The 144,179-nt window shown below is 34.5% G+C and overlaps 9 protein-coding genes across 22 annotated transcripts; 5 read left to right on the forward strand and 4 right to left on the reverse strand.

Moving 5' to 3' along the window:
- Positions 1-7,156: 7,156 nt before the first annotated feature.
- On the reverse strand, positions 7,157-20,570 carry LOC132271031 (uncharacterized). 6 transcript variants are annotated; one of them, XM_059772264.1, is made up of 14 exons: positions 20,356-20,570; positions 18,695-18,783; positions 13,221-13,361; positions 11,218-11,832; positions 10,948-11,127; positions 10,325-10,806; positions 10,151-10,235; positions 9,993-10,073; positions 9,801-9,920; positions 9,562-9,702; positions 9,341-9,423; positions 9,180-9,264; positions 7,590-7,712; positions 7,158-7,507 (listed from the first exon to the last, which is right to left on the reverse strand). In XM_059772264.1, exons 4-13 carry the CDS (start codon positions 11,830-11,832, stop codon positions 7,596-7,598), a joined length of 1,989 nt encoding a protein of 662 aa, XP_059628247.1. In that variant the 5' UTR covers positions 13,221-13,361; positions 18,695-18,783; positions 20,356-20,570; the 3' UTR covers positions 7,158-7,507; positions 7,590-7,595. The 6 variants fall into 6 exon arrangements, with proteins under 6 accessions (XP_059628250.1, XP_059628249.1, XP_059628247.1 ...); XM_059772265.1 differs by lacking the exon at positions 18,695-18,783; XM_059772267.1 differs by lacking the exons at positions 18,695-18,783; positions 20,356-20,570 and having other exon boundaries at positions 7,157-7,482; positions 13,221-14,332.
- Positions 20,571-21,904: 1,334 nt separating this feature from the next.
- LOC132271032 (nuclear transcription factor Y subunit B-10-like) lies at positions 21,905-28,889 on the forward strand. Of its 2 annotated transcripts, none has more exons than XM_059772269.1 (6): positions 21,905-22,180; positions 22,300-22,534; positions 22,629-23,136; positions 23,260-23,343; positions 23,498-23,548; positions 28,448-28,889. In XM_059772269.1, the coding sequence occupies exons 2-3, from the start codon at positions 22,317-22,319 to the stop codon at positions 22,801-22,803; spliced, it is 393 nt and encodes a 130-aa protein (XP_059628252.1). In that variant the 5' UTR covers positions 21,905-22,180; positions 22,300-22,316; the 3' UTR covers positions 22,804-23,136; positions 23,260-23,343; positions 23,498-23,548; positions 28,448-28,889. The 2 variants fall into 2 exon arrangements, with proteins under 2 accessions (XP_059628252.1, XP_059628253.1); XM_059772270.1 differs by having other exon boundaries at positions 22,304-22,534.
- A 6,943-nt stretch (positions 28,890-35,832) lies between these two features.
- Positions 35,833-38,589, forward strand: LOC132268554 (probable RNA-binding protein ARP1). The gene is made up of 6 exons (XM_059769385.1): positions 35,833-36,189; positions 36,426-36,588; positions 36,699-36,837; positions 36,943-36,985; positions 37,204-37,435; positions 38,232-38,589. Exons 1-6 carry the CDS (start codon positions 36,007-36,009, stop codon positions 38,249-38,251), a joined length of 780 nt encoding a protein of 259 aa, XP_059625368.1. The 5' UTR covers positions 35,833-36,006; the 3' UTR covers positions 38,252-38,589.
- Positions 38,590-44,998: 6,409 nt separating this feature from the next.
- On the forward strand, positions 44,999-71,948 carry LOC132271033 (uncharacterized). 6 transcript variants are annotated; one of them, XR_009469641.1, is made up of 4 exons: positions 44,999-45,233; positions 45,442-50,663; positions 63,195-63,284; positions 71,751-71,948. XR_009469641.1 is itself a non-coding variant. In XM_059772271.1 (3 exons), exon 2 carries the CDS (start codon positions 45,452-45,454, stop codon positions 50,621-50,623), a length of 5,172 nt encoding a protein of 1,723 aa, XP_059628254.1. In that variant the 5' UTR covers positions 44,999-45,233; positions 45,442-45,451; the 3' UTR covers positions 50,624-50,663; positions 63,195-63,806. The 6 variants fall into 6 exon arrangements, 1 of the variants encoding a protein (XP_059628254.1); XR_009469638.1 differs by lacking the exon at positions 71,751-71,948 and adding an exon at positions 69,689-70,108 and having other exon boundaries at positions 63,195-63,743; XR_009469637.1 differs by lacking the exon at positions 71,751-71,948 and adding an exon at positions 69,744-70,108 and having other exon boundaries at positions 63,195-63,743.
- A 603-nt stretch (positions 71,949-72,551) lies between these two features.
- Positions 72,552-76,898, reverse strand: LOC132271034 (uncharacterized). 2 transcript variants are annotated; one of them, XM_059772273.1, is made up of 4 exons: positions 76,799-76,898; positions 76,433-76,697; positions 75,798-75,917; positions 72,552-73,095 (listed from the first exon to the last, which is right to left on the reverse strand). In XM_059772273.1, exons 2-3 carry the CDS (start codon positions 76,658-76,660, stop codon positions 75,804-75,806), a joined length of 342 nt encoding a protein of 113 aa, XP_059628256.1. In that variant the 5' UTR covers positions 76,661-76,697; positions 76,799-76,898; the 3' UTR covers positions 72,552-73,095; positions 75,798-75,803. The 2 variants fall into 2 exon arrangements, with proteins under 2 accessions (XP_059628256.1, XP_059628255.1); XM_059772272.1 differs by having other exon boundaries at positions 72,552-73,098.
- Positions 76,899-79,777: 2,879 nt separating this feature from the next.
- On the forward strand, positions 79,778-90,025 carry LOC132271035 (protein GET4). Its single transcript, XM_059772274.1, has 12 exons — positions 79,778-79,989; positions 80,248-80,327; positions 81,057-81,135; positions 81,935-82,016; positions 84,020-84,176; positions 85,326-85,416; positions 86,232-86,315; positions 86,814-86,860; positions 88,266-88,394; positions 89,218-89,302; positions 89,501-89,581; positions 89,669-90,025. Exons 1-12 carry the CDS (start codon positions 79,942-79,944, stop codon positions 89,690-89,692), a joined length of 987 nt encoding a protein of 328 aa, XP_059628257.1. The 5' UTR covers positions 79,778-79,941; the 3' UTR covers positions 89,693-90,025.
- Positions 90,026-96,584: 6,559 nt separating this feature from the next.
- On the forward strand, positions 96,585-98,649 carry LOC132271036 (LOB domain-containing protein 1-like). The gene is made up of 2 exons (XM_059772275.1): positions 96,585-96,935; positions 97,822-98,649. Exons 1-2 carry the CDS (start codon positions 96,651-96,653, stop codon positions 98,125-98,127), a joined length of 591 nt encoding a protein of 196 aa, XP_059628258.1. The 5' UTR covers positions 96,585-96,650; the 3' UTR covers positions 98,128-98,649.
- A 5,800-nt stretch (positions 98,650-104,449) lies between these two features.
- On the reverse strand, positions 104,450-117,020 carry LOC132271037 (uncharacterized). The gene is made up of 8 exons (XM_059772276.1): positions 116,878-117,020; positions 115,186-116,455; positions 110,176-110,593; positions 109,074-109,218; positions 107,982-108,097; positions 107,821-107,899; positions 106,239-106,472; positions 104,450-105,072 (listed from the first exon to the last, which is right to left on the reverse strand). The coding sequence occupies exons 2-8, from the start codon at positions 116,351-116,353 to the stop codon at positions 104,740-104,742; spliced, it is 2,493 nt and encodes an 830-aa protein (XP_059628259.1). The 5' UTR covers positions 116,354-116,455; positions 116,878-117,020; the 3' UTR covers positions 104,450-104,739.
- A 21,536-nt stretch (positions 117,021-138,556) lies between these two features.
- Positions 138,557-142,428, reverse strand: LOC132271038 (mitochondrial import inner membrane translocase subunit TIM14-1). 2 transcript variants are annotated; one of them, XM_059772277.1, is made up of 3 exons: positions 142,255-142,415; positions 140,121-140,299; positions 138,557-139,040 (listed from the first exon to the last, which is right to left on the reverse strand). In XM_059772277.1, exons 1-3 carry the CDS (start codon positions 142,255-142,257, stop codon positions 138,884-138,886), a joined length of 339 nt encoding a protein of 112 aa, XP_059628260.1. In that variant the 5' UTR covers positions 142,258-142,415; the 3' UTR covers positions 138,557-138,883. The 2 variants fall into 2 exon arrangements, 1 of the variants encoding a protein (XP_059628260.1); XR_009469642.1 differs by having other exon boundaries at positions 138,903-139,210; positions 140,121-140,310; positions 142,255-142,428.
- Between the last annotated feature and the right edge of the window lie 1,751 nt (positions 142,429-144,179).

Consider the following 144,179-nt stretch of genomic DNA (forward strand, 5'->3'; position numbering starts at 1 on the left):
CTCCCTTTTCCCCTTATAACTTCCTCCCACTAATTCGAATTAGGTCTAGCCGTCCTCCTTCATTCTCCATTTTTGTGTATGCTTAGTAGTGGGCTTAGAAGAGCAAGATTGGGTTGAATGACCAAAAGATTCACAATCTAACATCTGTGACTTCTCATATAGCTTCCTCTCTATATATACCAGTCTCGAACCTTGACCAGTGGGTTTATAATTCAAACCATAAGCCAACAGGCTATAAGGTGAACCGGTAAGCATTTTCATTTCTCCAGTTGTTAGGTTTCTAAGTGAGGAAAATAGATAATAATGTAATATTATCATATGTCCTATTGTCTTGGATTACAAAGAATTTTTACTCGAAAGGAACCAAAATAGTTGTAGAAGACAGTAACGATAGTTTCAGGTTTTGTTTTTGTGTTCCATATAAAGAAAATATTACATTTCAAAATATACTCTCTTTATTTATTTAATTTTTTTTTTAATATCTTTGCCTGCCTTCTTTTGTCATCGCAATAGGCTTCACACTAATCTTGCTCCTGGGTTTTAAACTCTATGGCTGATTTTTTCCTGTCATTTTGCCTTTTTATATATATATATATAGGTTTTATTGGAAATTCACACTAATCTTGTTCTTTTGGGATGGCAGCTGGATAGGTTTATTCCCAACCGATCTGCAATGGATTTTGATTTTGCACATTACATGCTCAACGGTGGGATGGTAAGAAAAGAAAGCCCAACACCATGCTCTCCAGCCAAAGAAGCTTACAGGAAGAGGATCCTTGCATTTTGTGTGGAAAAAGAAATTGGGCTTCTGTCAGTTTCTCTAACTGCATTTTGTGTGGAAAAAGAAAAACTTAAAGAAAAACATGGGTTTAAATGCAACACAACATGCATTTTTATATCCCATTTAAGTTCTGATAAAGTTGGTAGTTTCTTTTACGTTTTTTTTAGTTTGGAAGAGAACAAAGTCCAGTTTAGTGGTGAAGTGCAAGGTTGAATGAGGCATGTATCATTGAAGATTTTATTATACTGATATAATGCATAAAGTGAACTACTATGAAGGATTATGGCTTGTATAGTTGGCCTATATTTTAGAAAACAAATATTAGAACTAAGAGTATTATATTCTTTATTTGGAGTGAAATGAAATGTATTTATTGCAAATTGTCACATTTCTCATGATCTAGGCATTAGATTTGATTTTTCTGGTGCCACCTCTCCATCCTGTACTCTATTTTTCATGGTTTTTCTGAACAGCTAAGGACTTTGCAAGACGGGCATAGTTCAAGGGTTGGTTCTCTTGATATCCAATGACAATCACACACTGTATTAGAAAACTGTATTAGAAAATTAAAAGAAACCAAAAACTGTCTTGGTATGGATGATGGCTTTAGGATACTGCTGAAGAAAATACTAAAAAAAAATAAAATAAAATAACTGTGTTGGTGTAGGAGTGATCCCAAAGTAGGGTTATTAAAGAAATTAAAGACTCAAAAGGTGATGTTTAACTGGTTAATCTTGAAATATAGTTGCAGTTTCTTTGTCCAGTTCTTTTATGATCCTGTTTTCTTACCCCTTGCTGAAAATATCCTATACTGGATCTTGGTTCCCTTTACTATTTAGTCTATTACTACTTACATATCTTGTTCACTGATAATCAAGTTAAATTATACTTGTACTTGAGAATCCAATATAATTAATTGGTCTTTCTGGGTGTATACCAAAATTTACATGAAAATACAAAACCTTTGGAATTAAATTAGGCGGGTCACAGGGATTTAGACCTCCATTACCCAAATTAATTGTATGGGAAAGCAGTATTGTTTATCAGGAGTAGGCGGAATTAAGTTGCCTACTGCCCAAATTAGCACTAGGCTCTCTTATCTTGGTTTTGTTTATTTATGTATGTTATTTTGTTCGTACGTTTTGGTTGTAGTTTCTTCGCTACTTTTTGTTTGTCAATGATGATGATATCTATTTGATTCATAAATGACATTATAATAGTTTTGTTAAAATAAAGACATTAGATTAGTAAATTGTAATTACAAATAGGGATGTCAATAGTCTGCCTCATGACAACAATGGCACTATTTATAACTTTTTCAAACACTAAGGCTTTTTCTTGATGATATGACCATACCTCTTTATCTGCCATGGTGTAAGGCTGTTTTACATTATTTGGCTTTTTGTTCAATCACATGGCTAGACACAGAATGGGACTCTTACTGAATAAATCAGCTCTTGTAGATAAACAAAAGCAACCCACTTTCATATCTTATCATCACATGGCTAAAGTTAAAAATAGTGGTGGTAGGTGCATGAACTATTATGCAAAACACCCCACTTCCTGCCAAAGAGAGAGAGAGAGGTGTAAGTCCCTTTTGTCAAATCATCACATGGGTAAAACTCATTCACATGTCTGTGAATTGGGCATTGTAAATAGACATATGGCATATGCACAATGCCATAACATTAGCACTAGTAAATCTCAAGGACTGAGTTTTTTTGAGCAATAACGGGGAGGTGGAATTCATACAAAATACTGCATAAAATAAATAAAAAATACATACATTTCATATACATACTGCATAAAATTTAACTCAACTACTAAGTTTTTTTTAGCAATAACGGGGAGGTGGAATTACAAAGTCATCATCCCCTGTATCTGAATAATCTGACAACTCTGAAGCAACTTATAAGTCTGGATCATTAGTAATGGCTTGAATAACTTCAATTGGATCCTTATGCATCTTCTTTGCAATGGAAATGCTCTCATTCCTGCAACATCTGACATATAGATTTTTTAATAGCTTTGATCAAATATGAGAAAAAATAAAGATACTACATAATCAAAGTGCACTTAGAAATCTATTTAAAAAATAAATTAACATTATAATAGTTTTGTTAAAATAAAAACTTTAGATTAGTAAATTGTAATTACAAATACGGATGTCAATACTCTGCCTCATGACAACAATGCCACTATTTATAACTTTTTCAGACACTAAGGCTTTTTCTTGATGATGTGACCATTCATCTTTATCTGCCATGGTGTAAGGCCACTTCAAATTATTTGGCTTTTTTTTCAATCACATGGCTAGTCACAGAATATGACTCTCACTGAAAAAATCAGCTCTTGTAGATACACAAAACCAATCCACTTTCTCATCTTATCATCACATGGGTAAAGTTTAAAATAGTGGTGTTAGGTGTATAACACGACAACTATTATGAAGACACCCCTATCATGCCAAAGAGAGAGATGTGTAAGTCCCTTTTGCCAAATCATGATATGGGTAAAATTCATTCACATGTCTGTGAATTGGGCTCTATAAATAGACATATGGCATATGCACAAAACCATAACATTAGCACTAGTAAATCTCAGTTGTTGATCTATGGATCGAAAGTATATAGAACGAAAGTACTCGTTAAGAGATGCATGGATTGAAAGTAGTTGTTTTACATTCTCAATCGTTCTCAAAACTATTCCATTTATAATTCCTCACATCGATGGTTCATTTTTTTTTGTAAAACTAACCTGGCATGTAATCATCGTCGCCTCCATCGAGATTTGGTGTGTATTTATTTTTCAATGTGTTCAAGTGTGTATTTATTTTTCCCTCAATAAACGTTTCAAAAGTGTTTTTACAAATGTACCCTGTATTTATTTTGCTATTATTTGGCTTCTATTCATTATAGCATTATAAGCTATTCCATTTTTAACTCCTCATATTTGAAACTATTCCATTTTTAACTCCTCACGACATTTCGTGAGGCCATGAGACCCCTCCGACGTATAGGATTTTGCTGCTTGCCATTGTCTTCAACCATCAAATGTTCTTCCTTCATATATAAGAAAATACTAGGAAATCTCCTCAGTATATATAATAAGATAGTAGGAAATTTTCGAACTCTAGTGAATTGTCTTCCATAAATTCATGCTAACCCTTGTAAAAATATTTTGTGTTATTAACCTCTCTCACTTCAACCCGCTACGATTTGCTTGCATAACTCCTAATTATAGACTTGGAAGGTAAAACTCTATCAAATTGCTTAAGGAACGCTGGTGGAAGTTGTAGTCGTTGAGAGCTCCGTTCCGGGAGAAAAACTTTGAAGAACTATGGACACAAATCAGGTAAGGAGAACTTTTTGCAAAGTACTATTTCATAATGGAACTGGCTTAAAAGCAGCTTCTTTACCTATTAGGGAGAGAATAATTGTTTTTAGGATATCTTATAGAAAAAAAAAAAAATTAGCTTATGTGTAATGTTTTAAGTGATGTTGGACTATATTTTGTATTACTCATTCCCTCAAGTTAGATAGATTGGAATAAAGTTTGTACTCTTTATGGCACTAATGGATTTATTTATGGATGTAATGTGCAACCTAATTAGCGGTGTGGGTTATAATACCATTTTCAATTGCAAAAATAAATCCCTTTTGCGAAGGTAACACTTTTTTTCCAAAGGTACCACATTTTTGAGCTGAAGGTACCACTTTTTGGCGTCAAGGTACCACGTTTTCTCTAAACACTTATTCATGGCGCTAATGGAGCTATTTGTGGATGTAATGTGCAAGAAAATTAGCGGTGTGGGGTGCAATACCATTTTCAATTGCAAAAATAAATCTCTTTTGCAAAGGTACCACTTTTTTTCCAAAGGTACCATGTTATTGAACTAAAGGTACCACTTTTTGGCGTCAAGGTACCACGTTTTCTCTAAACACTTATTCATGGCGCTAATGGAGCTATTTGTGGATGTAATGTGCAAGAAAATTAGCTGTGTGGGGTGCAATACCATTTTCAATTGCAAAAATAAATCTCTTTTGCAAAGGTACCACTTTTTTTCCAAAGGTACCATGTTATTGAACTAAAGGTACCACTTTTTGGCGTCAAGGAACCACGTTTTCTCTAAACACTTATTCATGGCGCTAATGGAGCTATTTGTGGATGTAATGTGCAACTTAATTAGAAATGCGGGGTGTAATACCATTTTCAATTGCAAAAATAAATCTCTTTTGTAAAGGTACCACTTTTTTTCCAAAGGTACCATGTTATTGAACTAAAGGTACCACTTTTTGGCATCAAGGTACCACGTTTTCTCTAAACACTTATTCATGGCGCTAATGGAGCTATTTATGGATGTAATGTGCAACTTAATTAGAAATGCGGGGTGTAATACCATTTTCAATTGCAAAAATAAATCTCTTTTGTAAAGGTACCACTTTTTTTCCAAAGGTACCATGTTATTGAACTGAAGGTACCACTTTTTGGCATCAAGGTACCACGTTTTCTCTAAACACTTATTCATGGCGCTAATGGAGCTATTTATGGATGTAATGTGCAACTTAATTAGCGGTGCGGGGTGTAATACCATTTTCAATTGCAAAAATAAATCTCTTTTGCAAAGGTACCACTTTTTTTTCAAAGGTACCATGTTATTGAACTAAAGGTACCACTTTTTGGCGTCAAGGTACCACGTTTTCTCTAAACACTTATTCATGGCGCTAATGGAGCTATTTGTGGATGTAATGTGCAAGAAAATTAGCGGTGTGGGGTGCAATACCATTTTCAATTGCAAAAATAAATCTCTTTTGCAAAGGTACCACTTTTTTTCCAACGGTACCATGTTATTGAACTAAAGGTACCACTTTTTGGCGTCAAGGTACCACGTTTTCTCTAAACACTTATTCATGGCGCTAATGGAGCTATTTGTGGATGTAATGTGCAAGAAAATTAGCTGTGTGGGGTGCAATACCATTTTCAATTGCAAAAATAAATCTCTTTTGCAAAGGTACCACTTTTTTTCCAAAGGTACCATGTTATTGAACTAAAGGTACCACTTTTTGGCGTCAAGGTACCACGTTTTCTCTAAACACTTATTCATGGCGCTAATGGAGCTATTTGTGGATGTAATGTGCAACTTAATTAGAAATGCGGGGTGTAATACCATTTTCAATTGCAAAAATAAATCTCTTTTACAAAGGTACCACTTTTTTTCCAAAGGTACCATGTTATTGAACTAAAGGTACCACTTTTTGGCATCAAGGTACCACGTTTTCTCTAAACACTTATTCATGGCGCTAATGGAGCTATTTGTGGATGTAATGTGCAAGAAAATTAGCGGTGCGGGGTGTAATACCATGTTCAATTGCAAAAATAAATCTCTTTTGCAAAGGTACCACTTTTTTTTCAAAGGTACCATGTTATTGAACTAAAGGTACCACTTTTTGGCGTCAAGGTACCACGTTTTCTCTAAACACTTATTCATGGCGCTAATGGAGCTATTTGTGGATGTAATGTGCAAGAAAATTAGCTGTGTGGGGTGCAATACCATTTTCAATTGCAAAAATAAATCTCTTTTGCAAAGGTACCACTTTTTTTCCAAAGGTACCATGTTATTGAACTAAAGGTACCACTTTTTGGCGTCAAGGTACCACGTTTTCTCTAAACACTTATTCATGGCGCTAATGGAGCTATTTGTGGATGTAATGTGCAAGAAAATTAGCGGTGTGGGGTGCAATACCATTTTCAATTGCAAAAATAAATCTCTTTTGCAAAGGTACCACTTTTTTTCCAAAGGTACCATGTTATTGAACTAAAGGTACCACTTATTTATGGATGTAATGTGCAACCTAATTAGCGGTGTGGGGTATAAAACCACGTTTTCAACTGCAAAAATAAATTCCTTTTGCGAAGGTACCACTTTTTTTCCAAAGGTACCACGTTTTTGAACTGAAGGTACTCATTTTTGGCGTCAAGGTACCACGTTTTCTCTAAACACTTATTCATGGCGCTAATGGAACTGTTTGTGGATGTAATGTGCAACTTAATTAGCGATGTGAGGTGTAATACCATATTCAATTGCAAAAATTGGTACCTTTTGTAAAGGTACTACTTTTTTCCCAAAGGGACCACGTTTTTTGAACTGAAGGTACTTCTTTTTGGCGTCAAGGTACCACGTTTTCTCTAAGGAAGATCCAAACCAATTTTTCATTCATTAAACTATCCATTTATCGACACCATGGAACCAAGGAAGATCCAAACCAATTTTTCATTCATTATAAACTGCTTCAGTTTTAAACTCCATCAAATTTGAAATTAGTACATTAATATAGTAGTGAAAGAAATTTCATTGAGACCCTAATATAATAAGCCATACAATACTAATTCCTGAGAACCCAAAAGAGCAACTTCATTTGATTTCATGTAAGGTAGATGCCAAAATTCAAAGCCATACAATAGTTGCAAAAATATACCAACCTAATCCACAATCAAAAGTTGCAAAGCTACTATTCTTTAAAACTTTAAAAATAGCTAACACCAACAGAGTGCAAAATACATGAAAAAAAAATGACACTATTCAACAATACAAATGTCCCATATCCCACATCATTTCAGGTACCACTTTTTAGAAAATTCAACGATCGTCCTATCCCACTTCCTCTAGCTTCCAACTGGGCAAATACTGGTATGTGAGGTTCCTTGAGGTAAATGGTACCTTGTTAGCTGATGGAGGTGATGTTAGAATCATAAAAATAAAAAATAAAAAATAAAATTACTAACCACAAATAAGCTGATGGCACCTTACTTGAAATCAACATGCTTGACCAAATGGATAAAGTGCTTTGTTCTTTACAAAATCCTTCATTGTGTTATTGTCATCTGAAAGCAAATTTGAAGCAATAATTGCACGTAATCTATCAACATCCACCTGCAAATTAAACCAGGTAAAGACAAATCATGAATATAGGATTGGGAAATGGACTTCATGCGTGAATACATATAAGTGTAAATAGATAGGAATCTAGTGTTGCAGAAACTATATATTTGATAAAGAAAACTTTTTCAACAATGTTGAATTTGGCATATGCACAAAATCTCGGTGATACTAAACTTTTATATGTGAAATATTGCATAAACAGGTAGCTTCATCCTTGGGAAATATGTTAGCAATTTGGTCAGATCAGCACAGACACAGAACATAAACAAAACCAAAACAAATCTAATAATACGAAAGATCTCCCTGTCCCAAAATAGTTATCCCTTTTTACTGATTCCAAACACTCAATGGCACACACCTTTTTTCTGACATTCCAAAAGTAATCTTAAAGTGACTATTTATTTTGAAATTTTTTAATCATTCATTTCAATATGTCGTAGTTTCAGTATCTTTTGTGTTCGGTTCTTTTTTAATGAGCACCACTAAGTACAGTGAAGTGACCATATTAACTGCAATATGTTCATTTAAAATGACAGGAGTCCAGTATTTGCGTATCTAATTGGTTAGGTGATGTAGGAAAAACAAGGTTGACTAATGATTTAAGCTACTGATCTCATACTGAATTCTTTGACAATGAAAAACTGTCTGAAAATATTTAAGAATATGCTATTCATTTAAACCTCATCTAGCAAAGCTGGTTTCTACTCGATAGGACCCATTATACAGTGGATGTCAAACATTTTCTATATCATTCATTACAAGGGAGTACTGTTGCTTACTTCATGTTAGATTAAAACTCACTAGAGCTGGATGCTTTCTCTTTCAAAAAAATGGCACACATTAAGGGTATACTGCATTAGGGGGTTCTAAGGTTGAAAATTTTGTTGCCTAAAGGGGTTGCTTACCGCTCTCTTTGTTTCAACACGTGCCATAGTCCCCTGGTCTTCCCGCTATTGACACTACGACATTGCAGCCTAGCGGGGAGAGATCGGAAAGCGAAGTACTTGCACACAAACATGGGTTTAAAAGATGCAAAAAGAAAAAAGAAAGGTATAAGCTGGAAAACGTGTAAAAACAGAATGGGGAGTGCAGTGAAGAGGAAGGAAAACGTTATAGTGGATGCATTTTGTGGTTGCATTAATTTTTTAAATTATGTTTGCATGTATTGGAATTGAAGACCCTCCAGTTTCAACCCTTGAACAAAAGTATGTAGGAATGTGGATCAGTTTTACAAATATATTTTTTGAAACCTTTAAAGGCAAGACCCATTTCTTCCTTTGAAGACTAATGACCAGTGGGTGCTTAGATTAACAATGCACCAATGGTTTAGAAGAAAACAGAGAATTAAATGATTAACGAAGAGTATCGAGGAGATTGTGTGATTTAGTAATTCGGTAATTTCTTCATTCGGGGAAAAAAATAAATAAGACCCATGTAAAAAATAGAATTGGGCTTCACCTTCTCTTTTGGGTGACTGAGTGAACCATCCCATTTCTCCATGAAGTCCAACATGAAAGCACCACAACTATCACTGAATAAAAGACTGTTTAGGTATCTGTTAATTATAATTGTGAACATAATCAGTACACCAAACTAGGAACATTAAGTGATAAAATTACCTATCGGGCTGTTGAGGTACGTTGGGCACATTGTATATGAAGTTTTGTAGATCTCTTCCGGTGAATACCTCAACCAACATTACCTACAAATGCACAATATATAAATGATTAGAGTAAAAAATTCAGTACCACGTTCTTCAACTTGTATACTTTACCGTCTTAATTTAACAGTAAATGAATACATAATCAAAAAAATGAGCTCATATGTAATAAGCGTTTACCAAATCTTTTGACATCTTGTCTGGAGTACGCTTATCATGCGAAGAATGTTTGTTTGAATCCAACACATCCATACGACTATCGCAAATGTTAAAGACATACAAGCACCAATGTTTCTCATTTACAAGTATTGGAAAGAAAAGCTGCATATTTAACAATGTAAAAATTTAATTACTTTTAGAATCATATTTTTTTGATAAAAGTATAATAATTATTTATGTTTGCAAGCGATAAATATTACCATATTGAATTGGCAAACTTTGTTATCATCGACATTCCTTATCCTTTTATAGTTGTTCCAAACTGCTTGTATTTTACCTTTCCTATCAACCACTTTTGAAGGTATCTTGGAAAGTTCAATCTGAAAATGCACACAATTGATAACCTAATATGTGTCAAACAAACATTCACTATAGATAGAAGAATTTGTTACCCCAATCGAAGGCGGAAAGAAAATTTTGGTTCCTCTACGCTTTTGTTTCAGCTGGAGCATTTGGCAATAGACTTCAACCACCTACAATGATCACATTTAAACCATTAATGCATGCGTGTGATTGGTTTGAAAAATCAATGAACTTTAAGTGAACATACCATATTTGATATCCAATGATTGTAAGAGATTGTTCTCATCTCTTTTCTTGTGAGGAAAATATCATTTATGTTCACCAGCATTTCACTATAATTAAACAATAACATATTAAGTGTTTGAGCATAGAAAGTAAGTAAATATAGAGCAAATAAGAAATTATTTATATAATTTCTCACTCATCATTTCTGCTCTCATCCATGGCATATGAGATGACTGCCTTTGCTTCTGGACGAAGGACACGCAATCGGTTGACCTTCATTTCAACCCAAGGTGATCCCTTATGGCGCCCAGGCTTTATAACACGTAATAAAGGGATCACTGCTTCCTGCACATCACGCTCCTCTTCCATTGCTGTGGAGGTTCCCACTTCCTCCTCCATTGGTGCGGGGATTTCTCCTTCCTCCTCCATGGGATCGTGTTTTGTAAAAGATTGCCAGGGTGAGTTTGCTTGTCTTGTGGAGGTTTCGAATTCCTCCTCCACTGGTATGTGGGATTCATCTTCCTCCTCAATCGGATTGTGTTGTGCAAACAATTGCGAAGATGGGTTAGGTTGTCGTGTGGATGAACTGGGTTCTGAGGATCTCGACCCCCTGCCTTGGCCTACATTGTGCCGTTGCTTCCATTTCTTAACAACTTTAATAATTTCATATGCCAACTCCTAACAATTTTAAACAAGTTTAATAAATATATATATCAGTTAATATATAAATGTAACCGTAGAGTTCCAAGTAATTATGAATATGCAAATATAACCGTATATTTAGTACCAATTATAAAAAGCCATAATTGACGTGATTACCTTATCGGCATCTTCAGATGTATCAGTTGTAAACTTTACCTCACCGAAGCCGAAACCATTATATTTATGCTTCTCCAAATTCAACCTCTCGCCTATTAATTTGTTGGTCCATCCACGTACGCATGACATCTCAGGCTTCGGTTTTGGTCCATTGACATCCACACGGTGTAGGTAGAAAAGCTACAACATATAAGCCATTATGATAATGACATTATAGCTATTTAAAATAAAATGATAGACACATTACAAATATTATATCTTAGAACATACCATGAGAAAGAACAAGCATCCATGTATGTATGTACAACCTTCTCTTCCTTCCTTTCCTTTATAGGACGCAATTCCTTTTTTCAACCAATCTAAAACAAACTTCCCCCAATTATACGATTTAATAGCATCCACATTGTCAACCGCTGCCAATAACCTTTTGCTTGTCTCATTTTTCGATATGGGTGCTAGAAGTGATCCGCAAGCGAAAAGGACAAAAGCCCTCTTGAAGTCATCCCCAACAGGAAGAACGTCTAATTGATGCACTAAGTTTGGCACTTCTATTACACCGTCCTTTAAAAAAATGCCATTTTCTAACCAATGCACACTTTGTACAATATAATTTGGCACATCTTCTCCTCTTCCCGAGGGTAGGCCAAGTACCTCTTCAACGTCACTTGGCGTAACATGGATCCGAGCGCCAGATTCAAGGGTGAGATGAGATGTTCTAGGGTCAAAGTGTTCTACCAACCATAAGCACAGGTTGCGCTTCAAAATGGTACACTCGATGTCTAAAAGGGACCCAAACCCAATCTCTTGTACGGCAACCTTTTTGTCTTCACTTAAATTGCAAACCGTTTCCTTGAATTTATTTGGAGAACACCGGGTATTCAACATCTACAAATAAATTACCAACACAGGCACATTAGATACAAAAAGGAAGGATAGAGCACATATATGGACATAACAGTCCAACTTAAATTTACCAATTTGCACTTCTACACATTACATGTTGAAAAGATTCAATCTCAAATCTGCTAGCTTACAAAGGCACTTGGGACTACTCATATATTCCTAATTCATTAATTCAATACACATTCTTCGGAATTAATCCAACTAAGCACGTTAATGATAGGTAAAACACACAAAAATAAGCATATATAAAGCATCACTTAACCCAATCGAATAGATAAAAGGAAAAAAAAAAAAACACTTACAGTTTTTATTTTTATTTCTTTTATTGAAATTGTTGAAAAGTTCTTTTCCTTGGATGTTAATGGTCGTATGGTTTACCTAATAAGGGAAGGAGGAAGGATCCAATGTCCTCATACCATTTGTTATAGGAATGAAGGTTCTACCTCGTATTTTTAATTAGAGAATAACTCTAGGGGGTTTTGATTACCATTGGAAATGCTCAGCTCAGAGGATAAGTAATGGACCTTTTTGTTGATGATCTTATGTTAATCACAGCTGGGATGTTGAATCTGTTAAAATACTGACAGAATCAATAGCTCAATTTAGTTTTAACTTCTATTTCTAGCTTGATTCCAAATAATGCAAAGAGGTGTCATATTCTGATCTGGTATAGAGACTGCTACTCAAAACCTAATTCTCAGAAAGCTTAATTTCTCTATTAGGACCCTCCCAATTAGATATTTGGGAGTTTTATTATTGTCTAATAGACTGAATAAACAGCACTGTGATCCTTTAATTGAGGAGTTTTGGACTACCAACTACTCATTTTGTGCTGGAAGGTTACAACTTATAAAGTCTATGCCATTCTCAGTGCAAGTTTATGTGGCTTCCCCCTTTGAATCTAGGACATTCAAAATTCAAACACACAATCAATTACCAATTAAGCACCCAAATTGGCCCACAAATATTAATAACATCAGTTTCTCGAGTCAAATAAATAAGTTAAGAATTATCCTTTTTCAAATAAAGTTTTATGACAACACCATGATAATGATGATTTTTATTTTTGGGAAGCACTGGAAGTGTTTTTGTTGCTTCTACAACTGAATAACTACACAAATCTTTCAACCTTCAAACACAAAAACACACACACAAAAGAAAATAAAAAAATAAAAAAATGAAAATTTTGTTGTTTATATATTAATAAATTTTGTTACTTTATATTGTACTTTGTTTCATATACAATTGGGTGCCTGTCTTAATTGACAGATTTATGCTTCATGCGGTTAACATCCAATTTATTATTAGCATGAAAAAAACTGGAATAAAAAATATATATATATATTTAAATAATTAAAGATATGACTTACCAGTATGAAGTGATGAAAGCACTCTAAAATATGGTAAGACCGTAGGGTGCTGCAATTGTAAAAATTATAATCCACAATAAGGGCCTTCAGCTTGTTCAAGACTAAAGTTCAACCCAAATTTACCAATTAGTCTTTCAAATCCTGCAAAGGGAGATCCTGTTTCAGTCATTATCTTCACAAATATTTATAACTAAAATTCATAAAAAAAAAAAAAAAAGTATATAAAAAATATCATAAAATTTTTCACCAAATAGGATTTAGTTTGCAAATCAAGAATTACAGTTACAAATCTCAGAACAAGATAACCATAAACACGAGAAGCTAGAATGAACACGAACAGTCATCTTAAGACATATACACCAACTTATTAACTATTAATAGAAAATCGAACATGACACAGATATTCAAATTTATAAGTCCAGTCTTCATTTAAGCTGAGTCTTATGCAGTAGTTATGCTACAAAATAGGAACCACATGCTTTAGCTTTTATGTTACTATAATTATAAATTAAGGAAGGCTATTCTAAGTGTAAAGAAATAAGAAAGTGTGCATCAGAAACAAAGAAATAAAGAAAGAATTAATGAAAGAAAATAGAGTTAGCATGCATAGGAATGCAAGGCTCTCTTCAAACTGGCAACTGTATGCTAAACTAAAAACTACTTCAACCCTTGTTTTCTTTAGATATACTCTTGTTGAAACTCAGAATTTGTAATTTGGTGGTTTGACAAATCTCACACATACATGTTACTTTCAGAAAAATATGTGTACATGAGTCCAGTTAACTGATGGGAGATATTCTGATGACGTTTTCTTGAGTCTCCGTTCAAGTTTCAAGCTTAAATAATGTATCCTATCATGAATTTATAAATAAGGTCACATCAAATCCAACTTCTAAATATTAATTTTTTTGTCTTTCTTAAAGGGCAATAAGAAAATTGAAGACCCAATCAGGGTCATCTCTCCTTTCTGCATTTCGATCAGCAAAAGGAGAAAAGGTTTTGGAAGTGGAAGGGACAATCACCAGCCAGCCGGTTCTTCAAGACGTGGGAATTTCTACATGGCCTAGTATATTTTTGTGATAGTTCAACTCTTTAGTATTCAAAATGCTACTTTATATATATATATATATATATATATATATATATATATATATTTGATAAAAAAAAAAGGGGTCAGGTGACATGGTGAAAGCTTAAACTGGCCACTATAAGGAGACATATTTAAGTATGAGATCAGCCATTTCGTAGGCTGTAAACAAGCTGAGTCAAGCCAACTTTATAGAGCTTATGCTCAGCTTGGCTGGTTAGAAGCAGTGTCTGAGCTTAGTTTGAGCTTGGTTAATTTTTTAACAGTTGTGATCAAACTTGACTCACTCAAATAAACCAATTACTCAGCTCGGTTCGCATAAATGAATTGAGTTCTTAAGAAGTTCTGGAGGATGGGAAATTTGGAGCCTTGTTATCATAATTGTTAGTCAAAATAAAATACGCGCGTCATGCTTTGCAACTTCTCACTGTTGGAGCAAAAGATTGAGAAAATGTGTCTGTGTGACTGTAGATTCTTAGTTTTAATTGTTGATTAAATTTGGACCATTGACTTCTTTTTCTGTAAACAAATGAATATCAAATCTAAAAGATAGGTGAAACGCATGAAAAACTTAAATTAACAGGATAATCTGCCAAGGAATGCTCTACGATGTCTCTAAATGCTAGTTCAAAGTTTCAAATTATGTATCCACATAAGGTATAAAGGAAAAAACAATCATGAGACTTGCTACATCAACAATATTCAAACATATATACAATAATAACAACGAAATAGTAAAAAAAGGTTCAATAATTGCTGTACTACTTTCACAAGTGATTGAAATTTGCAATAAACTGTACATTATGCATAAAAAGGCTTCCTGATAACTATTGGAAAATCTGAAAATTTGGATACAAGTCCATTCAACCAATCTTTTCCTAAGTCCTTATACTTTATCCTATGTTTGGTTGCCAAGAAATTGGGAAAACAAGAAGAAATTAGGAAACATGGAATCTTGTAACAATTCTACTCCTTTATAGAAACTTGTTAATCTTAAAGTTTTTCTTCTTTCCTTATTTTCTCTGCTACCAAATAATAGACAGTTCAAAATTGTTGTGTTCTAGCCTAATTTAACCTACATCTTAACTTAAAAAGTCCAAGCAAAGACTTAAACTTTTATAAAAGATTGGGATGATCAATACCAAAGTCCATGCCTTCTAGCAAACAAATTTAATGACATAGCTAGCCCTTTGTCCTACATTGTTAATTCTCAACATACACAAAGAAACATCATCCACATATGGTACAAAATGAAATTTTGCATATACACCATTATTAGTAAGACAAATCCAACAAAATGAGATTAATTAATCAACAATAATCTACTTATCCTAAATTATTTTTCAGTCAACTTGTTCATTCTATAGAGAAAAGAGTATCACCCAGTGGCCTAATTGATAGAGTGGCCAGCTTCCTGTGTTCGAGTCCTTTCTCCTTCTAGTTTGCCAAGGAAAAAAAAAATAGAGAGAAAATACCATTTTCATGGCTGGGAATAACATGCACTTCTACTGTTACGTTATTAGAAATAATTGTACTTTAGCTTGATGGAATGTCTGGAACAAAATTTTAGCAACTTGAGGTATAAAATCTACAAAAGAAGTACATTATTCGCTTGGAATTCAACATTTTAATAGAAAGAAATCGTTAGTATGCATATGTTTCTGGTAAGGGGAGAAAATTGTGACATTTCAGTAATCAAATAGGCATAATATGGAATCTAATCCCTAATAATTGAGAAGTAAAGTCATAAGATTAAAGATGCAAAACTAAGACAAAGATGAAATAATTAACACATTTATTGTATAAGATAACTGCAATTGTTGGTAGAATATATCAACTACTTATTCCTATATAAGAGATTATACCTAGTTGATACTTCCATAATCATTATCTTCACCTTCTCACCAAAATTAAAGCACGTATGTAAAAAGCATGCTATTAACCACCATTAAACTTAACTAGAAAACTTAAAAATAATATTTTTGGAGTAATTATCTAAAAAACAAAAGTGACTAAACAAGTTCTTGAAATTGTACCAAATAATTGAAGAAATATAATGTTAGTACCATTATTGGAGGTAGTGCATACTATGTCCCAGGAGGTAGTTAGTAGCCAATACATATATCTTGTAGCAAATATTTTGTAGCCGTAGTTCCTTATTTTGTAGCAGATTAAGGTACTACTTCTTTCCGATATTCCCTATGGCAACCACTTAGTTATCGCGTATGTGTCTAACTTCTGGCTATAAAATAGCATTTTTAACTACACAGCCAGACATAGCATAGGTACGTAGTCTCTTCTATACATACCAATATTGAAGAGCTTCTTCCTTACATAACTACTACTATATTAGGAACTACTTGACTGCCTTACCCATTATACATGGATTTGTGCTCTATGGTAGATTGAGTTTATAAATTTGTATATAACCTCTCATCACATGGTACTAGTCACAGTTGTGAAGTCCTTGAAGAGAGTTCAGGCTTATGGGTTTTTGGTGAAGTAGCTCTGATTGTCTTTTTGGGTTAATATAATTTATAGTGATTTCGATTATATTCTTAAGAGGATTATAGAACCTAACCTTCTAAAGTTCACAAGAACAGGAATGACATCAGTTTAAAAAATCTTAATAACAACTTCCACTTTATCTTCACTAGCTGAGAACTTATCCTGTCATTATCTACAAAAAATTGAAGTCAGTGAAGGTTTCCTGTCTCGAAACAACAGAAATTTGAGATTTACCACAACTTTATGAAATTCTGCATGATTAGTTACAAGTGTTTCCCAATGAGAACTCATTAACACCACAGTTATTTTTCCCTTAACTTTTGGATTTGACTTATTTACTTCCTTGCATAATATATAACCAATAATTGTATTGCCATCACACCTACCATGAACAGAGGAGTTATCAATAGTAATCATAGTCATATTTACAATGAGACTACAAAGAAATTACCAGTATTACTGGTATGCAGTTATTTTGAAAAATCCTCTAATATTTTTTTATCTTTTTTTTTTAAAGTAAAAAAAATCCTCTAATCTTATCTTTGGAGAAACAAGAAAGTTTAGTTCCACTTTTTATTGCAAATTAGTATGCACCCAATTGGAGCAGTAGCACAACCAAAACCAAAAAGGATAAAACTGAATCATTCTTCTATTAAAAAAATAAATAAATAAAAGAAAATAAAAAAAACCAGCAACTTCATAAGACAGAAAAACACAGCTTACAACATATGAATCCTCAAATCTAGTGAATATGTAAACAACACATGAATTGAAATCATGTCAGCAGAAAGTAACAACAACTTAATTGATTAAAATTTTCAACACATAGTATCATTTACAGAGAGACTCTACAACTTTCTAGGGGAAGGCAGAGATGAAAGAAGAAATTGGAAAATAGTACCCGGGTTAGAGAGGGTTAGGGCTTATCCCTATGCTTGAAGAAATAACTTCTGCGATTGAAGAAAAAATTAGAAAATTGATGAGAGTTCAGAGAAGGAAGAAAGCAGAATAATAAAGATCAATGAAAGTTTAGAAAAGGAAGAAAGGAGAACAAGGCCAGTACCTGGGCGATTTTCCTCTGAAGGTGAAACTTGCAAAAGACAAAGCTTCAAACAATCAGCCTTTGTGATTGAGGCAAAGTTATGTCAGTGCTTAGAAAGGGTTAGGCTTTCATTGATGGATTCAATAGAGTGAGGGCTAGGTCTCATTTGAGAATGGGAGAGAGAAGGGTCTGCACAAATAGAAATATGAAAGAGCATTAGGGCTCTAATTAGGTCAAAGTACCTATTTCAAGAGTTATAACGTGACCGGAGGCTGAGATGACGGTAAAAAACCCCAATTGTTTGCAACCGTCCAGTTATTGCCGCTACACCAGAAATTAGAAAGAGAAAGGTTAGGGTTTCAGCAAAGAGGGAAAGAGGAACCGTTGAGCCTGAGTATTTGATTTCCCTTTAGCAGATCGAAGATTGTTCGTGCCATGGCATATTGTATCTGTATCGCAGGAAACAAGTGAGGGAGAAAGAGTCGTGAGAGAGGGTTACACCGAATGGAATATGAAAGGCCTTAGGGCTTGAAATTAGGCAAGTGTAGAAAAGGGCATTTTAGGCAACACATAAAATAGGAAGAAGGGTATTTTAGGCAACAGAAATATCAAACAGTATTTTTTCATGTGCCACCTCAGCTTTTGGGTCAAACCCATTTTAAAGAAACTATGGGACTTTAACTCAATCTCTTAGTAAATATGATACCCTAAGTCCATTTATGTGTAATAATCCCTATAATTTATAACGATTTCGATTATATATCCTAAAGAGTATGATAGTGTGCAGGGGTATTTTTCAGAGGATTATACATTCTTAAGAGGATTATAGAAACTAACCTTCTGAAGTTCACAATAACAGGAATGACATCAATTTAAAAAATCTTAATAACAACTTCCACTTTATCTTCACTAGATGAGAACTTATCCTGTCATTATTTACAAAAAATTGAAGTCAGTGAAGGTTTCCTGTCTCGAAACAACAGAAATTTGAGATATATCATTTTTCATATATTGGTCAAGTCAAATGCTCAAAGAATATTCTTTCAAAAGAACAAAGAGGCTCAAGAAAGATGCTGATTGCGAGTGTTAATCATCGAACACAGACAATTATGTTATGTGAAAACCATTGTAGCAGAAAGTACATAACCAATCCAATTATTTTAGTGCATAATAGGATATAGCTTATTTTAGCAAATCAACCATTTAGTGGGTACATTCAATTTAAAGCCACTGTCTAGAAAGCACTAAGTTTAAAAAGTATGGAACACATATTGGTTAGTATTTAAAGAGTATGATACGAGCACGATAAGAGTAATTCCTTGCTTCTTAAGTGACTACTCCTCAAATTTTAACTCTTGTTTTTCAATTGCAATGTAAAACATTTTATAAGTGCCAGCGATCCAACCCGTAAAATCACGCTCTCTACATTTTTCCTATTAAATTGAGTGAAAAAAAAAAGGAGTTGCAGCCGGCTCCTTTTGTGTAGTCCCCTTATATCTAATAGTTTCTATCTTTCTTTTTAGAAAACCCAATAGCCTACAATAGCAAGATATTGACAAGATATTTAAATATTCTATACTCAAAAAACAGATAACACATTAACAAGATATATAAAGACTACCAAAAAAGAATATGGAGCTAGAGTCCCAAAAACTTTTAGGCCAATGATTAAATTGCAACGACCGTTCAAGACTCTATTTTTTAAAGCCAAACTGAATATATATATAATATTACAAGCAATAGATAATAATCAAGTTTCTATTTTGTTTTCACTTATTAGATGCATGAAATGGATCAAAAAGTTAAGACAAACACTAACTTATGAAATTAGTGTTACATTTCTGCATTTCCAAATAAACCTTTTAAATTAATAGTAAAGCTATCCAAAGATCTCCAGTTGACAAGAGCCATGAATTCTCTTTATGGATAGGACTGATATAAGATTCTCAGACTGTGTTTTTACATTCACAAATTACGATATTTTTCTCAATCCAATAGCCAGTGAAGAGAGCTTATGACTCTTTTCAAGAGAGGGTGACTTCTCCTTTAAATTGATGTCTATTTCCAGCTGAAAGTAACTTTCATTGATAAATTATCCACCACCAACAAAAGTTACTGATCATAATGTGTGAACAAAAAATGAATTCTGAAGTTTGAATGTCCATAGTGTAACATTAATGCCAGACACCCAATATGTTAATTATTATAAATATCATACTTTATCATCATATAAATAAGCCTAAATACTACAAGAAATTTCTTGAGACACCATGTATGTTCTCACCAGGACTAAATGTTCTCATTTCATGACATCAACTGCTTTGTACTCATATTTGAGATCTATGTTGAAAGAGGCGATAACTAATGGTCAATAATTAACAAAAAAAAAATTTTTTTAACTAAAATCAAATAAAAAATCAGGGTTTTAGAAAGTGAAACCGGCAGAAGAAATTGACTGATCAAAATTTAGAGAGCGAAAGTAGTAGAGTGAGAGAGACCTTTGAAGTTGAGAGCGATACGAACACGGCAAGAGCAAGAGCTCCCCCAGGAAGAATATAGCTTCAGCTTCATTGGCTCCTCACCATTACTCCCCTATTCACAAACAACCAATAGCTTGTTAGACAGTTAAATCAATCAGTTGAGTCTGTAGTGATTGATGTGATGGTGCTCTGTGCAATTGATTGATGATGAAGTAAGAAAATTTTAGTGACAATTTCTTTTAAAAAAAAAATTAAAATTAAAATAAATTGGAAACAGAGCAACTGATTCACAACGAATTTGAGAGACACTAACCATAGTGCACGATAAGAGTAATTCCTTGCTTCTTAAGTGACAACTCCTCAAATTTGAACTCTTGTTTTTCAAGTGCTATGTAAAACATTTTATAAGTGCCAGCGATCCATGATGTAAAATCACGCTCTCTACATTTTTCCTATTAAATTGAGTGAAAAAAAAAAAGGAGTTGCAGCTGGCTCCTGTTGTGTAGTTTCTATATTTATTTTTAGAAAACCCAATAGCCTACAATAGGAAGAAAACCCTAATTTTACAAAACCCAATAGCCTACAATAGGAAGAAAACCCTAATTTTAGAAAACCCAATAGCCTACAATAAGAAGAAAACACAAAAACAAGAACCATTACAACAAAAAAGCTTAAGAAACACCAAATCATCATAACTCAATCCAAATTTACAGCTGAAAAAAGAAAACAAGAAAAATTCAACCGAAACAATGAAAATGCACTGACAAATGTATGGTTTGAAGCTCACCGAGAACCCTTGATCCCTCTTCTGAGCCCATTGTAGCTGGACTGAAAATTGAGCTGGGTTTCTCAATTCCTACAGCGATAAAGCTAGAGAGAGAGGGTGGAGGGACCGGCTTAGAAAGAGTCGTGGAGAAAGAGAGAGAGAGAGAGCAGCGATGAGAGAGAGCAGCGAATGAGAGAATTTTATTTTTAGGGCCAAAGAAGATCGTATTTACCGAACGAATTAGGGCAATATATTAAATTATGGAGAAAGGGCATTTTAGGCAACACTAAAAAAAGTGAGAAGGACATTTTTGGCAAAACATTTCTTAAACAGTAATAATTCATGTGCCACGTCAGCAATTCATTTTAGGGAAATATGAAACTTTGACTCCGCCTCTGAGTAAATACGGAGCCCTAACCCCATTTATATGTAATTATCCCTTTAAAAAATATGTACTAGTTTGACAAAAGGGTATAGTAGGAAGATAAAGGGCAAATTAGGGTTTTTAAATTTATTTTATGTCAGAGGGTCTAATTCTGTACCTTTTTTGAATTCTAGGGGCTTGCATGCACCTGTTTTGAATTCTATGAACTTGCATATACATTTTTAAAAAATATGTACTAGTTTGACACAAAGACGAGGGATTTTTTTTTTTCACTTAACCCAAATTTTAATGCTCCACCAACTAATTGAGTCTAAATTAGATGGTTCCGGATCCTTGAGCATACTTGTTGAGGTTTTCCACAAGGAGTCAATCCAATAAAACAGGACACAACTAACACGTGTGTAAACCAGAAGCATGTACTCTATAAAATTGCTCAAAAATGGTGGATAGTCTTTGCTTAAACAATGAACGGTGCAGATAACACATACAAAGCCGAGAAAATCCTCTGAAAAACACTCATCAAAATCACGCTCTCTCTCTCTCTCTCTCTCGCACCCCTCTTCTAAAGCGTCCGATCTCTCTCTCCGAAAAAAAAATAATAAAAATAAATAAATAAATTCCATCAATCAATCATCTCTCGACGCGCGCCAAATATAAATCTATATATATCCTTCGACTTTCTCTCTCTTCCGGTTAGCGTCTCTCTATACATCTGAAAATTTTTCCTTTTCTTTTTCATTTTCTCTCTCTAGGGTTTGGGGTTTGAATTTTAATTCCAGGAATGATTTTCTACGGTCATGTCTGTATGAAGCTAGGGTTCCGGCGACGATGGCCGATTCTCCGGCGAGTCCCGCCGGCGGGAGCCACGAGAGCGGTGGTGACCAGAGCCCTCGCTCCAACGTTCGCGAGCAGGACAGGTACCTTCCGATCGCCAACATCAGTCGGATCATGAAGAAGGCGTTGCCCGCGAACGGAAAGATAGCCAAGGATGCCAAGGACACGATCCAAGAATGCGTTTCGGAGTTCATCAGTTTTATCACCAGCGAGTGCGTGATCATATAATATATGTATATATACACACACAATATTTATTGAAGTAGGTGTGTGTTTTATGAAAATGATTTGCTGATTGTTGTGTAGGGCGAGTGATAAATGTCAAAAAGAGAAGAGGAAGACGATTAATGGCGATGATTTGCTGTGGGCAATGGCAACATTAGGTTTTGAAGATTATATTGATCCGCTCAAGGTGTACCTAGCTAGGTACAGAGAGGTAATTTCTACTTGTTTGATTTTTTGTATTGGTTATTTGATTTGACATCATACAAGCAAACATATATTTTTAAAATTTTACTCTTATTTTGGTTTTGACAAAAGTGAGTTAAAGACCGTGAAGGAAAGGAAAAATTAAGTTGTTGATTTTTATTTAATATTGAAGCTTGTTAGTTGTATTACCCACTGTTGGTGGGTGGAGGTTTAGAATTTGTTTTTGCCTTCTGACATTTTATTTGCAACCAAATCAAGTACTAACTTATATTTTATGTTTAATTTGTCTTTGATTTACACGATTCTTGTGAGTTTAATCTAACACATCGATTTTCCTTTTTGGTCCTGATAATTTTGTGAAACGACGAATATGTCACAGTTAGAGGTATGTAAACCATCTCCTTCACTAAAATATCATTTTCTTCTTCTATTCATCTATACAACTGTGGTTTGTGTAGTCAATGTAAAATTATTGCTGACACTGCTTCTAAATTGTTACCTTTGACAGGGTGAAACTCGGGGGTCTGCTAGGGGCGGGGATGGATCCGCCAAGAGGGATGCAGCTGGAGCTCTGCTTGCCCCAAATGCACAGGTGTTGTAGTGAAGTCTTCTTGGGTTTTTTTTTTTTTTTTTTTGGGAGATATAATATGTTCAGTTGCTAACATCATTTTTATATGGTTGCACGTTATCTCACAAGCTCATTGTATTATCTTCTTTTTGTCTTTTATGGTGAACAAATATGGCAGCTTGCTCATCAAGGTTCATTTCCTCAAGGCATGAACTATGTGAATTCCCAGGTAAATCTCTCCTTCTCTCTCTCTCTCTTGATGTTTTACTTTTTCATAGGCAAAATGAAAATACAATTAGTAGTAATTTGTCGTTGAAATTTTGGACTAAGTTTTGCGTAATATATGCTTGGGATATTGGATTACGGTTTCTTGTCCCCATTGGCTTTATTTGGAAAAGGAACAAACTTTGGTGAATGTTGAATACTCATAAATAGTCATTTATAATTTCTTTCTTTCATTTTTTTTTTTTTTGATGAGTAATCTTCTCCCTTTCATGTATTTTCATGCATCGCTTAGAGGGAGAGAAAGCATTAAAAGAACAGAAGAAATTGCAGTTGCATGTACTTGTGAAACCTCCATATGGACACTAAAGCCTATATTCTAGAACCCCCCATAAAATTAGAACCTCAAATTCATACATGTTCTAAAGAGATAATATGGGAACTGGAAATCTTATAATAATTACAAAATTGATATAATAAAATGTTGTAAAGGGCTTGAATTGGGATTATTCCGCCCCTTAAAATATCTCAATATATTGCCTTCTTGTTTACTTGATTTTATGTTCTTCTTGTTCTTAAACTTCATAGTTTTAAAACTTGGGCGACTCGGCTAGAGTCGTGTCCGAGTTAGGCCGAGATCTCAAATGTCTCACTCGAGACAATCTAATCTTGGCTTGACTCAGTTTATCCAGTTGAATTTTGACTTGACTTGCCCGAGACGGCTGTGATTCAGCCAGAATAAAAATCAACGTTGTCTCAAAGTCTAGATGGTCATGATTTTTGTAATGACTAGGCCTAGATAGCCATGATTTTCGGTCTAGTTCTAAAATTCCTATTTTTAGCTTTCCTCTCTCATAGTTTTTATTTTTATTTTTATTTTTTATTTTTTTTTTCAAATATTAAGACCAAACCAGGGAATACCAAACCCCCCTCCCTAGCAAACAATAGATCTACAAATCAAGACACGAAAAAACTTTAGATTTTTCGGTAGATTTAATTTTCAAGTGTTCCGAAGTCTAGATTAATTGGTAAGTTTAGAAATTTTTTGTAAACTATTAATATATGTGTATAATATAAATTTATAAAAACATGCTTCATATTCTGCACTATTAATATATGTTTGTTTTGCAAAGAATTAATAAGAAACTATGAATTTAAGAAAAATAATTTGGGAAAGGCTTTTCAAAAACTGGTCTCCTAAGTTTCTTCCTCATTATTTTCATTTCCTGAATCATTAGAATCTGTATCACTCAAGGATTCAAAGTTTGAGGAATTCTTTACTGCAATGGAAAAATCAAAAGAACTACTAGGCTCCAAGTTAGCAACAATGAGAAATGCAACATGAGGAGAATTATCATTATTAGATTTTGAAGAATTAGATTCAATATAGAAAAAGTCAAGATAAGATAACATGGCTCGTTACGCTCATAAAGCCTCTTTGGTTTCTTCTTATCTTTACCTTCTTAATTTTTTTTAAGCACTCATTAAGCATTTTACCTTGTTCATGACAATTCAGTCTCCTTGATTAGTCTTTTTCTATTCCTAGATGAATTGATACCCCTAATTTTAGAAGTATACCCTTTCTTAACATTGTTCATGTTCTGCTCAAGGAATCTCCTACGCTTCATGGTAAGCTGGGCAAAATCATATATTCCGGTTTCACTTTCAGATTCGTTCTTCAACCCTAGAAGAGGCGATGTTCTTATTCTTCCTTCGTTTTGGAAAGTTCAGCTCATAAGTCAATGGTGCTCGATCATAAAAGAATGAATTGTCTAATTTATCAAAAAAAAAAAAAAAAAAATCATCATAAAAGAATGAATTGTCTAATTCTGCTGTTTGCTCTTCATGAACGTTGCTGAATCTCGGAGAACACTCAAACAAATAACCACCCACACAATTGAATCTTTCAACAACTCAACTCTGCTGGTGAAGAATAATACTTGGAAGCTGTAGAAATCACCCAAATCTCAAGAACATGCACCCTCCAATTAAGTGTATCCATAAAGGTGTATGAGAGTTTTGAGTTATAAATGACCTTATTATAGGTACCTTGGAAGTCAAGAGAGTGTTTTAGATGTAAAAGTGATGTTCTTCATGCATGTGTGTCTAAAATCCACAAAAAGAAATTTATATTGTATAGAAACCCTAGTCCTGTTCTGAAAAGAGTTAGAAAAATGTTTGGCAGGGTTTGAGAGTTAGAACATTTGATGACTTCTCCAATATTAGAAATATTATCTTGTCACCGGTGCTCAACTCAATGGTTTGCACAAAATTAATTCTCAAAGTAAAATTGCTTTCCAAACCATTTTTTCCTTGTAAAATTAGAACTTAAACAACCATTACCTGTGCCTAAGTAAGTGATTATGAATTGTCTTCGGATCATTCTGCTTTCTGTGCCACATATTTATCACATTTGCAGTCTGTGATACACGACTTGATATCATCATAAATGATAATTTTAATGTTTATGATCAAGTGAATCTGAAAATTGTCAATATAAGATTTACTTCTTACCTTTTAGCCTTAATTCGTTGTTGCCTCAATGTATGCTAGGTACGACCCTTAACAATGATGTATTAATATGTAGTATTTTAACAACGATTTACTTCTTACCTTTTAGCCTTAAACCATTTTTTTCAAATCGATCCAATCTGAACCATGTGTATCCCTTAGTTTCTAATAGTTTTGATAAATTGTAAAAATTCTTGGTCTGATCTTCTAAATTATTATACTTCTTTTTCACACTAATGTAAAGGAGAACCCTGTGATTAAGGTTTGTTGGTCAGACGATCACTCGTTGCTTTGTGCCATGAAGTGTTGACCAAATATCCTTATTTTCCATATTTATAAATAATATTTTAAAAGTTTTAATTAAAGTTGTATGCAGCTCTTTATGACTGCAATAAAAATGTTGATTTATTTCCGTATATGGCACGTGCCACATTCCCTTAGGCACTTCTTATGATGGATATTTTCAAGTACAATATTGCCTCTATTTATGGTATGGATCAAAAAATGTTGAGATGAAAGTGGCTAGACAAGGAAATGTTATAGGTAGAAGTGAGTACATTTGTGAGTCTTTTCTCAATCGAAGGCTGTTTCAATGTATATTCTGCAATGTCAGGATATTTGACCTCCTAGGCCCATAAACTCTCTTTCTTTCTTTCACTGTATAGTTGTCTCTGTACACAATTTATATGGTTTGCTTGGGGCCTTGGGCTTTGAACTACCATGTTCCATCTTTATCAATGTTGCCTTAATTGATGGTTATCTAATATCTGGAAATTACCTTGCCGTCCCAGTATAGTACCTTCCCTTGAAGCCAACTTGACCAGATATTAGGAAGCTACCTTGTTTTATTGTAGATGTTTATGTTGCCTTAAGTGATGGTTGCTTTTAACAAAAAAGCCACGATGCTTCTTTTATTATTATTATAATTTTATTTGATGTGGTGGATCTTAAGCTCATAAATTACATGAAAAATGAATGTTGCTTTCAAATACGGTTTGGCAGGAGTTAAGACTGCCAAGTTGCTATGTGTGTACTTGCCCAATCACAGCATTGCATAAATTGATGATCGGTCAATTTGTAGAACTTCCACTTGTGACTTGAACATAATGCTTACTTGATACATAGTTTCCTCACTGCATGGTTTTGGTTGTAGGACTTTTGTTGACTCAATACAGTGCTTCAAGCTTTAGAAATATTGTTGCTTTGATATAGAGTTAATATCAATTCTACGTCTTTAATCTATGGTTTCTTCAACATGTAGGCCTACAGTGTGGAAAATTGTTGTGCCGTCTTGATATGTTGTTGACTCGGTATAAGGTTTTACCTTGATATATAGTTTTGAGAACTACCATGCTATCTGGATATACAGTTGCCTTCATGCATTGCAATGTTAGTGACAGTTGCTTTAATGCATGAAAACTACCATATTTAAATAATTTAATGGTTTGGTTGGTCTTCAAAGTTGCCTTGGTCAGTAAGCTTATTATTCAGTTGGTATCTAAAGTCTAAACAACCTCATTGCCTATTGTCTCTTGAAACTTTAAATTTTCAATTTGTCTTTCATGTAGTGGCCTCAGTTTTTATATTCCATAAATTGTTATTACCTTATCTGGAAATCTCCATGCGGTAGTCCCTTAATTTATGGCCTTGCCGATGTTAATATTATAAATAATTTCCTTGACTAATGGAAACTATGATTCCGTATTGATAATGGTTGCCTCTCTCTATATGTATATGTGTCTTTTAACTGAATTCGCCTCTATATATTTCTACCACAACAGACTTGTCTACCTAAATTAATTGGAAGCATGATGCATCTAAAATCATTAAACTTGCAAAATTTGACATTCTTTGTGTTTAGATATTTTATTTTTTATTTCTTTTTGTCCTTTTATTTCATTGGTTTGTTTAACCGTGGTGTTCATGCATTGGTGCTGTTTTTTTTATAGTTCATGTTTGAGCTCCTTCTTTTGGGCTTTATACAATAATCCAGTCAAGTGCTTAACACTATTTTTTATTATTTATTATTTTTTATTATTATTATTTTTTGTGTAGTCATTTAGTGCACTTGGTGAATGGTAGTTCAAAATTTGAATATTTATCCTTAGATTTTAGGTTTGCAACTTAAAACCTTTTAGAACTAGTAAACTTAATTTTTTTGTTTTATCAAACCACACACCTTCGGCTTAATTTATTCACCTACTCCCTTCTTTTGGTTTCCTATTGGCTTATTTCTAAGAGTGATGGATTTTGTGGCTTATAGATGCTGTCTAGAATGAAAATGGTATTTCTTTCTCCTCCGATCTCTTCTTTACGAAGGGAGTGGTGCTGTTGTAATGTTTGATATGGTTGTCATGTTGGGTTTTTGACGTTGTTGTCACTTTGAATCTTGCAGTGACATGGACAACATCTAGTTGTCTCTCACACATCCAACGCAGCAAGTTGGGATTTCCGACATCGTATTTGCTGATTCCGTTATTCGAAATTATATTTATGGTAGCTGCTGCTCAACACCAGTGACGTCTTATTCAATCCAAAGCACTTTAATTTAATCTTTAATGATCAGGGGATTCCAATTCTGGGTTCTTTGTAGTTGTGATAGATACGGGGACAGATATTTAAATTATCCCATCAGTCGAACATCTGAAATGGTGTTGATAAGAAACAGCTATTTTTTTACATTTTGTCTTGGCAGAGCAAGATCTGCTGTCACATTTCATTTGTGATTTGTGCAACAGATGAGAAGCTGCAATTATGTCTTTTCATGCTGGTGTTGTTATCACGAGTCATACCCGTGCCAATGCCAGTTTTGAAGATTTACATGATTTTCCCCTATAGATATGGATGATTCATTTGCAGTGGTTGGGTGGGAATGAGAAGGAACAACCAGCAGGGTTATTTATTTATTTTTTTCACAGCGGAGGTACCCCACACCTTACAGGTGAGACTAATCAATCTCGGGCACACGTCATCCCACAAGCCACGTGCCCCGGGGTGGAGGATATGGACTCCATTTGTTTCTTTTATTTTTTCAAAAGGTTTAACGTTCTAACAGGTGCAAAAATCCGAAACAATCGATTTTTAGATATTAACGGGTGATTTTCTATTTTAATATCTCTAGTCACACTTGAGGGAGATGAATTGTACTGCTGAGTTTGGTTATAAAGAAAAAGTAGAATAATGCACAAAGTAATCTTTATTTTCTTGTTGGTGCAGTCTAATTATAGACAGGAAGATGAAGATTATAACGGTTAACCAACTTGATAAGTTGGGTTTGGGTACTCAAGTGGGTTTTGACAAAAGTCATCTTGGACCATGAATCCACGGGTATAATGTGAAGTAGTGTGATTGTGTTTGCTTGAAAGCTAGAAACATCCCATCCAAATCTTACCATGTGCTGGGCCTTGTTGAGGTGGCCCACGGTCTGGTAAATCTTAAGCAGTACGCGGTACTTTGTTGCATTCATTAGTAGCATTTGGTTTTTTTTTATTAAAGGGTAAATTACATTGAACTCCTTAGTATTTGGATAATTTATATAAAAAGTAGACCGATGCAGTATTATTTTGACATCTTCGATGAAAATACTAAGGAGTTCAAAAAGTGACTTTGAGTATAAAAAGTCAATAATGCCTACTACCTCCGGTGTACAATTTACCTGATAGAAATGTCTATCATGTTAATTTTTTCAGGTCTTAGGGAGAGTCTAATTTACTCATTTTAAAACTGTGTGTGTGTTTGAAGCGCATAAGTAGAGCACGTGACATGTTCATCACTCCATATATGCATATTTCGTTCTCTCTTTGAACAATAAATAGGACAATTGGCCATTCATATTTATCAGTAAGATGACACGTTCGATGCACGTGACTCATGAGGACCATTCCAAGAGGGTCAAATCATTTGTTGGCACGCACAACCCGCGTATCACTCCACACATCCACAATTTAGAAGAAAGACAAAGCTAGCTTGTATTGGAATTGTTTGCTTCTTTTTCTTTGTTAGATGACATTCATTTGTTTGAATGTGATAATATGTTAACAAGACCAATATTGTCAACATCATTAATTGAAATAGACTCCTTAATCACTGGAGATTGAATTAATTGTTAAAATTATGAAACGAGTAGAAAATCACACATTCTGACTCCTGAAAGAAAAAGGAGTCATGTTATATTCTCCTGGAATTTGCACTTATCACATGACATTATTTTAGCACTATCGTATGTTTTTTTTTTTTTTTTTAATATATATGTGTATATATAATTTAGGGACAAAGCATTGATATGTGATATTTTTTTTTATTTTTTTTCATATATATGAAAAAATTTATACCAGGCCTCCTAAATATTTTAATTGTTAAAATTCTCTCTCAATTTTTTCTTTAATTCTCTTTTATTCTTCAAAATCTTTTAATTTCTTTAAAAGAAAAAGTCAAATTACTATGACTTTTTTCTTTTAAAGTTGTTTCATTTTTTCTTTTCTTTTTCTACTTTTAAAATTCTTCTTTTTAACGTCTATGTTTGAATTTTTTTTATTTTTTTATTTTTTATATATTTGTCATATCATATATATATATATATACAATTTTCCTTTGGAAGAATCCAATTCATAAAACTAAAAAGTGCATGAAGATGACATTTTACATTTCTTAAATATTCCCGAATCCCCCACCCACGCCTTCACCATCATTTCTTGTCTGCACGAGCCTAGCCAGCTCACCTCCCCCACCCGTCCAAAACTTCTCTGTTTTAGGCTTCTATCTTGCCTTGATTTGAGCCCTAATCCAAACTCTCTCTCTCTCACTCTACTTTCTCTCTCTATATATAATGATAATCATATTATATATATACACACACAGTATGTGTGTGTTATGTGTGTGTTCTATTGGAAATCATGTTGATTTAGGAAGCGGAGGTAAGTGTCCACTTTAGCCAACTCACACCCACAGAGGTTCCAGCTAAGACCACTATGACCCCCTCCTTCACAGTCATATCAGACCACACAATCCACATTCGATCCCTCAATCGTGATGCTTTTTTTTTTCTGGGTCAAACTGAACCCATGTTGATTTACCAAAATGCCCCTCCTCTGGGTAATACAGCTGGCCATGTTACCTTCCTCGAGATGGACAGAGAAAGAACATAGATACAAGTAGAGAGATGGAGATTCTGTATACCTGGCCATTCTCACGTGGCCTATGTTCATTAAACCCAATGACCACCCACAGATATAGATGTACTCATATGCATATAGTATTGTATGTACACGTAGAGGGATGTGGTGAGAGAATGTGTATAAATGACCATAGAGACTTTTTATATTTTTTTATTTTTTGTTATTGTCTTGGTGGTGTTGAATATCTCAGAGCATCTCGTAATTCATGAATAAATGTTAAAAGAAATGGTGTAACTTGGATTAGACAACCCGAGCTCCCGGCCGATTTTTTGTGAATTTGGACAACCATTTTTATAATTAAAGTTGGGCTTGAGTTGAAAATTTTCAATCATAATTTAATTAGAATTGGACTTGGGTTGAGGTACTAGCAACTCGATCAGATCAAAACCTGAAAATAATATTATTTTCATATTTATTTATTATTTTAAATACATTATTTATAATATTTGATCACCTTTTTTCTTTTCAACTTATTTTGTTTAAATCTTGACTTGTTATATGTCACACTTCGGAGAATTAATTTCTAAGAAATTGTTTGGAAGTTGTAAAAAAATTGTAATAAAATTTTAAAAGAATCTGTGTTTAGGAGTAATTTATATGAAACTAACTAAAAATCAAATTAAATTTTTAGATTGGGGATTGAACATATGGATAATCCAAATTAACTTAGTTTTCTAATATGAAATATCAACCCGAATTGCAAATACGAGTTTAAAAATATAAAGATATATCGGGCTCGGGTTGAACAGTTAGGATTGAAGGTCATGTTAGAATTGAACATGTCATATGTCGGGTTATGATCAAGTTATACCTCCAACCCGCCTGAATTGAAGCCCTAATTCGAACTCCCAACCTCCAAACTGTGATGCGAAGAGTCTTTACCGTTAGACTATCCCTTGAACTTTACCATTGAGAGTTTGAGACCATTGTACTAATTAATAGTTCATTTTTTTCTTTTTTACTATCTCAAAATACTTATTTATTTATTTATTTGAAATGCCAAAATAAAACAAATGTATCTTCTCATAAATACTTTTTAAATTTTTTAAAACTTTTAACTTGATAATACATGTGTTTAAATTTCAAAGAGTAAAATCAAAATTTCAAAATTTGATTAAAATTATGTCTCTTTTAAAATTAGAATACCAAAGATGGATTATTAATATAGGACAATTATGAAAGAAAAAAAAAAATTAATATAGGACGAAGGGACTATAAGAAAAATGATCGTAAATCCTTGTAAACCAAACACCTTAGAAAGAAAAAACAATGGAGAGATATAATAGCAAGGTTAGAGGAACATGTACAAAATATCAGAAAAGTTAAAACAAAAAGAGTACTTTTGAATTAAAAAAAAAAAAATGACATCACCAATGACTATTTTTTATCAGATTGATTCAATAGGCTAGGAGGCAATTTGTTCAAAAGATGAATAATGCAGGGAGTTATATGCAATTTGTTTCTAATAGGGATGTTTTTTGCACATTTTTTATATAACAAGGAAGTTTTTGGCACTTAATTCTATATTATACGAACATAATGTTGATTAATGCTTTCATATATTTGAAATTTTAAAATGGGTGCAAATGCCTCGTAGCCGAGTTAGATAAGAGCCTTTTGTGAAATTTGGAGTGTCCAAGCTCGAGTCTAGTTATTTGCTAACATCTAATATTTTTTGCCTTGCATAAAAAAAATAATAATAATAAAAAAAAATAAAAAAAAAAAACCAAAGCCAAGATTTCAAGTCAAGGGCACAATGTAAAAAAAATAAATATATACAAATATAAAATATTGAATATTTAAATATGCACCTTAAAAATAAGAATTTTAAGAAGTAGAAAAAAGGAAAAAAAATTTCTTTTTAAATATGCACGTTAAAAATATATATATATATATATAAAAGGAAAGAAAAATGAGAGAAATTTGAAAGGAAAAAGGTTCTAGTTCAATTAAGGAAGGAAAATTGACTTTTTCTTTTAAGGATATTAAGAGGAAATAAAGAAAAAGTAAAGAACTAATTTTAGAAACTAAAAAAATTAGGGGGACACAATATATATATAGAATAATAATAATAATAATTCACCACATATATCATAGAGGGCCGGGCAAGCCCTACGTTGGCTCCGTCCCTAGGAGTAACTAAGAAATAAAGGGTTGGTGAAATTAGGAGTGACATATATGATTAATAAAATAATAAAAAATAATTTTATTTTATTTATTTATTTATTGATAATTTTGACAAAAAACTCACACACTTACTTTAATTTATGAAAACTTGATCTTAAATCACTAATAAAAGAAAAAAAGAAAAGATAAAAGATAATTTTATTTGCATTAATGATACTCTGCTTGCTTGTTCTTTCTTGAAAATAATAATAATAATAATAATAATAATAAAACAAGTAAGAAAAAAAAAATTGTATTAAAAAGGCAATAGAATGTGAAAGCATGTCTTATTAAGGACTAAGACATAGTTCCAATTTAAGCATGATGATTAATCTTACACCCTTTCGGTGTGTGATTGGCTAATCGTGTGACCCACAATCTCCTCAAATATGACTTCCTCAAACCACAAAATCAAAATAAAATAAACAGAGTCAATCTTAACCGCACATCATCCCTCTCCACTACCGTTTATTCAAGTGGGACCCAACCACTGAATCATACCATAATAACTGGGTCCTACGTATCGGACAGTCAGTCTCGCTAAGTTTAGACTTTGACCATTTCTTTGCTTGCAAAACTAGCTTATACTATATTCTAGTATTAAACACTATATTAAAATAGAGAGGCCACGTCTCTAAAAATTAATAATTATTTTTCTTAAATAACATAAATATTATTTTCAATTACGATAAGATATTTTTGTCTCACCCCTCTTTTTCTTTTTTGATATTTTGTATTTTTTTTTTATTAACTTTTTTTTTTTTTTTTCTCTCTCTTGTCTCTTGCCTTTCAAAACTCTTTCTCTATTTTATATTAACTTTCTCTTCTCACTCGTTTAGGGTTTGATAATAAAATATTTCAAAAATAAATAAAAAAACATAATTAGAACAATGCAATTGATCTTGTTAGTATAAAAAAAACATTGAATAACTATTAAAACTTCATGAACTATTAAACTCCTTTGATGATAAAAATGATAGGAATGGTAATTTATTTTTTTTATTTTTCTTTTCTGTTTTATGCTTTGAGTTTACATTAAGATTTTTTTTTTTTCTAATGTGATTTTTAAGAATTAATTTATAATTTATTTGAATATTTAAGTTTACGTTATACTTGTTCGATAAAGAAAGTCCTAACTCTTCTGACAATAAAATTAAAAGATAAGGAATTTTGTGAGAAAAAAAAAAAGAAAAAGAAAAGGAAAAGTAACTAAAATAAATAAGGTAAAAAGAAAAAGTTTATAATGAAAAAGGGTAGATGTGGTATTATAAAATGAGGGCGATATATTAATGAGATTAAGGACATTCTTGTTATTTTCTTTAACTTTTGATCAATATTTACTATATTTAGCGTCCGTATATAAATTTATCATTTTTGTTAGATGTATCAAATACTATATATTCAAAAAATTACCTTATAAAGGGTATAACGTACTCGTGTTGCATTTGGAAAAAAAATGTAATTTAAAATTTTAACTAAATTTTCGCTAATTCTAAATTCATGCTGACAATTTGTTTATTTATTTATTTTAAGAACCAACTCTCATAACATATAAACCAATATTGGTCAACTGTAGTTTATTGTCAAGAAATATCACTATAAAATTTTAAACGTATGGCTACATCCAAAATTATATTGTTGGTTATTATCTTTCTTTTATCTCATTTCAACAAATTATTGTAATATTCACACATAACACTTTTTCACTTGCTTTTTCATTATTTATATAAACAAAATTATTAAAATTTACATTTGTAAGTTTTTACATATACAAATAACGTCTATTAATTTTACGTAGACTAAACACTCGTGTTAATATTTATTTCAAAAGGGAGGTAATATTGACGGTCCACCAAACTCTTCTGACATTTCAACTTTTTTTCTAACTAATGAAATGATCAGCATGCTCTTTTCTTTGTTTTTTAAAGGTTTTTTTTTATTATTATTTATTCAGTTTTTTAATCCGATTAAATTTCTTATACACATAAATATCTTAAACTAAAATTTTGACGCACACAAATACGAGATTCACAAAGAGATGAAGCAATCTTTCGAATCCATAAACTGCATTTTAGGTAAGGAATGGAGAATAAATACAATACAAAGACCCATTGCATTCTAGCACCAAGAATAGTACTGTTTATTGCAATCGAATTCAGGTCCCAAGGGAGACAACCACTTAAGTATTTGAGCTGTGAAGATGAAAAGGAGATCATTTTGGTTGCCATTTGCCACACTACACCCCAAGGCCTATCTGTCTGCCCTTACTGTCCCTTTGTTTTTCTTCATGGTCATATTACATTATATAATGTGTGTGTATATATATTATATATATATATATATATATATTCATATACCATATACATACATATATATCTATATATATATTCCGCATACACCTGTACTAGACCTGCCCCTCTCCCCTTTATATACAAACACTCTCCTCTCCCTTCCACGTCCCTTGCAAACACACACCCTCTCTCTCACCCCATTGTTCAGACTCCAACTCTCATGCATGGTGTAACATATATATTTCCAGATTATATACAAAGCACATACATACACTCATATATAGTGTAACGAGTTTGTGCTTGAGCACATATCGAGAAAATTAATGACAATGAGCAACAGCATCGGACAGTTCGGCGACACGACACTGACCAAAGTCTTCGTGGGAGGCTTAGCTTGGGAGACTCCGAGAGAGCTCCTCAGAGACCATTTCCACAAGTACGGCGACATCTTGGAGGCCGTCATCATCTTCGACAAGGCCACCGGAAGATCCAAGGGCTACGGCTTCGTAAGTACTTCCATTCACCTCGATCTATATGACTCTCAGACCTAACAGTCTAACCGATATTACAAATTAAAAAATATATATTAGACCAATTTAAAATTCGTTCTAAATATCATTGTCGTTATTTTGTGGTACTATTATTAATAATAATAAAATATTTTGATTTGAATTTTCATTCTAAATGGCATTTTTTTTTTTTTTTTTTTTGCGTGGCTAATGGTTTGTGTTTTGATTTGTAGGTGACTTTTAAGGACGCCGAGGCGGCAAAGAAGGCGTGCGAGGACGCAGCGCCGGTGATCAACGGCCGCCGAGCCAACTGCAACCTCGCTTCGCTCGGTGCACGGCGGCTGAGATCGGCGTCAACCACGCCTCCTCCTCCTCCTCCTCCTCCTCCTCTACAAGGTACTATTATTACATTTTTGTCCCTTCGGGTGATTCATAATTACGAAATTACCGGTTTGTGGCATTTCTTGTAAATTCGGACTTCATGGGGGTGTAATGTTTTGAAGCAGTGAATCATAAAGGATCTAATGCTGGACTGAGATCTGCGTCGCCGGCACCTGCGAGTCACGTGCAATGGTACTATCCGGCTGCGGGGACGCCAACGTCGCCGTTTCATCATCAGCACCATCAGGCCGTTCCTTTCTATGGGTACGGGTCCCTCTTTGTGTTCGTCATTAATTTGATCTGTGTCCTATGTTATTAAGATAGGACGCGTCCTTATTCTATCATCTTCTTCTTTTTTTGTTCTCTCAGGTACTCTCCAACCTATGTTACTACAGATATCAATTACAATCATGTAAGTAGATCTAGAACTTCTCTTATGCATAGCACGTGGTCTCCATTTCTACTTATATATATATATACACACACACACACAAACACACACATATGCATGTTAGGTTTGTGTTAATGCGATAAGTGAAATTGGTTTTTATTATTATCATTATTATTTATTTATTTAATATAATTGGATGGGTAAAAGAGTAATTTGGTTGTTGTTGGTTGGGTGTACAGAAGCTAAGTTACACCGGTGGGTCCTACATGAACGGTCATTTCCCTCAAGTATACCCGGGACAGCCCATGGTGGGTGGCGGCAACACATTGATGCCTATGTACCCTCTCTATCACTTTCATCAATCTCAGGCGATGGGCCTGCCAGCCCACATCTACTCCCCAGCAAATGTGGGCCCAATGCCCAGTGTTCCAACTCTCATATCAAAGCCCACATCAATTGCTCCAAACACAGGTACATACATCCCTATATATTTAAGGTTTATGTTTGTGTGTGTCACACCAGTCAATGTCGCAAAAAATAAACATGAAATCATTTTTTCACGTGAGCCTTGATTGTTTTTGGCCTCCTAACCCAATGGTAAAAAGACTAAAATGCCCTTAGGAATGTCATCTTTAACCTTTTTGAATGATGTGTAAAGCTTAATTAAAGCCTAAGTGGACTGGTTCGTGGTTAAAGCATATGTCCTGCCTACATGGATTGCAGAATCCGTTTGTGTCCCATCGGTCCACTGCAATATGGTATTGAACACTGAAAAAAAATCACGCGAATAATATTTATGAACCGTCTGATATAGTACAATAAAATATTCGAACTCCATCCCATCGATATATGCTCTTGGATGTGGTGGGCTCAATGTGAATTTCATATGATGCACGGTAAATATGATTTATATGATCCTCATAATGAGCTACCACGTAATAAAATGTGTTAACTTTCTAGAAAAAATTTGCGGTCACCTGTGAATGTACAAGTAGTGTTTGAGTCGTTGTTATGTTGTGTCAAACACATGACATTAGGGAGGGGTGGACTACAACCAAAATGTGTTACTAAATTTGCACCTACCAAACATATTGGCTGATTCAAGTTTCTACTAGTATATTATTGTTGTGCAAAAATATCTTCCCAATTTGTGTTTGTTTTGGTACATTATTGATTGATTCAAAACAAGTGGAGTGCTCATTGAATGTGTTATATATATGAAAGTACAGTGAATATAAATTGTAAACTGATATTATTATACATACAGTTTGCTTGGCTGTGGAATAGGTACAGTTGGTGAAAGCTTTGAAAGGGGGTGGCTAAGATCAATTAGTGACAAATAACCAAAGGGTTGGAGGGTGGTGGCTGCTCAGTAAAAACATTATTATCTGATCTGTGGTGGCTCTTCTTTCCATTTATTTTTATTTTTCTTTAATTCTTATTCTTAGGTGTCTCATTAGATTCATTCATTTCTCTCTCTAACTTCCAATCTCAGATTGAGATGTGAACCACTAAATGAACCTCTATTGTAATAGTTGTCATGTAAGTTCTTATACTTTATGAGAAGCTTCTCATGGCTCCTAAAATACATGTCTTGAAGCAATAACATTTGGGCTCTCTCCCTATACAGATGTATATATATATATATCTATAGAAATATATAGAAAGTCGTATTCAACTTAAGAAAAAGTTGTACACGAATTTAATAAGAGCTTAGGAAAGATTCTTAACCTTCTGTATGGAGGTTGGGAGTTTGAATCATCTTAGAATTCGTGAATTTTTTTTTTTTTTGAATTGTAAAGAAAGCACACCACCCTTATGGTGATCAAATTAACAATTAAATGGTGCTACTTCAAAATGTGAAACTAATTCATTATCTTTGCAATGTGGAATGTTAAAACAAAAGAAATAAATTAACTTGTTTATGTTGCATGTAGAAGTATTGATAAGTGCTTTTGATGTGAGTGGAGAAAATATAGTTTAGAATTTTAACTTTTGGCGGACATGGAATTAGGGCTTTAGAATTGGAATTAATGAAATTGGAGTTTTAGAATTGAAGTAAAACAACTCAGAAGCAAAACATTTTCCAATTTCATGCCGCTAAACATAGCCTAAGTTTATTTCAATTCCAAATCCAAACTACCGATTTTGTACTCTCAAAGACTCAAACAAAGCATTAGGACATTTGGAAAGCTATCAAGAAGGGAAATGAAATACAAAAGATTTAGAATTCGATTCTTGTAAAGGGCAACTTGTTGATGTGTGTTTGTTTAACTTCTGGTAAAATATATATATATAGAAAGAAAAAAAATGAAACATGAAGGCTACTAATTGTTTTTAAAGAGTTGTATAGCTGGTTTATGGACTGAACACAGTGTTGGATAATCCATGGATTTTCATCTGTTTACAACGTGCCTGTGAATCTGCCAACTTAATTTACATTTAATATTAGGGCAAAGTACCAGAAAATTCCCCTCGACTTGTAGTTTTTTTCAATAAACCATCATTGTCTATTTTTTTACCAAGAACCCCTCTCGACTTATAGTCTTTTTTCAATAAATCCTCATTGTCTAATTTTTGACCAAAGAACCCTTCTCAATTATCTGAAAGGGGTAAAAGAGTTGATATTTGGACCAAAATGCCCTTTTATTTAAATCTTAATTCTCCCGAATTTCAAAAATTCATATCTCACAAACCGTACATTTTAAAATTGTAAATAATATATGCACTGAAAGATTATGAAATAAGAATTCTAGAAATATAAGATGTATACAACAAACCTTCATAATCAGAGAGAAATAGACAATTTAAAAATCTACTCCAACAATCTTCTTTTATTTTTAAAAAATAAAATATTCGAGATATTTGCAAGAATATTTTCAGAATTATTAATTTACATATGGAGCTGAATATATAAAAAATTTAGCCCCAACAGAGATTGATTTCATGAGATATCAAAGTATTTTCATTCTTTTATAGACTCACCATTTTAAAATAAATAAAAATTAATATTCAGTCTCTATTGGGGCTAATTTTTTTATATGTTATACTCCATATGAAAATGAATAATTTTGAAAATTTTCTTGCAAACAGCCCGAGTATTTTATAAAAAATAAAATAAAATAAGATTGTTGTAGTAGATTTTTAGATTATCTATTTTTCTCTAATTATGAAGTTTTGTTAAACAAATCTTATATTTCTGGAATCCTTGTTTTATAAGCTTTCTTTGCATATATTATTTGCAATATTTGGATGTACGGTTTGTGATATATGAATTTTTGAAGTTTGGAAAAATTAAGATTTAAATAAAAGGGCATTTTGGTCTAAATATCAACTCTTTTATTTCCCTAGATAGTTGAGGGGGGTTCTTTGGTAAAAAACTTGACAAGGAGAATTTATTGAAAATGGTTACAAGTTGAGGGGGATTCTTTAGTAAAAAATTATAGGAAGAAATTTAGTGAAAAAAACTACAAGTCAGAGGAATTTTTTTTTTATACTTTGCCCTTTAATATTACAAACTATGAGTCTATGACAGAGGGACTTACCAAATACACTGTCTGTATTATTTTAGTTCCAATAAAAAATGAAAAAATAAATAATAAATAATACAGTGGAGCATTTGTTTGCATAGGAATCCAACTCAATGTTCATGATCAAACAAACTGCAAACAATACAAGATGAACTAATGGTATCAAACTTTTGAATCAAAAGGCAAACGGTGTTTTTGAGTAAATAATGTACACTCAAGTTTGTATAACTTTCAATATTTTTATTTTATTTTATCTCACAATAATTAGAGGGTTAAGAATTAAGGGTTAGGAAGTACGGATACTTTTAAGAGAGTATTTGTATCAAATACGTATTAGGTATTGATACTCTATAAATACTCGCGGACTGGGACGGAGTCAGCATATGCCTAGGGCCACCTGGTCTGCCCCGCCCTATATAATATATATGAATTTTTAAAATTATTTTTACATATATATAGAAATTTGTATATTATGCCTCCCCTAAAAATATTAAGTTTTCAAAACTCTCTTAACTTTTCATTTTTTTGCTCATTTACTCTTTAAATTTCTTTAATTTCCTTGAAAAAAAAAGGTCAAATTTTCCTTATTCAATCATATTTTAATTCATTTCTTTCAAAATTCTTTCATTTTTCTTTTTCTATTACTTATTTTTTTTTATGTTTTTCTACTTCTAAACTTCTTCGTGTTTTTTTATTTTTTTTTTATTTTTATATTTTTTATAATATTGTGCCCCCTGAATTTAAATCATGGCTCCGCCCCTGCTAGCGGGATATGTGTCCAATACTTCTTAAACGTATTCATAATTTTAAAATATATTTTTAAATTTCTAACATGTATTCAATATTTATTAAGTATTTCAAGTGTGTATAACACTTTTTGAATACTTCATAACACATTATTAATAAGTTTGAACATTAAAATGTAACTTCTTTAATAATAATAACATAGTATAATTGTTAAAAAAAATGTTTAAATTTTAGTGAGTGAAGACTAGGGATGCTTGTTTTGTGTAGGGATGGCAATAGGGCGGTTTGGGGCTGGTTTCCCATTCCCCATCCCCGCCCCCGTTTAATTTTGGTGCCCCCAAAACTGCCTCATAACCGGTTAATTTTTTGCCTCTAATCCCCATAACCGCCCCCGCCCCCCGCCCCACTTGCCCCGCCCCCGCCCCCGCCCCATCACCCGCCCCATAACCGATTTTATTTAAACACAATCATAGCACATATACACACACACACACACACACACACATATATATATATATATATATATATATATATATATGGAAGTGTTAAGTGTAGGGTTTCCAATATATATAGATAGAGAAAAAGAGTCAATGTTAATTTGGTAAATATATTAACATGATAGGATAAATTAATAATTTAAAATATTAAACGAGGCGGGTATGGGGCAGGGATCTTAGTCCCCCGCCCCTGCCCTGCAACCGGCCGGTTTTTTTTTTAAAACCCCATCCCCACCCCATTTAAGTAAACGGTTCTCCAAACCTGCTTTAAATGGGATAGGGGCGGAGCGGTTCCCCACCGGATTGGAAATTTTTGCCACCCATAATTTTGTGTGTTGTGAAGCGACTTTTTTTTATTATATTAATGATTGCATTTAGATCTATAATATTTTTGAAAAATTGACCAAAAATTAATTTATATATATATATATATAATTTATTAAATTTTTATTTCCTGTATGATGTTGTACTTGTATTTTATTTTATTTTAGAATTATTGTATACAGTATTTACATCGTTGTATCCATATTTGTACTTTCTAAATTTTAAAAAAAAGAAGAGAGAAATCAAATATAAAAACATTTTAAAGAAAGAGAATTCAAGTACTATTGACTGTTAGCTTCGAGGCTCCAACTGTATGCGAAGATGTCACAATAAATTAATAATGAGTGGACAGTGCTTCAAAGTTACCTTCTAGACATTGACCACTCATCTTTACTACTTTAGAATTACTCTGTGGCTTGGAAAAGAACCACGGGATTGAAAGCCCATGTGCCGAAGCAGGTTTGTTTTTACTTTCTATGGGTGAAAACCCCATGTGCTAAAGCTGGTTTGTTTTTTCACTTTCTGTGGGCCCTACTTTATAGTCATTTCTTCGTTTTGCTCAAGCAAGACAGCAGAGTTGGGAGTTACTGGTTACAACCATCTGTCGACTCATGTAGTGGGTGGATTTATTTATTTATTTATTTTTTATTTATTTGCACCATAGAGACTTGAACTGCCAATATTTTATTTTAAAAGGTATGAAAATTTCCTGCTGTCCCAAAAAAAAAAAAAAAAAAAAAAATTGTAATTTTTTTTTTTTGATTTGTCCCAAAATAATTATTTACTTTTTTTTTTTTCCAAACAATATATTTTACATATTTTCATATATGTCCTTGGAGTTTAAAATTTTAAACTTGAATATAAGGATAAATTAATAACATTTTTAAGGAGATAAGACATGTCTCATATGTTCTTTTAAAAATTATTACTTTATAAAAATGACATCTAAATTGAAACAGAAGAAATATAATACTTGATTGTTGTCGATGCATGGAGATCTCCCGTTTTATAAAAAATTTGAATGTTGAACCTTCAAAATGTGAAGGGACTATTCCATAGGTGGACAAAAGTTTTCACGATAGAAAATAGGCCTTCCCGCGATATATCATAAAAAAACACTAAGTTCTATTCTGTGTTCTTGTCTTGAATTTAGGTTTTAGTTAAGCATTTTCTTTTGTTGCGGTTGCGAAGATCTTGCAATAATGACCTTTTTCCATGAATTTAAATTTGGGAAAACATATAAGATTAGTGTTAAAAAAAGTATGTGGTCCATGGTACAAACATAAGATTAATGTCGTGGATAATTTCTGCAATGTTATTCAATAAAAATTTGGGTAAATTTTTTCCTTCTATAAAGTTTGTCAATATCTCATATAGACCTCCTTAGTTTATAATTTTACTTACCTCCCTTAACATTGTGATTTATGTAATAGGTTCTTTTTGCGGTTAGGGGACAGAATCCACATATGTCAATAAAAAAACAAAGAAGATAGAATGTCCGTTTTGCCCTTATAATACCTTAAATGACAACATATTTCATGAGATAAAATAATAAAATAACACACTGCGGTTATCAAAGTGAGTGTCCATCATTAACAGGGGAAATAAGTGGGATTATAAAACTAAGTGAGAATCCATGTGGGATATTGAACTAAATGAGAATCTATGCGGGATATTGACAAACTTAAAAAAAAGTAAGTAGAATTAATCCCAAATTTTTTTTTGGCTTTTACGTAAGATGAATGTCATGAATTGATTAAGCAAATGTATATTTAAATTTTTTTTAACCTTTATAGACAAGACAGAAGAATATCTTCTCTCAATTAATACTTAACAGGATGTGTTACGTCAAATAGAATGTTGGTTCACAATAATATAAGATTTAGTTTTTTTAAAAAAAATCCTTTACTTTTTAATACATCATACTCGCTCAGCTGTCATGACATTATATAGTTTTCTAAAAGATCAATTTTGTGGATTGTTATGGGCTGTAGCATATTAATGGTCTCGATATGTTGGGCTTAAATCAGCACATGAACAACGAGGAATTACTGGAATTCTAGATTTGGGCCATCTGCAAGCTCATTGAACTGGATTGAGCCCACAACATGTTAAGTTTAAGCCTATGCTCTGCTTTTGGGCTTGAACTGTTATCAACCTGGTCAAAGTGAACACTTCATAAACCATTATAATGGAGACAATAATATAAGAAAAAGGAAAAACTTCAGTTTTCCTTCCCATTTAAACATTGGGGGATGCTGATACAAATAAAATTATTTTATTTCTTTTTTATTTTATTTTTCCATTTATTCTCTTTCCATGTCATTAAATGGATGAATCCAACTTACCCTCGTTATCATTAAGGTCGAACAAAATGGATGACATAATTTTGACGAGAGTTGTAGAATTCAAGAATGCAGCTTAGATGAACCTGCGAGTAGGTTCGCAGAATTAATAAGTAATGTGGACGTTTGGTAGACCTAGCAATGAGATTTTTATGTAATAATTTCTTAACATTTGGTCTCTAATTTAGTTAGGCATTGCAGTGAAGTTCAAAATTATCTCCATTTTTTAACAAATTAAATAAAAGATTTCACTTAAATCCATAACTAATAATAATATTAAAAATAAAACTAAGAGAGTATAAGAGTTTTAAAATTAAATTTTCACAATTAATTCAATAAATTTTGGGCATTGTGACATAAAAATTATAGATTTTAAATAGAAAATAATTTATCACATAAATTTGATCATTTTCAGATCCCATGAAAGTTTTTACTAATTCTTTTTAAATTTTATTAAAAGTGCATTTAATAATTTACGGGAAAAAGTGCATTTGCTAAAAAAAATTGGCCAGTAGAAAGAGATTTGCAATTTAAAAGAAGTCAAGTCAGAAATCAGAATTATTCAAAAGAAAACAGAAAGGAAAGGGGGAAAAAAAAAAAAAACCAGAAAACCTGAAAATTATTTCCAAAAAATTGAAAAAAAGAAAATGCAATTAAGAGCTGACGAATCACTGAAAAAGACAGGAACGCAGTATTTTCGGCTTTTAGGCCTTTTTTAGCTTTCTCAGTTAGTAGTTTCGATCTTTCTCAAACTCTCTCTCTCTCACTCACTAAACCCCCAAAACACACCAGATTTCGCTTCTCAGAATCTCTCTCTCTCTAAAAGGTACGCTGAATCTGAACTTTGTCTCTCTAAAAGTACAATTCAGGGTTTCTGTTTCATACATGCATCACACGATTTATAGTTTCCTAGATTGTACTGTATAGTTTAGATTTATACAGTTCGGTTGTTAGGGTTTATTATATACGTGTATGTATATGTTTGATTCTGTATGCAAACGAAGTTATTGCTGATGAAGTTGAAATTTACTCAGATTCTTGACTATGGACGAGACTGATGATGTGGTCTCAGTGACTACTGTCTCAGAATCTGGTGTGACTGTAGGCGAGCCTACGGTGGATGAAACCCTAACCGAACCTTTGGGTCATGAGGGAAATATTGAGGGGGCTTTGCAGGGGCAAGAAGTAGATGAAGATGAAGGGGAGATAATGGTGGAGGTGGTGGGTTCTGATGTGTTTGTTGATGGTGTCCGTGATCATGGGGACGAGGGCGCGGTGAAAGAGGGTTTGGAAAAAGAATTGGGATCTATTGATGATAAGGGCGGTGGAATTGTTGATTTGGGGTCTGGGGAAGTGGGAGCTCCGGGTATTCAATTGCAGGATGGTAGGAATGAAAGTGGATCTGAAGGTTCTCAGAATGTTGCAGGGTCGTCAGGTGAACAGACCCGTGTTGATGTTGTGAAGGAAGCTGCAGTGGTGGCGAATGAGGAGGCATCGGACAAAGGTAAGGAGTTGATTGATGGAAAGGGTGATGGTGGTGGTGTTATAATTTATTCCAAAGCTGGTGTTTTGGATGGTCAGGCTCAGGCTTCTGAAAATGAGTCTAGGGGAGGAGATTCTTCAGTGAATGCAGCATCATTGCATGATCAAACCCAAATTGTTACTGCGACGGGCATGCACGGAGATATGGAGTCTGTTGACGGTGTGGCTGGTGCACTTGATGATTTGACGCCAGTACAAAATTCTGGAATCGAGTCTGTGGTTGTATGTTCTTCACCAATAGCAGAATCCTCAAGTGGGCAAACCCATGTTGCTGTGGAAGTTGGTACTGAGGAGGGTCTGAACCATAAAGATGAAGTTCCTGCTGACGTCGTGGAGGTAAATTTACATTATTCAGAAGTAGATCAAAGTTCAGAAGTTAGGGCGATTAGCAAGGGGAGGAACAAAGATGATTCCGTTCATACAAATGCTGAATCTTCGAATCAACAAGCCAAAGTAGCTGTTGTAGGGGAAGTAGGGGTGATGAACAAAGAAGAGATTTTGCATTCAAAAGTTGAAGTTACCGGAATTTGTTCAGTAGAGGATCGGCAGATGATGGTTGAGACTGCTGGTAAGAATACAGAAAGTCACTGTGATTTGAGTGCAGACCCAATATCCTCCCCCGAGCATACTAAACCTGTTTCTCACAGTGAAGTTGCAACAGTTGATGGCAAGTGCTCTTTGGATTCCAATGTTGAAGCTCCCAAAGTTGTTGGTTCCAGTGGGACTGGTGGGAATATCGGAGAAATTAATATTCTCTATGCAGACTCAGGATCCTCCATCAAACAAGCCCAAGTTGCAGCTAGTTCTTCTGCATCCCTTGACAGTAAGGTTTCAATTTACAATGTTGAAACACATGTTACTGGCGGAGGAGAAGTTTTGACTACAGAAAACAAGGTGACTGGTGCTTCTGTTGAGAACTTAAGTTATGCAGAAGATCAAGAGTTGAGGGTCAAGACTGTGTGTGGGGACTCCAGAAGTAATATTGCTGTATGTGTTGAATCAGAAATTTCTAGTGAAGGAATCCAAGTTGTCAACGGCAATGAAGTTGCAGCAATGCATGGCAAGGTCTCAGATCCTAAGGTGGATATTCTAAAAACTAATGATATGGATGGGACAGACCGTACAGAAGATGATCAGAAGATGAAGTATGAGTCAACATGTGAAAGTGCTGGAAAAGACGGTGTTGCACTTGCAGATCCGGAATCTTCTCATGAACAAAATTATGCTGCTGAAAGAAGGGAATCTGCAGCAATGGACCTGGAATCCTCTGGTGAACTGAACCAAATTGCTGTTAGAGGTGACATTGAAACGATAGAAGACAAAGAGGTTCTGAAGCTTGATGATGAGGCACTTTGCAGTGTGTCTAAGATTGATTCTAGTATTGGGAATTCATGTTTCTCAGAAGCTGATCAAGATCCGGCAACATCTGTAGAACACATTCCATTTGTTAAAGGAGAGAATGCTTCAGTGATGGAAGGTGAGAAAGTTTCAAACTCCAAAGTTGAAGTTTTGAATGATGATACAGGTTATTTTCAGAAAGATGAAAAGTTGAACAAATTGACAGTTGGTGGAAGCACAGAAAGGGACAGTGTTGCACAGGCAATTTCAGAGTCATCTGACAGGGCTGAAATTGACATGCAATTGGATTCTTCAGTGATTGATTGTCAGGTAACTGTTCAAGTTTCATCATGCCATGCATCGGATGGAAGTACTCCCATTTTAGGCAAAGTGGAAGAGTTGAAGGTTGAGAGAATGCATGGAAGCAGAGAAGAAGATATTGTTGCAGGTAAAGATACTTCTGTAGGTGTTGACTCTCCTCCAGTTGGCAATCGTAGTGCTTCTATTCCGGGAACAAATTCAGATAGTTTTGAGGTGAATACATCCATGCAAGATGAGAAACAAGAGACAGTTGCCCAACTAACTGCAACTGCAACTCATACTCAGAAGGTAGATGGGGATCAAAGCATTAATCCATTGAATGCTGGTGAGATTTCAGACCAAGGGGCTACTGATGTGGCACTTTCAGACACAGTTGTTGAAAATACTGCTGGATCTCAAGCTGCACTCAGCAGTGCTTCTTTCCATAATGGGGATTACCATGTTTCTTCTTGTGATAGTGACTTTATCACTCCTATACAAGATGGAAATCATAATTTAGCAGTTCATTTTGCAAGCAATGACATATCTTTATCACATGGTGATCAAATCATGGAAACTTGTGTTCCTCATGTGGTAACTTCTAATGATGCGGTGAATCAGGCCATTGAAGTGAAAGATGGATCCTGTGAGGCAGATAAATACCAGATATTGTGTGCTCATGCTCCTGAAGCAGAGGAGTCAAAATTGAATGATGAGGCTATTGCGGGTAGCCTGGTTGTAGATTTGGATACCTGTCTCAACAAAGACATAGTGTGGAAGTCACAAGATGGCACTGCCGAGGAAAATAATTATTTGCCAGATGAGTCCTACTGCATGGGGGATGATGCTCCAGGAATTGAAGGAAATGTAGAATTGCATGTTTCAAAGTCCGTAGATGGGAGTGTGACAGGTGATATTTACCCCATTGGTTCAAATGTAGAGCAAGGAGTAGAAGTTGAAGAACTATATACTGATGCTGAGCAGGTTGATTTACTCATAGGGCAAGAAATAGAAATCGGAGAACAGGCTACTAATACTGAACTGCCAATAGTCTCTGATGAGAAAATTAAACAGGCAGCTCCGGAGCCTGGAAAATTTGTAAAATTGCATCAAGCTGGTTATTTGCTGCCATCAGAAAACGAAGGCGAGTATTCTGTGTCTGATTTAGTCTGGGGTAAGGTGAGGAGCCATCCCTGGTGGCCTGGACAGATTTTTGATCCTGCTGATGCATCAGAGAAGGCAATGAAATATTATAAAAAAGACTGTTTTTTGGTATCATATTTCGGGGATCGAACTTTTGCTTGGAATGATGCTTCTTTATTAAAGCCATTTTGGACACATTTTTCCCAGATAGAGAAGCAGAGCAATTCAGAAGCATTTCAGAATGCAGTGAGCTGTGCCTTGGAAGAGGTCTCCAGACGGGTAGAATTGGGGTTGGCTTGCTCTTGCATACGAGAAGATGCTTATGACAAGATTGAATCTCAAATTGTTGAAAACACTGGGATCCGGCAAGAATCAAGTCGAAGATACGGTGTTGACAAATCTATGGGGGTGAGTTCTTTTGAACCTGATAAACTTGTGGAGTTTGTAAGAGCACTGGCACAGTCCCCATCTGGTGGTGCTGATCGGCTGGAGCTTGTGATTGTGAAGGCTCAGTTGTTGGCCTTCTCTCGTCTAAAGGGATATTATGAACTTCCTGAAATCCAATTTTGTGGAGGATTGTTGGAAAATGAAACAGATGCTTCAGAGTCGAGCGAAGTGATTGAGCATGCTACTCCTGTTGCCAATGATCATGAGCAAGTCAAGGGGAAACCAAAAATTGAAAGCAGCTCTTCCCATAAAAGAAAACACAATTTGAAGGACAGTGTGTATCCCAACAAGAAAGAGAGAGCCTTGTCGGAATTAATGGTCGATATAGCGTATTCACCAGATAGTGAAGATGGGTCAGATGGGAAAGGTACAGGTCAGTCAGTTTCACAATCTTCTGGCAAAAAACGAAAGGCCGTTGACTCCATCACCGATGGTTCAGCGATGCAAGATAAGAGAGTCAGTTTTTATGCTGCCAAAGTGTCTCATACTACATCTCCAATTCCTAAGCCATCGTTTAAGATTGGTGAGTGTATTAGTAGAGTTGCAAGTCAACTGACTGGATCCCCATCAATTCTGAAGTGTAGCAGCAGTGACAGACAAGTTGGTTTTGATGGTTCTTTACATGAGAACTCCCAAAAAGGAAGGATAATTGTTCCAACTGAACACTCATCTCTAGATGAAATCCTATCGCAACTTCACTTGGCAGCGCGGGATCCCATGAAAGGGTACAGCTTCTTAAATACCATCACTTATTTCTTCTCTGGTTTTAGAAATTCAATTGTTTTGGGTCAGTATTCAGGAAAGCAGAATTCATCCATGGGAAAAATGGGTGGTGGTAGAAAGAAAAAGGCATCTCATGCCATTATTGGGTCTCCTGAAGAATTTGAGTTTGACGATGTGAATGACTCTTATTGGACAGACATGATTGTCCAAAACAATCCTGAAGAGGAACCATCAGGCATTAGTCAGAACCAGGGAGAGTATCAGCTAGTGGCTTTTGAGCCAGATAAATCCCTTAAACGGAATCGTAGATCATACTCTAGGAAGCGCTATGCTAATGGGCACCATGAAATGACAGAAGAGGAACCAATCGGGTATATTGATGAGAGGAAGCAAGATTTGTCTCCAACTGAACTTCTATTGAATTTTACTGAGGGTGATCCAGTTCCTTCAGAAATGAATCTGAATAAAATGTTTAGGCGCTTTGGACCTTTGAGGGAATCTGAAACTGAAGTTGATAATATGACCAGCCGTGCCAGGGTGGTCTTCAAGAGGTGTTCTGATGCAGAAGTTGCTTTCAATAGTGCAGGAAAGTTCAACATTTTTGGGCCAATGATTGTTAATTACCAGCTCAACTATTCACCTTCACAGCTCAACTATTCACCTTCAATCTTATTTAAAACTGTGACTCTTGCAACAACAGAAGACCAGGATGACGCAATGTGATGTTTTTGCTCTAGAAATTTATGTGATTGGGAAATTTCAGGTAAATTGTTTTGCTCCCACATATTTTTGTCTCTTTTTTTTTTTTTTGGACTTATTTGATGTTTGGATTCTTTGATTGGAATTGGTATTGGATATGCTTGATTACAACTCGTTAGCCAATTTTGGAGGAAAGCGTGTCAAAGTTAAACAATGCTTATTTCCTCTTCCATGCGCTCCTTGTGTTTGAGACTGCTAATTGAAGGCATTAGAGGGGGAGGCTGGGAAGGCTGAAGAGGATACGGATGGTTGAGTTGGACTAATTCTATTTTTTGTAACATTTGATGTTCTTTTTATATATTTATTTTTGGCATTTAATTGATGTTAACAATTTAATTTGGATATTTCTAATTATTTTAAATTTTAAAAAATTTAAAAGCTTCTAATCATAAGGATAAGTGACTCTCTTTTTGTAGGTTTCCAAATCTAAATGAGAGAAAGAGGTGGGCTAGAGTGAGATAGACAAGGACGGTAAAGCTAAGTCAAATCTTTATGATGCATTATTGTCAAAGAAAAGATCAAAATAATTAGATTCAAAGAATTAGAATAGTAATCTAAAATGTAGGAACATTAACCGCAAAAGGCAATGTATATATATATATATATATATATTTGGTAAGGAAGAATCAATACACCCGCTAGCCCCTTTGGAGTCTTGGATGGTGCGCAAATTCCAGATGCACACAATCGCCCGCAAACTATGTGTATCATTTAAGTTTAGGCCTCACCTTTGGTGAGTCTCGAACCAACAATCTAAGGGGAATACTCCCAAAGACCTTACCAAACGAGCTAGTCCGTGTGGGCAAGGGCAATGAATTTATTGATACACGGAAAAGGAAAATAAACATGACTTGCTTACAAGAAACTAAATGAAAAGGGGGAAGCTATAAGCTGTAAAACTTAGAAGACAATGAGATAGACTAATAGCTATTAAAATTGTAGAGGATACACCTATATTAGATATAACCAGTGTGACTTGTGTATGCTCTATATTTTGGGGGTCGTGGTATCAAAAAATACAATGTATATAAAGTCATGAACGTATTTCATGGGAGGTGACTTAAGTTGGCACATCCAATGAATTGACATGTATTCATGGAAAAAACACTATATTATTACCAACTTACAAAAATAAAGAAAATATATTATGTATAGTCTGGTCCAATATATACATAAATAATTATATATAATTATGTAATTAGGCCTTTCTTATGTTTGTATATATTTTCCCTATTTCATTTTAGGGTAATAGAATGAGAATACATATATTGTAGCCTCCATCAGTCTCTCTCTCCTTCAGTTTCTACATGGTATCAGAGCACCGATCGGTGCCGCTTGAAGTTGTTTGTTGACATGCCGTGAAGAAGAGGGAGTCGGTGTGTTGGCCTCTTCGTCATAGCAAGTTTTTTTTTAGATTGTGAAATTTCTGATCTGTTTCATCGTCGCGACCCAGTTCTTTGCTGACGCTGGAGTGGAATTTTTACTCGATCGTGTCGCCCTGTCTTGTAGTCACCATCTCCATCACAGGTGTTCGTCGTTGCTGTGTGTTGCCGTCTGTCGAGTTGTTGATTGTGTTGAGGCGGACTTGGTTTGGATTTTGTGCTGTCATCGTGCCTGTGTGGTGGCGTCATTATTAGATCGTCATCTTGGTTCATGCATCGGTGAAGGTGTTTGCTAGCTTCGTGAGACTCGGTTTGTTGGTCAGTGGTTGCCGTCGTCTTTTTGGCCGGAGGTTGCAGAGTTTGTTGAAGAAGAAGAAGCAGAAGTGGGGTGTGTTTGGCTACTGGTATATGTTTGTCCCAAACTAGTTTAGTCTATCCCGACCGAGTGTACATCTAAACCATTTTCAGATCTGACTAAGTTACAAATCCGATTCATTTGAAGATCCAACTCAACCCGTATGTTGACCCAGCAGACCCGGTTCAGTTCAGATTTTTGCCTCCCTGGTTTCTTCTTGGGACAGTGAGTTCTCTGTGATGTTGCTTCATCCGGGACTCGGGACCAGTACACCTTTTTTTGTGTGCATTCTTCAATTTGTTCTTGGTCAAATGGCAGAATCTACTACACATTCCATTGCACCTAGTAGAGAATCGAACGCATATACTTACTGCGGTCTTCCTAATCACAATGTCAAGTATTATTGGGACCGTCATGGGAAACCAAAATCATCTGCCTATGCACATCAGGTGTCCTCTACGGAGGATGTTCTTTCATTTGCTCCACCTACTAGCTCTCACCAGCTAATTCCGACATGATCACTATTCCCCATGCTGAGTATGCTCAGCTTATGACTCAGAAATGAACATCCATCTTATCTACCATGGTTTCTTTCTCCCACTCAAGTACGCCTGCATGTCTCTTTTCTTCCCGTCACAGTCCCTGGATTCTTGACTCTGGCGCATCCGATTATATGACTAGTAGTTCTAATTTATTATCTGATTTTCATTCTGGCCCTCCATTTCAAAATGTTACTCTTTTTTTATTTTTTTAGTTAGCACCAGGAACTCACCTAAGCAGGGTCCCTTCGGGACCCACCCTAAGCTCCAAACTTGGGGGTGCAGAGTCTCGCCCCAAGGATACACCGGGTAAGTCAGGGGTGATAATGGGGGGGTTGGCAGGGATCGAACACTGGCCTAGTGTGAGCCAGTGCCAAGCACCTACCAACTGAGCCAAGCCCCCGGGGGCTTCAAAATGTTACTCTTGCTAATGGCTCATCAACTAAAGTTTCGGGTTTAGGCACAATTCATCTTAGTTTTTCTGTGTCTCTCGTCTGTCCTAAATGTTTCTCAATTTCCTTTCAATTTGATGTCTATTAGTAAACTTACTAAAACTCGCCATTGGTCCGTTATATGTTATCCCACATGTTATGTCTTTCAAGATCTTACGACAAAGAAGAAGATTGGTACAGGACATGAAGTAGATGGCTTGTATTATCTTGATTTCGAGCATTATTCCACTGCTCTCCAATCCTCTTTGTCTCCTTTTCAGTGGCATTGTCGTCTTGGCCACTCGTCACTCTCTGTTTTGCAACGTCAAGTCCCAAGCCTTAATCGTGTTTTGTCTCTGTCTTGTGAAGCTTGTCAGCTTAGTAAGCATTGTCGTGTATCTTTCAAACCTAGAGCTAATAATTATGAGGCTAATCCTTTTTCAGTTAGTTCATTCAGATGTATGGGGGCCAATTAGGCATACTTCTTTTAATGGATTTTGTTATTTTGTGACCTTTGTGGAAGATCATTCTCGTATGACTTGGTTGTTTTTAATGAAAAATCGCTCCAAGTTATTCGTCTCTATTTTTCAAGTATTTCGTAAGAAATAAAAATTCAGTTTGGGTGTTCCATTAAAATTTTACGTTCTGACAATGCCAAAGAATATTATTATTTTCGTGCTAAAGGCATCATTCATCAATCATCATGTACTTGTAGTCCTCAACAAAATGGAATAGTTGAACGTTAAAATCATCATCTCTTGAATGTAACTCATGCTCTCTTATTAATCGTATGCCATCGTCTGTGTTACAAGGGAAATCTCCCCATTCAATCCTGTATCCTGATTCAACGCCATTTACTCTTACTCCTCGAGTCTTTGGATGTGTTTGTTATGTCCATAACCTTGGATTGGGCTTGACAAACTTGACCCTGTGCCATTAAATGTGTGTTTCTTGGGTATTCTCGCACTCAGAAGGGTTATCGTTGTTATAATCCCCCTCTCCAAAAATACTTTACGAGAGCGGATGTCTCTTTGTCCGAGTCTGTCCCATATTTTTCTGATTACAGTCTTCCTCTCGATATTAATCCTGTTCAAAGTTATATATATGAGAGAGAGAGAGAAGTTTCAGACTTGTATATTCATCATTCTAAAACCTAATAAAGTGTACAAGCCTTATATAAAGAGTACAAGTCTTACTTAACTACACAAGGGTCCCTATCAACTTTCCGTAATTACATAATGGCCCAACACTTATATATATATATATATATATATGTATATAAAACATTCTAACACTCCCCCTCAAGCTGGAGAATATATATCAAATAATCCCAGCTTGGAACAGATAGTTCTTAACCGATTATGACCCAATGCTTTGGTAAACATATCAACTAATTGATCTTTAGACTTCACAAATGGAGTAGAGATGCTTCCACTTAATATTTTTTCTCGAATGAAGTGATAATCAACTTCAATATGTTTGGTCTTCTCATAAAACACAGGATTTGATGCAATGTGAATTGCTGCTTGATTATCACAGAACAATGGAGTAGGAGCCTCAACTATCAACCAAGTTCTTTTAGAAAATGTTGTATCCATGTCAACTCACTAGTGGTATGGGCCATTGCCCTATATTCAGCTTCAGCACTAGATCGAGCTACCACCGTCTGCTTTTTACTTCGCCATGTAACAAGATTTCCTCCTACAAATGTGCAATAGCTTGTAGTAGATCTCCTATCTGAAGGAGAACCAGCCCAGTCAGCATCTGTAAAACCTTCCACCCTGAGATGACCATTTGATTTATATAGTAACCCTAAACCTGGAGCTTTCTTGAGATATCATATAATCCGAAGAACAACAATCCAATGTGGCATTCTAGGAACTCCCATGAACTGACTTACAGCACTGACTGCATATGAAATATCAGGTCGAGTGATAGTGAGATAAATTAATTTCCCAACAAGGCGACGAAACCTGCCTGGGTCATTAAATAGATCACCCTCATCAGATACAAGTTTTGTATTTGAATCCATAGGAGTATCAACCAGACGACCACCCAACATACCTGTTTCTTCTAATAAATCTAACACATATTTGCATTGGGATAAACTTATACCCTTCTTGGATCTAGCAACTTCAATGCCCAAGAAATACCTAAGTTTACCCAAGTCTTTAGTGTGGAATTGATATTGCAGAAACAACTTCAACTTAGCAATTCCTTCAGAATCATCACCTGTGATCACAATATCATCTACATATATCACAAGAAATATGAAGCCAGCTTTAGTGCGCTGGTGAAACACCGAATGGTCAGTCTGACATCTCTTAAGACCAAATTTTAACGCCACCTCAGAGAATTTTCCAAACCAAGCCCGTGGAGATTGTTTCAATCCATACAAAGCCTTTTTAAGGCAACAAACAGTGTGAAGATACTTCCCCTGAGCAACAAACCCAGGTGGTTGCTCTATATAAACCTCTTCTGTTAAGTCACCATGCAAAAAGGCATTTTTAACGTCTAACTGAAACAGAGGCCAATGTCTATTAGCAGCAAGAGAAATCAAGACATGAATAGAAGAAATCTTAGCAACGGGAGAAAATGTCTCGTCATAGTCAATACTATAAGTTTGGGTATAACCTTTGGCAACAAGACGTGCTTTTAAATGCTCAACAGACCCATCTGGAAGATACTTCACAGTATATACTCAGCGACAACCAACAGGTGTGACATCCGGAGGTAATGGAACAAGATCCCACGTGCCATTCTTATGCAAAGCATCCATTTCATCTTGCATTGCGTTCCTCCAGCCCAAATCAGACAACGCATCCTGCACAGTCTTAGGAACGAATGTAGTAGACAACTTAGAGGAAAAACAGGAGAATGATGGCGATAAGGAATTATAAGAGACATAATGAGCAATGGGATGGTTCGTAACACATGAGCGAGGAGCTTTACGAAGTGCAATAGGCAAGGAATCAGACACAGTGGAAGGCGCCGGATCCAAAGACTCTGAAGACGATGGAGGAGGCACGGCAACAGATGGCTTTGGTCTTCGAGTGTACACCTGTAACGGGGCAAATGAAGGAACAAGAGATCGAGGTTGGAGAGAGAGTGAGGGAAGAGGAACGGCAGAAGGAGGCGACTCAAGAGTGATATCAAGAAGTGAATCAGTATCTGAAAAATATGGGATGGACTCAGAAAACGTTACATCTGCGCTAATAAAGTACCGTTGAGAAACAGGACTAAAGCAGCGATAACCTTTATGAGAGCGAGAGTAGCCAAGAAATACACACTTTGTGGCACGTGGGTATAATTTATCAAAACTAGGACCAAGATTGTGGACATAACATACACATCCAAAAACCCTAAGAGGAAGAGAAAACAAGGGAGAATCAAGAAATAAAATAGAATGTGGAGATTTGCCATCTAATACAGATGACGGCATACAGTTAATAAGATGACAGGCAGTAAGAACAGCATCACCCCAAAACCGTTTAGGCATACGCATATGAAACAAAAGAGCACGAGTTACTTCTAAGAGATGTCGATTCTTACGTTCTGCAACTCCATTTTGTTGTGGAGTATAAACACATGAATTTTGATGAATAATTTCTTTATCACTAAGATATGTATCAAATGGAGTTGAAGAATATTCCTTAGCATTATCAGAACGTAGAATACGAATTGGACATCCAAACTGAGTTTTGATTTCTTTGCGAAATTTTTGAAAAATTAAAAATAACTCAGAACGATCTTTCATTAAAAACAACCAAGTCAGGCGAGAATAATCATCCACAAATGTCACAAAATAATGAAATTTATTGATTGAAGAATGTTTTATTGGACCCCATACATCTGAATGAACCAAATGAAAAGGACTAGAGACACGATTATTAACCCTAGACTTGAAAGACACGCGATGGTGCTTACTAAGTTGACAAACTTCACATGACAAGAATTTCAAATGACTAAGACTAGGAACTTGACGCTTCAAAACTTGAAGTGACGGGTGATCAAGGCGATATTGCTACTGAAATGGAGACAGAGAAGACTGAAGAGCCACAAGAGAAGGTTTGAAATCAAAATAATATAAGCCACCAGCTTTATGCCCCGTACCAATCGTCTTCTTCGTCTTGAGATCCTGAAACACACAAGAACTAGGATCAAATGTAACAGAGCACTGGAGAGATTTAGTAAGCTTACTGATAGACATTAAATTAAAGGGAAACTGCGAAACATGTAAAACAGACGAGAGAGACAATGAATCACTAAGTTGAGTTGTCCGTAAACCTGAAACCTGAGTGGATGAACCATTAGCAAGAGTAGCACTTTGAGAAGGATGTACAGAATGAAAATCAGATAGAAGAGAAGAACATCCGGTCATATGATCAGATGCTCCAGTGTCTATGATCCAAGGACTGCGAGTGGAAGACAATAGACATGTGTGTGCAGTACCTGACTGGACAAAAGTAGCCGTGGAAGATGAATTAGATGCTTGCTTATAAGACAAAAACTGAGTATACTCATCCCGTGGAACAGGAACTGTATCTGATTCAGCTACGTTGTGCGATCCAGAAGCAACATCATTCGGAGAAGAGGAAACTTGATTGGCATAACTAGATGGTTTCGCATGAAGATCCCAACAAAAGTTCACAGTATGATTAGAAAGACCACAATGGGTACACTTTCTGTATTCCCTGCCACGGCCACGTCCTCCACGTGAATCACAACCACTATGTGTGGAGCGTCCCCCACGACCTCCACGATAAGTATTATGTTCACCCTTTGAAACCACTAATGCTAAACTCTCACCACTCTGTCAAGTATTTAAATTTGAGGTATCACTTGCAAGTGTAGCACGCTGAAGTCTAGAAAACACCTCAGCAAGAGATGGAAGTGTTGGACTGCTCATAATCTGTGCACGAAAAGGCTCATATGCTGATGATAAACCAGTAAGAAAACGGACAACATTAAAGTCCGCATGCTGTTGTTGCATACTGCGAACATCACCTGTAATGGGCTGATACATATTCAGCTCTTCATAGACTCCCATAACTTTAGAATAATACTCTTCTATACTTTGAGTACCTTGTTCAAGATTGAAGTACTGCTTACAGAGCTCATAAACACGAGTGATATTACCTGTCCCAGAATACAATTGCAGCAATCTGTCCCATATCTCCTTGACAGTAACCAAATAAAGTAGAGTTGATCTAATTTGGAGTTCAATACTGTTTATCATCATAGAGATGATCTGAGCATCTTCCTTTTCCCATGTATCAAAGGAGGCATCAGTTGCCTTGGGTTTCTCTTTAGTCAAATGAGAACCAAGACCTCTGCCTTTGAGGAAAATGGCAACAGATTTAGCCCACAATATGTAATTCTTCCCATTGAGTTTAACTGAAGTCATGGGAGAATTAAGACTGTTTGTGGGTGAAAGTAAATCTGAACTAGATGCTATGTTGAATCCAGCAAAACAGAGAAGAAAAACGGAAGGAAAAAAAAAAAAATAGATTCTGTATTCTGGCCGAACCTGGAAAACGGGTCGGATCTTGAACCGGGTCGGACCTGGACAACCGGGTCGGGTCTGGTCAACGAACCTGGTCAAACGGGTTGGACTGACCTGGACTATCCAGGTTTAGCAAACCAGGGTTGAAGTAGCTATAACCGTGTAGCCAAATAGAGGTCTTCTTCTTCACACTTTCACAGACGCCGGGGCATAACGCGGCGGCGACAACGGCGATCAAATCACAAGTAACGGCCGAATCAATAAGCAGCGATCGCTGCAACTTCCGGCCAACAGAGATGAACCTCACCTCTGCGAATCAAGATTACAGAGGTCGTCGAGCTCGCTGGCAACCAAAGAGAAGCTGCCGGCGACGACAAACACTGCAGAGACGACGACGAACACGGCAGAGACTACGACGAACAACTCCCAGATCTGACGACGAACAGGGAACCGACGGTAGAGATCACCAACACCACAACTGCAATTCAAATCTTATACAATAAGAACCCAATTACAGATTCTCACACCCATGATCGTACGCTCTGATACCATGTTCAAAGTTATATATATGAGAGAGAGAGAGAGAGAGAGAAGTTTCAGACTTGTATATTCATCATTCTAAAACCTAATAAAGTGTACAAGGCTTATATAAAGAGTACAAGTCTTACTTAACTACACAAGGGTCCCTATCAACTTTCTGTAATTACATAATGGCCCAACACTTATATATATATATATAAAACATTCTAACAACTCCTGAGCCATCTTTGCCACCTCTTCCCTTTGTATCTCCCGTGTTATCTCCCATTGCCATTACTCCTGATCCTGCCCGCTTTGTTACCCCGTTGCGGGTATATACTCGGCGGCCCCAGTTGCCTACTTTGTTTCCTCCGTCTTCTTCGAAGTCTTTGGACCCGACACCATCTGTTATGTCTGCTTCTTTACCTATTGCTTTACATAAAGGTTCTCAATCTTGTGTTACTGCACATCCCATTTCTAACTTTGTCTCATATAATAATGTATCATCGTCTTTATCCTTTTTTTTATCCAAATTGTTTGCTACCTTTGTTCCCAAGACTTTGCAGGATGCTCTTTCTAATTCAGCGCAAAGCCATGGTAGATGAAATGGATACCCTTCATCATAATGGGACACGGGATCTTGTTCCCTCACCTCCTGGTTTCTTCTATCCGAGTCCTTATTTCCATTGCTGCCAATTGTAACTGGTCGTTGTTCCACTTAGATGTGAAAAATGCCTTCTTACATGATGACTTAACTGAAGAAGTTTACATGGAGCAACCACCTGGGTTTGTTGCTTAGGGAGAGTATCATCACACTGTTTGTCACCTTAGAAAGGCCCTGTATGGATTGAAACAATCTCTAAGGGCTTGGGAAAATTCTGTGAGGCATTTTTAGCATTTGGTCTTAACAAATGCCAAACAGATCATTCGGTATTTCACCAGCGCATTAAAGCCGGTTTCATTTTTCTTGTGGTGTATGTAGATGATATTGTGATCACAGGTGATGATTCTGAAGGCATTGCTAAATTGAAATTGTTTCTGCAAAATTGGTTTCACACTAAAGACGTGGGTAAACTTAGATATTTTTTGGGTATTGAAGTTGCTAGATTTAAGAAACGAATAATTTTATCTTAAAGGAAATATGTGTAGGACTTATTAGAAGAAAAAGGTATGTCAGGCAGTGATGCTCCTATGGATCCAAGTATAAAAACTCTTATCAGATTAGGGCAATCTATTTAACGAGCCTGGTAGATATCGACATCTACTTGGGAAATTATTCTATCTCACTTACCGACCTGACATTTCATATGCAGTTAGTGTCATAAGTCGGTTCATGGGAGCTCCTAGAGTACCACACTGGAATGTTGTTATTCGGATTATCCGATATCTAAAGCAAGCTCCTGGTTCTGGGTTGCTGTATAAATGAAATGGTCATCTTAGGGTGGACGATTTTACAGTGATGACTGGGCTGGCTCTCCTTCAGATAATAGATCTATTACAGGCTACTGCACATTTATAGGAGGAAACCTTGTTACATGGAGAAGTAAAAAGCAAACGGTGATAGCTCGGTCTAGTGTTGAAGCTGAGTATAGGGCAATGACCCATACCACTAGTGAGTTAACACGGGTAAAACATTTTCTAGAGGAACTTGGATTGATAGTCAAAGCTCCTATTCCATTGTTCTGTGATAACCAAGTGGCTATTCACATTGCATCCAATCCCGTGTTCCATGAGAGGATCAAGCATATTGAAGTTGAGTGTCACTCATTCGAGAAAAAATATTAAGTGGGAACATCTCTACTCCATTTGTGAAGTCTAAAGATCAACTAGCTGATATATTTACAAAAATATTGAGTCATAATCGGTTAAGGACTATTTGTTCCAAGCTTATATTATATGATATATATTCTTCAGTTTGAGGGAGAGTGTTGAAAAATTTATGTATATATATATAGATATTGACAAGTATGTATATATAAAATGAGTAATTAGGTCTTTCTTATGTTTGTATATATTTTCCCTATTTCAATTTAGGGTAATATAATGAGAATACATATATTGTAGCCTCCGTCAGCCTCTCTCTCCTTCAGTTTCTACAGTAATAATCAAGGAATTATATAAATGAGTCATTATATGAAATTGTGGTAAAGGGTAATAAAACAAATATTAAGCAAGGTATCCACAGTGTTCAATAACCAATTTGAATTAATTGTAGGAAGATCCTTTTGGAAGTCATTTACTTAATGAACGTATTAATAGAAAATTGCGTTGGTAAACAAAAATATTTTTACATGGTTACATTTTAAACTACCAATGTACATAATCTGTTGGACCTTACATAGAAAATGGGTTCCTATAAAACTTAAAAAAAATTCTTCAACATATGTATGGATATACCAAGACTAGAATTAGTACTAATTAATGGTTTCCCATAAAAGTAGGATAACGCCAAGGGTAAGCGTTGGGTTTATAACAATTTACAATAGTTTTGAATGAAATAATAAAGAACACAAGAAGATATTCAATAGTGGAGAAATACATTAGAATGAAAAGGCTTAAAAATGATTAGGACTAAAATAGAATATATGGAATTTTAATTTAATAAAGTTTTACACCGTTACAATATAATGTTAAATATTCATGACCAAAGGATCATTCAAATTATCAATATTTAAGATCAATAATGTAAAAAGACAGGAAGATAGATGGTGTAACAAATAGAATTGGAACAAGTTAAACAAAAGGGAGGCATATTAGCGGTGTCTTGTGTAATACTACTAAAAATATCATTAAAATTAAAATTTCATAGGTCGGCGGACATTAGGCTAGTTAATTCGAATTGGGCATTAAATTCAAAACAAGAACAACAAATTCATGTAACTGAAATGAGTATGCTGAGAATTGTGACTAAAAGAGACAACCTGTGAGGGAGAAACTAAGAGTTACTTGTATTAGTGCAAAATAAGAGATTGCATGCTTAGATGGGGTGGACATATCCATTGTAAATTTGTAGATTCAAAAAGGAAGATTAATTTGCATGGAAGATAAGAGACGTAGACCGGGCGAACTTATATGGTTTGAGTAGTTAAAAATGAGTTTTAAAACTTATATATAATAGGAGAAATGACTTGTAATAGACAAAATGGTGAAAGAGAATTCATGGTTGAAGGCATTTAAGGGGGATGGGAAGGCTGAAGAGGACAGGATAGTTGACTTGAGGTTAATTCTACTCCCCCTTGTTCTTTTATTTTTTTATTTTGGGGAGAGACCCGGGGGGGGGGGGGGGGGGTTTGTCGGGTGATGGGTGTGGTCCAGTTCTCCATCCTTCCCCACTGACATCTGGTCTATGAGGTGAGGGATATCCAGCAATATTCTGCATTAAAATTTAAGGCTGTGATGTTTTTTTACATTCAAAGGATCCTGTGCACCCTTTAATGAGCTCGATGACCTTTGATCCCAAACATTGACCGTAGGTCCTTACCTACCCTCTGTACGAATGATCAAGAAAGTCAGGTTCGCTTGTGATGCAGAAAATATGAGTCATTTATGCACTCAACTAGATTCAGTTTCATCCATTGGCTTCTATTCAAGGGCAAAAGTGATGGGTTATTAAATTATGATGCTGCTATATTATTTATTGCCCTTTGTTATAGTGCAACTAATTTATTTGCAATTTCTTAATTTTTCATTTATTAGCAACTCCAAATAGTTGGGGGAATACTTTATTCTGTTGAATTTATTTTATTTTTATTAGTTTTCTCTCCATTGCCTTCTATATAATATTGTGTTCATCTAATTGTTAGTTTGGACAATGGCTGAGAAGTGATCGGGTGTAATGCTGAATGATGAAGCTATGACAACATGGTCATCCCAATGGGCTGCTGCTGAAGAAGGTAACCAGACTCTAATTCATCTGGTTATCAAAATGTTCTCAATTCCTTGTGTTCAATGCTCTTCTTGTTTTGTACTTAACAAAGATGTGTGTTGTCACACTACCTTGGCATTAAGATCTCTTATGCTTCACTTAGTGTGATGTTATCACTATCAATTAGCCAGCAGCCATAACTTTTATCCACGACGACTTTGAGGTACTGATTAAAAATGGAATTATGGAACTTCTGGTCACTCATACTCTATGGCTGTACATGTGAAATGAAGGATATTACTCTGTGATGGAACCACTTTGGAGATCAGGCCTTTGTCCAGCCAAGAATTCGAAGCACTGACCATATTAAATGTTGAACTGGAAGTTTATCAGAGCATGATGGTGACATTTGATTAATGCTCCTTGTTCATTCCAAGTTTTGTCATGTGATATGCATTCTCTCCCTTCAGGTCACAAATACAAGCATGTAAGGTTTATTGAAGTATTTGTTCTTGGCTTTATTTTAATGTTGATTTTCATTTATATTCAATTGCTTCAAATTTCTTGCATTACTTGGAAAGAAAACGAAAAGGAAACTTTTATGAGTGAGAGACAACCAAGTAAATGGTTGGCCGCGTTTAGTTAGAGGGAAGACAGTGGTTTGTGTTGGGTAATAATGTAATTACAAGTAGAGTTGGGGACAGATTGTAAATAAGCAATACGGTAAATATATTTATATATATATATATATATATATATATATATATATATATGTACGTTAATGTTTAGGGTTCTCTGTACGAAGACTTATCAATAAAAAAAAAAGGGTTCTCTGTACAGAGAGAATTCCCCCAAAAATATTTCGCCTCTCTCTCTCAACATGGTATCAAAGCCAAAGGTCTCGAGTTCAAACCTCATCGTCACCCTAATAAAAAAAATTGAAAAAGTACATGTTGGACCAAAAGAAGGCAACACGTGAGGGGGTGTGTTGAAGGATTTATATTTTTAAGTTATACCCTCTCTAATAGCTTAAACTTTTGGAGTAGATGGTATTTAACCGTATGAAAAATGGATAACTGTCGTTGAACCATCTCCTTTTGCATTGCCTAGTGGCTAGGGATGTTTGGGCCACGGTTTTTACTATTTTCAGTGTTCATTGGGCTGCGCCAGATTCCACCATGGACATTTCATTGCTTGGAGGGGTTGTAAAGTGGGTAGTCAAGTTCGAGATGCTTTTAGGGCTGCCCCCTTGTGTTTGTGGCGGGAGAGGCATAGGGTGGTATTGTAGATTTTGTGGATTTCTTGAGACTCTAGTGGGTTTATAGTTTACCCACTAGTGCACTTATCCTTTGGGCGCGCTTCCCTTTGAGCATTCCTTAATGAAACTTTTACTTGCCGAAAAAAAAAAAAAAAAAAAAAAAACACGCTGCATGTGATTGAGTTAGCTGTTGCTGCCTTTGCTCTCAAGACGTAATACCTTTATGGGAGGGTTCCCCCTACACCCCCACCAAATTGGAGATGTCAAGGATGGTTTTTTGATTAGATGATTTATTTGAGTGGGATACCCTAATATTTTCGTGGTTAGTGGCCACTTGCTTGTGGTACTCAGCATTGGCTTGGGCTGATCATGTGTGGGGTGTTGGTCATAGGTTAATTAAGAAGATCATAGAGAAGGATGACCTAATATTTTATCGGTTAGTGTTACATTTATTTGGTGGTACTCGAAGTAAATGGCTAAGGGTGGTCATTTGTGTTCATATGTACTTTGCAGTTAAGTTGACGCCAAGTATAAATGGCAAGTGTATTGAGGATTGCAAAATGTTGAAAATTTACATTGTACTTGTGAGTTTGGTTAGAATTGTTGGCGAAGAAAAGTTAATGCAAGCACGGATGTAGTTGCACACATGAAAATGAAGGCCTACACAGCTCTAGGCCGAACAAAGGCCCTACAGGATCCTGGATTCGTTTACAATTGTTGGCACAGAAAAAGTTAATGCAAGCATCACTATGGATACCCACATGAAACTGAAGACCTTCAAAGCTCTAGGGCAAACAAAAATCTCTGTAGGATCCTGGACAAACCATGATCCCATCTGCATGAGTGAACAAAAGGCCCAGTACAATGATATTCTAGGCTACTGACCACTGAACAATCACTAATCCATCCAGAGGTGGACTGAACTAAAATTAGACATCTACTACTTGGAGAATGTATCTCCCGTACAACCTTATGGATAGCGTGGCTTGACCAAGTAACCAATGGGTCAAATTCTGCTACATTCACTTCCAGGGCGGCTTGCTGCTATTATGAACTAGTAGAGCTAGGTCGGCTCAGGAGTCTATTCAGCAATTCAGTTTCCAACAGTGAAATTGGTTATCAAAGAAGGTGGTCAGAAAGTTCTTCAACAGCCGATATCACCTGGAGCTTGATTAAGTTGAATAGAAGCAGAGTTAATCAGAAGACAGTGTTAGGTAGCCAGCACATGGAAACGAATGGAGAGACTAAATACGTTAGAAAAGTAGTATAGGGCAATGTATCAGATATAAAAGGAAGATAGAAATCTTCATTTTGGGTGCACAGATCTTGCAACTGAAGGATAAGTTTTAATGGGCTTCAAATGTCTCATTCTACAACTTTTGCAACCCTCTACTTCTGGCTACTGTGCTATCAATAACCACTTTACATCATCATTCGAGACAAACATCAGTATCCACATCCAAGCTCCTGTTTCTCCTATGAATTGCATGTCTCATAGCACCACTTCAGCATAGAGATGGAGCTTATCCAACAGAGGGTTCCAACTCTTTTCGAAAAGTTGTAATATTAGTAATATAAATGAGGGATCCTTGAACCAGTGGATGGAATTATTCTTTTCCAATTGTTTCCTTCTTTTTTCCTTATTTAATGAACCGGAGGATGGAATTATTCTTTTCCATTTATTTCCTTCCTTTTTCCTTATTTAATGAACCAGAGGCTTCTTTTATCCATTATATTAAAGGAATAAATAATGATCTGTATCAGATCGGAGATAGGAACTTGACAAAACAAAACAGTTAACACTTTCAATCTAGTGGTTAGCATCGGTTGTTTGGGATCACAAATTTTGGAAGGCTATCTTAGTTAATTTTTAGCTATTTTGAAACATGATGATGCACTATGTTATACGCGATACATGAAAGATATGTTGTGTGACCATCGAGTGGTCCTATATTTTATGTATCTAGTGATCTTAATATTTACTAGAAAAAAAAAAAAGGAGGAATACAATAGAGGATTTTCTTTTAGCGAAATGAAAAATTAACTTTTCTTCCCCACAAGAATCCTGAAGCCATCTTGAAATATCTCATGAGTTGATCTAATGAATAATGATGATGGAATGTGTGCTGGACAGAATAACCCCTTTCTCTTTCCATTTTGGCTTATTTCTCATATTTTTCTTACTCGTTGCCATCATGTTTTGGAGACTTACTGATTTATTTCCCAAATATTTATCCCATACTTCTTGGAAGTTGGATTGCTTTTATGTGTAGACATCATTTCTTTGGTGTGGGTTCTTGCATATGATTAGATAGGGGAGGTGTTACACTTGAGCAGAAAAACAGTAAGGCATAGCAGATAGGGTAGAAATTAGGATCGAGTCAATCGACTCAATAGAAAGAATGGCAGTGTGACCCACTAGAGACGAACAGGATCAAAGCCTCATATGAATTAGAGTCAAGTATTCATTGAATTTAACTCCACTTCTTGGTCTCAAGTCTTTTGATTTTTAAGACTCGGTGAAAGTGTATTTATAGTCCAGGATGAATGAGGTGATGCCCACGCCGACATGATGGTCTGGGCTGGTCATTAATGCTTACCCTATATCGAACCAAAATGCCTCACGTGCACAGTGCTCTAGTACTGTCTAATGGAACAAAGTGAGGGAATGAACTTCCTCTCATACAAGCCTTTTCACGGTGCATTAGATACCTCCATGTACGAGAACCGTGATCCTACAGCGGTGATTTCATGTGCTTGATGTGCCTAGCTGAAGGACCGCCATGTCATTAGGGAATGTCATTTGTGAATTAAGAAGTGTCTTATCTTGGTGTCAGAATGAAGCATTCCAAACCAGTTGGGATATGCCATGTCCCAGCACCTCGAGGTGGGTTTTGTCAAATCAGCTATGTGCCATTGAGTATGCAATACCAGTATACTTCAATGAGGGCCTTGATAAAACAGCCATGCATTGACCTTATGTGCCACCTTCAAACTTAGGCCACACACTAATGGCATGTCTTTATAAAGTCCTTGAGAGTTCAAAAGAGATCCCATCTGAGGTGAGGTTCTGTGTAAGATGTGAATTCCTCATAACATTAACGACGGGAACGCATCGGAGAAACTGATGTACCAATTCGATCCGTGCTTGTGGAATTGGGGAGTCTGATTAGAATCGTCCGCCTTGCACCCACCCCCTGAGTATATGCTTCGATAACACAAGTGTTGACTAGAAACCTCTGGTAAAATGCCCTCCTGTAAGCAGATAAATTACATTGCATAATCCGTTTTAGGGATTGGCGATTTATCCACTCATGAAAATCAAATTGAGGTCTGTCTGCAACCAAGGTTATGGACCTGAATTTTTCTTCAAAAGCATAACTTCGATGAAGTTGCCTTCGTGAAAATGCCTTTGGCAGTTGCGGCCTTGAGCTGATGGTCCTGCACATCAATATTTGGCCAAAAACTTCTTAATATTAATGAGCACTTTGATGGTACATAATTAATACGAGGGTCTTGAAGCCCATAATTAGTAACTCTGATTGTTTTTTTGACTTGCTATATGAGTAATCTAGGGGTATGAATACTTTTCTGACATCTAATCCATAATTGTAACCATTTTAGGAAATTCATCATTGTACAAAATATATTTACTAGTGACCAAGGGCAAGACTGTTTCAGGATTGGTAGCTTTTGGACCCAGCCCACTATCTCAGTGGTTTTCAGAGGTCCTTAAAGTGCACGTCTGCATTATTTAGTGCAAACCCAGACATTGAAGTGGTTTTTGGAGGAGGATTTGAATTTGTAACACTCGATCCGTAAAAACCTACCAAGGAGGAATCAACTATCGGATAAAGAATGTATATATTGAAAACTCATAGCACTCAGCTTCTATACAGTTCATCAAATGACTGGCAAAACATCAGTAATTAGATTTCTTATTCTTTTACCATTCTTTGAGACGCACATTGAGGGATTACATTGAATCAAGACAGATTGTTTTCTTCTCTTTCTCTCTTTGGTAAGAGTCCTCACAAACCAAACCCCCCAACAAAACCCACCCCCCCCCCCCCCCCCCCCCCCCCCCCACACACACACACACACACATTTCAATTTGTGCACTCTTATCTTTCTCTCATTTGTGTAATGTTGACTGGTAATGTATATATGGAATTAGGTAAGGTTCTCCTGCTGCAACACAGATGAAAAGGATCAAACCTGACTTGTTTATGAAATCTCAATACTGTGAAACCACTAAAATATATGTTTCCATATGTATTATATACAAAATATGTCATTTTCTTAGATATGGCATACAACTGAGGGTCATATTTTATCAGCCAGGAGTAGACTCAGTAGAGACATCGAAATGAACATGTAAAATCTCTATCCAGGGAAGAAAGGAAAAGAAAGAAAAGAACTGTAGAACTGGTGTTTTGTGCTTTTAGTTGTATAGCCTTAGAGCTAACATACCATTTTGGTGCAAGATCATAAACTTAATGCTGTTGCTTTTTAGTTTGGACAAATCTGCATCACATCTCATTGTTATTTTTTAACCCAGTAAGATATGCTTGATTTGTTTTGCATTTATGGTTATCCTGAGGGGAAATCAGACATTATTCTTCAATCTGCGCTTTACAGATCATGTACATAATATATTTTGTATGTAACTTTTTGGTGTTGCCTTTGGTGGGGCTCTTGTTTGTAGATCTCTTTGTTATCCGAAATTATATGCTGTGCTTTTGGGGCGTTGCACTCTTGCCTTGGCTTTTCTTATTTTGAATCGGAACTTTCATATCATTGCTACATTTTTTTTCCTTACAAGTGCATGTAAGAAAGCATATATAACCTAAACCAATGCACTCGCCAATGTGGGAGGGGGACTGGGCAGGAAATTTACTACCTGTGAGGACATTATTCTCGATTGTTTCCTGCTGCAATATATACTGCTTCTTTCACAACTTGGAAGTGTTGTAATGTGAATTTTACTTGGTCTATTTCATATTTCTTAAGAAAATTCGGTTACTTTTTTGGTTGAAATTTCATGTCTCGTTTTTTTTTTGCCCCTGGGACTTTAATAAGATCGCTTATTTTTTTTGCGTTACAAATCGCTCATGTGGGATGTATTGTGGGATACAAACATGGATAAGAATGATTATAATGCAATTCTACAGGATGATGATATTGTCATTTTACCATTAATTCATGAGAGTCCCAACTCCTTTGCAGATGGAGGGGATCAGTGGTCGCATCTGGTCATGTGATACAGAATTATATGCATTTGCAGAGAAATTGTTCGTTCTCAACATTTGGTAGACTTTAAGATCATCTGATTGTGAAATATATGAACTCGTGTCAAGTTAACCTGCGTTACCCGGTGAGGCTCTAGCATTTAGAAAGGGAAAACTGATTTTTTCCAGAATATGTTGCTACAGTGAGTGGCTACTTCCGACTCCGAGTGGTAGGATGTTTGTTATCTTTTTCAGAACTATTATGTTGAAGGGTTGCATTCACTCGTTAATTTTTTTGTAAATATATTGTTGTGAATCATATTGCAATAATGTTTACTAATGTACACGTATTCCTAAAGGAAACTGTGTTTGCATGCATTTTTTTTTTATTATTATTATTTAATCCTGGCAAACTAGGGGAAGGGTGGGTGCTCTTCCAATTAGGTCACTGGATAATGTCATTTTGCATGCATTTCTAACAATAGAAGCTGAAAATGAGATTGATGGTTTTGGGGAAATTATCCAGTGGCCTAAGTGGAAGAGCATCCAACTCATATCAAAATATTGCTCTAGATTTGGGGAAATTGTCCAGTGACCTAATTGCATTTTTTAGGGTAAAATGCAAAAAACCCGACTGAATTATTGCGATACTTGCTATAAATCACCTAAACTATCAAAATTGCAAAAAACTTTTTGAACTATACAATTTGGTTACAGTTTATTCCATCCGGCGAACTGCTGGCCAAAATATGAATGTGATCTAGAAGCACGCACCATGATATATGAAAATATGGACAATATTGCCCTTATAAATTCAAGGGGTTGATTATGATGGGGGTGGGGGGCGGCGGAGTGGTGTTAGTGTTGGGTGAGGTAATCGTATTTTAATTTGTCCTTGAAATTACAACAGTGTATTAGTGTCAACGTGATTTTAGTAAGGGTATAATTGTCTTTTGATTTTTTGATCAACCCACCTATCGAATTTGGGTAAACTATAACAAAACAATAGTTAAAGGGATGTTTTTGTAGTTTAGAGAGTTTCTTGTAATACTCCAATAATTGAGGTTTTTTTTTTATTTTTAATGCGTTTTACATTTTATTTTTTATGTTTTTTGATGAGCAAGATAGTATCTGTTGTTTTGACTAAAGAAAGAGAATTTTAATTTAAAGATAATGTATATACACATACTTTTATCCTCTACAGTGATTTGATCATCTTCCAATTTATAGATACTATTGACGCTTGAAAAAGAAAGAGTAAAAAAAGGCATATCTACATTTTACTTATTCAATTAGTCGTCATGTGCGAGTCAAACGGAAGACCGACTACTTTGTTACATCTATCCACCTATGCCCCAAGTATTTAGCCCCAAAAAAGTCCCTCCACCTCTCATTCACAAACCCCATTGCCACCAAATTTAAAAACACACTTAATGACCATTTTAATATATTTATTTATCCAAGATATCAACATTCTTTGGATTAGACTAATCGTTTAGTCATTACAGTTTGTCTACAACTCAACGCCGTAATAATCTCTTGGACATCATAACATATCCACCAAATTTATTATGCAGAAATAGTCTCTCCGTGATCTTCCTTCATAGAACGGTGGTCTCCTATTAGCTCCACTATAATTTAGGATTCACTTTATAACTCTCTTTGATCTTTGATCAACACTATCTCTCTCCTCCTCTTTCAAAAATTTGCAGGAGGAATAGGACCATCCAAATTTACTTACAACCAAAATCATGGGTGGTTGTAAAACATGTTGTGAAATTTTCCTAGCCCTTCTTATACCACCTCTTGGTGTCGGCATTCGTTATGGCTGTAAAGTAAGATTATTTCTTATTCTAAATAACACACATATATAAATTCCAATGCTATTGGAGTGTTCTAATTGGGACAATATTGTGCATTTCGGTTATTTGAATTTTCAGACATATATGTATATATGTTGTGATGATTTATTAATTATTATTTTAAATATATTTGATATTTGCAGGTAGAGTTCTGGATTGCTTTCTTGCTGACAGCGTTGGGATATTTACCAGGCATCGTATATGCCCTTTATGTTTTGTGTTGTGTTTAGTAAAACAAGGGTATGTCTATCATATGCACAAGTTTGCTGTGGGTTCGTGTCTTCAATCATTAGATCAAGAGTGACATAATATACCGCGCTCACGAATTATTAATTATTGATACAGCACTCTCGATTTAATTATTGAGGGCACTGAGCATTGTAATGATAATTTTATAAAAAAAAAAAAAGAAAAAAGAAAAAAGAAAATTTCTTTTTTGTATGAGTTGTGTAAACATTTGATTGTATTTATGGTTTGTTGATCCATTGTTTTTTTTGTTATATTTTGTTTATTATACTTCTCTTGCTACATTGACAGAGCACTTTTCTTTTATTTAATTTTTGTATAGAATACTAACATGATTAAATTACGCACGTCAAATTTGCCAAATAAAAAAAAAGTTGTCATTCCCTTCGTTCTGATTGTCATTACAAATTTTCTTTCGGAGAATGGGATTCGGAAAAAGGAAAATGAATTAACATCGAAATTCCATTTATATGTTGGGGGAACTTAATTTCATTGCAAAGCTCGAACACTCGATCTCCAATACAAATTTTATAAATAATTCATTTTTGTCCAGGCAAAGATAACCTAATGGTCAATAGGCATATTATTTGCATTCAACATCATCACACAGAATTTTAAACTATGTGGCATGGCAATGATTGTAGATGCTTTCAAACACAAATGAACATAATTGGTAAAGAGAGAGATCTCTGAAAGAGTAAAGACAAAACTAAATGAGTAATGCTATTCAAAACCAATTTCTCCAGGCGATTTGTCTAGGAGACGAGTTTTTATCCATTCGATGTAGTAAATAAGCTCAAGTGCGGGTCCTATTCGCTACATCAAAAGAAAAAACACCCTTAATCGGATTAAGAATCATTTTCCAAACCAAATAACACAATAACAAAAATTTGCAGCTTGCCATTGATTGAGAATGCCTCTACCATCTTTTACCCATATCAATGATACCAAAATGCAACTACCAAGGGAAAAAAATGATAAAGAAAATGCAGTCATTCACGAACAAACCCATTAAGCAGAGCAACACGTACAGTCATGACATCTTCAGCTTATTCACCATCTACAGTTTTGCAGCTTGCACCACTTTGGTAAGATCAGCTTATTAAAAGGGGAGGCCGATATAGGACAACCAGTGACAACATCAACATTTTCCGTTAATGATTAGACAACCTGAGATCCTATAGAAATTCCTACAAATTTGGTGTGGTGTTTGACGGACCACTTCCAGCCCGTGAGATGTAACTGCTGCAATAAATTACGAGAAATGATTAAATAACAATTATAAAGTTCTGATCGGGGAAAGAGAAGGACTAAGCACTCGAGAGTTATTTAAGCACAATCACATAAAAAGTAAGTGTACAACACAGAAAAAGTAAGATTTGGTTCTTTTGAAATGATTTGATCATCTCTCTAGACGGCTAAATTTGTGTACTGTTGAAAAAGTAGCGAGTGGGTGTGAAGAATAGACAAGCAATATTCTATCTATCATTGTGCTTCTCCAATGTCCAAAATTATCAATCATATAAACAACGTTCAATGTTACATTTTAGATGGGGCTTGCGGCAATTGACAGACAACATATTTGATAAAATATAGTTACTGATCGAGAGAGAGTTGGAAAAAAAAAAAAAAAGAGCACATTGTGACCAATAAAGTTCACTAATCACTTATGAAGCCAAAGTGGAATACTTGCCAATGACAAATCTGGAATTATCTTTGTTCTCAGTAGATGTTTGCATGTTATACAAACCATGTTACGTAGCAATCAAAACTTTTAAGACTACACAATAAAACTAATAAAAAATAAGCCACCCACCAATGGGGGAAAACAACAGATAAGCTGTTAGGATAACGACAAATCGCATAAAGTAAATGAGAGCTGTCAATAAGCCAGACCGACTCATTTTAGACACAGCAAAAGGCTATAACAGCCTAGATAACATCATAACAACAGTATATCTACCTTCCAAAAAAAGTAAGAATTTTGTCCTGTCTACTGAAGCAGGACGCGCAGTGTTCTTTCACACTTTGAAATAAGTGATTATATAAACAAATCAAACTCCAAATTTAAGAACCAAAAAATAAATAAATAAAGGCCCAAATCGGCGATGCATCTATATTAATAAGACTGGTTCACAACTGCTGCAAAATAAAAAGATTGAGCCTTTAGTTGCACAAATTTATACTTGACTCAAGAAAAGAAAGTAAACAGAAATAGATTCACTAAAAGCCATAGACTTTGATTTTCAAGGGATACCAAACTAATATTTGCAAGGGAAAACAAGCAAAAAATAGGGTAGAGATCTAAAACTAAATAGCCTATGCCATTCAAGGAGTACAATTTTCAAGCCCCCACCAAAAGCTACAAAGACAAATATGTACAATAAGATAATTAACTTCTCTCCCAGTTAAAGCATTCCCTTTGGAGCACTTATGCAGTCTACTAAAACTATCCCAAATGAGAAGTCATAAATATAAAAGATTCCGCCCAGAGAGAAACTTTATACATCATGTAAACTTTTAAGTGCGAACGTAACACAACTATTTTTATGCTTACATTCAGTGAGTAACTTCATTTATGAATCATTAAAGATACAAAGCAACGAAAATTGAAAAGATAAAAGAATTAGAAAAACAGGCATTACTACGTGGAAAGATCATCCTAAGCTTCTGGAAATCATTTAACACCAACAACAATGCTATGTATGCTATCACATTCATAAGCACTTATGACTACCCTTTAAAATTAATCAAATTTGATGGTAAAAACTCTCTATTAAGCATTAGAAATTCAATTTGACAGTAGAAACTTTTTTTATGATAAAGCAACAGAAATCAGAAAGGTATAAAGTAAGGATACACTGATCAACAAACTCATAAAGAAAGGAAAAGAGCATGGCTGTATCATCATGGATCAGGTCCCATTTGAAGTTCAGCGTCTAACATAAAGTGGTGAGGAATACGCAGCTGCATGAAGAAAAAGAACGTTGTTGGCACTAGTTTCTTTGGTTTGTATTTGGCTTTTAACGCTTGGGGAAGAAGCTTTAGAAGAAGAACATCAAGAAAGAAAGATAATGGAATCAAACCGCTTGGACATGGGAATATTTGTTTTCCTCTCATCTTGCTACTTGATTTACAATGACACCATAAAATTTTCTTAAATTATAAAAAACAGTTGAGATGTATCTCTAGATACGTGTGAAATGATGAGGAATGCCAAAACTACCAAAAACTCCCAAAACTCTCGGAATCTAAAGCCAGTAACAAATACGAGGTAACCAGATCCATTTCTCAGTTGCAATGGAACGTAACTGAAAAAATGACAGGAGGTGATTGGGTCTTAGACTCTTAGTCAACCCCTACCAGGGGTGGAAAGCCAGGAATTAGGTATGTTAGATTCTTGCGAAGAAGCGTTGTTAATAACAAGGCACTAACCCATTTTAACAAGTAAAGGGAGCTATCATTTTGTTTAACACACTCAACTTTCATCTGTTTTTTTGGGGACCTGTGCCAATTGGCAATTCAATATATACTACAAGGTTGATGTTTATAAAAAAGGTGTAGAAGTGACAAAAACCATCTTAGAAACAATAAGCTATCGGAAGCAAGATAGAAGGCAAAGTAATTCCACTACCCACAAGATAAAGAACAATATACATATACCTTTCTATTGCATATCAACAGGAAAATTTATGTTACTACCAGTGCATGGTAGACTAATCAAAATTTCAGCATATCAAATCTATTGCCAAGAAGAATTCACCCCACCCCAATCCGACCAGTTGCCATCCTAGCAAACCATGAACAAGTTTAAAACCAGCTTGAACTATCAACAGTTTAGCACAGTGGAAACAAGTTCTCTAGAATGATAAGATGAATGGATCTACAAAAAGAAAGAGTACATAAATAAATAAAAAAATTAAGAAAAAGGCATGAAAACCTACCAACTATCAAGGCTGATAAACTTCAGGAAGTTGAAGACCCACACTTGCAGCAGACTTTCCTAGTATTCTCTTCATTTCATCTGATCTATCCACCGCAATGTTGTAAGAAAACAGCAAATCCTACACAATCAAAGCCAATAAAAAGTCATGTTTATGATGGAAATAGCCTAAATCTTATAATTTAGTTGCTTCTAGTACAAAAATGGAAATAGACCAAACAGAAACAATTTGGCTCTAGCAGGCATAGGGACGAGAAAACAGAAACAACAGCCATATAGTATTCAAAGAAAAGCTTCCCCCATACCCAGTAACAGAACTAAATGTCACCATTACTGAAACTACTCATTTTTTTTTAAACAACCTATCAATGCACTATACAACCCTCAAATTCTTCAATTGGGTCCCTAAATTTTAAAGCAAAAATCATTATTTATTCATCCATCGCAACAAAAAAAAAAATACATTTCAGTATCCGATTGTTGAAATATTGGTAATTAGTACAAGTGATCGACCATTCATATCCATTTATACCACGTGAAAACCCAATTCTGATCTGAAATTTGTACTGCAATATACCATCAGTTAAAACAGCACATAAACACACACACACACGAATTTAATTGAAAAGGGAGTACCATCTGATGGTGGACGCTGTTTAGAAGAAAGGTGTAATCTCGGGCAAGCTTGATCTTGTGTTGAATGTAAGTGGAAGAGAGGTCCGACTGTTGAGTGTTGTTGCGGAACTGTTGTGATATGTAATCTGTGAAATGGGTCTTATTTTCGTCCTTGCCAATGTGTTTCTTCACTGCTTTGAGGAGGTGACGATACACTTTCGCAGCTTGCAATGCTTTGGAAGACCCCATTTGGCCGCAATTTGTTGTCTTCTTCGTTGAATTTCAGCTGAATCTCAACAAATCAAGTAAATCAAGATATATAAAAATACATGTATCACATGTATGTGTATTATGTATGATATTCAACAGAAGTAAGGCTTAGCTTACCTGAAAGAGGCTACTGCAGCTATCGGGGATGAGCGAGGCAAGAGGGTTTTGGTTTTTAGGGCTTTCACATTTTAATATTCATGCCAACCACTTTTTTTTAATTGAGAAAATAATAGTTATAATAATGATAATTTCATACGGAGTACTGTACTACTTTTACAAACTATCCCTAATAAAAGAAATTAAAAGAAAGTAACCCTATGTAAATTTAAAAGTTTTATGTTTATTACAAAATTATGGTAACCGGATATTCGGCAAAAGTGCAAAAAAAAAAAAATCTTTAAACTATTCATTTTGTTGCAAATCCTTCCCTTAACTACAAAAGTGTGCAAATACGTCCTACGACTCACCGGTTCGGCGTGTGTAAAGTCACGCTCCTGTTAAAATTATTATAATACCCAAATTGCCCTTTATATATATATTTATTTATTTATTTATTTGTGATAATTATACGTCTGATTGTGATAATATATAGGGAAAATTACATATAAATGGAGTCAAAATTTTATATTTACTTAGAGACTGAGTCAAAGTTCCATATTTCTCTAAAATGGATTGCTGAGGTGGCACATGATTTTTTACTGTTTAAAAAATTGTGGTGCCTAAAATGCCCTTCCCTAATAAAAAAGTAATACCTTCAGTTCAAAAGAGTAGTACCTTCGGAGAAAAAGTAGTACCTTCGCGAGTGTTTTAAAAACATGGTACCTGGACGCCAAAAAGTAGTACCTTCAATTCAAAAAAGTAGTACCTTCGCGGAAGGGTATTTTAGGCATCATAATTTCTAAACAGTAAAAAATCATGTGCCACCTCAGCAATCCATTTTAGAAAAATATGGAATTTTGACTCAGCATCTAAGTAAATATGGAACTTTAACTCCATTTATATGTAATTTTTCCTAATATATATATATATATATATAGTATATAGATTCAGTACTATATAGACACAGAATCTTTGATGATACAAAATAGGGTCTTCTTATTTTTTCTCAAAATCATTCTATTGCGCTAAAATACTTGTTTGTCTCAGGAATTCCATGTTATTTGTTATGATGAGTAAAGGTGATTGTTGTATGGGAGCGCGTAGGTGGCAAGTTGAATCACCCATCATCTCACCGAAACTGTGAAGCCTTGGTCGCCGTTCTCAACCTCTCCGATAACCGCACTGTCCTACGCATCAGACCGCTTCTTCCGTTACTCAACAAACTGAACTCATCAGAAAACCCATCAACGCCAAGCCTTCATCCGACCCAGTCACGGCAGCCATCATCACTGTGCCCAGCTCCCTGCTCGCCCTCAGCCAAGCTCTCTGCCATCGCCACCGCCGATCTAATCACAGTCAGCCGGAGCCATTCAAGGCCGAGTCATCCACGCCCGAACCAGCTACCACCAACAACCGAGCTCACAGCTATTCCACGCTCTCTGCCGCGAGCCGTCTCGTCATCTTTGTTGCTACTGCCGGGAATCCTATGACGTCGCTCTCACCACCACCCTCTATCACTGCCCAAAGCCCACAAACGCTGCTGACATATTTCTTCGTCGTCTTCCTCAACTCGCCGTCCCGAGCATATCCTTACTCGTTGCGGTGGGTTATACAGAGCTTTCTGCACCGCAGAGTCCTCCAATCTCACTGATCTTCCCACCGTCGACAAAAAATAATTTCATTGTCACCGGCAGTCCACTTTTTCATTCATGATCTTGTGATTGCCGTTCATGGTGATGATTTTCCCACCACTCCTCTTGGCTTCGTCCTTCAGTTTCTCGATGAATAGAGGATCTTGATCTCAACTCCACCGCGGTTGAGCACGTTGCCGGCAACTGTCCGGGCTTTCTTCGATTTGTGGAGGTCGTCGATTAGTTCGGCAAGTGTCAGATTCAGAATTTAGGGCAATTTAAAGTTAGTGGGGGGTATAATTGGTATTTTACAATTAGGTTTTTATTTTTATTTTTTTATAATGAAATAAATAAGGTTATTTTAGTCATTTTAAATCAACAGATGTCAGAAAAATTGATAGGGGATATTTGCACACTTTTGTAGTTAGGGGGGTGGATTTGCGACAAAGTGAATAGTTAATGGTTGCACTTTTGTCTATATTATATTAATGGTTGCACACTTATATGGAGTGGAATGTAATGCTATTTGATAAAATTGAAATTTAAATAGTGAATTTTAAGCGTTAAGTTTTTAAGAGGTAATTGAAAAACAAATATTTTTTACACCCAAGTTTGTAACCAAGAATCATGAATAAACATACAAGTGCAAATATAATAATAATAAATTAAAACACATGTACTTACGGATTCGGCAAAATAAATAATAATAAATGCATTCTTTATATATAAAAATATAATTTTTAATTAATTTCTTATAATATTATTATGAATCTAAATACAATTATTAATATAACATGAGAATTTATTACACAACACATAAACAAATATTTTTAATTATCAATTTTTAAATCTTGAATTTTTTAAAAAAATTATACTATGTTATTATTATTAAAAAAAATTATATTTTAGCGTTAGTAAGGTTAAAAATATGGCGTCTGGGGGTTTAACCGAGTTGGTAAGGTCATGACCTGGACTGCCTCAGGTTCCAGATTCGAATTCGTCCATTGTCATTATAACCCTTGACTGAAATTGTTACTGTGGTGTGAGCTTGTGGACAACATTTTCGGTTTGTAATTTGGGGTGGGTCCCAAAGGAGTCCTGACCAAGTGAGTTCCGGTGCCAACAAAAAAAAAAAAAAGGTTAAAAATATGTCATAAATTAATAGAATACATATTACTCCCTCCGTTTCATAAAAAAAAATGTCACTTTTAGAGAATCGTAACTCTTACAAATTGAACTGAAACAATTCTCCTGACACTTTTATTGGAACTGAGGTAGTATCCAAAAAATATCGATCTTTAATATATATAGCTTTGGTAATGGTATCCGTGATTCCTAGTTTGTAACACAACCCAACATTGGGTACCACTGCTTACAGCGCAAAATACAAATCAAACGTGGCGAAGTTGGAAGTTGAATAATAATATCTTATACGTATACTCCGTATCAGCACCGTTGTCTCAGCCTCTCTCAGAGTGTCTCGAGACTAAAATCAGATCTCCTCCGCCAAGAAAAAACAAAGTCCAGGCCATGTCGCGAGAGAGACCCAGAAGAGGGGCACTTCCTCCGGCCAAGGAGGTACGATCAACCACAATTATTTCTTATTAATCTTGATATTATCAGTTTAATCGCAATTTGGGTTTGTATTAATTTGATTGAAAATTTACAATCTTTCTGCTAAACTTGATGCCAAGTGTGGCGGATTTATAAACCTTTGTTAATTTGTCGAGTTTAATTTGAAAAGGTATTTGTTTTTTAGTGTGTCAGTACTGTGGAGTGAGTTAGAATTGCCAGAATAAATCTTTGGACTACATTGTGTTTCGGTGTTGAATGCAGAATATCGAGAAGATAGAGAAAGTTGTGAATGATGGTAACTATTATGGAGCCCAACAGATGTACAAGTCTATCAGTGCAAGGTATAAGCATAATCCCATATGTATATTTATGTAGGTTTAATATCATTCATGATGTATTTTTGGTTGAAATAAACAAGTTTTCGGTTCTTGAAAGTGTGAAGAAGAAAATTAACTCGGGAGGATTGGAAAACTATGTTGGAGAAAGGTTTTCAGTGTTTCTCTATTTTCTGCACACTGTTTAAAACAATCAAGTTCATCTTAGAAAGCTCCAATTAATTAAACAATGAAACTGACCCAAAACGGATTTATTTGCAAAAGTCTCATTGTATTTGTATAGTGATTTTAAAAACTTAAAACAGAGAGCTTAAATGAGGTTGTGATAGTGTGACTGAGCAGATCCTTCACGATCACAGACTTTGAATTTCAGACATTATAAACATTTTCTGGTTCTTCTTTTCCCCGTGCAGTATCAATTCTGGAAGCTGATGATGTTTAAAGAAATATTTTTTATTTGTTTCTCTATGATAAATGATAATATGTCAGCATGGATTCTTATCTACTTTGTACAAACTGTGCAAGACTCGAGAGAAATAACTTATAGGGTGGTAGGGTTATGAGTTGGCCATCCCTATTTCAACCTTTTAACTTATTTGTCAGCAGGTAAAAATCTTTTACTGAATCATTAAAAATAACAGAGAAAACAGAGATACTCTAAAATGTACACAAGTACCGATATAATAAGAGAATTGACCAACTAGGTTACTGATGAAAATGCATGTTTTACAACAGATATGTATTGGCTGAGAGGTATTCTGAAGGCTTGGATATTCTTCAGTCTGGTGCTTGCACCCAACTGGACCATGGGCAGGTGATACTCTTTGTAACTAATGTTTCTATTTTTGTCTAATTTCTTTGATGTAACTTGAACACTTTCTAAACTTTTTGTAATTTTTGTTGTCCTTTTTATTGTTCTGAAGAGTTATTATGTCAAAACCAAGATTTATAATTTGGCTTATTAATAAATCAAAGGAGGACTTGGCATAAGTGTACTTTATTGTTCTCCCAAAGTTGATATTGGATCCGGTTTGTTTCTTGAAATATATTTGAGGTAACATTCAAATGTTGCATAACAAAATAGACTACAACTGAGATTTTCTAGATTGCCGTTCGAGGCCCCACGTGCATGGTCGTTAAAAAGATTCAGCATATTAATTTGGCTATCCGGTTTTGTCATCATGGTAGTGGCACATTTTAGTCATTTTTCTTTTTATTGTTAAATATTGGATGTCACTATAAAATATTTTGGTTAAATTTCATCTTATGTTTTGTTACTTGTTCTTTATTATGCTTTATTTATGTGGCATTTTAGTGCAACCAGCTAATTAAGTTGTGGTGGAGGTTTTGTAGTAATTAGATATATGGCTAGAGGCAAGTGGGGTTTATATTTTATTTTCAAAATTCCTGGATTGAAGTTCAATCTAGTACAACGGAAATGTAGGTTTGTTGGTATTCTGATACTTCCATATTTAAGTTGATTTATCTTATTAAATCGAATTAAAGCTTTATGAATTATATGCAAAAATGCATTTCATGAAAAAATATAGCAATTTTTTTTCCTTGTAGAATTATTCATTCTATTGACTGACTTTTTGCATAAACCATTTCAGGTTACTTGTGGGGCTGAGCTTGCAGCTTTGTTCGTGGACACACTTGTTAAAGGGAAATTTCCTTATGATGAAGAAACTCTAGGTCAGTTCTCTCTTCTGATGTAATTCTTTGTTCTTGTGGATTCCCTCTCTCTCTCTCTCTTTCAATATATATATATGTACATGTTTGTGCATGTATTGTTCTTATACACATGTATAAGGTATTTATTGCGATGATGCATATAGAAGACTTGAATTTGACATGATGCAGCTTACTTTAGTCTGTTAAAATTTCAGGTAAAATGGCATGGACATTAAGAGGACACATTAGTAAATAATTATCTAGCTGTATATCATTTTGGTAAATCTACTTACATTATTAATATAAATATTGTTCAACATGTAGTAATGTATGTGACTGTTTAAATTTGTAACTGTGAGTCAGATATTAAATCTATTTATGTGCGTCACATATCCTCTTTTGCTATATATGCTGGCTACATGTTTCACTTTAAACCTCTTATATCCTATACGTGCTTGTTCATTCCTGCATGCCCAAGTGTGTCTAGGTGTTTCCAAGACATCAATTTGTGTCTATATCGAAACTGTTCTGATATAAATGAATTTTAGGTATAGTTATTTGGGTTCACTTGGGTCTGTGATACAAAACTGTCTGCTTGGGTCTCAAATTAGATTCTTAAGTAATTGATTGCTATTTTTAGCCGCCCCCCCCCCCCCCCCCCCCCCCAACTTAGTTATTTTGTTAAGGATCTCTATGTACACCAATATATTTGAAAATGGATTAACTAGCTAAGGAAATGTAAAAAACGTTCCTTTTCCCTCTGTTCTCGCATCGTACGCCAATAGGGACCATATGGGTCATGTGACACAAGTACCTTGATGTGTAGGCAAGTTATCCAATTTACAGGAAGCAAGCAACAATTTTTACGGTAAGGTTCTCAACTCATATCTTGGAGGTTGGGAGTTCTAATCCTCCTTGGGGCCATTCCCAGGGAATTTTCTAGGTACTGATTGGTGCATTTCGGACTGGGAGACTGCACGTGTCTGGTGGTGGACTATGGGGTGCTCTAAGAGGCTCGACACCACCATCATTGACCAAAAAAAAAAAGCAGCATAAATTGAAAGGAGTGGGCTAAAGGTTATACAAATACAAGAGAGTCCTTGAATACATATGAAGGAAACACATTACAATTAGTTAAGGTAGGGCATATCTATCAAAAAAAAATTAGCTAAGGTAGGGCAGGCGAATATGACGATAACTCTAGACGGAAGTATGGTGCTAGGGATGCATAGATAGCCTTTGGTGAAACAAAAATCTAGGAAAACTGGCTTGCTACGGGGAACATTATTGCTTGAATCAATACAGGCCATAGAAAATGTCAGAGATATTAAACATTTTTAAAAACTAAATCTAGTAGAAGATATGGCCTATATGATAGAAAAGAGTGGATGAAGGGAATCCATGTGGCCGACCCCATTTGTACGGGATAAAAGCAAGGATGATGATGATGAGACTTCAGCAAAACCCCTTACAGACACAGACTTAATGGCCCCTGGAAAAAAATACAAAACCAGCTCCTCTTGGGTCTCACTGGCTCTCACTCTATTAGTCTATACTTGAATTGCTATTGACTTCTAGATGGGTTCTGGAGGGTAAATTTTTCACTCACATTAGTTACATAGTGGGAGACAGGAGGGAGGATGAGTTTGCAGTACATCTTGCAGCGCAGGATCAACACGCACCCCCCCCCCCCCCCCCCCAACACACACCCCCCCCCCCCCAACACACACCCACCCACACACAAAAAAGAAAAGAAAAGAATTAATTAGTAAATTGTTCCCCTCCTCCCCTCCCAAAGGAACAATTTCTGGATCCCCCACTGGTCCATTTTCAGTCCTCCTGTTGGACCATTAATGTGTACTTCATGCTTGAATCATCTTTGTAGAAGTTAAGATCAAGTAGTTCTCCAATTTGACTGGATGCTTTAGAGCTCATAAACTCTTTATAGCCATTTTTGGTTGTTTGATTTATTCATCTTCTTTTTTTTTTTTTTTTTCATGTGTATGACGAAATATCTTTGTTAGACCGTGTCAGGAAAATCTTCAAAAAGTTCCCACGAATTCCTGTGCCACAACACTTGGGCTTGGGGGATGATGATGACATGCAAAAACTTTCTGAAGCCCTTGGAGCAGCAAACATACGTGTAGATTGCTGCTCATCATTTTTAAAAGCTGCTATTAAGTGAGATATTCTGCCCTTTCTTGTCTCTCTTTTTTTTTTTTTTTTTAATAAGAGCTTGGTTCTCTCCCTCTCTCTCTATATATATTAGATTTGACATTCATACTTCAATTTTGTACTATCACACTCGACTTACTTTTTAATAAAAGAAACTAAAAGTGGAGTTTAAGAGTACTTGTGGAATATGAGAATGCTTTTAAAAGAGATGTGTGAATTTCTTTTTTTCAAAAAGAAACTGAAATGCAAGCATACAAAAGTGGAGTGCAAATATTGTTTCCCTATTTTTTAGCCATCATACTTGTAATATAAGGGAATTTGGGGATGCTTGGGCGTCACCCTTCCTTAAAATATCTTTGGTGGTGCAATCATTCAATGAAATCAAATGATAACATTGTTTCTACCTGCTTTGACTAAGTTGCAGTGGTACGTAGCTCTTGGAAGTTTGTGAATTATCACCGGCTGCTCTTATAGAAGGCTTGTCACTTTGCAATGATGCAATTTCTTCAGCTTCCTCTTTCAAGTGCTTCTCATTTAAGATTCTTGTGTACCGTTATCTAGTATTCCCATAAACACAGAACTGGGCAACAACCATAAGATCTGCCTTTAACCCTCTGCCTGCTCACCAAAAGAGATCCCCTAAAGGATTAATATGCAGTTGGGTGCCACCAAATAGGCAACTGGTACCAAATAATGCCTTTACGCAGACGTCATTTGGGTTACCTGGGTTGGGAGATCTGATTAGTGAATCACAGATGTTTTACTTTATCATGTTTCAGAGGGTTTGGTTGTTCCTATAATAGGTTGGAATATATTACAAAGAGCTAACAGTAGTGCAGTTACTGCAATGTGGTTGCTGCATCCAGTGATTCCTTTATTGGATTTTTATGGCATGAAACCCTAAAAAGGAATATAATTGTCCTTCGATCTTCTTCGTTTTTTTTTTTTTCCCCCAATAATTTGTATTTACTTTGCTTTACTAATTTCTTTTTTCTTTTAAACACCTAATGGCAAAATGAAGCTTTTGATTTCTTGCATACAACACCTTTTCATTTTAAAAATTGTGTGTGAAAAGGTAGTTCGCTTCTACTGCATGATTTAAACTTTGTTCTCTGTTACTGTGAATGCAATCTAACTGTATTCCATTGTTCCTAGGTGGTCTTCGGAATTTGGAGCTCCTAGGAGTGGATCTCCTGAACTACACAATATGCTAGCTGAATATATATATTCTGAATCTCCTGAGGTGGTAGGTCTTACAGCATAATTACAGGCTCAATGTATTGGGTTGTTTTTCATTTCTTCTTAGTTAAGCCTTACATTTTATTACCATTTTTCCCGATTCATCTGAATGAGTCTTTCCTTGTCCCAGTTTATAAGGTAAAGAAATGCTAAATTACTTGTCTTTTATTACTGATATAATATATACTTGGGTTGGCTAACCACAATACACAAATATATGTAACTGAAAAATCCTACCAGAACAGTGTAATTATTAATGTTTCATATTTTATTATTTATATGAAAAAGGTCCATATAATTATTCCTTGAATTTAAGACGACTCTACTTTTGATATGGTGTAGGATCATGAAACAAGGAATCTCATTAATTCAAAGAACATTTTTGTCTTAAAATTGGAGGCGACCACATTGGAATTTAAATCCTCTGATAATAACGTTCCTGAATACTTTGTATGCCAGGTCAAATGGGATTCATTGGTTGAAGTGCTTCCTCTGATCTACTTTAGATGATATTTTATCTCTTTGGTTTTATCTTTACTATCATTTGTAGTCAACTTGTTTTTAGTTTGGCCGCATTAAAGGTGATGGATTTGTGTACTAAAAATTGATCTGGGAATAGCTTTCAATGGGCGCTTTCAAACGTGTATTTATTATCTTTTTTGGGCTTTTGTTTACTGCAATGTACTTTAATTGGTAAATTGTGTGGTTTGGAAACTTAGGCTCCTATTGTTGTTGTTTCCTTATCTTTTCTTTTTTATCTTGCTTTTTGTTGGCTATTGTGGTTCAATGTCATGTCAACGTCAAGATAATGCTGCTTTGCAGGACATGACTAGAGTATCTTTTCATTTTGTTCGAGGGGAATACCCAAGGAAGTTTGCTTCAACACTAATTAATTTTATGGGCAAGGTTAGCTTATCCTTACCCTAAAAATTGCTTTTGGAATTCAACCATTAACTTTTGCAACTTTACTTTTCCAACCTTTTCAACATTGGATTGATCTGCAACTTCCCTTCAAGTTTTATCAGTTTTTCAAGATTTTGTTCTCTCTCTCTCTCTCTCTCTCTCTCTCTCTATGTATGTATGTGTATATATATATATATATATAAAGCTTTTATAGTCATTATACTCATCAAAATTCTATAACAGTTTTTTATTTTTTATATTTTTTATTATTATTATTTTTCCCCTCAAAGAATTTTATTCAAGATTTTGGTACTCTTCTGGGATTTTATTCTGTTTATTCTAAAAAAAACTTGCATGGTCCATGCTAATAATACCATAACTTTTATTTAATTGGTTGGATTCCAAATAACCAATTTTAACATATTAAAAGATTTTTTGTTTTCCTTTTCTCTTTTTGCATAGTTCTACAATGAGTTGAATTCATATAGTTTTACTATGCAGTGTTATCCAGGTGAAGATGATTTGGCCATTGCACGGGCCATTCTAATGTAAGTACAATTGAGAACTGGGTAGCTGCCTCTAGATTTTCGTCATTATTGTTAAACATTCTATCCTGATCGTATAAACCATGTGATTCTCAATCCTATACTAATATATTCCAATCTTGCTTCATCTAAAACTCCCCAATCAATAATATATCAATGAGCCATATCAGAAAAGTATGATTCTTGAACTTGGGACGTTAAACTGCACATTTATGATGAGGCACAATTTTTGAATTTTATGTTCTTTTGGAGATAAAGTTCCTTTTTTATGCAAGTCATGATAAGGGTAGAGAACTATGCAAATTTGTGAAAACAGTAAGCTTTTTCTTACAAATTTCCCTATAACTTGCTTGCATACTCTTACCCCATGTAGTGCTACATGAACTCGGTACCTTTGTTGGGTATTGGTATTTGTAAAGTGTTGAATAAATTAAATCCCCAAATTCAAGGACTTGGGAAGCAACTAAATATATATATATATATATTAACATTGTTCTTGTATTTTGCATGATAAAATGGTGTTCTTTTTGTAACATAGTGTATAACGTCAACTTCACTTATTTTTATATATAGGTTCTGACTATTTTTCCTAGTATCAAAGATTAACAAAATCTCCAATAAGACAATTAATCAATAAGGAATGTAAGGATGTGGATTTGCCTAGGAACAAAGGCAACGCGCACGCGTGTTCATTTATCTTTTATATACAATCTATTTGCTTAAGGATATGTGTTTGTGCTTGATACAAGTATATGGATCAAGATCTGCATGTGTATATATGCACATGTATTGTGTGTGCAAAGAAAGATAGAAAGGCTTATTCGTTGTAATTTTTACAAACAATTTCCCGGCAATGATGGTGGAGACGAAGTTCTAAAAGATCGTTAATCGTGCTTGGTTATCTAGTGAGATGTACAGAATCAAGCTCAATATTATATCTCTTCAAAGGATTATATTTGACAAGGCTGTCTGTCGTTGGTGATAGAGTGATACATTTATTGATCGCGTGTGTAAGGAGAACATGGGGAAGATGAATGAGATGGTTGGAATAGGGATCATTGGAGAAACCAGATAGCCCTGAAAAGTAGCCATCTCTCAACCAACAGTACCTTCTTGTGCATTACTGGTCTTGAGATGCGATGGCAGTGAGAGATGGGTGATCAAGATAGATCACCGTGTTAGCGAGGGAAAGAGAAAGATGGGGTTAGGGCACGTTCGGAAAGAGACCACTGGAGACCCGAACCCTTAACCTTCCATTTGGAAGGCGGAGGGGATACCACTTGGCTAAGCCTTTGGTGGTGATAGTATATTAAAATTGTATTGTATGTTTTTCAGTTTTTCTGTGGTTTCTTGCTATTATTGAGTTTCACATGTACTTGGATTTCTTGCTTGTGGTTTTTTCTGCTAGGTATTTATCTCTAGGCAATCTCAGAGATGCTAACCATCTTATGGATGAGATTAAAAAGCAAGTGAAGTCTAAACAGGTGGACTTCCCACAATCAGATTTGATCCAGTTTGTCAGTTATCTTTTGCTGACGTAAGTTCTTTCTTCTTCTTCTTCTTCTTCTTATATATATATATATCTTTTAGTACAGTTGAATTTCTTCTGTTGGGAAATAATGTGTAACACCACCTCAAACCAGAGAGAAGTTGGCATGGAGACTATGCTTTCAATAATGAATACATTTTGTAGTTTGCTGATAATGCTGATCTGTAATTTAAAAGAGGACAGTATTCTGGTTAACTGTTCAAAGGGCGCTCCTTGAAGCTTCGGTTGGTCTAAACCTCACTCAAAACAAACAAACAAACAAATAGATGAAGCTAAAAGTACTCCTTTTTCATTTGTTGAAGTTTGTGTAGGTGACTGCTTTTATTTGAAAAGCAACAAAATAAATAACAGAAGAAAAGCATGCAATTGATAAAATTATTTACTAGCTCATTACTGATCAACCACATGTATTGAAAGGTCATACGTGTAATTTTATTCCGCTGATTAACTGTTATTATTTACCTAGTGGCATATTTATATGTTCAGCTTCAAATCTTTGGTCCAGTCTTTCTTTAACTCATACGCCCCTGGAGCCCTCATTCCTCTCCTCCATCTTTATTAACTTGTCAAAACATTTTCCTATATTGCCACATATAACTAGTCACTGAGTAGAATAATAGTTGCTTACTGTTAACCATTTGTTTTGTGTCTTAATGTTAACTATTCATTTAGTGTTCACATATCAATTGAAAAGGTTGATTGGCTTATTCTTGAAATCATCATAGTGGATGTGAATCACAAGATGTATTGAAAATTATTTACTGAAAAAAAGATGTATTGAAAATTTGAAATTTTGTTTTATTTTATGCAGGATGGAGAGAGATGCTTTACCTCTGTTTAATATGTTGAGACAGAATTACAAATCTTGCATAGACAGAGAATCTGTATTTAATGAGGTGTGGTATCGGTGTAGAATGCAAGTTTCCATTCAGATGTCTTTTCACTTTACTCTTCCTACTTGCACACATAAATGCATATATCGCTGTTTTCACGGTGCAATTAACATGACTGCTGAATGGTCTTGATCTATCATTAGTTTGCTGATCTATTCGTTTTTTTTTTTTTCTAAGTTTAACACTAATATTATTTTTTAGTTGCTAGATGAAATCGCAGAGAAGTTCTACGGAGTACGGCGTAAAAATCCCCTGCAAGGGATTTTTGGGGATTTCTTTAAGGTAGTTATTATTATTAGTGAGAAAAGAAATATGGAAACAATAGATTTATTGGTGGTGGAATTCTTATAACACTTTCTTTTTTTGAAGATGATGGGAGGTGATAGCATGTGACAGAATTTCTGAAAGATCCCAAAATACCAGTTCATGCTGTACTGTTGCACCGGATGAAATGCGACACTTCAGAAGCAGTTCGTGTCCCGAAGGTTCTCATATAGTTTACAGCAGTTAGGTAGGCCTTTCCTATACTTGAATGGAAGTTATGATACAAAATCTTTGAACCGGGCTTGTATTATTAGAGGATTTGTTCTTTTTATTGAATTTTGACCTTTTGACTATCATCATTTGTGTTACTGTCCTCGCTAAGTGTACAATTTAAGACGTGTGTCTTTTTACATTCAAAAATATGTTATGCATCTGATTAATTGATGCAGAAAGGCCCCTGCATATCTGTGATCAAATTACCCTTACGAATTCGAGTTCTTAACAACGCCAATAGATTTCAGTGGTTGGTGATGTGTGGCTGTTCAGAGTGCACTATTTTATTGCTTGGTTTGTGGAAAGATTGGCAGACAACTATGTGGATAAGAGTTTAAAAACTATGAGAGGCTATTTTTTAGAAAAAAAATATTGCCATGCTACGCTGGAGTAGGTGTTTTTTGTTTTTTGTTTTTTTTTTTTTTCCCACCTTAATTTTTTATGTTCTGTTGGAGGGAGTTAACCAACCTGCTTAGAAAGAATTCTGGACTCCACTTGTGACTCACTCGATTAATCAGAGTTACATTTCGTGTTGAAATGGTCTGAAGGTCTGCACAATTTTTGTATGATATTGTACAATTTACTATAACGAACTCATCGACATGGAATTAGGGCAAGAATGATGATGATAATGACATTAACAAACTCACATGTTATTGTAACCTCTTTGCTTCGGGGAGAAAAACTAAGGAAACCCAAAATGAAAATATATCTACTAAAGGAAAACAAACTTTGTTAATTGAATCCCCTTCTAGACTAAATTATTTGTCAAGACTCTATGGAAGGTAATGAAAGTTTATTCTATACAAAGAGAAGATTAAATAATTCTACAGTTTTTTTAATGATTTTTTGTCATGGTAGTAACTGGTTAGAACTAGATAGATATAGGAGGAAGGAAAAGAAGAACAAGAAGCTAGATTCATTTAATGCTGTCTTTTAAGTCTGTATTGTTGTATTTTGATACTAGTAGTTTTAATTTGTAAATTATGTCTTAGCATTCTATTTTAACTAGTCTATGCTTGATTATCGGTGTATCTACTTGTCTTAACTGTTTATGTGATATCAATTATATCTGCTTTCTTTTATTTTGTCATTATAGGTGACAGTCCTAATTTCTCTCCACTTTAGTGACTCCAACTTCATATGTATTACTTCAATTTGAACTTATTGTCCCTATAAAAGGCTGTGATATATTATTATATTTTAAGAAAATAAAATTATTGCCATCTTCAGTAAGTTGGATAGAGAGGTCATGAAGAATGTAGCACCATCTCAACTAGGTGAACCTAGGCATAGTTAAATCTACTTTCTTGTGTTAGTTGCTATATCACCACTTTAGAATAAACTTTTTCTTTGAAGGATTTTTTTTTTTTTTGTATGTAAATATCTTTTGTCTCCAATATGCTGTTCATTGTGACCTACCTTTTACCATGACATTGATCTTATCTTCTTTTAGAGAGAGAGAGAGAGAGAGAGAGAGAGAGTCCTTTACATTTATCAAAAGCTAGGGTGCCCATATTAGTGGCCTCCTTTGAGTTTCCCATTCCCACAAACACAGAAGCCTCTAGTATGAAAAGCATCAAGATAAAGGCCTTTCAAAAGGGTGTCATTTTTCACAAGTTGGGGTCTTGGCACTTGAGTTATATATATATATATATATATATATATATATATATATATATATATATATATATATATATATATAATTGTAGTGGTATCCAACTTATTTATGGTTGACATGTAATGCATTACCAAGCATTCACTTTCTCCATGATAGGCTATGCAAAACTGTAGAAATACCCTATATTTATATCCATACAGAGGCTTCTGCAAGTAGACAACATGTGCTCTTTAGTGCTTTCTGAGAAACTTGCAGCTAGACGCTACATTTACATTTGAATGCAAATTCAATTCCTACATTTCTAGTGCATTTCAACCTTTTCATTTCTTAGTCTGAACCATTGAATTCATAGATTTGACGACTGTCTCATTCATTAGATGAGATGAGTCTATTGTGATGCACGAGAAACTACAATCATCACAAGTATGAATGCAACTAGCATTTTTCGTGTGGTAATATTTATGGTAATAAATAATCGTATCTCATTCTGCCAGCTTTTCTAGACTGGATCTGAGTGTTTTCATATCTATAATTAGGGTGTAATGAGTACCACGAGAACCTCGCTCATTAATTAGGTCTAATTTGGTAAACTTTGTTGTTTAATGAATGTTGTTTGGGAACATGGATTTGGAATGAATTTCGGTAAAAAAAAAACATGGATTTGGCATGTCTGGTTCTTTAATTCCTACCTGCAATCTGACACGTGATATTAGACCAGTAGGAGTATTTTACCTGCGTGACAATTAATGTTTCATTCATCGACAAAATCGATAAAGATGGATTAGACACGTAGATTGCAACATTGATAGTACGGGGTTTGAGTTACATAAAGTGGACTAAGGTTGTGGCTTGAAATTCAATGTGCTTCGTAATTTAGCGACTAGTTTGCTTTCAATTGGAATGGACCCAGGGTAAATTTGTTATTTTAAAATAACAATTATCAACCTTTTATATTTAATATTATATGGTAAGATTAATTTTGTCGCTTCACAATTTAGTTAATACGGATACGAGGTTTGTTAGTTGTGGGGTTGTTTAATAATGTTAGGGGTTATATACATATTTCTAATAGCATGTGTGGTTTTATGACTTTATTCTAAATATAAAATGATACATTTGCTAATGATTGTATTCTTGCGTTATTCGTATCTTAATTTTGCATAATTTGTTACATCGTTACATACATGTCATGTCCATATCCATTTCCGTGTTTCTTTAATGATAATCAATTCTCACTCGTATTCGCCCACCATCCATCCCCCCTCTTTCTCACTAATTTGGAGATTGATTCTTGCTTTACATAATTAATTGTGAGACTTAGCAAGCATTTCTTGTTGAAGACAAAACAAATTAGTCTCGACCAAAATCCATAATTATATTTTAATCAAGAAGTAATAATTAGCATTGTTGTCATACAAACATGATTACATTGAAAATCTTGTGAATTGTGATGGTACAACTCAACAAAGTTTTACTGCAACACGGTAGTTATGGTACATATTCTTTCTAGGCCTATAAGCTTAGTCTAGGGTCATATATATATATATATATTACACTTTCCTACATCAAATGAAATGTTTTATTTTCTTTATTAGATTTTCCGTTTTTTTGAGCTGATTTATCATATTAACCACTTTTCCTGTTTTAAATAGTCTGAATAAGATTTTATTGAGTTGGGTTGATGTTACATTATCTAACTTGATGCATTTTTTTTATTTTTTATTTTTTATTTTTTTGGGAATAATAATATGTTGAGTTGAGTTGATATTATATTATTTAATATGATATATATTTTTCTATTTACATCATTTTTTTTTTAGCAATATATGATATAAGAAAATGTTGATTTTAGAGCTTGCATGAACAACTCAGCTGGTAAGGCCTGCACTATTATCCTTAGGTTTTTAATATATGATATAAAAAGTTTTTTTCTTAAATTTTGAAAAATCATTTATTGAAACCAATTTTAAAAAACACATCTTGTTTTAGATTCGTAAGTTGATCAGTGATTGTCGCAACATGTGAATTGTATCGGCAATAATGACCTTATTGTTGTTGTTACCAAAAATACAAATAAATGAAATTTCACAATTTTGATAGTGAATTTCACCATTAAAGTGATGAACTTCACACGTAGTAACAAACCAACGGTATGAAAAGAGAATTTTAATAACTTCATCCCATGTGAGCTTAAACATTTAATTATCCTAAAAGAAAAAAAACATCTTCATCACAACAGAAATTTTCTCACGAATTTGTTTTTTATTGTTTTTTGAGTAAGAATGTGGAAAGCATTTCATTTTAACCCTTTTGACATTTTTACCCTTTAAAAAAATCTCTTTTTTTAAGATGGTCAAGTCAAAAGGACTTATCAAAAGGATGGTGAGGCCTTGATGGTTCGAGTCCCTTTTATGAATAAATGAGATTGTTAATTTTTTGCCAATTTTTTTTTAAAAAAAATAAAAAATTAAAGGACCTAAATAATCTAACAATTTCTTGTTGTCCTCACGGTCGGTGAAGTTCTAACACTTTTAATGATGAAATTTTAAAATAAACAAAAGACAAATGAATGACAATTCATAATTTCAATAATAAAAAAAAGTGATAAATTTCACCAACCGAATAACCGACTGTATCAAGAGAGAATTTTAATTTCAAATCAAATCATTTTCCCTAAATTTTTTTCCTTCAAGCAAAAACCTTCAAGATATTTTTCATTTGTCCTACTCTCCATGTCTTCCACAATTTTAATTCATTGGTACCAAACCAAACCTAGCTAGAGAGAGTTGATTGAAGCAGTGTCGACACAACAATGTGTCACGCCAGAAAAAAATGTGTCTTCGCATAGAAATAACGACGCAATGTCACAATCTTTTTGACGACTTTGGAGTCGGTCAGTCTAAATCTCGTTCTACACGACCTAGCGGTTCCCTACCCAACTAATGCCCCACCATGCTTGCTTGTTGCCATCTTCTTCTCTACCAATTTAGATCCACGTAGACTTCTATATATATATATATATATATATATTAGTCAATTTTCAATTAATCACCACATCACTGTATTATAGATATCATCGTTATAAATGCTTTTTGAAAGAAATAATAATATATATGGTGCTTCAAGAATGGCAGCATCTGCTTAGTCGTTTTCTTCTGTACATAGTCGGCACCCGACACAGTTATTTTGGGTGGCATAACTCTCCAGGTGGCCTTCTCTGAAGGATATGATCTTAAGAAGTCACGGATAGAGATACGGAGATAAGAGTACGATACGATATGCTTAAATGTGGTATCCATGTGTCTAAATGTGATATTTATGTGTTTTTACTTTTTCAAAACTATAAAAATTTAACTTTATTAAATGATAAATATGACTCATGAACACCATTTATATGTAATAATCATGATCCCTATGGTAAGAGTTTTATATAAAAATAATAGTGAAAAAAATAAATAAATAATAATAATTTTTATTCATATAAATATAAAAAATTACTAATTTAGAGGTTAGAGGTAGATGCTTGTTATTTTTGTTTTCTTAAATTTTATATTATTTTTTTAATTAATCTATAATATATTTTAATTTGCATTGAATTTTTTCTTTTTCGAAAAACCACCCGTCATATTTTAAGTGCTCAAAATGGGTCATTACCATGCTTCTGTTGTGTCTTACCGATATACCACTAAAAAATAAAATATTCAAATGTCCGTCGTGATGTTATCATTGCTCCAATAAATTATTATTATTTATTATTATTATTATTATTATTATTTTTCTGTCTTGTCTTGTTATCACTATTAATATTATTTTGAATAATGTCCTTAATTAGAAAGTAAAAGATATCTTAAACTCTAATTCGTTAAAAAAAATAAAAAAAAATAAAAAAAATAAAAAAAAATAAAAATGTTCACTTAATCTTTATAGTTGTTCAAACATAAAAAATTTGAGAAGTGATACTCACATCAAATACTTGCAGTGAATTGTTTAATTTGATAATTTTCAATTGACTATTTTTATCAAATACAATTAAGGGAAAGGCTTCACTTTCTTATTTGTTGCATAATTGACCAATTATTTTGAATAATGTACTTTCTTATTTGTTGCATAATTCCAAATCCGTTCATGTCTATCATATGTCATTACATATATTAGCAATCTAAACCTTTTATTTGTAAAAGCAAACATCTTTCTCAATTAATTTACCATTAATTTAGTTTTTTTCTCTCTCTCTCTCTTAAAACACGAGTAGACTCCTCACAACAAATGCATCATTCAAGTTAGAAATATGATCCAAAAGCAAAACCTCAATAACTTATTTTCCAAATCATTCTACCAACATTGCTATACCCTGCAACATTAATTCACCTTTCTCAATCACAACAATTAAGAACAAAATATATATTAGACGTGTGCGGTTTAGAGTAATTTTTAAAAAGTCGGTCATGTGGTTTGAACTTTGAAGTTGAAAAATGGCTTAAATTATGCTCTAACTTACCTTCTTGTTAAAACACAAAGATTTGGTTGTTATGGGAATTAGTATAAGTACTACTTTTTATTTTTTTTCTTTTTCTAGTTTTGACATGAAATGAGTCCACCTTTTCAACTGGTCTGTTTCCTTGTATGCCACAAAATCGGTCGATGTCAAAATTTAATCCTCAAAATTTTAACGTTAACATTTTGTATTAAATTATGAATTAAGATATTTCATCGTACTACACCGTGATCACTTAAAAGTAAAACATCTAGACTTTATGTCATTTGTTACTGTATTTGACAAGATTTCGTGAAAGAAAATATATATATATATATATGTAAGATATGCAATAAGCACATACATTATACATAATCTAAAACTATATCACATATGTAGTTTAATTTATTACAACATTATGTTTATTTAAAATAATCCACTTAAAAATTAGAATAAAATATAAATATAAATATATATATATATATATAAAATTCGCCGCAACCACGTAATATATATATCTTTCATACTGATGACGTGAGCAACTGGTGTGATGACATGCTGCATGACAGCACACTAAGTCGGGTTTTCCCACTCTCTCTCTCTCTATATATATATATATAGTCTTTGTTCATATGCTTAAACCATCTCAAAGTAACTCATCGTCCTCACCCCTCTTACCTTCAACTCTCTCTCTCTCTCTCTCTCTTTCTCTCTCTAGAATGGATTGCACTGACAGGACCCTGACTCCTCCTATCAGTGTGTCCATTACTAGTGATCCCTTCTCATACTCTACATCATCAACTTCTCCTACCCAATCTTCCCCTACTGCCACTACTCCCTCTCCACCACAGCTTATTCTAAGTCCTTGCGCTGCATGCAAAATTCTCCGTCGCCGGTGCGCGGACAAATGCGTTTTGGCGCCATACTTCCCGCCTTCGGATCCACTCAAGTTCACCATAGCCCATAGAGTCTTTGGAGCTGCCAACATCATCAAGTTTTTGCAGGTAAATGATTCATGCCCATTCAGCTAGCCTTTGGAGATCGTCGGAGTTTCACCAGAAGCTCTCACATTCTCTAAGACTTGTTACTTGTATTTATGCGATCACCTCAAGATTTATATTCCAACAAAGTTTGCATTCATTTGGATTTAGTGTGAACACGGTACGGACCTTTTAAGGGCTCAGGGGGAGCACGAGCCCCGCTGATCGATTATGTATTTTTGTATAATTTTGTTAAAATCTTCAAAATATCCTTATATGTTTAAGGGCCGCGCCTCTCGTACAATTTTCTGAATCCGTTACTGAATGTAGAATTAGTCCTTGATTAGTCTGTATATTTGACTTCCCACTATTTCTAACCTATGTTCAAGTGGGTTCTTTTTCACAACACCCAAATTCAAATCGGGCTTTCTTTGTCTCCTTTACAAAAGCATGTTACACTTCAATATTTGAACTTGAATTGGATGGTAATCTAGTCCTTTGTTTGGTGAATGGGGCTCCACCTCTTGGATATATGGTTTGAAAAAGTTGACATTACCCTTTTTTTTTCACAAATAAATAAATAAAATTCACATATATGAAGGTCAAGAGTAGCAGGTGACCCAAATGATTCCCAAATTTTTTATTATTATATATATATATATTTTTTGGTAATTTGATGTTTAAGTTTGTAAACATTTTTTTATATATTTAATTAGAAATTGTTTATCCTTGAAGTTGCTTCTTATTGAACATGCAATCTATTACAGATCAAGGAGAGACCTTCAATATACACATGTATCGCTCACACACATATATATAGAGAGAGACACTCAAATTACCACTAGGTTAAGACAATTTTTACAATGTGGTTGTTTTTGAGCTTTGAATATTGATAACAAATATTTATCAGGAACTTCCTGAGTCCCAAAGGGCAGACGCAGTGAGCAGCATGGTTTACGAAGCGAATGCAAGGCTGAGAGATCCGGTCTACGGATGTGCAGGCGCGATTTGTCAGCTTCAGAAGCATGTCAGTGAGCTCCAAGCAGAGCTGGCCAAGGCACGAGCCGAGATCGCCAACATGGAATGCCAGCAAGCTAATTTGGTGGCCTTACTTTGCATGGAAATGTCACAGTCTCAAGTTCAACCTATCCCTCAACAACTACCTCATGAAAGCTCAAGCTTCTTTGTTGATGATTGGGAACCTCTTTGGACATGAAAAGAGGTTGCAGAAAGTTTAGGTTACATATATATTCATGTGGGGATGATAAGAAAATGAGAGAGAAATACATTATAGATATATATATATATATATTTCAATAAATTAAGAGATTAATTGTAGTAAAGTTGATTCAATAGTGATCATTGACATGAGAAAACCCCATTTATGGAAAAAAAAAAAAAAAAAAAAAAAATTTAAAAAATAAATTATATTTAGAAGAGAAAAGGTAGGAAGCTGTCTTTGTAGTTAATTGTACTGATCCTGTGGTGAGTCATAATATATGTTAAAAACATCTTATTGGTGACCTAATTTTTATCTTTATTTTGAAGTGATTTTTCAATATTGCTTCCTTGTCAAACTTGTCCCTTGACCAATTTTTTAAATTTCATTTTGTCTGTATTTTTGTTTACTTCATATGACTTGCTGAGAAAAGGACTAAGGATAATAATTCATTGGGTAGGTGCTTTTCATTTTTCAAACATAAGGTAGCTATGATTTATCAGTTAAAGAGGGTCATATATAGGCACCCAAAGATATGAATTGTGTGAATACAAGAACGTGATTTATATGATTTCCAAATATTTGGAGCATATATATATACACACTCAACTTAACAATTGTTCCAATTATTTGAAATTTTGTGCAGTCTTCAGTTTTTATTTTATTTTATTTTTAGTTGGTCACACACATGTCAATCTCCACTAAAGTTTTAATCCATACCCTCATTTTGGAAAGTAAGGATCTGATACAGTTAAATTAATGGCTCTATTAGAAATATATATATATATATATATATAATTTTGGCTTTTTGATACCAAAAAGCCAAAAACTAAACTAGGATATATATACAATGAAGTTCAAGTCACCTTTTTTGGGCTTCAAGTCACTAGACACTCTCATAAGTCGTATAAAACGTGCTTGTTGCGTTTGCGAACCCGACTTTTCAATGGCATGTTTGGATGGTTTTTTTGAAGGGTCTGCGTGCCTTGGCCCTTGGGGTGTGTTTGACAGTCGTCTTGGCCGGGAAAGGTTGCAATTGGTTGGAAGATCTCCAAGTCTATTTTCTAACCAAACAAACGAAATATTAATAGACTTGGAAAAACACACACGTGGTCATCAAGTATTAATGTTTCAAGTTTTCTCACTTATAATGGATTAAGGTAATGATAATTTTATCACTTTTAAAATTTATAATTAATTCATGGTATTTCTGTGCATCAAAGTTGAATCTTAACGAACAAATTATTAAAATATTTCATCTTAGTTAAAGAAGAAGATCAAAGTTTGAAATGAAACGAATCTCATAATGATTAAATAGGTTAGTTACGTGAAAACACTTGACTCCATATGTAGGGGGAAAAAATGTATACTTAATTGAGAGGGTTGAACAATTCTTTCGCTGAGGGTTCGAGATTTAAAAGGAAGGGTAAGTAGGAAGAATGGGAAATGTAAGTGAGAAAAAATGATACATATTCTATATTTGGAGTATGCTGACAGAATGTAATTACTCTCTTAAGTCACACAATCTTCTCAACAGGCGTGGTTCTTACGTTCCGCGCATGCTCTCGCTCAAATTCTCATTGTTTATTACCTAATTTTACCTCTGATCACGCTCCGTTCCCAAATTCACTCCCGGTCTGGCTCCACTTAGCCCCCTTTCGAATAAGTATTATTGCTCATAAATTAATAGTTCACGTATCAATATAAGAATGTTACTTCCGAACTTCAAAAAGCAGCCAACACATGCAAATGTGAATCCTACTCTCGATTCATTGTTTGTTTCTACCCCATTTCACTTTTATCTCTCTTTTCCTTTCCTTCTCGACGAGAGAAAGGAAACACACTGTTTTTAGTCCTAGCAACTTTCTTTCCAATAGGCCAAAAGTTGAAACGCGTTTTGAGCAATACTCACCATGACACGTGCAACCCACAAAACCAAACAACCATCTGTCGGCATCCCATTAGATGATTCTCTCTCTCTCTCTATAATTTTCTCTCTCCAATATATATATATATAGAGAGAGAGAGAGGGTATATATATATAAACATGCCTGAATTTCTTGGCTAAAGAATATTGGTTTAGACAAAGGCCACAAAGATGATCTTTTGGTCCCCCATCCTATATATATCAATTGTCATATACATCAAACAAAACGAAATGAAGTCCCTAAGGTCACATGCAAGACTGCAACCATATTCTACGATTTCACTATAACGACAAACTTTCCTTTTATTCACATTAATAATCTGAATATTTTGAAGTCCAAGTGATCTATAAGTCATGTATACGGACCATAAATAGTATATACGTAGCAATACATAAATGGAGGTTAAAATGGCCCACGAATAAAATCTCTCCTGATTGGATGACTAGTTGTCAAAGTCATATATAAAATCACCTTTAATTAATTACTGATTAATAACTACTATACAAGAATTAAATTAATTAGTCATACAATAAAATTACGAGAAAAGATAATTGAGCCACCAGAAGCCATTTATATCTACCACGGAAGCTATATACTTACAACTAATATAAGAATATTGGAGAGAAAAAAAAAAAAAATTTAAGTTTACTCTCACACAGATGTACCAATTTTGTTTTTGAGGTACCACTTTTTGTGCATCAAGTATCACTTTTTTGTGCAGTACAAAAAGTAATACCAGCAAACATAAAAAGTGGTACCTATGTGTCTAAATGTGGTACCTCTGTTAGAATAAATAGTATTGTGTTTAATTTTTCGAAACTATTAGACTTTGACTCCATCAAATGATATATATGAATCATTAACATTATTTATGTGTAATAATTTCTAAAACTAACACCTAATACATATATATATATATATATATATATATATATATTTTCTATCTAGATTCGACGTGAAACAATAAACCACTAGTGTGTAAATACCCAGTCGCATGTCCATTTTATTTTGTAGTAATGGTCAAGTTGCCAACTTGCAAACTAGGAAAAAAAAAAACAAAGAAAAAAGAAAGTTGCCAACTTGCAAGACTGTTGGTCAAATTCTGTTACAAAAATATATATATATTTCAAAAAGCAAATTTAGAATTTTATGGACTTTCAATCTCTTATATTAGTAAAGTAATATATACCGTAGAAACAAGGAGATGGACCGTAATTGGCAAAACCTATTTTGTTTGTCAACCCGACTTTTACCGTACGTTGCTAGTTTGAGAGACCCCTTATCTTTGCCATATTCATTAAATATATAGATTACAAATTTCATTACAAACAATATATATGTGTGTATATATACACACACATATTAACTTCCGAAAAAATTTCACACCGTCTTTTGCCTCCACCGAGAACTTGAACCATTCTAAATTGAAAAAAATAATAAGTGCAATCACGATTGCATAGTCTCAATCTTTATATATGCAGGCCTACAAAATTCAAGAGTTGAACTTACAAAACGGGCAACATTCACAATTGTGCATAGCACAGTTCTATTTTTTCTTTTTCTTTTTTTGTCACATTAAACAAATTACAATGGATTAATTTCTACCATGCTCAATTTTGACTATAAAACGTCACAAATTAGGCTTTGGAATTAATATCTTGATGACAAACTCAAACTTTCACACTATTGCTTAAAATTAATTTTTAGAAGTCTGAAGAGAATTCGAAGTCCCAAACCTTTTGAATATGAAGTTAAAATCTTTATCATTATATCCTGAAGTTAAGTTAATTAATTATATACGTTACAAGTTTCATCACAAACTACATTATATTTATATATATATATATATATATATATATATATTACGTACCTTGGAAAAATACAAAATTCTCACACCGTACTTCTCTTTTGCTTCAGCTTTTTACTTTGAGAGGTGATAAAGAAGGAATTCCAAACATCTGACTCACATGAAGAGAGAGAACGGATTAAATTCTACCGTACTCGATTTTGACTATAAAATGACGACAAATCAAGCTTTAGAATTAATGGTGATTTCTTGCTGGATCACAAACTCGACTTCACATTATTTTTCAAATTAAGAAAGACTATTGTAGACTTTGTAGTGTGAACATGTAAACCCTATTGGGCCTACTAAGGTTTGAGCAAAGTTTCCCCAAAATTAGAAACTGCACATTCACATCCAAAAAAAAATAAGAATAAAAAACTTTTTTCTAAAAGTAAAATTGTCTAAATTCATATATATTTGATAATTTTTATGGTTCTAGAACCCTATATATTTTCAATCTTGCTGTATTTTTTTTTGGGGGGAAATGAAATATTCTAAGTCGAGAGGTTTAATTTTCTAATTCTGTTTATGCAGAACTAATTCCAAGTCAAGGGGTTTAATTTTCTAATTCTAAGTCCAGTGTCTTCCCGCAATTTATGCAGAACTAGTAATCTTCAAGAAGGAGATGACTTAGTAGTGATAATGATATATATACATATATATGTATATATATGATATCTAACTTTCTAGAAATATATATATATAATATGTTATATATATATATATATATATATATATATTTCTAGAGTTTAAGGCAGACTAATTTGACAAAGTAGACACTATATGTTATGCATGTTAAAAGAAATAGATGACATTTTCTCTCATGAATGTAAGTTTTGTTGACCAGTGTTGAATCAAAACTTTAGTTGATGTAAGTTGTTGAAAATTATTGTGTTCGGTCTGAGATTAATTCATGAAACTCATGCAAATTAAGTGATTCCTTCAACAATATATATATATATATAATGATGCATTAACTCAACTGAGCTGAGTGACTCATTAAGCAAGAGTTAATAAGTCAAAGTGAATGGACTGAAGTGAATTAATTAAGCCAACCATGATTGACTCTCATTGAGTTTCTTAAAATAAAAAAATTCATTATTTAGTGTGAATCATCATAAACGAACCTAATATTTTAACATTTTAATCCATAGACTGACTTTTCTTACTCATATTTGAACAAATCTTATCTTTCTTTTTGTTTTTAATTGATTTCACCAAACAATTATGACCCTTAAAAGAGATAATTAAAATATTATATTATTGGAGTGTAACTAATATTTAAATTATTATGATACCATTATAAGAACATTTTAGGACTCAAAGTCTAAAAAGGTCTACCAATCATTTTCGACTGCCTACTAAATTAAAAACATTGAGAGGGAAAATTTCAAAAGAATCAACTGAAAGCCAATGATGAATTGCCATTTCATCAAGTAGTTCATTTTTATTTTTCAATTTTTGTCTTTATTTCTGTTAGCATCAATCTGTGTTTTATGCTGAAGACACTCAAGAATTATATATATTAACCCAATTAATGATTAACTAAAATTAAATAATATTATCACGGACCAATTAACAAGCAAGATGTCAAGGGTATTGTAATATAATGATACTTTCACACTTTCCAAAGTAAAGTAAAAGGTCGTTTTGAGTTATGTTTTTTGTCAATTAAAAAAAAAAGAAAAAAAAAAGGCAAGATAATTCATATATATATATGTGTGTGTGTGTGTGTGTGTAATGATCTAGAAGGGCTCGTGTACCATGCAGTTGTCAAACATATTTTAGGGATAAAAGCCATGTAAATTCGACGGTTAAACACATTGAATTAAGTTTATTTTCTGGTTTGAGAAAGAGGAGTCAATTTCTAGAAAATAAGTTTAGGAAAATTCTAGACTCTCTCTCTCTCTCTCTCACACACACACACGCGCGCACACACGCACCAAACCGAGCAAGCCAAGGACTTTCTGGGCCCAAAATGCTTGTTGGCCAACAGCCTTGGCTTTAAAGCCCACTTGCTTCGTCTAAACATCACATAAAATCTCTTCCTCTTTCCTACTATCCTTTGCTCTTAACGTAGATGAATTTTCTTGTGAAGCCAAAAAGAAAATTAAAAAATATATAAATATATATTCTTACCAATAAATAAATAAAAATATAAGAAAAATGTAAATTTTAGGCAAATTAGAAAATGAAATAACATCACTCTTACAAAATTAAAATATCAGTCTGTCCAACCCACTGAAAATATAGTGTCACAAATCTGGCAACTAGCAAATTAACCACAACAAACTGTAACAATAAGCAAAAACCTTCCCGTTCTATATTTCAATGATAAATACTCATTCATGTGTGTCATTAACCCTAAGATCCATCAGATCAGTTCAAAGCAACTCGAAAGGAGATACGTCGACATTCAGTCAAGAAAAATAAAACAAAAGATTGAGCTATGAAAGAGAGAGATATATGATTAACATGTACAAAATGCATTATGAAAAAAAAAAAAAAAAATCCATGCGCCGTCAGCATCACTGGTAATTCACAATTTGGAACGAGTAAAGAAACTATAAAGAGAGATTACGTTGTCTTTAACAGAATTAACTAAAACGAACGACAGGTGAAGTTTCAAGCACATGATACTGCCAATTTGGAAAAGCTTAAAAATTTCCAGCAGCATTCACATGCTATAATTACAAAACGAGAATTCAGAGGCTTTTTCATGGTGCTATTGTCTTTGACATTATAAAGACGTTTACCAAAACTGGCTTCATGCTATAATTACAAAACGAGAATTCATAGGCTTTTCATGGTGCTATTGTTTTTACCAAAACTGGCTTACTTTTTCTGAGAAAGCTGTTCACCAGTTTGCTCTTCATTTTTGACCATAGCTTTCCTTGCAAGCTCATACCCGGCAAAATTCATGGCACCCAGTGGAGCAATCCAGAAGAACCTCGGTATGGCTCCTTTGAATAATCCAAGGGGTCCCTCATGACGGAGAATAGAGAAGGCTACGATTGACATGGGCAAAGAACGGCCCCGGGCAGTCATCATTCTAGTTTTCATCACATCAAAGGGTGTTGTTACTACAGCAGCTAGTCCACCAGATAAAGCCCCAACCGCAATTGTTTCCCAGGGTTCCAAATCACGCCTCAAAAGATGCTGGAAACCCTACAAACAACCACACGGTAGTCAATAAACAAAAAGAACAAAGAATCACATCGAATACTAATCCAGTCATATGTGGCAAAAGACAATAAACTACAAAATAAATAGACTTTGATGAGCAATTGCATACTGTAGAATGTAGCGCTCTTCCTGTTAGTCTAGACAAGAAGGAAAAACACTTCAGTCACAATCATCATATCCTCAAATGAAAATTGAGGCGAGAGACTCTGTTAGGCCAAAGTTTACATTGGGGTACTTCTTCCTTTAGAAAATATGATTCTTTTGACCAATGAGAATCTAAATTATGCAACTAAAATTGTATAAATTTCGATTGTTTGACCAACTGGCGGCTGTTTTTGTTGATTAAGGTGGCAGGAGCCATGGCCAACAATTGTCGCCTTTAAAAGTCCAAGTACATGTACATCTACTTTTTCAGAAGTTAAAATGTCTGCAAATTCATTTACAAAGATGTCTTTAAAGTACAAATGCAAGCGTGGCGAGGTGCAGAAGTCATTTTTAGTAAATCATTTCCTTCATAATGGCTCCGCAACTCATAAATTACACTGTCATATTTTCATATCAATGGTAAGAAATTGAATCCAAGTCCCAACCCAACCTATAGATGCCTTTATAACAAGGCAGTGACAACATTGGCCACAATTTGCAGATTCTTTGGTATATATAATTATCTCAACACAGTTGGGAAGTTGTTGTTTGCCTGATGGATTGATCACAAAGGTCACACTTATGTGGAAAACAGTTCCTTCAGATCATCTTCGACATTTCTGGAACATATAAGATTTTCACATTTTTAAAGAAAGATAACTTTGTGAATTTTAAATGCACCCTCTAGAAATTATAGATAATGTATTGATGCTATAGATCATTTACTGAAGCACGATTCCAAGCATGGAGGTGAAAGGAAAGGGAAATACAATCACCACTGCACCCGAAACAATACAAATTCAGATGGTGCAACTTCCATCCAAGTAGCCAATCTTATTATTTGGGCCAAAAGCTTAATTGTCACGAGTGTGCATAATAGGAAGCATATATTGAAGAAATTCTATAAGAACTACATCTACAAATCATATTGTATGTTAAAAGTCAGTGCATGAATGCAGGGTCGGAAGAAGTTAATTTATAATCATATATGGAGAATTCCATACCTTTTTAGATTCCGCATAGACCCCCATGCCCGCAACATAGAAAGGAACCTCTCGGCAAAGAGTGGCACCGGTCCCGCGGAAAAAACCCTTAAGACCATCTTGATGCCAAGTACCAAGTATTGCCTCTCCTGCATTATCAAAAAGGCCCGCTTGCAACCGTTGCTTTAATACCTCACACGGTATCCGCACTGCTGTTCCCAGGAAAGTGCTGCAGAATGATGCTATAGATTGCACCTAAGTAGCATCCCAATACAAAATAAATTCCTTTAGTTCTTCAAAACAGTATCAAAATATAGGAGATTCAAAAATACACATCTTCTAATTTCAAAGTCATGTTCACCACCAATGTATGCCACAATTCTTCAAATTCAAGTGTCAACATGTAGACAAACAGAGATTCCGCTCACAATCTACATGGGTGTAAATGCTACACATACAACCTTGTGAACAAATTCCTAAAGCCTATATTTAAGCGGTTTTAGAAAGATGAAAAATTAAATGGTTTGGGGCTACATTTGCATCCCCTAACCATCCCAAAGATGGGTGAGGTCGATCCATGATTTTGAAGCCCAGACCCAGCCCGGAACCATCCAGCCTCCTGATCCTAAACAAATAGGATATTGGGCTTTAATATAGGGCCTTATCAGATAGGGTTTAGCTTGTCAATTGGGCTGAATTAGAGCTGCAATCAGGCTGAATTTCAGGTCAATAACAGACCTTAATTGTGCGTAACTCAGCACAAACACATATACAAATTAATTACGGAGTATTAGTTTTTGACATATAGTACATATATATATGAATAGCAATACTTATATACTACCAAGTATACATATTACTATTAAGTATTAACTAATACTTAACTACTAAAGTACTAAGTATATATATAATACTACTAAGTACTTGTATAATATTTTACTAAGTAATTTAACCAATATATATATATATACTTTACGAAGAATTTTATCAATATACTTGGTAGTTAAATTATTGTATTTAGTTTAATACACTTATTATAAGTCGTCATTGGGCAAAAATCGTGTGAAGTTTATCAGATATGTCGTGCCAGGCTGGCAGGCCATCAGACCATGCAGAGCTTCAAAAATCACCCCATGGGCAGGGCCAAGTTTTGGCACTCCGACCTTTACGGATGCTTAGCATCACCATTGTCTGACTTTCAGCAAGAGCCCTTTTCAAAAAGATGGTAATATTGGTCAGCCAGCATCTCAAAGATGTACAGAAGCTTGTATAAAGATGTGCATCAGGCTATGGTGTAACTAAAACAATATACCAGGAGAAACATTCTATAAGATAAACAATGGTAGTCAAATACCCACCTATAGACGAAAAAAATTGGGCAACCAACAAAGTACAATAGTGAAAGAAATTAAACTGGGATCAGAATAATGACATGGAATAGAATTTAGAGTTTAGAAGAAACACCATGATCACTATCCTGACCAGAAATAATCAAAGTGAGTAACAAATTGGGGATAAAGGGAACAAATAGGTGACCAGGGTATGCTGATTTCATATGTCTGGACATGTATAAGATAAAAATAATTATGATATTATACATTACCTGTATATCTGGAAGTGTTGGAGCAACATTTATCAACACAAGCTTACTTGCTTCAAAAATTCCAGTTCGCAAGCCATGGCTGCAATGCAGGACATATTAGCAAGAAAATAAAGAATACCACCAAGCAAAACTGAAAAGGAGGGAAATGAGTAAAAAATAACCTTGAAAATTGTCCAAGAATTGCTGGGATGGAGCCTCTATACAATCCACGGGCTCCAATTTGTGGAAGCTTTGACACGATTTCTGGAAAGGTAAGTGTTGATGCTTGTACTCGAGTCTGACATACCAATAAACCATCGTCAGATGGCTTCATGGAAGAATAATAAAAGATGCAAGGCTACCTAAGACCAACAGCTCAACATTTTTTTTCCCCTCTTTCTTCTTATTTACTTAGATTATAATTTATTCCCTAGTCACCTATTTGCACCCTCTATTACCAATTTTTTCCCCTCTTTCAGATGGCTTCATAGAACTCTTGCAGGTTGACTTTAATACTCCAGAAAGACCCTTCTTCACCTAATACGCACAGCATACATCTGGCAAGACAGAATTTTAGACAACCCAAGATTTGTTTTTTCCTCTTGAAAGCAATGTGTATCTCCTGATGATATAAGAGATATTTAAACTGTAAATTGCTTAACCATTTTAGTGCAAGTGTACATGAAACTAGAAAGTTATTCACTAAAATGGAAGGCCAAGACCAAAAATCCAATATAGAATAGTCTCCAAATTTGTGATACGTGAGAAAACAAGCAAGCCAAAATAGTTCATAGAGCAAGCCAAAATAGTTCATAGTCCTATAATATTAATCCTGGCCTCTATGTAGTCAAAGTATCAGAATAATGAACAGAAGTCATTATGACAAAACCAATGCATTATCAGAGGTTATAAATGATGTTTTCTTAAGACACTCTTAATTCAGCATAAGTGCTATGAACCACAGCTAGTGCATGTTCATCATGAGATCTTTGGCACTCCGAAGATTCTTATGATTCATTAACACAGAACAATTAGGAAATGAAGGCAGGTATATCAGAAACATTGATGTCATCATCATTGTTTCATATATATGGCATATTTTATTTTAATAATTGTAAGTTAAATACAGAATTACTAAAGAAGGTGCACTATCATTACCAATGGAAGGCTACACATTGATGTTATCATCATGCGGTTTCCTCTATTGGCATATCTAAATTGAGTAAAAATGTAAGCAATACATGATTGCATAAATATTAAGCTGAAAACTGTGCCTTTATTGTATCAATGGGGTACATTAACGAAGTTGACAGTGCACTTGAAAGACCCCCTGCCAATGCAGATTTCAGAACACTTCCAGTGGGTATCTCCACAGGCGGTGCAACAGCAACAACGGTAGCAGCTTCAAACCAGATACTCCTGTATGTTTTACAAAAGTTACTACCAGTGATAAATTACCTTGCAGGTTGGTATTTATCCTCCATGAAAAAAGGTCAAAGTACAGAATTTTGATGTCTCAAAAAGCAGCAAAAAATAAAATTTATCTGATGTGCCTGCATGTGCGTGCACACGCGCACACACAATAGATCTAAAACTCGTAGGTGCTCAAGTGTGTGCCCATTTTTCACTCCAAAGTTAGTACACCAAATAGTAATTATTTAACTCGCACATAGACACAGGCGCGCTTCTTATCAAATAGTAATTGTTCCATTTACATTATTCTAATAGGTTATTTAGGACAAAACCATCTCTAAAACGATGCTTAGTCCATCCATCGTATGTGTACTACTAGCATTCTTTCATTATTACTCACATCTGCATATGTAATGTAAAAGCCACCAACTTTTGGTGTAACCTATCTCAGAGTTTCTGTCTAAAAAAGGAATGAAAGTCTGACAATAGTCTATGCCGTTCTGTTGAATCACTGATAATAGCTACCAATGGCTCCCTAATTTAAACAAGTGATTACTTTCACAATAAACTTATGCATCAACCACTTGAATATAATGAAAATGGCTTAAAATTTAACAAAAAAGTCTAAGAAAATCTCCAAGTACCAGAACAGAGTAATGAATAATTCAGAACTTCTGCACATAAAACTTTTTCTCGGGGTGTTGTAATCTTATTATGAATTAATTTTTTTCTTAAATATATATTAGCCCTAATCAAACTACAGATTTCATACCACTGGGCCATTAGCCAAGCTAAACTCTCCTCCCTCAAAGGGGAGGTGAGGAGTTTGAGCCCCAATGTGGGCATTTGTGGGAATTTCATATTTTTATGCTTCTACTTGAACTAAAAGCAAGTCAACAACAGGTTAATTCTGAACTTCTATTTTAACATAACGCTATTCAAAAATAATAATAATCATATTACCGAGGGTCTTCTTGAAGTCGATCAGATGGGAGCAGAAGCATAAAATTCCGGAAATGTCCATAAGATATAGATTCTTCTGTGTCTACATTCAGAAACCGCATCATGGCAACAGCATTGTCCTCATTTGCTGGAAGTCCTGCATTTTTTAATGACGCCAAGATTTCACTCTTCTGCAGTGTCCCAGACTTGCTCAAACAGAGAGTAGTATAAGCTCGAAGAATGGTTGGTTCCTTTTGTTCCATCAAAGACAAGAACTGTTTCCAACCAAATGATTTTGAAAACAAGTGACTTCTAGTACGGCTCATAAATTCACGAGCATATCTCCGAGGCAATTTTCTATTTCTCATAGCGACTTCAAGATCTTCCAAATTAACTTGTCCGTCACCATCTCTATCCAGCTCCTCAAAAAACCTTCTTCCTGTAAAATACAAGGGTCAAAATTGGAAACAAATTTTCACAAAACATGAAAATAACTGAAAGCCCATCTGCAAATAACCAAAACGGGCACAGAAAATAATCTAGGATAGTGGATCGTATAATAATATAATTAGCAAAAAGAACATAGTTATGCAGGAAGCAATGAAAAAGACACATAAATTGCATATGACTTTATTGATGATACGCTTACTCACCTCAACTGTTGATGTGGCAAGCAACAAAGGATTGCATGATCCAGAACTGTAAGGGCTTGTGCACCAAATGCAAACTCAAAAATGTAATAAAAATTTAAAAGGAAGTTTCCAGGTTGTTTCTCTTTTCAATCCTAAAATATTTTGAACCTAAAATATGTTGCCGACACGAAAAATTTTCAAATCGCCAACACCAAAGTTCATTCCAATCCTCATGTCTTGATCACATCTTTCACCTATTATCGGCAAAACCTTATCCATGGGATCACTAAACGATGATGGAGCAAAGGTTCCAGTGAATTATGCTCCCATCAACGGTACATCCACCTTTAAGCAAGTGATTCTGAAACATCTTCAACATCTTCTCCCCCACTTTAATTCCAAACCCTGCTCTCTGTATTGTTATGGGATAGAGCATTTTCTCAATTTGAAAATGGTTTCAGGGTGGGTTCTTGACCTTCACCTTTTCTTTAAATATCAAAGAAGACAACATGTTCCAATTAAAGATTTTCCCCATCCTGTCGGGATATTCACTATCATAACCCGCCATAGCTCATTTTGAAGTGAGTTTTCTTTCCCCTTCAGTATTCAGCATTATGTTAGTCTGCTATTGTTTAATAGGCTCCAATATTCAAGGACTTCTAAGTTTATCCCTCTCAAATGATAGTTGGAACTGATTCGAGCCTAGTTGTATTTTCAGTTATAATCCTTCAAATCAATTTTACATATAAAAGGAAAATTGAAGTTAGAATAGCTGCCTGTCGTTATACACTAATTGTTTACCTAGGGACCTCTGGGCATGGTTTATGCCATCCTCAATTTAGTTGTTCTTGGATAGCTAGTCTGACTTATTAAAAATAAAGTTAAAGTTGGAATAGCTGGGGACCTCCAGGCGTGGTTTATGCCATGATCAGTATAGGTGTTATTGGATCTCTTGTCTAGACTCAACTACAGGACAACCCGAAACGGAGAGCGTTCCCCCCTTTTCCGCCCACTTCTTTAATCAGATATGAAGCATCTTAGTCTATTCCATACCCTTTTCGCATTCTTACATGTGTAGGTCTTCCAAAATTGGACTCGTGGTAATGGTTATACTCATAAGAAATCAGTGAAACTAAGGTTTTTGATATTTATCACTAGTAGTAAAATTTCAAGCGTCCACCTCTACTCACAGATAAAAAGGCCAGAAGAGTACTCATTATTTCACTAGGACCATAAGGAATGAGTTGGAAAGATATGTAAGATTTGCAAAGTTGTTAAGTAGGTAAGGTGTGAATATGATAACGGATAGATTACTATTTCTGGTTTTTGGTAAAATAAAGCTAAAGAGCAAAAGAAAAGCAATACAAGAATTTCGACAAACATCAAAAATAAAATGAGAAAGGATATAGGTTGGGATGCTAACGTTACCCTTGAAGATCTTCAAGAATTTATGCCTATTTTTCAATTATCATTTTGTTTATAAACATAACCTAAGAAAAAGGGTAGTGTCAATGCCTTCCATTTTCTATGCTATTTAACATATAAATTTCATTTTCTTTTAATGAAAATGAATATAAAATCAAGCAAATTTATAGAAAGTAAAGAGCGTAAGAGCAACTCAACTAACACAAAGAATCTGAAAAATCCATATTCTTTTTATCTTGGGTCACACGAATTTTAAAATTTAGCTGTGAAAGTATATATAAAGAAAATTGCTTTAAATTCCATCCATTTGAAGAATAAAACGATTTGATAATCATTTTTCCTCCCAATTAGGTAGTATTGAGTTGATATCTATACCGATTTGTGAGTGCTACTGGTACCCTGCTGATATATAGCCAGTTAGTACCATAAGAGGACTACGAAAGCATCTATCCTTCCCTTGATTAATGGCGTTCCCCTCCTCTAGGGTTACAGGTCTTCCATGATTTTATAAGTCCAATATTTAGGACCCAAAATATGTTCCTGATTATAATGTTTCAATGGACAGATTCTATTGGTTAATTTGTTAATATTTTTCACTATCAAAGATCATTCTTAAGATATTAAATAAACTCCCTTTCTTATCATTCTTTTCAGTTTTTGTTCACTTGCGATCTTCCAACTGGTTGATTGCACAGGAATTTTCCTACTAAAAATTACATTTTCTTGTACTTGGTAGGCTTCAAACAATTATATTAAACAGCAATAGTAATTAACATTAGAGTCTAACCCAAAAATGAACTGCTCATTTTCTAAATTTAGAAAGATAAAAAAAAAAAAAAATCACAAACAATGACGTCAGTGCTTTGATTTTGATACTTAGAGTCTTAATAATTATTTTCCACCTTCTAATACATTTTTACTTATCAAAAAAATAAAAAAATAAATAAAAATTATTTTCCACCTCCATATATTACCAGGGATTCTTCCTAGAAGAATTTATACGACATAAAGTGGGATGCGACTATGTGAGAAGGGATATGTTAAAATATCTAGTTTATATTTCAAAAAATCTCACAAAATGACATTTGCAGCAAGCCTCAATGGAAATAAAATCATAAAATAATGACCATTAACAATAATGATAACAAAATAAAATCTCACATTAAATGATTTCATCAGAAATCACAGTGATGTCAATTGTCCACGGCTATAGGAACATAAGAGAAGGATGAAAAAGAAGAGGAAAGTATGGATAATTACTGTTTCCCGTATCCCCAGGAAGAGGCAGAATAAAAGAAAAGAAAAAGTCACCGGATAGAAATTCGGAAGGGACTCCAGCCCAAAAAATGCGTGAGGAATGAGAGGCATTTAGCCAGGTCAGGTGATGAAGGCTTCTCCACTAGACGGGGTAGAAAAATCAGGAAATTGTAAAAGTGAGTTGCTGGTTTGTCGTCATTAGACCTCTGCTGTCAAAATTAAGGCAGGATACAGCAATTGAAAGGCAGGTTGCTATCACTAGCTACGTTGACAGAGAATCTAGGGCTCTAGCGGTGACGCACACCTTTTGGATACAAAGGAATTCATAAAATATATAGAATGTATTTGGTGATGAGAGACTGACAAAAAAAACACTCTGAAAAATAAGAATCAATGGTGTCATCTCAAGTTTTATCTGGTTCATCGATGGGACCTTTTGGAAACGGAAATGTCGTTCCGCAGGTGAGAAAAGAAAAACTATATGTTCAATAGAAACAGGGGCCACAACTTTGAGGGGCATATTTTTGGATCCCTGTGACCCCTCTATGCTTGTTTCATGCTTTTGTGGAAATTTTCTACTTATGTTCTTTTCTATCATTTACAAGAAACCCCTTTATTCTCTGGTTCCTCGACAATTGTTTTTTTTTTTTTTTTTCAAATAGAAGTCTGAATATGTTCAACTAAGTGAACGCTTAATAATATCCATGATCCTAATTTTGTTGACTCGCAAGTTGCAAGTACCAAGGAAAATATATTTATATATATATTGAATAGCTAAAACAAAAACTAAGATGAAAAACAAACATCAACAAGATAATGGGCCGGGTAACTGCTAGAGCTGTAATGACACTGCAACAACCATCAAGAATACCCAATTGGACACCATCATCTAAGAAAGCCAGGATGTTGCCAAAAAACCCACATCAACAACCCTACGGTCCCTACCACCCCAGGTTCAGATAATACAACATCCATACAACTACATATCAAGTCTTTCTAAAATATAAACATTAAGTGTTTCAGCAGTCCAAATGTACAGTTTTCAAAGGAATTCCATAGTACCACTGGGATACCTTTAACAGTATCATAACCATGTTCAGCAAGTACTATGAATATGTGCCAAACTAGAAATGTTTTCAGTCTGCTGGCTATCATTGTGGTTTTTCCATTGCCATCAAGTCCACCAGAACCATAGAAATCCATTGTTCTGTTCCCTTTTTTTCCTTTTCATGTTATATACCACGAAGCCATGAATGCCATATATTTAACGTGAACATGCATATGGTTTTGCGAAGCACCAAACAAAATTTATATATCCAAATTACGAAAGACCAAAAATGGATCGCGACATGCCAAAACTAACAATAATGAAAGTGACAGAGACTTTCCAGATCTGGCAACAATGGCATAGCAGTTAATAATATGTTAGACACAACCATTAGTGTTAAATATACAGATAAACGTGCATTCAATTTCTATAATTGATACAACTCCATATTCAATTGCATTCCTTAATCTTATCCTTCCCTCCAGCTGTAATATAACCTGTACAGTATTTAATATTCTGTCACAAAGTACAATATAATGACATAGAATTACTCAATGACTATGCGAATAACAACGTTAGATCTAACAAAAAAATTTAAACGGCATGCAACCCTACTGGGCCAACTACATTTAAGCAAGGTTTAATTACCAAGCTACTTGAGAGACATACCTTCAGACTCGGTGTATCTGAAAAAATCCTGAACAGAGAACAGCTTCTTCTTGTCAGGGTAGTCTTTGGTAGATCGCCCTAATTGAGCTACAAGTTCAATTAGTTCTGTCAATGAAACAGTTGACAATGTGGATCTCAAACGCTCGACATTTGATAATGGAATACTAAATAACCCATTGGCCAGCTTCTTAGGAGGAGAATTAACAACAGCTTCTTCTCTGTCGCCGGCAGCAACACTATCATCACCCTCTGGGGCCTCTTCTTTAACAGAAGAAGCTACTCCCACAATACTTGGCGGCACGCCTCCCACTCTTGCAAAACTCAAATTTCCCAGAAAGATATTCACATCCATGTTTTTACCTTCCCAAATACTACTAACTGCCTTCAAATGATCGAACTGATGGGTAGGAGGAGGAGGAGATGGATGACAACTCTTGCATTCCCTTTCTTGGACACCAAAATCAAGCTTCTGAAAATTTTGAACTATTTGATCAAAAACAAAACCTATAAAGCATTCAATTGACATATTTTTCCCTTGTTCCTGCTTTCCACCCTCATTTTGAAATGGAGTGACGAGAAGACCCCTCGATTTCTTTTGCTTTATTTCACGTGAAATCTTCGGTTTGGATGCATTTGAATTCATACAAACTTTGTCTTCAATACCTGCTTTCTGAAACCGCTTTTTACTGGTTTTAAATGGACTCGGAAAAGCCTGAACGAATCCATTAAGCAACACCGACCAGGTCACAGCAAACTGTATGCAGTTCATGCAAGTTGCATCCTCACAGCCAACATCCCTTTCTTTCAAACCCTTCTTTGATGTGTCAACCTTATGTCCATTATTCCCACAATTTTGCGAGAAAAATCCCAAGAAGTTCTTAATTGGAACCTTAATTGACAAACCCTTCGTTCTCTCATCATTAACCACACACAGATTACCTTTTTTCTTCAAAGAACAAGTCTGCACCTTATTACTATACTTTCTACCACTGCCATTCAATTGTGTGGTAAAAAGTTCAAGATTCCTGGCCCCATTCTTAGAACCTGACCAACAGTGCTCAAAATCTTTCGCAGCTTTCCGGATACCAGATTCAAGCGGCGAAAATGTATCCTTGACAACTTGAAGTGAATTAAAGAGGGATTCCAAAGGGTCATTGGCAGACATCATCACTAACTACAAACCTAGAATCAGGGTCAATAACTTCTATATGCATTCATTCGCAAAAATCATCACTAAAACCCTCGAATCTAGATTGAGTTCCAGATATACCTATATATGTACCAAACTCAACAACTCTTAGACAGTTCTCGCCCAAACAGATCAACACAAATTCATGAAACGTAAAGCTCTTCAATCAGCTAAACACAGCAATCAAACTGAACCATACGGTCTTAAACACCAAGAGTGAGATCTAATTAGTGAAAATTAACAAGAAAAAAAACCCAAAAATCGATTCTGAAACCGCTAAAATTAGCAGAAAAAATAAAAACTAACGGTATGGACACAAAATCAAAAACATGCCGTCCGTACAAGGAGTCAGAGCAATTGAATACTTGAACTTGGGATTGCAGAATGGAAATGAAAGCTGCAGTGTACTTACATGTGTGTGTATATATATATGTGTGTATTTGTGTGTGTGTATATAGATTGTAATCTGAAATGAGTATAGATTGATTTGTAGATAGTCTGACCTGATTTGGTAGATTTAGAAGAAGATATAGAGATGATTTTGGCTGCTAAATTTGGAGGAAATTTTAGACAAATCTGAGGAATCCGAGAGATGTGGTTCCTAAAGAGAAGAGAAGAACAACCAGAAGAAGAAGAGGTTCTCTTGGATTATTTCTTTGTGTACTTATATTTTTTAAAAATAATTATTTTCCCTTTCTGTTTAGGAAAAATACAAAATCATTTTGTTTTTATTTCGATAATAAAAATTTGTATATGTATATACAAGTATATATCACGTATTCATGTCTCTGTAAATTCACTTTAACAATTTTTAAATAAATTAAATTACAAAATTATACTTAAAATTTGAAGTGTATAAGTAGTTTCGCAAATAATTACTACGTATAAGGTTTGATTGCTTTTTTAAAAGTTTATGTAATTCAATTTTGGCTTTGATTTAACTTATGAAAATTAAGTTTTAGGGACATTTGCATAATTTACATTTTAAAAAAAATATATTTGAGCAAGAAAATAGTATAAATGCTAGGGATGTCAATTTTTACCGCCCAGCAGAGGCCCGCCCCGTCCTGCCCCATTAATAACGGATATGAGAACACTTTTTATACCGTTAGAGCGGGCATGGATACAAATTTTGTACCTGTAGTGGATCACCGGGCGGATAAGGGTTCAGTATATATATCCTAGGGGTCCCGCCCAGCCCCGCATATAATTATATTTAATATATATGTATATATATAATATTAATAACTTATTTTAGCGGCTTACCCAATTACTCATCTCTTACAATCCTAATTTGGGATGTAAATTTAGTATTAAATTTGTTTTTTTTTTAGTTATGGTGGAAGTTGGAGTTTAGAAGTTCTTGTGATTTGGTTGTATTAAACTTTTATTTTTGTTTATTATGTTCTCTAAATATGTGCATGTTATTTATTTTTTTTTTATTGGGATACATAATTTCATTTATATTGTGCCATTTTTTGGCTTTCCACATTTAAATAGCAGGAGCTTAAGTTCCAAAAAGTGAGAGAAAAATTTGATAGCGGGGCGGGTACGGGGCATAGTATTTCCCAACGGGGCGGGACTGGACATGATAATCCAACCAGTCGCGAGTCTCAGGGCTGGCATAGACTTGACATAAATTAAAAAGGGCGGGGTGAAATTTAGGGAAACCTACTCCAAACCCGCCCGGTTACCATCCCTAATAAATGCCAAATTAAAATATGATAAAAGCACTCTTTTTTAACTGAAAATTGACATTATTGATTTTTTATTGAGTTTATGTTAATTAAATATAAAGGGTGTTTTTTTTTTCACGTACCATTCAAATCAGTAGTACGATTCCAAAGTAATGTTTCAAGGATTTACGATTCCAAAGTAATGTTTCAAGGATTTATCTTCCGAATTTTTGCCAACACCGTTATGCCTATAGGAACAATATAAAAGGTATTTATAAGTGTGCATTTCTCATTTTTTATACAAAGTTTTTATATTATGTATATACATATATTTATGTATATGTATGTATATTGGTGTGTATATATATATATATATATATTCTATACATAAGCACAAAGATGAGTGGATAGGGCCGACACGGGGTCTAGTAGGACGGAGCGACACTTAGGGCTGATCGTCTGAGCTGTTTAGACACGGCTTGCTCTGTCAGTTAAGTGCATTAATCACATCTAATCCAATCCAATGTCTATCTATCCACATCGTTCTATTTTGTTTATTAAATGAACACAATCCCTAAAAGACTTTCTTCTAAAATGCTACAAATCCGTTGTTTTTTCTATTGGAATTTGATATTTGGTGACTTTGCAAAATGGTAAATATTTATTTATTTAGTTCTGCTGATTAAAATATATTTTTTAAAAATACCTTAATTTCCCTGCCATGACTTTATACCTCTAAATAATTGGTACAATATTCTAATTTTTTTCTTTTTACGAAGAACCAAACCGAAAGTTCGAATCTGCAAGAACAAGTGAAAATTTTGATTTATAAAGTTGGAACGAATAGAGAGTTCGAATTTCATAAGAATAAAATTCGATGTGAGTTTCTTATCAAATGAAGAAAAATAAATTTTTTTTTTTATAAATTCTATCATATTGAATGAAATCTTAATTCCAATAGAAAGTTGAATATTTGCATGTTATTTCTTCTTTTTATAATATGGGATGCACATTAATTAGCTAATCGTGTTCTAAATCCACTTATTTGTATATATGAGGACTTAATTTGGCCTTCTATTTTGAAAGATGAAAAAATAAGATTAGGATCCCCTGTTATAATAGGTCTTATTGTACCCATATAAAAAAATAACGTAGACATGACAAACGATATTTTATAATTTTTATCATATATAATCTCTTTCGCGAGCCAAACAAAACCAATGAAATGGACACCCTCCCTTATCTTGTAAACTCTCTTCTATCCTTCCTTTTACCCCTTCCCTCAAAATTTTAATCTATTTTTACCAAACAAAACACCAACCTTAACATTCAAAACAAGCAACAAAGTATTAATATATGCAATAAATTTTTTCCATGAAAAAACATATGCAACAATAATGTATCATATAATGCAAAATAAATACTTTCTCAAAACTAAGATTTTATGCGAATAAAGTAAAAGAATAATTTGATTATTATCTTTATGATTTTATTTTGTTTTGTATATTTAATAATACTTTTTTTTAATGACTTTAAATATATATATTACCAAAGTGACAAAATAGAATAGAAAATGAAAAGACAAAAGGACAATAGAACGCAACTACCAAGAAGAAGAGAGAGAGAGAGAATCCGACGGTTGCATATGTGAACTATTAGTGGTTCAAAAAAGGCTGACATGTAGCACTCATTTGGCATCATTTACTGACATGTGTCTGGTGACCCCGTAACTTTATCCCGTAAAATGCGTTGACGTGACACCATCGTGGCACTGCTCTTGTCCGTTGGATTAAAACAATCATCATGGAGATTTGTTCCCATATGGTGATTTTGACAACCAAAAATAAAGAAGAGAGAGAAGGAAATTTTTTTTAAAAATTGAAGATTTACCAGCTTTATCAGGGTTGCAACCCACCCGTTGAGCGGGTTTAGGGTATAAATTAAGTCCACCGAAATGATAAATTCAAGTTCAACTCTAATTTTATTTTTAATTTTAAGTACTTAACTTAAGTCCATCTCATCCTTTTATTTTAAAATTCGGACTTACAATTCGAGTTTAAATTTCAGGTAAATTTTTTTGATTAATTCGGGTTACTCACATGTCTAATTTTTACATCGAAAATTTAATATGATCTTGAATTAGTTTTAAATTAAATTACTCTTCAACAAGAAAAAAAGTTTAAAGACATTTTGTAAATTTTTAATAAATTACAAATAAATTTTTAAAAAATTAATTCTCCTAAATTTTAACATACAATAAGTTAAAATTTAACAAAAACAAGTTGAAAAGGAAAAAAAGTAATCATATTTTAAATATTATATATAATATATTTAAAAGTAAAAATATATATGAAAATAATATTAGAATTCGGGTTCGAATTAGAGTTTGGGTTGCTAGCACTTCAACCCAAATCCAACCCTAATTAAATTCTAATTTAGATTTTTCAACCCAAACCCAACCCTAATTATAAAAATGATTGTCTAAGCCCATAAAAAATCCAGCTGGGCTCGGATTGAGTTCGGGTTATCTTGCACCCTACTTTATCGGTCACCCAACAAAATGAAATATCACCTTATTATATTTTGTTAAAATGATTGAGCAAAACAAAATAATTTTTTTTTTATGGTTTTCAAATCTTATAAATAAGTCGAGTCGAGTTTTTCAAATCTTATCTTATTTAAATCGGTTCGTGTTTATTTAAATAAATAGAGCTTAAGTAAAATTTTAAATATTAATTATTAGACGAAGCAAGCGTAAACAACCTCCGACCTTCAGTTCCGCTCTTTTGAGCTCGGATATATAAAAATTTAAAATATGCTAAGAAGACTTATTAACAATTAAACTTCTCATTACATTTTATAAACAAAATTCTAAGCCCAGCCCAGACCAACTTAACTTTTTCTTTTTTCTCTAACGCAGACCAACGCATAAGCCCAAGGCCCAAACTTAATAGGCCCTCAAGCCTAGTAGGCACAAGACAAAAGACAAACAAAAAGAAAGGATCGTAATGACCCAATACAAGCAAAACCCAAACACTACTTTTGAAACAAAAACTGGGTTAGTAATAAACCATGGCCGATCAACTTAACTTATACATCATTCCTTTTGAAAATAATATAGGCCTAAATATATTATGCCGCGTGCTGTCTCTCTCACACACACAAATGCTGGATAATTGAGCCGGGATTGGCCATGATTTCTTCTAATCTCTCTCGCTTTAGGCTCGTGACCTGCTTACTGGTGTGCAAAGAATTTATTTACGAATTAAATCTTAATTTTTTTCTTCATTTACTCTCTCACTGGATTTGTCCAGGGTAAAAAAGTTGACTTGGCGGTTGTGTTAAATTCATATTTACCATAATTGACTTTTACTTCATATTACAGTTGGCTGAAATTTGAACATCCCAAAAGAAAGAACAAATAATTGACTTTTACTTCATATTGCAGTTGGCTGAAATTTGAACATCCCGGAAAAAAAGAACAAAAACTCTAAAAAAATAAAAACCCAGGAAAATGACCCAAACAGAAGAACTACAAAAAAATGATACATATTAGTACATGATTGTCTTGATTTCCTTGACACATATTTGTGTATATAGATAAGGAGAGATGTGGAAAAGAAAATAAATAAATAAATAAGGGGAAGAACACGAAATCGTAATAGCGAAAAAAAAAAAAAAAAAAAACTTAGACACCTTTTTTATTTTTTTACCATGTAATAAAACGTGCATGCATAAGTAACTCACCATTGAGGTCTAATTGACCCCAAGTTCGGGGAACAGAGAATCCTAGTTCGGCACATGTATCTTGGTAAGAAAATTCCAAGTTTCTTCTTGAGACAAAGAAGAACCGACTTCTCCGCTCCGAATTAGATTTGGATAGTCCCTCAATTAAGGGACACGCACATCGGTTGGTCAAGTTCCACCACCATCGATCTACCATCTTTGGGATATAACAAAGCAAGACCTCGTTAATAGTTAATGGAGGGTAACCACACTCTTTCCATAAGATAAGACACCTTATTAAAACCTAATAAAAGGGGGAAAATGTCCGAGTGTAATATGAAAGAAGGAGAAAATTTTCCTAATAAAAGGGGAATGTAGGCGTCACCCAGCAAGAAAGGCACACTCAAATAGACAAAGGTCACCATTTGAAGCCTCGGAAGCTCTTTCATAGGGAAAGGGAGCCCGGATACAAAATACAAGAAGAAATGGAGTACAAAAATCAGAAATTTATCAAATTAGATTATGAAATTGAAGACTGAGTGTTGTTTCCCATCTTTACATCAACACAAAGAGAAGAACAGTGGGAGAGAAAGAAATTTACCTTTAGGATTATGAAGGTAGCAGGATGTTCTTCTTTCACGCTTCTTAAATAAGGAGAACATGTGATTTTGAAAAAACAAAAATAATGATAATGATAAAATAAAATAATGAAGGCGTGTATTGAATACTTTTGAAACATGCCTACTACGGTCAGTGATTCTTCTGCTCTTGAGGTATCTTCAACTATCTACTTAATTTAATTCCGAGCTGCCTATTACTTTATTTCCTACCACTTTATTTGATGTTTTTGCTGTTGTACTTAATTGATCGATTTGATGCTGCTAACTGTTTCATACAACTTTATTTGATGCTTCTGCCGCTATTTTTAATTGATTTGATACTGCTGAACTGCTTACTATTTTATTTCCTTTGATGCTGCTAAACTGCCTACTCTGTAAATTACTTTTGCTGCCTGTACTGTGCCATTCAACATATAATGCTGCTAGTTATCACATGGCAGCCTCTGCCGCTGCCTCGTGGTAGCCCATAGTTGTTAAAGGCTCAAGACGCACAAAAGCGCAAAGACCTTCTGGAGCCTGACTGAAGCAAGGCGCACATTGAAGAAAAAAAAAAAAAAAAAAAAAAAAAAACCCACCCAATAAAGATGCAATAGTATATATATAGATGCAAAAGTCAACTAAATCAATTACTTAAGTTTAATATTCAACATAAAGATGCCAAAACCAACTAAATCAAGTACTTGAGTTAACAGTGAATAATAAAATATATTAATATAAAGATGCAAAAGTCAACTAAGGAGAAATATGAGATAAAACTAAAACAAACATAGACATCATTTCTTCCTAAGACAACAACACGAACTAATCTAAATATCATCCTCGTTATCAATAAGCATGACATCATATTGATCGTCACTAAATGATTCATATTTCTCAGGATCCTTTTCCATCTCATCTGAATCTGCCTCATCCTCATCCATAAGTCGAACTAAAGAACTTCCTACTCCTTTTGTTGGTAACCGTGAATTAGAACTAGATTTTGATCTAGACCGGTGTAGCCTACTATCCTCTCCAATACCAGTAACACTAGCAACATCACCTCATGTCAAGGAATCATCTTTAAAGACTAGACCATCTTCTGCATCAGAATCATCCATCCTCCCCGTCAACCACTCGTTGTTCTCATCAATGTCATCAAGTAAAATGGGATCAAAAGTGTTACGCATATTATATCGACGCCTCAATGCCATATTATTTTTTATGAACACTAAATCATTCAAAATTGTTTGAACGAGCCTATTTCTTTTCTTTTTATGAACCTGCAATAAATTCAACTTTAACTAGTAAGTATAAAAAATTAAAAATTTAATTTTCAACAATTAAATTATAAACCTAGTTAGTAGATAGTATATACTTACATGCTCAAACATGCTCAAATTTTGGTCACAACCAGAAAAACTACAAGTAAGGCTTAAAACCTTTATAGCAAATTTTTGGAGATGTTTTGTTGACTTACAATAAGCTTCCCACCAATTAGCTATTAAAAAAATAAATAGTAATGAAATTTAGCAACTTTAGCTTCATCTTTGTATCGACTCTATTGTCAAAATAATTTTAAAATTTAGATATACTAACTTAATATACTTTACTACTTTACCTAGTCCTCGTGTACGTCTCTGTCTAATAGCAAAGGGATTACCAAAGAGGCCCTCAGCTTTAGAATTTAAGAACAGCTCCTCAGTAATTTTGTCCTGTTCTTTGATGTCCAGGATTAATCTTGCAATGCATTCATACAAACCTTTTGCAATGTCTTCATCTTCTTCAATTTTTGAATTTGAATAAAAGAACTCTGGGTTCAAATAATAACCTACTGCGTGCAAAGGGCGATGAAGTTGAACATTCCACCTCTTATTAATTATTTCAAAAATTTCCTTGTATTTCTCTACTACTTCCCTAAATGATTTTGCAATGGCTTCTTTAGCCCTATCCATAGCCGTATAAATGTATCCTATGGGAAGCTTTCTCTCGCCATCAACTAATCTGAAAACCGGAATAAGAGGACCGGAAACCTTAAGGCTAAAAACAATGGTGTTCTAAAAAGAAGGCATCAAAACATAAGAAACAATTCTTTTACCGGCTTGCTCTTTCGCCCATTTACTACGACTCCATTCTTCTGAAGTAAACATCTTTATCAAGTTATTCTTTTGTTTGTGAATACTTGATAATGTGATGAAAGAAGTAGCAAATCGAGTCTTAGCGGGCCTAAGCAACTCCTCTTTGTGAGTAAAACGCCTCATAATGTTCAATAACTTTGGACGCATATAAATTTAACTATTCAACTCCATTGCCCTCTTCATTGTTCTAGAGATAGACGGCATTTTCCCAATGCCTTCCAATATCAAGTCTAAGCAATGAACAACATATGGTGTCCAATACAAATATGGGTGTTCTTTCTCTGACATCCTCCCTAGTTGAAACCAAACGGAAAAAAAAAAATGATATAAAGAAAATGAGTAAATCAAAATTGATTTAAATTATATATTTGTAAAGAATCTAGACTCTAAAAGTATATAAAACATTGAACATTCTTACCAGTATACTTATTGCTTGATTCACTATCTGTGACGACTTGGATAACATTTGTTATTCCAATGTGGTTTACAAATCTATTAAGTAAGTTAAACATCTTCTCACTATCCTTTGAAAAAAAAGAAGTATCTATCGATTCAATAAACATGGTTCCCTTTGGACTATTTACTAGGAAATTAAGTAATGTTCTCCCTCTCTTATTTGTCCACCCATCGGCCATTAATGAGCATCCAAATTTTGACCACTCCTCTCTGTGGTCATTCATCGAAGCGTTAGCATTATCCAATTCATTCTTAAGCAAATGAACTCTTACCTCATGATACCTAAGTGGTTTCATGTCAGGACCATATTGTCCAAATGCTTCAACAACCTCGGCAAAGCTATCATACTTATTAACAATATTGAATACAATTCCTGCATCATACATCTACCTTGCAAAAGCAGCACACGCTCTTCCTCTCAACTATTTCTTGCATGCATCATTCATTGTTGTCTGTTCCCCCCCCCCCCCTTTTTTTTTTTTGTACCATAATTTTCGGTCTGGGAGTGAAATATAAATCAATCGGTCCCTTTTGCTTTTGCCTCTTTGAGGAATTGATACTAGCACTACCTGCAATAGCTACCCTTTTTCCCCGATTGCTAACTTCCTCAACGTCGTCCTCATCCTCTCCATCAATGAAATTAATGTCATCATTATGTAACAAATTCATGTGATCATTTTCTTCCTTTTTCTTACTCATATACTATTTCATTTATTCTCTAACACTAGATGGGCATCTTGTGTATGCACTTACATTCTTATACCTTCTAGCTAAGTGTTGCTTAGCTCGATAAATACCTCATTTTGTAACTTTTGCACAAAAGTTACAAGTGACGGCATTTATATCTTTCAGATTTGCCAAATGTGAGTAATTCCATGCTGGATCCTTTCTTGAACTATAACTAGGCATCTTTTAAAGTACAAACTACATTCAAATTCAAGATAACAAAATAAATTCATGTCAATTATTGGTGTTATAACAAAAAATAAACCAGTTCAAAGCAATATTAACATTTCATTTTTTTAAAAAAAAATATAGAGCTTTGAAAAGAAGACATGGAATTCATAAAAAAAAAAAAAAATAGATTTCATATAAATAAAATTAAAAAAAAAAAAAAAAACTGTGCACAGATAGATTCATATAGTTTCAAACTTCCATTTCAGTTAATAAAAAAATATATAAATAAAGACATAGATTTCATAAAAAAAAAAAAAAATAGATTTCATTAAAAAAAATACAAAAACTGTGCACAGATAGTTTCATATAATTTCATTGTCATTACCTCAAACAAACAATAAATTGAAAATGGCTCTTTGATTCTATGTATCATTTTTGTTTGATATCAGTGCTATACACCCATTTCTTTTGAAGAACCTGATCTGAATTAACAATATATATAAGTTACAGGGATAATCTTTATATATTGGATTGGGACATAAAAAAGGAAGATATGGGTGGGTTTATTTGTATTTGATAAAAACAGTTATAATTTGTATATTTAATTTGGATAGAATTACTTGTTTGTGTAACTTTCATATCAAGAGTTTTCTTTTAACTTTATTAGTAATTGCCTACCAGTATCTTATAGTTGAGTTTCAATCTAAATTAGCATAAATTCATTTTTCAAACCAATTTCAGAGAAGACAATTTTGGAAAACAAAAAGTAATTATTCTATTTTCATTTTATCAACTCGAATAACATAAAAATAGTGTTTTTAATAAGAAAATCAAGCAAAATTGATGAAGCCAGTTATATAAGGGAAGTTATATACCTAGAATTTCGCTTTTGAAGAGACATGGCAGTAAAAGAAAAGGAGGAGGAAAAGGTTAAAGTTGAAGTTGAAAGAAGAGAGAAAAAAAAGAGAGAATAATTCTGCTGAGAGAATAGAGAAGAAGAAGAAGAAGAGAGAAAAAAAAGAAGTTACCTGGAATCGCAAGCCCTAGCTTCAAGTCGCCTCTGTCTTTATTCTTTCCTTTTGCTTTTCCTTTTATTTCCTTTTGCTTTTCCTTTATTTTATTTTTTATATTCTAAAACAGTAATAATAAAGCAATAACAAATCAAAAATAACACATAAAAGGACAAGGTTCAATAGGGCGCGCTTTTGATGCACCTGAAGCCTTGCGCCTCTAAGCTAAAGGTGCATGCCAGTGTTAAGGAACTCTCCTTAAGACCTTTAAGGTGCATGGCTTGTGCCTGTAGGCCCATTACACCTTAGGCGGGCGCTTTCGGCACTTTTAACAACTATGTGGTAGTCCAGCTTCGCCTGCCACGTGGCATCCTTCGCCGCTGCCTCGTGGAAGCCCACATTTACCTATTACGTGGCAGCCTCATTCGTCTGCTGCGTTCCCACCTTCATCAGCCACTTGGCAGCCCACTTTCACCTGCCGCGTGGTAGCCTCCTTCATCTACCACGTGCCACATGGTAGCCTTCGCCATTGCCACGTGGCAGTCTCTTCCACGTGGTAGCCTCTGCCATTGCCACATGGTAGTCTCTTCCTTTTACATTCATCTTTAAAAATATGTATATATAAGTTTAAACACATTTTTTTAGAGTTAGAGGGGTAAGATTTTGTTCTTAGTGCAAGAATTAAAGTTGTTTAATTCGACCGAATCCTACGCAACAACTGATCGAAATTTTCGATTTGGATAAGTTTTGAGAATAAAGTGATTTGGATATATTTTTGAGTAGGATATACTAACCCCAATAACCCATAATTATAGTTATTAAAAGCCCAAGGCGCTAGAGGTCTCTTGGAGCCTAGGCGCAAGGCACACGGCGAGGTGCGTGCCTGAGTGATGTGAGGCGCACAAGTAAAATTTTCAAACAATAATTCTCAGCAAAAATAACACAATTAAACAATGAACATCCAATAATAAAAACACTAAATATATCACAATTAACCCAATAAAGCAAACTGTAAACAACATTTAGACTATTCAGCAAACAACATTCAGAAAGATGCATTCAAAATTTAAATAATCTAGCAAACAGCAAGTAGCAAAATTCAGCAAATTGCATTCAAAAGAAGAAAAAAACAAAACACAACAACAACAAAAAAAAAGAGAGATTGCCTTCAAAGAAGAAGGGAGAAAAAAAAATATGAGAGATAAAGATTAGAGGAAGAAAAGGTCAGAGATTGAAAAAAAAAAAAAAAAAAGAAGAAGAAGATAACAAGTAAATGAAGAAAAGAAAGAAAGAAAAAACAGAGAAGTAGATGAAGGGAAAAAAAATGAAGGCCAGAGAGAAGACAGAGAGGAGTAGATGAAGGGAAAAAAAATGTTCACAAGAAAAAAATACAGAGAGACAAACGGGAGAGGAGTTGATGAAGAAAAAGAAAGAAGAAAAAAAAAACAGAGACCCAGAAGAAAAAAAACAGAGACTGGAGAAAAAGAAAGAAGAAAAAAAATAAAAGAGACCAAGAAAAAAATATATACCAGAGACCCAGAAAAAGAAAGAAGAAAAATAGAGACCTAGAAAAAAAACAAAACCAGAGAGTCAGAGATGAAGAAAAAGAAGAAGAAAAAAAGAGACCAAAAAAAAAGAAAAAAAAAAACGAGATATAGAGAATAAGCAAATGAAGAGAGAGAGAAGAGGAGAAGGAGGAAAAAATAACTGAACTGACCTGGTAGGCTGATTCCTGGCTTCGTCTTCGTCGGATGGAGGCAACTGATAGCCCTTTATTCTCTCTCTTTCTTTCTCTTCTCATCTATTTCTCTCTCTCTCTCTCTTCTCTTTCCAACTCCCTCACGCCTTTCTTTCTTTTGCAGCTTTTGCTCTTGATTGATTTGTTTTGTTGACTATTGGGACCATTGGGTTGCCTCACAACTCACAATAAGACAAAATTTTCATTTTGTACTTTTAGTTTCCAAAAGGCTGTAATTATATACTAATATATAATAATATAAAGTAAAAAAATAAACACATAATACATAAAAGGAAACACATAAAATATATAAAAGGAACAACAAAATACATGAGGCGCGCTTATAAAAGCCCCAAAGCGCATTCCGGGCGCGCGCCTAGTGAAGGTCGCTGCGCCTGGGCTTACATGAGGTGCATAAGTTACGCTTGTAGGCGCCTTGTGCCCAGGTGCACTTTTAATAACAGTGCCCATAATTATATGATTTGTTCTTTCTTATATTTTTGTTTAAGTTACATGTTTTATACACACATTTTAATTTTTATTAAATTGTTTTAAAGTAAGGTTATTTTGCGTTTTAATTTTATTTTAATTCCAGTCAAAAGGTAAAGTTAAATTGTATAAGAATATATTATGTATAATATATTTTAAATAAAGGAGGAATGTAAAAGAAGGTTCCCATGTGGCACGCAGCAGACATAGGAGACTGCCACGTGGTAGCGGCGATGGCTGCCACGCGGTAAACGAAGGAAACTGCGGCAGAAGTTACCACGTGGCATGCGGCAAACGAAGGAGGCTACCACGTGGCAGTGGCAAACTAATGAGGCCGTCATGTGGCAGTGGCGGAGGTTGCCACGTGGCAGCTGGTAGCATTATATGTTGAATGGCGCAATACATGCATTAAAAATAATTTACAAAGTAGGCAGTTCAGCAACATCAAAGGAAATAAAATAATAAGGGTGACAAAATTCGACACGCCAACACGACACGAGTTTAATGGGTTTATCATAAACGGGTTCGTATCGTAAACGGGTTGACACGATTAACCCGTTTAGTTAAACGTGTCGTATTCGAATTTTGGGGCTCAACTGTGTAACCCGTTTATACCCATTTAATTATATGTGTCACTCGTGAACCTGCCTAACCCGTTATCTGTTTTTACCTGATTGGTAGAGGACATTTTGGTCATTTCATGTTTACATAAGAAACCCTATTATACACACTATACGCCTTTAGTCATTACGTGTGATACCCCTCGGATCCGAGACACGGGTTGATCAGGCCCAGGCCCAAACCCGAGGGAATATCAAACAATTAAAGTATTTTAAAACGAACACAGATGACAAAAAGAACAATAGAGATAGAATAAAACTGCAAGAAATAATAATTATAAAATCCTCCATGTGTAACTAAAAATTGAAACTCCAATCCTTCAAAACTTCAAAGTTACAACTTGGGAATCCGCTGATGGACCCCTAACTAAAAATTCAACTGAGACTGAAACTGAAAATAGATAATACTAGAAACATCGGGGAAAGTCCTACGTAATCCGGTGAAAGTGAGACTGTCCTCGACAAGCACGATCAAGCTCTAAGGCTGGAACCGTCCTGTACCTGAAAAGAATAATAAAGGAGTGGGTCAGACCCACGAGCAAGTTCTAATTTAACTGCAATCCATACAGTGACCCGATACGCAGATACACCGTAGACATCTCACAATATCTATCTAGTCCATACGTATAAATATATCCACACTAAGGGACATTCACTAGTCTACAATAGGGGTCTCAAGCTGAATAGAAGGCAACATGCGAATACGCACTCAAAGGTGGGCATGAGTACCTAGACCTAACAGGGTACACCTCAACCTATTATAACCAGCTACGCATCCACTGCATATACGCACCCTAACCAACGAGTCTGAGACTCAAGCTCAACTCGTGGTACCATAAACATATATATAAAGTCCGTCCAAATCCAGGGTAAGCAGTTTAACAATTTATTAAACTGACCTACAATAAACCAACTAGTTAGTCACTCAACTTATTCAGTGGATATGACTTAACTACCATCCGTTAATCCAGGAAGTCATCCAACTTGGTTACAGCTGATCTGACTTAGTCACAATTAGGATTCGATATCTTACAATCCATTCCATTAATCCACTAGGTTAGGTCTTAGCGTTTTGAAGCTAAACCATCCCTAGTATGCCACCGTCCCATACCGGTGCATATAATCCTCCATATCAATGCCAATTACAATATAGAAATCATAATTTAGTAAATTACCTTCCAAAACATTATCCAAATAATTGCAGGAAGATATTTGATGTTCTAGCAATTAAAAATCCAAACGATAATCCATATCATTGCAGAAAGTATTTACTATTTCAACAATTAGCCTCCAAAGCGTGCATAGGTCAACTTCGATACATCAATGACCCTATAATGTATTTAGAACAATTTATAAACATATTAGATCCCACTGGAATGCTCAAAAATAAGCTTGAGCAATTAAGTCTTCTTCCATCCCTTAATCGTGTACAATGTGCATAAATTTTATACAGTTTGTTCAGTTAATTTAGAGGTAAACTTTAATCAATTAAAAGACCTCTTAATACCCAAAGTTAACTTCTTAATCACCATGGCAAGTCCCAATATTTTTTTTTAAAACAGTTCCAACACACAACAGCTTCAAACAGTGCATTAAACACCTTCCGGAAGCAAACTGAGCGAGAACAGGTTATGAACAAAGGGGGAGCCGGCTCCAATTTTTATTGGAGCCTGCTCTACTTGGGTAGAGCCGGCTCTACACCTCCTAGAGCCGGCTCTACACTAGGGGGGAGCCGGCTCCCTCCTCCATGGAGCCGGCTCTCTCCCTCTCTGAGAGCCGTCTGTCCGTCTGTGACTTCTGCGACCTTCTTCTTCAACACCGGCCGCTTCCCATCCATTTTATTTAGTTTTAGGCTGTTCCCAAGGGTCCTAACTATGTCCAGTATAATCCCCATGGAGTGTTTACAACAGTTGAAATCAAAAACAAAAACTACAAGTTCCACAGACAAAACATGCTTAGGAAAACAACTACTGTAATGAACTTTAAAAAACCATCACCGAATTTATTCAAGGCAAAGATAAGGTTAAATTGACATATAAAAACATGCTTAATTCAATTATTGATCCATTAGAACCCTAGAGTATGTCTAGGTGCACAGAACACAGGCCAACGGGGAGGAGGAAGAAAAGAACTTGCCTGAAGTTTTGGACTCAAAACTTGTCGCCGTCTTCCCAACGTCCGGTAACCACTGCAACACTGTCTAGCCTCCTAATACCTCTGCCCTTCCCTTCTCCTAGGTCCAACCCTGAAATCCCCGTCGAATCCCACACCAAACAAAAGCTGTTCTCTCAAAACCTCACTCTGTATCTCTCTGTTTTTATGTTACGCGAGTAGAGTTTTTTTTTCCAATCCTTAATACCAAGAAGCATGTATATATATAGGCGTACAAATCCCAAACCCTAATCCTTGTTTAATAGAGACAGAGCCCTCCTTGGCCCATAAACCGACCTATGATATATACATTGCCGGTTATAACTGAAACCCTAATATTTATATGTGTCCCATACAGTCTCGTGAAAACCAAATTAAACAAAACAAATAAATTTACCCCTTAAATAATTAACTATAATTAAATAAATTAAATCAAAACAATTAACTCAAATAAATTAAAACAATTAAATCAATTTACTACCACTTAAATAATTAACTAGAATTAAATATATTAAATCAAAACAATTAACTCAAATAAATTAAAACAATTAAATCAATTTACTAATTAAAACACTTAAACAATTAAATAATCAAATTAATTCAACTAATCACACATAATCAAATAAAATGCAATTAACTACTAAATTAAAATTCCCGGGATATCCTTTTTAAAATTAGGGGTATTACATTACGCAACGCCTCATATATTTTCTTTTATTCTCTTCAGTCTCTCTCTCCTCTTTCCTCTTCAGACAATTCCTTTTCTCTCTCAAATCCTTGATTTTTCCCTTTAAGTCGTACACTCCTCCATATATATCTTCTCTTTCTATATGCAGAAATGCTCTCTGTTTGGATTGCCAGATATCATCGAAATAATCCAACCTCATTAAGAAGCTTCTCCTGGTCATTCTTAAAACTTTTATTGCACCTGATTCTTCTACAACTCAGTGAACTCACCCGGATTGATCAATCTATCTTCTTGTTTAGGTAAAATTATTGATACCTCTCTCTATCTAAGATTAACAAATTATGTAATGAATTCACAGTTTTTCGTTATGGATTTTGTTTATTGGATTTCTTTGGTTGTTACGTACTCTAGATTTTCGTTGGGGTTGATTGCTGGGTTGGATTTGATTGTGGAGAAGAGTTTTATCAATTAAATAATTTTTCCCCTTTGTTAAGGAAGTTTGGAAGTGGTTCATGTCTTTCAGATCTACTTTGAAACAAGTTTTCTCTAAATTTTTTTGCTTTTCCTCTTTCGTTTTCTCTAACTATACTGTAATTTTATTTGGCTGTTTTCTCTAACTTTACTGTAATTGGATTTTTTTGGTTGTTTATTGGATTTCTTTGGCTGTCTTTTCTAACTTTACTGTAATTTTATATCCTCTTTATTATATATGTCTAATTTATTATTATTATTATTTTGTAATATTTAGATGGATTCTGCCATGAGACTTGAAGAAAGTGGATCAGAAGATGATCTTGATTTGATTGACCTTGAAGTGGATCAGAATAAAAATGCAGATGTTCAACCGAGAAAAAAACAAGATATAAAACGCAAAAGAAAACTCACATCAAAAGTTTGGTTGCACTATGAAATACTTCCACCCGGCAAGGTCAAGAAGAGAAGATCTAGATGTAAGAAGTGTGGGACTGAGTATGTTGCTGAGGGCAGGTATGGCGCTGGTAATTTAAAGCGACATATAGATTTGTGTGTTAGGAGGGATACACTGGACGTAGGCCAGTTGCTTTAATCTCAGTCATCTGGATCCATATCTATGCGTGCTTCTAAATTTGATTTTAATAGATTTTGTTAGTTAGTGAGTGCTGCTATCATTATGCATGATTTGCCCTTTCAATTTGTTGAATATGAGGGCATTAGAGCTATATATAGTTATTTATGTGAGGAGGTTCAGACCAAAAGTAGGAACACAGCCAATGCTAACATATTAAGTATGCATAAAAATAAAAAGGGTAGGGTTCGACATATGTTGCAATCAACAAATGGTAGGATTTCTTTAACATCTGATTTATGGTCTTCTCTGACTACTGATGTGTACTTATCTTTTATTGTACACTTTATTGATGTGGATTGGCCCTTACAAAAAAATATTTTGAACTTCTCTTACATGCCATCTCCACACAATGGTGTTGCTTCGACAGAAAAGATTTATACATTGCTAGCTCAATGGGGGATTGAAAAAAAACTATTTTCAATTACTCTAGACAATACTTTTTCAAACTATTCATTTGTTGAATTGTTGAAGTCTCAACTCAATTTGAATGATGCTTTATTAAGTGGTGGAGAGTTTTTTCACATTCGTTGTTATGCACATATCATAAATTTAATAGTGTAAGAGGGGTTAAAGAGATTGATGAATCTATCATAAAGATTCATGAGAGTCTTAAGTGTGTCAAAGGTTCTCAAATGAGGAAACAAAAATTCTTTGAATGCGTCTCTCGTGTTTCCTTAGAATGTAAAAGAGGATTAAGGCAAGATGTTCTTATAAGATAGAATGCAACATATCTTATGCATGAGTTTGCCATTTATTATCGTCGGGCTTTTTGTCATTTGTAGTTGAGTGATTCGAATTACAAGTTTTGTCCATCTCAAGAGGAGTGAAGTATGATAGAAAAGATTTACAAGTTCTTAACTATTTTTTATGATGTTACAAACATCTTTTCTGGATCCAAGTATCCCACAGCAAACTTGTATTTTCCATCTGTGTTTTTGGTTCAATTAACATTGTGAGAGGAAATGGATAGTAAGAATAAGTTTATGAGCAAGATGGCAACTTAATGTATTCAAAGTTTGTAAAGTATTGGTCTGATTATAGCATGATCCTTGCTATTGCTGTGATTTTAGATCCTAGATACAAGCTTGGGTTTTCTATTTTTAGCTATAACAAGCTTAATAGTGATAACAACATTGAGAGCACACTAGTTCGTGATGCACTATTTTACCTTTTTATCAATATTTGTTGAATTATCCTATGGCTTGTCTGACGTACCAAATCCACATCTTCACCAAATGATGGAAGTGAACACGGGCAAGTTGATGAGGGACAGTTAACTAAAAAGTTCATTGATGTTATGAAGGTGAAAATACTTTTGTGAGATATTAAATTCCTTTAATGCCTATTTTATTCATTACATCTATTCATTGATTTTGCAATTGATTGTTCTATTTGTTTTTCTTAATTATTGTAATATAGGAATTTGACTCATTTGAGAGTGATAGATTGCTTGGAAATGCCCAAAAATTAGAGTTGGAACCTAAGTCATATGATTCGCCAATAAGGGTCAGCGAATTATGTTCCGCATGCAAATTTCCGAATTGAGAGCAGATTTGGCTGGAATTCGCGAACTCATTTTTGTGAATTTGCGAATTCAATTTGAAAATTCGCGAACTCATGTTTCTAAACGCGAATTCAAATGGATCCCCAGTCAATAGACCCCATGTGTACTGTCCTACTATTTCTATTTGAATCACCTTTTAACAACCACCACGTTATAAACCATCACCGATGCAAGAAATCAGACCTCCATCTCTAATAAGGAAAAAAAAGAAACAAAGACCAAGTTTTTAATAAGAAATCAAACCTTCCAATGCTTGACCTTAAGATTTAAGAAAGAGATAAAGTGACCAGATCTATAAGAGAGCGCGAGCTGTGCGACTGGCATGTTGAGGGCTGGTGATGCCGGTAAAATATGTTATGGTGCAGATTTGCTGAAGAGGACTTCACCCCTGGTTTTAGGTTAATTCTTATTATCTCTTAAAGTTAAAAGAAACCAACAGTTGAGATGAATCTAAATCTAATGGCTAGGATGGAGTTTTATTTGTATGACGAGTTGTGGAAAATTATAATTCATTGGACCTTGTTAATGAAATAATGTTTATTGGGCCAAACTTATACTAATGGGCTAAACTTTTAACAGTATAAATTTATATAATAGCACATAAATAAATGAATAAATTAATTAATATATATGTATATATAATAATAATAATAATAATAATAATAATACGCAGACGCTCCCACTCTCAAATATTTTGGGCTTTGGCACTCTCCCACTCCCGCATTATGTGACTTAGGTTGGAACTCTGTTTAGATGAACCAAAAATCAATAGGAATACGAACCTTAATATGCTTACCTATTGGAAAGCCAATCAGTTTATGTCTCATGTGCTTGCTCAAATGGCTCGTGAAATATTGAGCATTCCAATCACTATAGTTGCTTTTGAGTCTGCGTTTAGTGTTGGTGGTCAGATTCTTGATCAATATTGTAGTGCATTTAAACTAGAAAATGTGGAGGCTTTGGTATGCACGAGGGATTGACTTTTTGGTTTGAAAGGTAAATGACTCGTAATAAATTTCAAATCATATTCTTATTGCAAAAAATAGTGAACTAATAAATTTTTTGTGTATGCTTTTTTATAGATACAATGAAGCTTTAAATAGATGACTTGATTGATGATGTGATGAAACTAAATATCAACAATGATATCCCTGCTGAAGGTCAATGTTCCACCAGTGTTAGTGTGACCGAATATTAAAATTCAGGACCTCATTGCCTCAAGACTCAGTTTCAGGCATTTCTATTAAACATTTTTATTTGGTTCTGTAATAATTAATAACTTATGACTTATCTTTTGCTTTTAATCTCTCTTTTGAACTAGAGTATAAATTTTCTAGTAATGTTTGCTAGTATTTTATTTGGTAGTATTTTAATCTTTGGCCACCTTAAACAGGTTAAATAGGTTAAGCGGGTAAACATGTTAAACAGGTCGTGTTTGGTGTGTCTAATATGACTAGTTTATTAAACGGGTTAAACGTGTCGTGTCGTGTCACCCGTTTAATAAAGATGTCGTGTTCAGGTTTAAGATGTGTGACACAATTATTAATCGTGTCGTGTTCGAGTTGATATATTATACCCCTAGGTCGACACGACACAGTTATGACACTCGAACCCGAATTGCCACCCCTATAAAATAGTAAGCAGTTCAGCAGTATCAAATCAATTATGAACAGTGGCAGAAGTATCAAATAAAGTGGTAGGAAGCAGTAGGCAGCATCAAATCAATTAAGTACAGCAGCAGAAGCATCAAATAAAGTGGTAGGAAATAAAGTAGTAGGCAACTCAGAATCAAATTAAGTAGATAGCTGAAGATACCTTAAGAGCAGAAAATCGAATCACTGACCGTGGCAGGCATGCTTCAAAAATATTCAATGCATGCCTTCATTATTTTATTTTATCATTATTATTCTTTTTGTTTTTTCAAAGTCACATGTTCTTCTTATTTAAGGAGCGTAAAGGAAGAACATCATGCTACCTTCATAATCCTAAAAGTAAATTTTCTTTCTCTCCCACTGTTCTTCTCTTTGTGTTAATGTAAACATGGGAGACAATGTTCAGTCTTCAATTTCGGACTCTAATATGATAAATTTCTGATTTTTGTACTCCATTCTTTCTTGTATTTATATCCGGGCTCCCGTTCCCCATGAAAGAGTTTACGAGGCTCCAAATGGTGAACTTTGTCTCTTTAAGTGTGTCTTTCTTGCTGGGTTACATTTACTTTTCCTCCTTTTATTAGGAAAATTTTCTCCATTACACCCGGACAACTCACCCCAAATGCCTGGAAGGTTTTAATAGAGTGTTTTGTCTTATGGAAAGCGTGTGGTAACCCTCCCTTAACTATTAGCAAGGTCTTACTCTGTTATATTCCAAAGAGGGTAGATCAATTGTTGTGGAACTTGACCAGCTGATGTGAGTGTCCCTCAATTGAGGGACTGTCCAAATCTAATTCGAAGTGGAGAAGCCGGTTCTTTTTTGTCTCAAGAAGGAACTGGGAATGTTTTTACTAAGATACAGATGCCTAACTAGGATTCTCTGTTCCCCAAACTTGGGGTCAATTATATCTTAATGGTGAGTTACTTATGCATGCACGATTTATTACATAGTAGATGACCTTAGACACCTTTCTTAGAGTTAGGGGGGTAAGATTTAGTTCGAAACGAAAGAATTAAAATTATTCAATTCGACCAAATCCTACTTAACAACTATTCGAAATTTCCGATTTGGATAAGTTTTGATAATCAAATGTTTGGATGTATTTTTGAGGTAGGATATACTAACCCTAATAACCTATAATTATATGATTTGTTCTTCCTTGTAATTTTGTTTAAGTAGCATGTTTTGTGTACATATTTTAATTTTTATTAAATTGTTTTAAAGTGAGGTTATTTGGCGTTTTAATTTTATTTTAATTACAGTCAAAAGATAAAGTTAAATTGTATAATATATTGTATAAAGTATAACATAAAGAGTGGTATTTCGGGGTAAAACAAAAGTAAATTTCTTTCTCTAAGTTGGTGATGATTAGACTATGTTGGGAAGGCTTCCATATGACGACTCCAAATTTCATCAAACACTTTTCTTCTTATTCCTTTTTTTTTTAAAAAAAGAAAATAAAAAAATCCAAATCTATTAGAAAATTAGTAATTCTATTATTGGGCGGACCTTGATACATCGAATATGCATATTTTTTAAATATTTGTATATTGGACATATATATAATATCTTTAAAAAAAAAAAAATTCCAAATCTATTAGAAAATATGTACAAGATTTTTTTTTTTTTTAAATGGAGCAAGAAAAAACCCCTGGTAGAAAAAGATAAATAATTGTTTGATGACAATGTAGATTTTAATTAACTTTCAAAAAAAGAAAAAAAAAATGTAGATTTTAATCAAGGCAATTACTAATACAGCCTTCACTCCAATATGTCTTGATACGAGTAACATTAGTGTTACAAGACATAATCAAAATTGTACTAATTGTTCAACACATTGATCTGCCATCCTCATCACCTCAACTTAATCTGCAAACAAGCTTGATTTCCATATCATTTGAATGAGGTGGGAACGACAACTTTGGAAATGGCCTGATTAGCAGCTAACCGTGCTTCGACGAAGCTGGTGCTTCCAAAAATCGAGGGATCTTCAAGGGTATCAGAAGGCAGATCCTCCGCTCTTCGTCTTCCCTAACATTACATCTTTAGCTTCATTGATTTTAGAAGCAAGGTAATGGCTACCACCGGCATCAGGATGGTTTGCGACCATCACCCTTCTATGAGCTTCCTTGACCTTGTCCGGAGTCGCATTCTCTCTGTCAAAGGAGAAATCAACATACTTAAAAGTTATTAACAAAATCCATACGGTGGACAGCAAACATTTTAGTAAGAAAAATAGGCACCATGGTAAAAACTTCCCAACATAAACCAAATTGATTTGGTGAGACGCTTGATCCTGTCTTAGACTTTCCGTTGTCACTCTCTCCTGAAATAACACCATATCATAAAGAAGTTTTGCCACAATTATTATGGTGCCATATAGCTCTTCTCAAGCCTCAAAGCGAATTTGATGCTAATAAACTCTATGAGTGCGTTTGGATGGGATGATTTGGAGGAATAGGGAAAGAAAAAAAAAGAAAGGATAGGGCTTTAGTGTGTTTGGGTGATTTAAAATGAGAGAAAAGAAAGGATAGGGAGGGATCTATCCTTCCTTATCTCTCATTTCCTATCTCTCCAAATATGAGAAGATAGGGAGAGAAAGCAGAGTATTTAAGTAGTATTTTCATAATTTCGAAAGTACCCTTAACAATTAAAAAGAGAAAATTATTATTCCATTTATATCCCTTCTATTTAAAAGGATATGATAGTAATTTGGTTGTTATCATTTCTCTTCATTTCTCCCCTCTATCATATCTAAACAATAATACTATCATTTCTTTTCTTTTCTTTTGTATCTATCCAAACATAAATAGAGATTATTTTTATCCTTTATTTTCTTTTCCTTTCTCTCATAACTAATACTATAATTTCTTTTCTTTTCTCTCTTACGTATCCAAACAAAGCCAGTTTTTCACAATCATTATGTTGTAATATAGCTGATAAACTCTTTAATCTTTCATTAATCTTGATGTCACTGAAGTCCCCTGGTCCCGACATTTGATGCGCGTAACATTATACAAATCCCTAATATCACTGGCCCTTATTCTAGCAAATAAAGTTCTGTTGACCTTTCTTATTGACAAGTTGTAGTACTTGAGTTCCTAATTGTTATCACCCTAGCAATGCTCCAAAGAGCTGAAGTTCTAATTCATGATTATTAATTGCTACGTGCACATGAGCTAGTGTGGTGACTCTTCACTACATAATCTTTTTCAAAGTAAGAAAGTCACTGTTACCTAACGCCAAGGATAAGAGCTGCTTCCCTCTTTGTCATGGTAGGCTGGAAACCACCTTCATAAAATTTACGAATTCTAGGCTTTGGCGGTCGTGCCTTGAATGCTTGCCAAGCCTGGATTCCGTACCTACCGGCAAGAGCAGTAGCAGCTATCGCAAGCCCAGCAAGAAACGCAGTACCCTGATGTACATCTAGATGATCATTAATTGCAGATAAGGATGACCGGAACAAAAAGATCAAAATGACAAAACATTAATATCACAAAGAACATGGTGAATGGGGCATTCTGCTATTTACTAAACCTAACATAACACTTCAATTTATAAAGACAACAACTTTCTCAAAAATGATGGCAGGACATGATGTGGAACACAGTCAATAGTCACTTAAACCAAAGGGTGGAGCCAGTAGAAAGGTGTTGTGCCCGATATGGACAAAGAACCGTACTCTGTTCTAATTGGAAAAAGAAATGTGTGGGTTTAAAAAACATAAGGAGCAATATCAATGGGGAAGTCACAACCAGTCCAATAAACCCCAATATTAACATGTAGCAATGTGTGACTTATGCTACAAAGGTTTCTAAGAGAATATCATCTCACAGTTTATGGCTCATTCCCGTGTATTGGCAGGAGGTTCATCAGAAATAAGAGCGAAAAAATGCAATAGAATTCAATCAATATTCAATAGCTGCTCTGAAAACAACAATTGTCTGGTCAATTGAAGCTGTCTGAAAAACGCTTAAAGTTAAAAAGTCATCTGATACTAGTGCATGTTTTCTTATAAGAACAAGTCATTTGACAGAAAAACAATTGTATCCAATCAAGTCACTAGAAAAGGAGGAAAGAAGTAAAAGATTGAAGGCATCATAAACGTTGTATCATCCAACACTTGACAAATTGGGCTGAGATATCAACGACAACCCAAATGCTCCAAGATTAACTCCTCGAGATTGAGAAGTAAATCCAGCACAGTACTCATACCATGGAGCTCAAAGACATGTCAAAATGATTCATTGACCTCCAAATACAGAACACAAATCTGGTACGCACAATGTCAAAAGAGCTATCTATAAACAAGTTAAATCAGCTTAATTCTGAAATCGAAGAAAACCTGGCATAGGACTATAAGAATAATTCAAAAGTATTTTGATAGGTCCAAGAAGCAAGCACATATTAATACAGACTTTTCCTTCCAACCTATAAACTCCAGGCTTTTCTGGAAATATAAACAGACATACTGTTACTCTTTGTTAGTATTTAGGAGTCCTCGAGCACGCAACATATGTATACCATTTTCCATGTGTTCTGCTAGAGTGTTAACATTGGCAACAGTCCAATCTTCTTACTAAATCTAAATCCATAATGACAAGATTGTTTCCCTTGTTTGATGCAATTCGGGAATCCCATACAACGGAGTTGCTTTATCTCATAATTTAACATCGAAGCACATCAATGCAACCATCTCCCAATGAACCTAATTTACAACCTAAGAGAATTTGGTTACATAAAATCTTTTCAAATAATTGTTACACCCTATCTTTGGCTTACTATGAACAATCAACTTACACACAACACACACACACACACACACATCGACCTAAACCTTTCAAACACATTTTAGCTAAAAGCTTTTGATCCCTTATGATCATTGCACAAATAAATATCATAGAATTAATGGCCAACTCAAGAGAACAAGAAGACTATTTTCCATTTTCCGAGATGGGTTTTCCAAACATGGTTCAAGTAAAACCACAATCAGTCTAATCATATTTCAAGTACTTCTATACTAAGTCAAAACTTCAGCAAACATATAAATTAAATAACCCAAATCAGATCATAGTTCAACACCTTCAAAAATCAACTAAATAGTTAAATTTCCGAAAAAAAAGAAAAGAAAAAGAAAGAGCACCAAGTACGAAAATATCACACAACATAAATGAAAGTACAGTATGATGTAAGAATTGGATGATTAGTAAACCCTATACGTAAAAACATATGATAATAGCATTTGATTTACAACAGAACCATATGATTACATATCAAAGCAGTGTCAAACCAAACATAATCATTGATTAAAAAATTATGGAAAAAAAGATATGAAACGAAACGAAACGAAACGAAACGAAATTTGTTTACCATTTCTGAGGAATTTTGGAGTTTGGGGAGATGAATTGGGTTTGCATCTAACTGTTTCCTGAAGTTTCTGCTTCTGAATTGAGGAAAGCAGAGAGAGAGAGATGGGTAGTGCTGGTATAGTATAAAGTTGTGTATTTCGGTTCAGCTACCTATTAGATCTGACAATGAGCAAAATAAATAGTGTCCTGACTCTTTTGCCCGCGTTTTGATTGTTCAATTACCTAGCGTGTGGTACATATGGTGGTTATGTTGCAACTACTAGTCTAATTTTATGTGTGATAGTAATATTTTTTTTGTAATTATGAGATATTCATATATATATATATATATATATATAACTTTAATAACCATTTTTAATAAATTATCTCTAATATTAGTTGTCATTGTATATACGTAGATGTTTTTTACCTTGCACATTATTTGAGTTCATAATTTTTAAAACACGCTGACATAGTTAGAAAATGTATATAAGTGTCCGAAACTTTTTTTCAGACTATATAAACCATGTGAGACGTAATAATATGAAGGATATTTAAATTATTATTATTATTTTAATGAGACGTGCAATGGATGTGTTTTATTTAACAATTAAAGTTGAAACTCATCAACAGATGTGAGCGCTTTTGAAAGTTGGAGGGCATTAATTGCAACAATTGATAGTTGAAGAGCGCATCTTAGAACAAGTTGTGTACTTTTGTTTATTTAAAGGAGAGATGTTTACGTAGTAGTGAAATATTATATACCTGCTGATTTTATTTTCATTTAACAATATACTTATAAAGTTTTAAAATTGACTCCACTAACATTATAAAAAAGCTCGCCACTGCCATTTGCCCCCATCCCATGATTTGAATTTCTTTTTTCTTCTTGGTGATAAAAGTTCTGATATAGTAATTTTTTCGATCGGGCGGTAACAACTTAACTTTTTATTTATTATTTATTTAAAGGAAAATTATATGATCAGCAAAAATTGTAGATTTTTTTTAGCATGTTGAATTTCAGAAGATTAATGTTTATATGTCTGTCTCATCTGATTTTTTCAGTTTTTATTGATCATTAATATATTCTTCAGGGTGGAGAAGCTTTTCAAGATAATTCTTAGATGGTAGCCCGGTAAACTCAAAGGGCGAAACAAAACAAACGGGCTACCGGCCCGATATAATTCATTGATTCATAAGACCAAGACTCAATTGGGTTTTCTAAAGGAGAAAAGACGCATTCAAAGTGTCTTGAACTTAAAAGTAATTCTCTCACACTCCTACCTTCAAGGATTCCAGGATGCTTGAACTCTGACTTTCAAAATTTTGAATAACTATTGTTGTTGGTGGTATTATTATTATTGTTATTATTATTTCTTAGAGCACGTGTATTTGTTCTACAACACACGCATCATTGTCAGGAGTGCGATTCGAAAACGAGACTTAAAAGACTTACTTCTCGAATTTCTGCCAACGCCGCTATACCCTGAAGACTTTGGTATTATGATTAAGAAAACATCTTCTGAACATTCACCATTTTTGTCGTTCCATATACTCTTTGCATATCAAAATTAGTGTGCACCTTTGTATTTTTATCTATCTCAAAATAAATGTCACACTTAAAGAGTCAATGTATTATTTGTTAGTTTGTTTTTTTTACTTTATTTTATAATATTATCAATTTAATCTTCTTGCATTGAACCTAAACCATCATATCACAGAAATAAATGGGAAGAAATCAATTACATGCAAAAACTGCAATTTTCTTCTAACTTCCTTATGGTTGAGGAGTTGAAGAGAATTTTTTTTTTTTTTGGTATTTTTACCGGTCTAATATTTCAAGGTTTTCATTTTCCCTCGTGCACTCGTCCTTAATTTGTTAATTTACGGCATAAATTAAGTACGCGATTTTTTTCATTCTAATTGTCTTTGCAATTTTCTTAAAAA

Source organism: Cornus florida, unplaced genomic scaffold (genome assembly GCF_030987335.1).
Source record: "Cornus florida cultivar Cherokee Brave unplaced genomic scaffold, ASM3098733v1 CherokeeBrave_3.0.0_Hap2_Chr08, whole genome shotgun sequence".
NCBI classification, from domain to species: domain Eukaryota; kingdom Viridiplantae; phylum Streptophyta; class Magnoliopsida; order Cornales; family Cornaceae; genus Cornus; species Cornus florida.

Bases quoted from the DNA above. Each gene is read 5' to 3' on its own strand.
- LOC132271037 (XM_059772276.1), bottom strand. From the start codon at position 116,353: ATGATGTCTGCCAATGACCCTTTGGAATCCCTCTTTAATTCACTTCAA. The intron at 110,594-115,185 runs GTATGTCTCTCA...TGTATTTTACAG, and splicing joins CAGATACACCGAGTCTGAAG to GAAGAAGGTTTTTTGAGGAG. The intron at 106,473-107,820 runs GTAATGTATAAT...GATGCTACTTAG, and splicing joins CAACACTTCCAGATATACAG to GTGCAATCTATAGCATCATT.
- LOC132271033 (XM_059772271.1), top strand. From the start codon at position 45,452: ATGGACGAGACTGATGATGTGGTCTCAGTGACTACTGTCTCAGAATCT.
- LOC132271035 (XM_059772274.1), top strand. From the start codon at position 79,942: ATGTCGCGAGAGAGACCCAGAAGAGGGGCACTTCCTCCGGCCAAGGAG. The intron at 86,861-88,265 runs GTAAGTACAATT...TTTTTCTGCTAG, and splicing joins ATTGCACGGGCCATTCTAAT to GTATTTATCTCTAGGCAATC. The intron at 89,303-89,500 runs GTGTGGTATCGG...ATTATTTTTTAG, and splicing joins GAGAATCTGTATTTAATGAG to TTGCTAGATGAAATCGCAGA.
- LOC132268554 (XM_059769385.1), top strand. From the start codon at position 36,007: ATGACAATGAGCAACAGCATCGGACAGTTCGGCGACACGACACTGACC. The intron at 36,190-36,425 runs GTAAGTACTTCC...TTTGATTTGTAG, and splicing joins GATCCAAGGGCTACGGCTTC to GTGACTTTTAAGGACGCCGA. The intron at 37,436-38,231 runs GTACATACATCC...TTATACATACAG, and splicing joins ATCAATTGCTCCAAACACAG to TTTGCTTGGCTGTGGAATAG.
- LOC132271032 (XM_059772269.1), top strand. From the start codon at position 22,317: ATGGCCGATTCTCCGGCGAGTCCCGCCGGCGGGAGCCACGAGAGCGGT. The intron at 22,535-22,628 runs GTGCGTGATCAT...ATTGTTGTGTAG, and splicing joins ATCAGTTTTATCACCAGCGA to GGCGAGTGATAAATGTCAAA.
- LOC132271038 (XM_059772277.1), bottom strand. The intron at 139,041-140,120 runs GTAACAGTGACT...CTCCTTTGACAG, and splicing joins GCTCTTATCCTTGGCGTTAG to AGAGAATGCGACTCCGGACA.
- LOC132271031 (XM_059772267.1), bottom strand. From the start codon at position 11,832: ATGTTGAATACCCGGTGTTCTCCAAATAAATTCAAGGAAACGGTTTGC. The intron at 10,236-10,324 runs GTGAGAAATTAT...GTTTAATTATAG, and splicing joins GATGAGAGCAGAAATGATGA to TGAAATGCTGGTGAACATAA. The intron at 9,921-9,992 runs GTAACAAATTCT...GTGCATTTTCAG, and splicing joins TCTTTCCGCCTTCGATTGGG to ATTGAACTTTCCAAGATACC.
- LOC132271034 (XM_059772273.1), bottom strand. From the start codon at position 76,660: ATGGGGTCTTCCAAAGCATTGCAAGCTGCGAAAGTGTATCGTCACCTC. The intron at 75,918-76,432 runs GTACTCCCTTTT...TTGATTGTGTAG, and splicing joins ACAGCGTCCACCATCAGATG to GATTTGCTGTTTTCTTACAA.
- LOC132271036 (XM_059772275.1), top strand. From the start codon at position 96,651: ATGGATTGCACTGACAGGACCCTGACTCCTCCTATCAGTGTGTCCATT. The intron at 96,936-97,821 runs GTAAATGATTCA...AATATTTATCAG, and splicing joins ACATCATCAAGTTTTTGCAG to GAACTTCCTGAGTCCCAAAG.